Below are 144179 nucleotides of genomic sequence, written 5' to 3' on the forward strand. Positions count from 1 at the left end.
ACATTATTCCAGGGTCAAGTCTACTTGCCATATTTATTCAATGCTTCCCCTCATGACATGGTCATTCTATGCACAAGCTCCAGGAAGTCTCTACAGCCTGAATATCAGGTCCAAATATGAAGGCCGTATTTTCTAGGTAGTCTGTCAAAGAACAGAATGCTCCCAATAAATACTTTCATTTGTTTTTGATATCTATATTTCTGTTACTACAGCCTAAGACTGGATTAACATTTTTGGTAGTCCTGACCCTTGACTCATATAGAGCTTGTAGTCAACTTTTTCACATATCCCTATCTGAACCCAAGTAACTGAAATGCTTATCTCAAATACAGGAATTTATTATTTAGCCCTATTTACTCTTTAAAAGGACCAACTAATAACATCTTTTGCGGAGGTCTAGATTCTGTTATCCAATGTATTCATACTTCCAATTTGGTAAGTATGTATCTAACTTTAAAATATGTTATCAACAGAACAGAGTTCACTGGGATATCACTAGAGATCTTATTCCAAACTGATGCAATGGACGGACACATCTTGTTCCAATAATGGAGATCAATGAATGGAAAATTTATTTCCTTCTTCCCCCAACTGTACTGCTGAGATCAGTGTACTCACAGGTCCGAAGTAGATCAATCCCACTATTGTGGTTTCCAGGATCAACAAATTTCTCCATGAACTGCTCATTTAGTGTGAAACTCATGCATTTTGTGACATCAAATGACTCTGCAACATGAATAACAATGACTGCTTGTTGTTTTAATTATAAACATTTAACAAAAATCCCTTTCAGTAATTATTCTCTGAAATAAAAAGTGAAATAAAAGGATGTTCCCAGAGGACAGCAACCTCTTTGGCCTTGAGTGACACACAGGATTCATGGATGCCCAATGAATGCCATTGGTTCTCAGCAGCAGGCTTAAGACACGGACACAGGAAGGGAAGAAAAAAAAAAAGTTGGAGCAGTAAAATGAATAAGAACAGATATGCAAGAAGACTAGGGAAGAAGGAGAAGACAAAGACTTAAATAAATAGGAACTTTGACTGTCTCTGCCAAATCTACCCCCCCCAGATATCTTCCCATCTCAGGTAATGATAATTCCATCCTTCTAGTTCCTCAGACCAGAAACTTTAGTCATTGTTGCCTACATGCATCCCACCAGGAAATTCTAGTGGATCTACCTTCAAAACCCATCTAAAATCCAACCACTGCTTAGTGCTACCACCATGGTCTAAGTCACAGTCATCTCTCCTGAGAATTAGTGCAATAGCTTCCTGGCTTCCACTTTTGTTTACTGCCTGTTTTCAATACATCTGTCTAGGTGACCAGATCATTTCTCCTGCTCAAAACTCAATACTCCACCACACTGAGAGCAAAAACCGAAAGCCTTCATCATGCCTACAGAATCCTGCAAAGTTTGCCCTACTCCCAGAGTAATTTCTGACAGCATTCTCAACTCTCCCTCTCCCCCACCTCCATTCCAGCCCAGTGGCTTCCTTGCTGGTCTTTGACTATTTCAGGAATGTTCCCATCATGAGGCCCTTGCAGTTGTTTCTTCCAACTTTTTTAAGATTCTCCCTGAAGTTTTCCATATAGCTAACTCCTTCACCTACATAGTCTTTACTCAAGTGACATCTTGTTGAAGCCTATCCTGCCTATACTATTGAACATCGTAACTTATGCCTATCAATATCCCCTTCCCTACACATTCCATATCCCTTTATTTTGTTGCATTTTCTCATACAATGCAACATCTTCTAACATACTATATAATTAACTATTGTTTCTATCATTATACTTATTTCTTCAGCTTACTGCCTACACCCCTTATTAGAATGTTAGCTCCCTAGGACCAAAGATATTTATATTCTTCCCTAATGTAATATATGGAATATGGAGGCATTTAATAAATGATTGGTAAGATTCAAACATCAAGTGCTCCTATGCTCATAAGTAGAAATGAAAACTTTACAGTTAATTTCAACCAGTCCCCCCCAACCTCACTCCCCCACCTACTTTCTTTTTTCCATTATATTATCATAACAATTGTCCTTTTGATGTATAATAATTGTTGTGCTGTGATCTGAATACAGTGCTTCCCACTAAGTGGTCAACAGAAGTAGTCATAAATAGAAACAAATTCTAAGTTGTTCCTTAGAGCTCTAAAGTTTCCATTTTAATATCTGGAAATTAAAACTTTTTAATGTTAAGAATGCTTGCTAAATAAATCAGACAATTTCTTATATTTTTTTTTTATTTCCGTAATGCATATTTTTAACCTACAAACTCTTGTCAAGATTGTTATAAAACAGACTCAAATACGCACAGATTTGAATGCAGAGTTGGTCAAATTATATCCTCTAAGATTTACAGGGCAAATGATAATAACTACCAAAACACAGCTAACACAGGAAAAGACTATCAAGTCATATGTGTTAATTTGTTTTGGATACTAACTCTTTTACCAGTTACCAAATATTTAAAGTCTTCCAATGTGCTTTCCCAATTATTTCCTCATGACATATGTGAGATTTATAAAAAGAATTTTACTGAGTAAGTACAAAGATTCAAAATGGATTTCTCAAGATAAGGACAGTTACTTATCCAACCGGTACTGAGTATCACAGTAATTCATAGAAGTTGGGCAAAGAAAGTGGTAGAGAGAGAAGAGACACACAGATTTATTTCTTCAGAGAGAAAAAAACCCACAAACCTGCTTATACATAATTGGGTTATCATCACATCACTTTATTATTGAGTAGGTAAAGTAGACAAAAGTTAAAATAAGAGAAATACCTGTCCTTTCTGGTGGGCTATACCAGTATGTGTTTTGAGGTATAGTAATACACCGCCTCCACAATCCCATTGTGCCATTAAATCGGAAAAGTGCATCATTATAAGTCTTTTCATCTGCCTCATCACTAGCGAAGTCGGCCCAGATGCTTTTGTTCAAATCACTGGAATTTTCTTGAACTGGACTTCGATATTCATACCAGAAGTCTGTGCCAATTGAGGCTGCCATGTAGATGGTGGAAATGAGGCTAAGCACACAAGCAATTACAAATGCTGTAGCAAAACGGTTATCCATTCTGGCATTCAGACTGCTCTGTTTAAAAGTTGGAGAAAGAAGAAAGTTAGACTTCAAGGACATACAGGAAATATTTTGAAAGGAATTATCTCAAAATCACCCTTTATCCTATTCCCCACCCCGTTACCCTTAATGTAATGTATAATCATTAAAGAATAAAAATAAATAAAGGCAAGCATGTTCTTAATTAAATTCAAAATAAAACTCATTATCATGAAAGTACTTATTGAATGCTCACATACCCAGGATGCTACGGAGACAGAGGTCTTGTTCTCTAGTCTATCACCTGCACACTAAAACAGACAACACTGAAATGGACATACACATTACAGATACAAACAATAGACATGCTCAGAGTCAGCCGTGTACCATACATATATTTATAATTACAGACTGAATTTTTATTGCTTCAGAGCATTAAGTGTTCTGGGTTTGAGTGTGAAAGGGCACAGGAAAAGCAAGCAGAGAAAACTGGCTCCTCCCAGATTCCACTGAGGAGGAAAACCTTCTAAAAACAAGGTTAAGAGTCAGCAGCTATTTGGAAGGCAGAGTTATGTTTGTTAACCCAGACAGAAGGGTTGTTCGGGTGAGCAGAAGAGCAAAGAGAACAGTAACATATAATAATGCTAGATAGCAATCTGCTCCTAGGATCCATCGAAGCTAAGGAAAACTCCCCTACGCCGCCAAATTCTCCACTCCTATCTACTCTCCCCATTCCTTACACTTTTGAATCTTCTTATCTGCAAACTAAATGATTTCTCCTCGGCCAGAAAGAAAACTGAATTTGGCAAAATAGGAACACTCCCAAGGCGTGGACAGGGCTCAACGGCCGTAGTAAATGGCCGCAGTAAAATGACTCAAGGTGGATCAAGCTGAGTCAAATACTGCAAGTATACACCGTGACCGCACCAAACACCTTACAAAGGCGCACGAAAACAGGCTCGCAAACTGGGGTTGCTGAGTTTGGAAGACAGGAAGTGTGACACAGAAGAGATAGGGCAATTACAGGGATTAACAATAACTCCAGAAGTTGGTTTTGTATTCTTGTTTTTCTAATCCTCTCTCAACCTGGTGCTCTCAAATGACCTTTAAAGGTCCCGGCACCCTGAGTGGCTGTTTGCCAGGCCGGACAACTGGCGCTGTCACCTCGCAGGGCGCACCACCGGGCCGGGGTAGTTCGAGGCCAGCTGGGGCAAGGGCCCTGCAGTCCTGCGCCGCCCGGGCCAGGGGCCCCAGGTACCCAACCAGGCCCCTCTCCAGACCACTCAGCCGAAGGGAAAACCCCGCCGCAGCGAGGCGGCTCAGAACCTGCCGGCCCTGGCCCCGGCGCCTCCCCAGGAGGAGCCCCTCTTCAAACTGCTGGAAACGTCTAACGGCTACGCGACCCCCGCCCAGCGACGCCGACCCCGCTCACTCACCGCCCATCCTCCTGCTCCGCCAGCTTCACCCTCAAGCTCAGACCACAGCACCCTACTCTCCCCGCGCCTTCTCTGACGCACTTCCCTGCAGATCCCGCCCCCTCCATAACTCCCGCGCCTCCGCCTCCGCCTCCACCCGAGGCCGGGCCTAGGCCCGGGGCCGTGGGGGCTTGTGGGAGTTGTAGGAGGGACAGAAGGAAAGCTGCGGGAGGCGGCGGACCGCATTTCTGGCGCCGCGCGCAGTGCATTGTGGGGGGTGTAGTTCGACTCCGGAGCGAAAGGAGGTGCTGCGCCAAAGGGATTTGTGGGCTGATGGAATCCTATGTACTATGAAGGAAGGAGCAAAGGTCCTTAAAGTAAGACGACCTGTTTCTGGTCCCGGCTAGTCATTGATTGTGACTTATATAACAGGTTTTCCAGTCCTGTGCTTTCCTGTCACACACCCTACCTCTAAACACGTCAACAACAATGTGAGTATACTTTTGAGATATCAACCTATTTATTTCCTCTCAGAACCTCACTTCCATTGAAGCAGATAGTCTTTCTGGTTTTATATTGCTTAAGTTTAGACTAAGAAGGATGTGACTGGACGGTATCCATGTAGAATGTAATGACAGTGTTTGGGTTTCATATAATTTTTGTTAGTGGCTTTTTTTTTTTTTTGGCAAGTGATACTAATTTTCTATTTATTGTGCTTAAAGTTTCATTTTAAAATCAATTTCAGTTAGTTAACCTATTAAATTATAATAATACTGAGGCTACAAGACATGTCAAAAAGCATGAATTTAAAAAATCGTTTATGTAGTATGGAAGACTGAATTTGGGGAACATGGCCTTGAGCAAATGAGGTCACTGACAGCCTCAGAATCCACAGATGGCCATGTGTTCACAGCAGTAACAGAATGACTCTAAGCCTTCAAGTATCACACAGAAATTCATTGATAGAAAACAGAGACATCTTTGCACACGTGTGGATGCATGAACATAGCCTAGGACCAGTAAATGATAGGTTTCTCAACAGAGACCTACAGAGACCACTAGCTCAATGGCTAGAAAAGCTCTCAAATTCTATGCCATCCCCAAATGTCTTGGAATTTAGCTCAAAGTTGATATTAAGTTTTTACCACTCTGACAGTTTGAAGGCATGGTATCTGTTTTTCTGTAGTTCTATGTCTTTTGCCTCAGTTGGCAAACAGATATTCATATCCGGTGCATAAATAAAATAAAGTAATAGCCAAATACATATTCATATATGCCTGGATTTTCATGTAGAATACCTGATCAAAGGAGAACTTTGCCAAGCACCAACTAGAGAAATTGGTGGAAATAACAGGCAAATTATTAAATTTACTAATACAATAGTTACATATTATAATATATAATAATTACACATTATTAATGTGCAGTTTGACTCCTAAATTCACTCCTGCAGCAGGAAATAATCTTTATCCATTGGCCTTCTTTAGAAATCCCCTACCTCCAGAACTACCTCTGTGATGAAGTCACATGGTAAATAAACCCAGGTAAAAGGGAAGTCTGAAAGAGGAAGAAGACAAGGACATCTTAATTCATAGTCAAGGAAGCTGAGGACAGAGTGAATAACTGACTTATCAAGCTTAAATAGGGTGCACTGACTAGTTTTGTTACATTGGACAACTTAGTTAATCTCTTAAATGTCGATTTCTTTTCTCCAAAATATGAATGTTGAAAATATTCCCTATTCCAATTGACCACAGTGAGGAGTAAATGAAAAAAATGCATATAAAATGTCCAGCCCAGGCCTGTGGCATATATTAAATAATCATTACACTTTAGTATTTGCAAATATCTGTTGAATATCGATAATGTTTGGCTAGGGTCACTATAAACAGCATCTAAAAGCCTCTGATTCCCCTAGAAGCTGGAAGTAAGCCATTTATAGAGGTAGGTGTCCTGCTCTCTTCGGCAGGTTATCGAACCTCTGGACTAACTGCAGTTGACCAGGAAAGACTTGCAACAACCAGATTCCCAGGCTGGGTTCAGAGGATACTTACATCTTCTTGATTCAGGAGGTCGGTGTTTCTCGGGAAACCTGTAAAGGAGGATGCCACTTGGCATGCATCAAGTCTGCATAATGCATAGAAAACACACAAGACATAGTTCACTTACAATTTAGCGTGGACTTGGCCGTGTCTGTGTGTTTGAGGTTGTGACAGTCTTGCCCACTCAGCACAGAGGGCGTGAACTGCCTCATGACACCAGTAGCACTTCTCATTTATCTCTGCATTTTGCATGTTTTCTATTTTGGGTGCTTGCTTGTTGTGTGAGCAAAATCCTTAAAAATTAATGGGTTTAGGGGCACCTGGGTGGCTCAATGGGTTAAAGCCTCTGCCTTCGGCTCAGGTCATGATCTCAGGGTCCTGGGATCGAGCCCCACATTGGGCACTCTGTTTGGTAGGGCGCCTGCTTCCCCCTCTCTCTCTGCCTGCCTCTCTGCCTACTTGTGATCTGTCTCTGTCAAAAAAATAAATAAAATCTTTAAAACAAAATTAATGGAGTTAAATTCTGCTTCCTTTCCTTACTCTGCTCCTCGGGAAACAGTAGCTGGCCTGACACATTTTCACAAGTGTTAAGGATGATTTAGTGCAACCAAGTACAGATTATGAAATTTAGATTTAAAAATAAACTTGAACTAGATCTCTGGCTTAATTTGTTAATTATGGTTCTAGTTTCACCAGGAAGGTGTTAAGTCCAATAACTGAAAATCTAGATATGCAGGTATTGTAACTTGTGTTACGTGTTTATGTGATGACTCCTTGTGTGAGAATTCCCTTCAATAACAAATTCCCTTATATACTTAAATATTATTTTTAATCACACCTTTTTTAGAAACTGAAAATTATCTTAAGAAAGATATATCTACATTATGTCTTTCTCCTACAATTTTATCCTGGTTGTTTCCTTATAAACTTTGGAATGCAAAAAGAAAAATAGAAATATATGCAAGCTGTGGGTTCCAATCAACAGCCTTCCTCAGGAAATGTCTCAATCTTTGAATTTCCTTGTGCCGATTCACTTTAGGACAATGGCGAAATTAAAGAAAAGGCAGATAGAAAAGTGCATCTAGAATGGCTTTCCTTTTAGCAATTCCTGTCAAATTCTGCACAGAGTAGTGAACTATAGTTGTTTAGATGTTCATGCTTCTGAAGGACAGTGAATGAACCAAATGTACGTGAGAAGTTTAAATCATCCTCTATTTTAATATCATCAACGTGAGTCTTTAGCAAGTGACTCTTTCTGAGTCCCAGTGTTCTCATTCATTAAATGGATATACTGGATGATCAGTAATATCACTTGCAACTCTAAAATTTTCTGATTCATAATTCCAGAAGAAGAATCACGTAACTCCAAAATGGGGTTGTCATAGAGCCACATGTTTAAGTTTCACTAGAAGATTCACGTATTCTATACTTCCAGTCTAGACAATGTACGAAAAGACAGAGAGAGTGGGAAATGCAGATGGATAAGGAAAACAAGGAAGTCTCTATGCTTCTGACTAGAAAAGATACAGCAACCCGGCCTTTGCTGTTCCAATGATAAACACGAATCATGGAATTTGTGAAAAGAAACCATTGGAAATAACTCAAGATTCAAGCATAATTCAATCCAGATCTACAAATATTAATTGGCAGTCTGTCATATGCCAGACATTGTGCTGGCTACGGGGAACACCAATGTAAATAAGCACACTTTTTGTGATGCACAACCTAAATCCAGATTAAGTCAACTGTTACAAAGAAGCCTAAAGTGTATGTGCCTAAAATAGGAACAGCACTTTTGTTTATGTCAGTGTAGGGGACCAAAGGAAATAATCTAATAAGTGAAGTGGGGGAAGACCCTGGTAACAGCAAATACATGCCATTTAGTCTGGCATGATATATTACTTTATATTACACAACACTCACTAAGAGACTGTCCAAATAAAAAAATCAGACTCTTAGAAGATAAACAGATCTCTTAAACTGGTCTGTTTAAATGCTTATACCCTTTATGATACTCAAGTAAGAAACGGACAAGAGAATGTTTCAAACGAATGTATGATCACTCTGACCAATAAGATCAAGGAAAAACAAATACTTTGCTTCATAATCTTTGTCACTTATTCAGGAACAAATCAGTAGAACGTATGCATAGAGATTTCTTTCTGCTATTCTCTTTGCTCTATAATCTGATTAATCCCTACCTAATATGTGGGGAAAAGCAGAAGTAATATGCAATAATGCCAGTTATGGTTGGCTGTACTCACACAAAACCTTTAGCTGACTTGTGAAGCACAGTCTGCAAGTAACCACTAAAGGCTGTGTGACAGATAATATATTCCCTTGAGCAGGTATCTCAGTGAACAACACCTTGCTCTTTCCCCATCTTCAACACTTAACCCAATTCTGCATGTATCTCAGGAATTGAAATGCAAAACAGGGAGGGCCCAGAAGTCTAAGTTAATTCTGAAAATTTTGTGAGAACCAGACTGGAAAACTGCTAAGAAGTTCATGTTTAGGGGCACCTGGGTGGCTCAGAGGGTTAAGCCTCTGCCTTCGGCTTGGGTCATGATCTCGGGGTCCTGGGATCGAGCCCCGCATTGGGCTCTCTGCTCAGCAAGAAGCCTGCTTCCCCCCCCCTTCTGCCTGCCTCTCTGTCTACTTGTGATGTCTCTCTCTTTGTGTCAAATAAATAAATAAAATCTTTTTTAAAAAGTTCATTTTTTATTTATATTCAATTAGCCACTATATAATACATCATTCATGTCATATATAGAGTTCAATAACTCATCAGTCACATATAACACCCAGTGCTCATCCCATCATGTACCCCCCTTAATGCCCATCACCCGATTACCCCATCCCTCCCACTAGAAGTTCAAATTTAGAGGTTATTTGAAGAAAAGCCAAAATAATAATGAAGCATAACATATAAAGTTGGTTAAGATATATAAATTAGAGCACTGATTCTAAACTTTATTGTAAGAATCACCTTGGAGGCTTATTAAATATAATGTGTTGGAGTCCACGCCAAATGATTCTGACTCAGTAGATCTGAGACAGGGTTCAGAAAGCTGCAATTTGGGAGTCACCCCTGGTGATTCTAATGGGGGAAATGTGGCCTAGCATCCACTAGTTCAAAACAGTGGCTTTGAGAATCCAAAAAACACTTCAGTTGGTTATTCTTATGCTAGAAACAATGCAGAGATAATGGATGGTCTCTCCCTTCAAGGGGCTCATGATCAGCTTAGGAGGTCAGACATCAAAACAATTAACCATGTGAAAATGAGGTAATAAGAACTTAATAAGCAGTATTGTAAAAGTTCTTAAAGAACACAAAGGTGGAAGCAATTATTCCTGCCAGGAATGGAAAACATAATATGTAAAGTTGAATATAAAGTATATCTATGTACTTGTATGTAAAATAAGGAAGGTTACACATTTTTTTCTGGAAAAACAATTATTAAAAGTGAGCATGTGTGTTGTCATTCAGTTATTAATATTTACATCTTACTCTTTTTTTTTAAATCTTTTTTTTTTTTTTAATCATCACCTTGTTCTTGCTGCCTTTTCATAGGCTTATAATATCCAGTGTTGTTTCTGAGTTTTGGTCTTGTCTACTTGGTTATTTGTTGTTAGTATCCTCATGTTTATTTCAAAAAACAAAAATTCTAAATTCTAAAATGACCGTTGCACTAAGCTTATTTAGAACGATGACTTCCCCTACTTTATCTAGTTGGCTTTTATTGTGGGTTCTGTCTTATAATAGCTTTGCACTCGGAGTTATTAAAAGCCCAGGACTATGCTATTTGTTCCGTTTTTGCCTAAAACACTTAATCTGTTTTCCGACTTGGGTCCCAGGATAGTTTTGATACATGGTAGATACTCTCGCATTGCAACATTCTACCATTAACTATCATATTCCAAAGTAACTGTATTTATGATAAAGCAAAACATTTGGTCTACAGCTGCTTCAAAGTTAGTGAAGAAGTCAGATTTATTTGAGATAGTTTACACCAAACCAACAACTTTTGAATGCTGAAAGAAAATTTAAGGCTGACAGAATAAATATAGGCCAGACGTTTTCCTCCAGAGTATGAGCGTAAACTTTTTTCCATTTTATAACACATTTTTGCGGAATTCTGGAGACATGAGAAAAATAGATATAGATACAGAGAGACATATATAGATGTAGTGTTTCAATATTCTATGTTTACCCCATCAATCCTTGTCAAGTAAATATTGTCCTACTTCAAACTATTTGACAAAATGAATTTATTCTATTAAATATGTAAGACTTACTCAGTGGGAAAGATTTCTATCCCAGAAATGTCAAAGCATTAATTAGTTTCTCTCATCTGCAGCCTATACTTAGAGAAGGATACGCCCCCCTGAACAACACAGAGCTGGCAGGGACACAAAAGGAGGCAGAGCCAAGTCATAAATCAAATTCCAAGTGACTTTCTGGGACGGCCCCCAGATCAGGGGAGCCCTCATCCTTCCCTGCCCTACACACACTCACACATCTGAGACTGGGGTAACATTAGAACACATCAGGAAAAAGAGCAAAATCACTCTTTTCAATATATTAATTATGGGATAAATAAAAATTCAGTAGAAAGGACTTACATGCTTATCAATGGTGTTTTTAGCCACTGGCATACATTTTTCTATGCAATAGTAATATCAACCTGAAACTGGAAATTTGGCAATAAAATGAGGTGGAGGGAAAGAGAAAAGGAAAGAGCCTTGAGCTACGTTGGCCAGTAAAAATTGTAAGTGAATGGAGTCAGTTTCAGAATTTATATTTCACCATAGTTTTCCATGTAGAAAAAGGAATACATGAAAGAAAAATAGGATAGGATCCTTCTGATGTTAGCCTGTTTCTCAAGTGTTTTGAAGGAACCCCAAATCTTTCTTTTATCATCCCTGTACCAGCAACTCTTTTATAATGTCACTTACTAGAGGTCTGTCTCTCGCTAGGTCAGTAATCCCCAATGTGAAGCTCACTGATGTGTGAGCTTTTTTTTAAAAAAGTCATAGTTCAAGAGCTAAAAAATCACTGCTACAAGGTGTGAAGAAGAGAAGATCAGAGGGGACCTAGAGTCTGCTGAAGGGTAACTATTTGAAGATTAGTAGAGAGCAAGTCTCCTAGTCAAGGATTTTAAATCTAATAAAAGGAACTTCATTGGTTAAATTACAATAGCAGATAAGAGTGTAAAAATTGCAATTTTTAAACCTGTGCCTGTCAGCTACATAACTAACAAAAATGCCTACAGTTGAACCAAAGGAATACATACTTGCTAGTTATACTGGACCATGAAACCCAGAGTTTTCCTAATTAATTCAAATAAACTAGCATTTCCAAAGCACCTATGATGTGTAAGGTACTGTGTTAAAATTTTTACATGTTATAACAACAACAGCACAAGACATATTCCCAGTTTCTGGAGGACTTTTTAAACTTACTGAACAAACAGTATTAATTATGCATGATCCAAAAGAGCCAAATAAGTGTAAAGAATCCCATACCCTAATTGGAATCATTATGTTTGCTGCAGATGTGGATGTATATGATTAAGGGAATTATTAATTCACTCTTTCTGCAGTGAAAGACTATTTTCCTCGCTTCGACGTAATTAAAAGGAGGATCTTTGTCACCATCAAAAATCTAAAAGAAAGTATCTTGTATGTGTAACAGTTAGATCAAAAAGATTGTCAGTGTCAGAAAAGCAAAGGATATGTTTAAAGTAGGTAGGGGAAAAACAGCTAATGTGTTTTTTTAATATCTGGATTTAGAGAAAAAAAACAATATCTTCAAGACAAAAGTCAAAAAGCACCCCAGTCTCCAGGGCAAATGCAAATAAAGAAAACCACAACCACAACCACCAAACACCAATCAGGGTGGTGTTCCTTGTAGGCCCTTTCTGAGGATTGGTAGAAACTGCATTTTTTTCATCTCTGTTTTTATGCTTGTCCCAAGATCTTTTAAGGGGTGGGGTGGTGCGGGTGGTGGGGAAGAGGCAGCCAGTAGATAAAAGAAGCCACCTGTGATTTTGAAAATGTATACAAAAACTTCCTAGATGAAGAAATACCAGATTTGGCAGCCGATCTTTAGCAATGGACCCAGAAGCAACCTCAGTTTATTTGGATTATTTCTACGCTACCAGCAAAAATCCTGATCTTGAGGACACCCACTCCCATGTTCCTTATACATCGATCTTCCTTCCAGTCTTTTACACAGCTGTGTTCCTGACTGGAGCATTGGGGAACCTCATCCTCATGAGCGCCTTGCATTTCAAACGGGGCAGCCGAAGACTGATTGACATCTTCATCATCAACCTGGCCGTGTCTGACTTCATTTTTCTTGTCACATTGCCTCTCTGGGTGGATAAAGAAGCTTCTTTAGGACTGTGGAGGACAGGCTCCTTCCTGTGCAAAGGCAGCTCCTACATGATCTCAGTCAACATGCACTGCAGTGTCTTCTTGCTCACCTGCATGAGTGTTGACCGCTACCTGGCCATCGTGTGCCCAGCCATATCCAGGAAATTCAGAAGGAGAGACTGTGCCTATGGAGTCTGTGCCAGCGTCTGGTTTATCTCCTGCCTGTTGGGTTTGCCTACTCTTCTGTCCAGGGAACTCACCCTGATTGATGGTAAGCCATACTGTGCAGAGAAGAGGGCTACATCCACGAAACTGACTTGGGCCCTGGTGGCCTTAATTTTTACCTTCTTCGTCCCTTTGGTAAGCATTGTCACCTGCTATTGTTGCATAACAAGGAAGCTGTGTGCGCATTACCAACAGGCGGGGAAACATAACAGAAAGCTGCGGAAATCCATAAAGATCATCTTTATTGTCGTGGCAGCCTTTGTCTTCTCCTGGCTGCCCTTCAATACTTTTAAGCTCCTGGCCATTGTCTCTGGGCTGCAGCAAGAAGTCTACTTTTCATCAGCTTTTCTCCAGCTGGGCATGGAGGTGAGTGGGCCTCTGGCATTTGCCAACAGCTGCATCAACCCTTTCATTTACTATATCTTTGACAGCTACATCCGCCGGGCCATCGTGCACTGCCTGTGCCCTTGCGTGAAGAACTATGACTTTGGGAGCAGTACAGAGACATCAGATAGTCACCTCACTAAGGTTCTCTCCAATATCATTCATGCAGAGGATTTTGCCAGAAAAAGGAAGAGGTCTGTATCACTCTAAAAGTGACTGTGACATTTCAATCTCTGTTCATAGACTGGAGAGTTAATTGGTGTCAGCAACAAAGAAAGAGGAAAAGTATTGCTGATACTATTCATAGTGCTTCATAAATACAAGAAGAGTTTATTTTTAAAGAGACGACTGAAAAGTCCCTGTGTTCATGGGTATGATTGTGTCATATGCTGGTTTGGGGGTTTGAGTTTTGTGTTTTTGCTTTTATTTTTGTTTTTTTGTTTTGGCTGACTGGACTTCTTTGTTTTTAATCAAGTTCACAAGGCAAATACAACTCCTATGGTCCTTGAACTCTGACAGAAAGGTTCTGCTTGGATCAGTTCCTTTCTTCATGATTGCTTGTGTAACGTTCAGGACTTTTCCTCTCTCAAGAACCGTGATGCCTTGATCCACACCACCCTTCACACTGGGCTCCAATTGGACTACATCTGAATGATTCTGCCCACTTTCATCTAGTGAGAAAAGTGGTAACAATGCAGATAGCAAAAATTATACCTGTGCCCTGTAATTAATTGTTACTGAGTAATAAATTAAGAGTCTGGCCTTAATCTTTACAAGTTTGTATAGTGATTCTTCACTGTTTTCCAATGTTATCTTTCACCTTTTGCCATTCACAATAACTTAGGACTGGCAAAAAATTCATGGGGGAAAAAACATTCTGTATTGTGTTTATGAATCAGGACTTATTTTATCACATGCTCTTCTAGAATATCTTAACAAGGGAGCATCAGGCAAAGTTTAACCTTTGTTTTCCTTGTAAGGTATATTGGTAAAAATATATCTCATTATGATGGTATAGTAACTTTTTCAATAGAGTTTTACTATGTTCTTTGTTTTCATTGACTTCATAAATTAGGATATGACTTTGCTTTAATTACATGTTTTTAATTACCCAGTTATTTAGTTATCAAATGAAAATGTTACTGCTAATATAATTGGAGATCATCAAATGCTTAGCTACAGCATCATGTGGATTATCATTTTGTCTTTTAATTAAAAATATTAGTGCTACACATTCCCTATGGCATCATTTGTGTAGTGTATATAATTTTTTGACTTGATTCAGTAATATAGTAAGATAGGATGCTCTGTATTCAGCTGAAGTTAAAAATCCATAATGAAGATACTACTGGTATTTCATATATATACACATTTTTCCAAGCCTGGAGACTTTCCTGAACTCTTTCACCTAAGAAACATTAGGTCTACTTGTACCTGCAGTCCTTTTAAAGACTTTGAAGTTAAAAACATGTAATTAGCAGCAACCACAAAAGACTTTACTGCAGAAAACATACTATTGTAAACATCTTTTGATTCAAGAGAAAATGGGTTATGTTTTGACCTTCAGTGGTGACTCAAATGAATTACTATGTACCTCTAAATATTAGGTTTGAATATCAGAGAAAGCTTAGAATCTTTTCAGGGATCAAGTAATTCAAGTTCATCCTATGTATCTTTCACATTAAGAGAAATCTCAAATATTGGGCATATTCTTATAATCTGTTTGGAAGTTGAAAGTATAGTTTTTGGTTTTATAAATCAGTTAATTTGTTAATTTCTCTTAAACTTTTATCAAATAAAAATATTATTTCCTTATATGTGTATTCTATCTTATATTAATTTCTATCAACACATTACTATTAATAATGATATTATAGCAGCCTTTTAATACTTTTTCATAAATATAGAAAAAAAGGACTATAAATCATAAGAAAGAAGTTTTCTTGGAAAACTTTAAAACTGAATTCAAAACAATTAAATATATCTCCAAATGTTAAACAGAAACAAAATACAGAAGGTAGAAGACATCTGCTTTTTAAAAACAAATCAGCAAAAGCACTATTACCAATCAGGAAAATAAGTGTCCTTGAGAAATGCTACTTTAAAAAAATAGCTCAATCAATCAGGTAAAGTGTTAGGAAAAGAAAAAAAAATGGGTTATTAGAAATGTTGGGTCACTGAACAAATCATTTTAATCTTTCATATCTAAGGGTAGTTGGTAATATCTAAGTCTATAGAATTCTCAAGGACATTATAAGACTCATAAATATAAAGGTTTTTTTAAATCTTGAGTTAAAAATTATTATATAAAGCTAGTGGGTTTTCTAAAGTGTTGCTTTAAATTTTTCAAACTAAAAGCTTTCCTGGATGCCTCAGTTGGTTGAGTGTCTGCCTTCGGCTCAGGTCATGATCTAGGGGTCCTGGGATCAAGTCCAGGTTGGGCTTCCTGCTCAGAGGGGAGTCCTCTTCTCCCTCTGCCTCCTCTTACCCATCCCCATGTCCCCTGCTCCTGTGTGCACTCTCTCTCTTTCTCAAATAAATAAATAAAATCTTAAAAATAAAATTAAATAAAATTTCCAAACTGGAATATCAAGTGACAATCACTCTCATTTAACAAAGATTAAGAATCTGCCTTACTTCTGTTTCATCCCTTTAGTTTTTTCTGGGAATATATAAAATAACATTGAAGAAAAGTGTATTATTGTACTTCTTAACATCTTAAGTAGATATGCTAATTTTGTATATTAGAAAATCTTGCGTATTGTATATTCATAATGTTCCAATGATGGAAGGAGAAATGGACATAATTTTACAGATAGAATAACTCTGATAGTAAAAAGTTTGAAACTTGATTAAGTTGGTGTGTCATACATGAATTCCTCTAGTAGGAAATGTAATTTACATTATAAGAGCATTAAAAGGTTTATTATAAATTATATGGCTATAATTTATAAATCATTATAAATCATATATTATAAAATACATGGTTGTAATTTATATTTTAAATTACATGTATCTCATTTTAGAGATTTTTAAACCATAATATTTCCACATTTTAATACAAATTTATTTATATGCATATATACATACAGATACATGTAGAAACATAACTTGTCAAGATTTTTATTATCTCGAATTACTCTGAGAACTACTTGGTATTAATTTCACATCATTATTAAAACAAATCATTACACATTGCCATGAATTTTTCTAGAAAGTTAATCTGACAGCCTAACAATTGTGCCTTGCCAGTTATATCTAAAGTTAGAAAAACAAAACAAACCTTAAGAGTAAATATATAAGGAAATCACTGCAGAGTAATCTTATTTATTGTCATTTGTCTAAGTGGTCCAAATCCAGGACTTTAACAACAAATATAAAAGCACAGTCATCTCCCAAGCATTTCTCAAGCAATTTTTCTTGAACTTACCACAGAAAAGCTCTCCAAGAAAGTCTGCATGAGATGTCATCAAATAACTTATAATTAATTTTAAAATCAACGTACGGAAGGCGCACACAGTCACAAGCACGCATTTACTCCATTTGGGCCATAGTGAGAAACCAACCAACCTGATGCTTCTGGAAGTCCCATGATTTGTGCACTGTAACAAGTCAAAATCACCTCTGAGTGAGACTAACGCTAGTGAGAGTAACAGTCTTAAAGGAAATCTATGTGCGTGACTGAAGGTGGAATATTACTAGGGGTCACAGTTAGTTTTTAAATAGATGCAGAAATGTACAGGATGGTGGTGAGCTGAGTGAAAGAACTCTTCTATGATTCATCTCGACTCCTTCAATCATTCTCTATACCCCCTGGCAATCTCAAAAGTGAGAAATGACTTGTCAGCCGTGCGTGCCACAATGAACAGTAAGCATCAGTATTCCTGCAGAGTTCATTCAGAGAAGTTAAGCCATATTAAAATAATAACAAATATTCCTGCAAAAGAGCCACTGGTATAGCCAGGGAGCGAGATGATGGCATTCAGTACCATACAGAAGTGCCAGGAAAAAAAACTGGAGGATAATTCCAACCATCCGAATATCCGTAAACAGTTACTTGATTTTGCCTTCCACAGAGATTGGTATGGATAGGACTGTCTGTTGCAAATGCTGCGTCTTGTTTTAAATTCTTTCCTTTGAGTCAACATTCTTTGTTTTTATCAAGTCTATGAGTAAACAGTTATGACTAGCCTTTACGTAAGTGTACAGGGAAAAACTGTAGTACTGGTTACCTGATTGTACACTGCAGATACAAAAATCCACCCGAGAATGAGCTAACTTATCGCTTCTTTGTCTTTGTCATCTGCTTAGTAGAGTTACATTTCTGAAGTATAAAAATGGGAATTGCATCCTAAGACTGCATCATGCAACACTGAAAAGAAAACAAACAAATCTACTTTTAAATATCCAATGTGTCAAATTGTTTTTGAAGTGAAGGCTTTTATGACGAGTTAATTCACAGTAAAACATAAACTCACATGAAATGTCTATTTACTAATCTCAAAGTGGGGGGAAGTATTCTGCTAGTTGACTGATCTTATTAAATTAAAAAGTTCTTCGTTTAAGTATGTGAGTAACAACTTTATAATATCCAAAGGTAACTTTTAAATTATGGTGGAACTTTTTTAAGTTGACTATATGTGATTAAGTTAAATTATAGTTAACTTGGGCAAGTTGCTGATTTAGAGAATTTATGATACAATGTTCATAATATTTTTATAATGCTCTACAGACCTAGTAAAAGATATCAATTTGATATCATTCAGAGACTTTCTTATTTGTTACTTGATATACTAAGCTAGTTTCCTATCACTGCCATGTTAATAAGAGTTAGGCTTCATATATGAGTACTTCGTATGTCAATGCTGATGGGACAAGACATTTTTATCTGCTGGCCCCTATGAGTTCTGATTGGAAAGATTTCACTTCCGTATTACCATTAGTTCAAAATGAAATATAAACGGTTCTCCCTGCTAGAATACTTTATGATCTATACTGTATAAATTCACTCTTCCATTTGCTCTTAATTATATACAAGACAGAAGACATAAATATTCTCGTGGTATTCTTAGATCAAATAAAATGTTACGCATCAAACAATATGTGACTAAAGACTATTTTTAATTTTTAAAAAATTTCCTGTGGGAGAGTCTTCAACAAGCAACTTTGCTCTTTTCCTTTTCGGAGAAAATCATTTAAGAAATTTGTATTACAAAACTTTTACAAATCTCTAAATTTACAAATTCTAGAATAGCATACCATTTACTTTATATAAATTTAAGACAGTGTAAACTATTTAGAGCTATGGTATGATGTGTAAAAAATTAAGCAGAATTGAAAGGTCAATTCTGCACGTTTGACCTCACCCACCGGGTCATTTATTGCTCATCACATCGTAGGTCAGTGGTTTAAATTTATGCCTTTTATGCCATAGACTTGTGGAGTTCCTTGAAAATAGTCAATAACTCAAAAATTACACTGTTCTTGCAGTGTCTATTGTACACAATGTACTATGATAGCCCAAAATTTGTTGTTATAACTGAGGGATTCATAAATATGCCTAGAGCTGTCACTTATAATACTCCTCGCTCTTTCTCTCTCTCTCTCATACACACACACACACACACACACACACACGCAAATACACAAACACATGCTGTACAAATGCAGTTGATAAGTACCTATTGAATCTTGTTGCTAATATTTTCTAAAGTACTTGACAGAATGCAAGAAAGAAGAAAATAAAGAGAAGAAAACATATAGTAAATAGGAAATATAAAGAAAAATGGCATATGTAAATATATCAACAATCACAATGAAATTATAAGTGGATTATAATTCCCTGTTAAAAGGTGCAATAAATAGCCTGTTCCCACAGTCATATACTATATACATACATAACTAATAGACTGTAGGATTTAAAGAGGTAACAGTAGAACTTGTCTCTTCATGAAATTTATAATCCCCACAGTTACCTGTGTTTTTGAACCAAGGAATGAAGTACTGACACCCAAGAGGAGCTTGTTAGACCAGGAAAAAAAAAAGAAGGTGAAGTCAAATTGCTTTCTTTGATCTTTTCCAGTGTTTAGGGAAAGGCCCATGAACAGTCTTATATAAGTTACTTCATGTAATTGCCATTTTGTATATGGTTGTTTCTTAAAGAGTGTCACATTTCCTTAAAGAAATGTTCATATTGGTATCCCCAAATAAAAATGCCTTTGTTGTTTTTAAAGACTCTCAGGTATAAATGATTATTTTAAACACGGGAATGCATATTATTATGTTTAAATTTATTTTCAAATGACAAACTAAAATAAGATATGCAAAGTAGATAACTATACAAATCTTGCCCAAAGACATTGATTTAATGAGATGCCCTCTCACTTACCCTTCCTTTTAGACCAAAAACAAAACTGACAACTCAAGGGGAGAAGTGGCAACTGAGAAATGAAACTTGACCCATGGTTTCATGTTTAAAGCAAAAGGAAAAAAGAAAAACGAAAAACAGATTCAGGCCAGTTAAAGGTAGATGGAGGTGGCTACTCCATTTTAATGAAAAAGATGTCATACAGTGCACCTGACTCATGTGCATTAATAAAAATGTTTAAAATTAGAAAATTAGTAAAGAATTGGAAAAAAGTAAATGCAAAACTGTATAACTTATACAGTGTTTAGGATTATAAACAACAGCAATTTCAATTCTATAATTCAAATATAGAAAAAAAATACTACCAATAAACTTATGAAAATATTTAGCATGATAATCAAAGACAGCCAAATTAGAATAATAAAATACAATTTTTACCTAGTCAATTGGCAAAGACTTAAATGTTAAGTACTGAGTTGACCAGGTTTGGAGATGTGAGGTATGGGCAAGATTCCCTGGACTGTCGACGGAGTATAAGTTGACTAAGCTAGAGAAAATTTAGAAACATGCATAAAAAGCAATTCTGCTTCTAGGATTTTCATGTAATCATGGAATATAATTGTGTATGTAATTATGGCCCTGTGCAAAAATATATGTGCATGCATTTTTATTTCAGCATTGTCTGCAAAAGTAGAAAAGTGAAAATAACCTAAATGTCCACTGATTGAGAATTGACTGAATAATTAAGGTTCCTATACATCCTTATAATGGAAGACGATATAACCTTTAAAATACTCTACCATGTACTGACATGAAAAAGATCTTCATAATAAATTAAATGAAATTAAGTTAAAAAAAAGAAAGAGCAGGCTACAAAACAGTACTTCGAGAATAATCACATGGTTGCAACTATATCATTTACATTAGAATACAGCAATTCCAGAACCCTATAGAGCAAAATGTTAGCTTCGTTCCGCACTACATAGCAAGGTAAAGGGAGATTTTTATTTGTGTTATTCTTTGTATTTTCTAAAAAGAATATGCATTAATTTTGCAGTAAGAAAATAAAGCTGAAGTGCGCCTTGGTGGCTCAGTTGGCTAAGCTACTGCCTTTGGCTCAGCTCATGATCCTGGAGTCCCAGGATCGAGTCCCATTAGGGTTCCCACCTCCACTGAGAGTCTGCTTCTTCCTCTGACCTTCTCCCCTCTCATACTCTCTCTCACTCTCTCTCTCTCAAATAAATAAAGAAAATCTTTAAATAAATAAATAATAAAAATAAAGCTGAATTTAGTTCAAGTTTTTTTTTTTTTAAGATTTTTATTTATTTATTTGAGAGAGAAAGAGAGCACAAGAAGGGGAGAGAGGCAGAAGAGAAAACAGACTCTCCACTGAGCAGGGAGCCCGATGCGGGGCTCGATCCCAGGAACCTGGGATTACAACCCTAGCCAAAGGCAGATGCCCAACCATCTAAGCCACCAGGCATCCCTAGTTCAAGTTTTTTAAATGAAGTACACAAGTAAAAATAGTAGCTAAAAGTAAATTTGTTGTAAAACACTAATTCTGCATCATAGGTCCTCCAGTTCTTCACTGTACTGTATTTTTTTTTTTTTTTAAAGATTTTATTTATTTATTTGACAGAGAGAAATTACAAGTACACTGAGAGGCAGGCAGAGAAAGAGAGAAGGAAGCAGGCTCCCCCTGAGCAGAGAGCCTGACACGGGACTTGATCCCAGGACCCTGAGATCATGACCTGAGCTGAAGGCAGCAGCTTAACCCACTGCACCACCCAGGCACCCTGTACTGTATTTCTGATTTCTGAGTGAGTATAACTCCTACACTGGCCTTGAAACTTTCCCTAATAATTTAATGATTCTTTTCAATAGGGTCTTTCTGTTACCTGTACAAGTACCTGATTCCTTAAGAGTAACAATTTCAAAGTTGTAACATATTTAAAATTTTTAAATGGTGATCAAGGCTTGACCATTCCAACATTCAATCCCCGTTTCCCAGTGCCCTCCCATAGCACAGCAGCACTGCCACCTGCCTATGGAGTCACTGGTGGTCTGTCCCCTGGCTAAGGAGAAGGGAAGAGACATTCTTCATTTGTGTATATCTATATCCTTGTTCCAAATCAGGCCCTCATGACTGTTGAACTAAGTTGACCATTCTAGGATTATCACACCTTTGGCTAACATTAAGATAAAGAATTTTTACAAATATTAAATATTCCAGTTTGTAATATTACTTCTTTTGCTTCTAATATGTTGTAACTATGAGGGCCTGGAAACCTGTACCCAGTTACACTTCATTTAGGAACACGCATCTCGCCATTCTCCTTTAACTTTTTAGGTCATTCTAGTTGTATTTTGATTAGAGAAATAAGTGGTATAATAATTTTTACTTAATTCCTACTCAGTTCTTTCTCTCTGGACATTGATTTCCTATTTAAGTGGAAAACTTTTCTTTGGTGCAAATCCAATACTATTTGCAATAAAAAAAAAAATAGTGACTCGCAGTTATAATCATACGAGAGTCAAGAATTCCTCCAGACATTGCCAGGATACTGTAAGCCTTTTCACAAACTCCAAGCCTATATTTCATATTAGACAGTAACTAATGTATATGACTCTGCACTTTTGAGAGGAAATGAGGAAATGGGTCAAGTAATTGGAAGATAAACTCTATAGAAACTAAGAAAATGCCAGAGCAGCTAATAGTCTCCTTCTGGCACTACCTGGGAAGAGCAGAGCTAGCTTAACTCAAACACCATGGTATAAAACATTTAAATTATTAGCTTATAATAGTCATCATGATATAGCTATGACCACAGGGAGAGTGATATAGCACTGTGGCTAAAGAACACAGATCCAAATTTGCTATCTATAATCTACAAAGGTGAGCAAGTTTCTTAACATTCCTGTGTCTATTTCTCTCCATAAAATGTGGACAGTTACACTTGCCTTAGATGATGTCTACTCTAATTAATTAAAGTGAGAATGTAAGGAATTTGGCACAGTATCTGGTACACATTAAGAGCTGGATGAGGGGTGCCTGGGTGGCTCAGTCGGTTAAGTGTCTGCCTTCCACTTGGGTTATGATTCCAGGATCCATCCCCATAGGCTCCCTGCTCATCAGGGACTCTGCTTCTCCCTCTGCACCAACCCCCCACCCCCACTCATGCTTTCTTTCTCTCTTGCTCTCTCTCAAATAAATAAAACCTGAAGAAAAAAAAAAAGAGCTTGATAAATGACCATTGAGAAACAGCACCATTTTGTAGATGAAGGAAATTGGATTCAAAGAAATCAGATTTCACATCATTCTTAATGAACTGGACCAAAAACAAAACTTTGATTTCAATGAAACCCAGGGCTACTTATGTGATTCCAAAACTTATGCATTTTCCACTTCATATTTTTTTCCCCCTCTGATTCCCAGATTCTTTAATGGATTCTGTTAACACCACAACCTTCCCTTGTTTTAGTTTATTCTTTCTATCTTTAATTACTCTTCAAATTCAAGCTCTATTTCTTATTTTTTTCTAATGTGAATATCTCAAATCACTAAACCCTTTACCTATTTATGGCTAACATAATAAAGATACTGTTCAAGGGAAGAGGAAGTCCACTTTATTGAAAATACAATCTCAAAAGAATATTTTCTTGCAACACATTTCCCTGAATGTGATCCCCTCATTGTGATTCATCAGAAATGACATCTTCTGGGGCGCCTGGGTGGCTCAGTGGGTTAAGCGTCTGCCTTTAGCTCAGACCACGATCCTAGGGTCCCAGGGTCCAGAATCAGGCTTCTTGCTCAGTGGAAAGGCTGCCTCTCCCCCAACTTGTGTTTTCTCTGTCTCTCTCTTACAAATAAATAAAATCTTAAAAAAGCAAGCAAGAAAGAAAGGAAAGAAAAGAAAATGACATCTTCTATCCCTCTCAGTGGTCACTAAAAATCTGATATAGACAATCCAACATATGCTGCATGTAAGGAGGGGACAGCTGTCTCTTTTCCTCCCTCTCACACCCAACCCCACATTAAAGGACAGTAGCATCTAAGACAGTGACCTCACAGGAAAACATTTTCTTTTTTTACAGAGCATACAAATACTAGGTAAGAATTATAGTCTCATATTCTTTCTTTTTCAAATTTTTTCTAGCCACCAATTTCTTATGATATTCCCAAAACAAGAAGAAAAGAGAAATCCAGTGTCAAACTCCCACCATAGACTATGTGTCTATGGACTATGTCCCCAGAACTAGTATCAGACACTGAAAGGTTCATCATCTTATGAAATGCTGTTTGCTATGACAAGAAGCTGCACTCGCTGCTCTACGTGCAGAAAAATAGACAAGACTTGTCCTCTAGGAACCTCATTTATACTTCTTAGAAAACATGTATAAATTTGCATAAATGACTCCTGAATATTAGTAAGGATTTCCAAGTGGAGCTTTAAAAAAGAAAGGGGTTTTTCAAATTAGGAACATTATATGCTGCCCCAAACATGTAAAATCTTGATTTAAAATTTATTTTAAATAAATAATATTTACTCTAAATAAGAAATAGTATTTTTTCATGCAGCATTTTTAAGAGGGTCAGTTAAGAATGTTCTGAGGTAAGATGACAATAAGGTCAGTAATCCAATGACCACAATCTAGGAGAAGGGAAACATAATTTCTTAAGAATGAGAGAGCATAGTATTCAAGAATTAAACCTGCTATTTATTTTATAAGTATACATGTTTTTTGAGAATAATTATCGCAGCTTGCTTTATTTTGGAAATATATTAAAACGTTAACAATAGTTGTTTTAGGTAGTAGAACCAAGGACAATTTTATTTTTATTTTTAAAAATTTTTATGCAAGCTTTACATTTTTTTCTAATGAATATGTATTTCTTTCTTAAACTGTAAAATAAAGGATGCTGAAATAAATGTCAGATGTGGTATAAAGCATGCATTAATGTTTCAGCCCAATTTTGTCTCTTCCTCTAAAGTCAAAACAGGATTTTTTTTAATATCATGTTCAATTTTAAATTTAATATCCATAACTTTGGGATTTATTAACTTTGGACAAAGCCTCAATAAAACTCAACCAGATCATATTTGTTCTCATATCAAGTGCAGAAAGTCATTGTTCAGTTCAAAGCTTCCAATTTACTTTTACATTAAATTGGCTTGCTCATTAAGTCAAAGGTGAGGCTAGTTTATGTGTATAGATATAGTTTTTTAATCTTATTTTAAAATACCTCAACTTTTCAATTAAGTGCAAATTAGAATTGATTAGATAATAGTTGACTATGAGCTTTACCATTTAGTCCATATGATCTATTTTAAAGTATTTGCAAACAACATACTTCTCAAAAAGTGTAAATATTCCCAACTGAAAGATTTCTAAAATATAAGAAACTAATTTTTTAAATTGAGCAATCAATTAGGGAAAATGTTGACTTTTAAAGCTTTTCTCTGTCACTTCGACTTTCCTAGAAACTTTTCTAGCTTTCAGGATGCCTAAACATTGTTCACTAAGCACTCAAGGAAGGAAAACCACTGGCTTGACATCCATTTTCCATTGTAACAGTACAGCTCTTACCAAAAAAAAATGCACAGGGCAGATGAGTTGTAACAAGTATCTGCAGTTCTTGGGGTACCTGGGTGGCTCTGCCCCTTCTACAGACCCATGCTCTCACTCATTCTCTCTCTCAAATAAATAAACAAAATTTAAAAAAAAAAAAGTATCTACAATTTGCATTTCAATGATTTTTAAAAACAGAGATTAAGAACAAGACCTATGTTTCCAGAGTATTCATTTAGTACCAAGGAACTGCTGAATAGTTTGCATGTTATTGTGCTTAATCCAACCTGTGAGAAAACCTATCCAGTCCTCCTTCCTTTTCTTTTTCCACAGTGGTCAGAGCACTTTTTCAGTCTGAACCTTTCTCCCCAGCTTCTCTACCTTCTTCTCTCAATAAATCTCTTTCATACTCCATGGGGTCTGCTTCTCTGCAAACCTGAACTAACATATAAAGAAAAAATTCTGAGAGAAAATATAAATTTCTAGGGTTAAAGAAGCCTTTCGGAAAATAGTTTCTTTCAGACATGTCAAAGATGGAGCATGTTGTACATTGGAATAACAAGTGTTTTGTGCATTTTTATACTGTTAAAGTCATATGTTAAGCAGAGAACTATAAATATGTGCCTCTGAGAAGTATTTTGATTAGCTGTCTTAAGAAAAGTCCTCGATGACACCTCAGGTAATAGGTAATAATTCTCAGCTCTATAGTGATGGCTACTATTGTAGTCATCGTTAGAGTTTATCTATTTGCACTTTTCTACTCTTTTCAACCTTTCACCCACATACCTAGAAAATTAAAATGAAGAATGCCTTCAAATAATGGAGTATAAAAAACATGATGTGATGTAGTAGAAAACATAAAGGCTTTAGAATCAGCAAAATATGAGTTGGAAACCACAACAACAAACCACTAAAGAAGTCTGTGTCACCTTGAACAAGTTATTGACATTCTCTGGCTCAGTTTTCTCACCTGTAAAATGTGGGTAACGTTGTTCCTTGGCGGTTATTGAGAACTAAATGAGCAAACTTACGTAGGTGATGAGAGTAATTTTTGTTTTGTTTTTAAATTCTGTATGAATCCTGTATGCCCAAACACAGTTACATATATTTCAAAAACAAATTTTAATTTAAAATAATTTAATTGTGGAGACTTAAGGTTTATCAAGTTGCTGTTAGAGTATATATTAACTATATGTAACATTAAAGATAAGGCAGACTATATACATAAATGGATATGTTTGGATATGTATATAGCCAAAGACGCAGACCCAAAAAAACAGGGTCCTCGTTCATGGTTAATAAATTTATTACAGTGTCTGGGTGGCAAATTTTATAAATTATATTTGAGAACTACTTTGTTCAAAACATTATAATACATTTATTATTTAGGTCTAGCTAGGCCTGTAACAGAAAACACCTCTAAAGGGATAGGATGATCAGTCCTTACTCCTGTGGCTTATGTGTTTTCTTGGAAGTCTCTAAGGTTTTTCAACTGGATTAATCAATGCAGATATGTGCATGCCTATAACTCTATCATAAATTATGTATAAAGAAGGAGAGAAGGACCTATGGATCTACCAAATCAGGATAGCTTTTTGCTCTGAAGATAGGAGAAAATATTGGCTATAGTCAAAAGTTCTCTCTTAGAAAGTCAAAACCTTTCTTGGCTTTGACATTTTGATGACTTAAAATACAGAAAAAAATATCCACAAAAATAGATCTGCAAATATTTTAAATGCTCCTCAGACTGAAAAATTGAAAATATCCCAAACATTTTATGCATGTCTCTATGTAGGAAAAAAATAGGAAATACGTAATAATATTCTTCCCACCTATAATTCTGGTGCCTAAAAACAACACTACCTTCTGGAATAATTAACTCTGTTTGGGGACAAGGGATGGGTGGGGAGGTAGAAGGGACAAGACGATGGGAAATAGGGGAAAGATTTGTCACTGTTACTGATTTTCCATTTATTTTAGGAAAAAAATTCTTTCCCTGTGTTTTTTTGTATCTGAGAAGACTAGCCAGTTGAGGACCTATGAAGTTGAGAAGCCTTCTCAGGGAGTGAGAGAGCAGGCAGGCAAAGCCCTCGAGAAAAACTCATGTTCTCCAAATTGCACATCAGCTCTGCCCTGCGGGCCCTGACCCAGTGGGAGAGGAAATGACCTGTGGCTTCTACTCCCTCTACCCCTCCACCCTTCGGTAACCCTACAAATAGTGGCCATGAATGAATTACTTCAGCCACTGAACCATCTTCATGTGAAAGCCTGGCAACTTTAGCCATTTCTCTGCTTTCTGTTAAGGTCAAAACAACATTTATGGTTTTTAACATGTTAAATGGTTGTTTTCCCCCCTTGTTTTACTGTAAAACATAGAATATGAAAAACAAGAGAAAGACCCTCATGATCTTTAGAAATAGTGCATTTGAAAATTTCAGCATAAAGATCTAGTTAAATTCAGACTTAATTCAGTTAAATGTTATGTGCCAAGTTTAAATGCAAATTTGGTTCTCTGCATTTAAAGATACATAACTGTTTACTATGTTCTGTTTAATGCAGACATATCACAATGTGCATGATAGATAAAATTAAAGGCTTATTTATATAAATTTTATAGAATACAGCACAAACATTGCTGTGAAAGGAGTTGTAAAATCATCTAATTTAACCCACTCATTTTTCAAATAAAGAATTAAGTGAAGAATTTTACTCAGAACCCTAATTTTTTTTAATTTTTTAAAAAAATCATTGAGCTAGGTGTGTCTGGGTGGCTCAATTGTTCAGATCAGGTCATGATCCCAGGGTCCTGGGTTTGAGCCCCGAGTCGGCTCTCTGATCAGCAGGTAGCCTGCTTCTTTCTCTATCTCCCTCTGCCAGTCCTCCTCTTTGTTTAATCTTTCTCTCTCTCTTTCTTTAATAAGTAAATGAATTTTTTAAAAAAATATTTGAGCTAGTATACATGGGTACAATTATAAATGCTGTTAAATTAAGACAATGTTATATTTCTGTTTCAGCTGTTAAATAGCTACTGCCCTGAGTCCTCTGGGTGCCCACCTATCATAGCCTTCTGTCACCTTCCTTAGGAGCTCCTGGACCCTTCAATATCAAGCAACTAAAGGATTAAAGTCACTCTGCAAGCAAGAGGCCTTTGGGCACCAGCCTAATGAGAGGAGAGTATCTTTTCAGACTGGCTGGTGCCCAAGAGAGTACAGACTGTTGACAGTTTTTTGTTTTGTTTTGTTTTGTTTTGTTTTAAGATTTTATTTATTTGATAGAGACAGCAAGAGAGGTAACACAAGCATGGGGAGTGGGAGAGGGAGAAGCAGGCTCCCCGCAGAGCAGGGAACCCTATGGGGGGCTGGATCCCAGGACCCTGGGATCATGACCTGAGCTGAAGGCAGATGCCCAACCACTGAGCCACCCAGGTGCCCTGACTGTTGACAGTTGTGAGTATCACCCCTGCATGCAGAATGGTAGCAACACAAATTCCCAGCTGTATTGGACGTTTGTTGTTTGACCCAGCATCCATTCTCACACTCCACCCCCATCCCTGGCAATCATCTATCTGTTCTTTCCCACACAGCTCCTATGTTTTGGTAAAATTAGAACCCACTCTCAGCCCCTGGAAAAGCCTGGATAAACTTCAGGTTCTCGGTAACTTCCATCCTCTGGCTACAGGAAGCACAGGGCCAGCAGGCGACCGCCCCACCAGGCTATCCAGAATGCCAGGACAACACTGCTCTCTCCCTTCCCAGGCCCTGTTGAAATTTGTAACCACCTTACTAATAGCAAGGGACCCAGTCTTGGAATAAAATTAACATTGTTGACGGTAAAGAGATAAGACAGAAAAAGCAACACAAAACAAAAGAAACTGTGTCCTTAGTGGCATGGCTGAGCTGCTAGTTCAACCAATCCTGAAGTCCTCCCTAATTTGGACTTTCCAGTCACCTGAACCTAAGCATTTCTTTTGTTGTATAAAGCCCTTCTGAATTGGGTTGTTGTTTTTTTAATCTGAAAGCTTATGGGACCTCATATGCTAATACCATGGCTTCCCACCTAAGTCTGCTAAAATTCTCCAGGACAGCCCTTTCGTTAAATTACACCACAAAGTTACAGAACAAAGCAGAATTTCTCAAAATGTGTTCTGAAGAATGGTTTAAAATAAAAAATACAAGAAAGAAGTGTTGGCTAGTGTATGGAAACAAAAGAAACTTCTTGCACTGTTGGTGGGAATGTAAATTGGTGCAGTCACTGTGGAAAACTGTATGGAGGTCCCTCAAACAATAGAACTCTATGATTTAGCTATTACACTACTAGTCATTTGCCCCCAAAATACAAAAACACTAATTCAAAGGGATACACGCCCCGCTATGTTTATAAAAACATTATTTGCCATGGCAAACTATGGGAGCAGTCCAAGTATTTATGTGTGTGTGTGTTTGTGTGTGTGTGTGTATACATATATATATATCAAATATTACTTGGCCATAGAAAGGATGAGATTTTGTCATTTTCAATGACATGGTTGGAGTTAGATCATATTATTCTGAACAAAATAAGTCAGTCAGAGAAAGACAAATACCATATGATCTTACTCATATGTGAAATTTAAGAAACAAAACAAATGAGCAAAGAAAAAAAAAAGGGACAAACCAAGAAACAGCCTCTTAACTATAGAGAACAAACTGATGGTTACTAGAGGGGAGATATGTGGGGGATGGGAGAAATAGGGGATGGAGATTAAAGAATTCATTTATCATGATGAAATAAATTAAAATAAAATATAATGATTTTAAAAAAAAGTATCCCGAAGAGCACAACTTCTAAGAGAAGTTGATAGTTACGGTCCTGGAGAGGAACAGCTCAACACACAAAGTCAAGTAGATAGAGCTGGATCATCTAACCAAGAAGATTTGTGGTATACTCAAAATACAATTTAATTTTTTATTCTCATTCAATTTTTTTAAATTTATTTAGTAGTACAATAATTCCCTGCCCATGCTTAATGACCTTAGCAGATCTATTGACTTTTCTACTTATTCTTTGGGGAAGATCTTTAAATCTCTTTAAATAGTATTAATTCAGAAAACAGAACAACTTCTGTTCTTTCCTGCCCCTCACCATTCACCTACTCACCAGCTGCTAGGGGAAAGGTGGGGAGGGGGTAAGTTTGCCAGATTTTGTAGATAAAAATATAAGATGCCTAGTTAATTTGAATTTCAGATGAATAACAAGTAATTTTTAATATAAGTATGTCCCAAATATTGGATAGGATATACTTATAATAAAAAATGTTCAACATTCATCTGCAATTCTAAATTAACTGAGCATCTTGTATTTTATCTGGCTGCCCTAGGTGAGCCCAGGAAAAAGAGGTGAGTGACTTCACGTCCCTTGGGCATAGCAGATGGTGAAGGTGACTCATATGTGCCAATTTGGAGAGTTCTTTGGACATTGCATCCGAGGAGATCTCTCTGGCATCAACTGTCAAGACTTAAGGGGTACTCCTTGTTCCCTCCTGACATCCATCCCATTTAGCACCTAGTCCACCAGCAGTGAGGTCCCACAGTGATTACCACCCTCTGCATTGTCTTATGGGAAGCAGTGAGACATCTTTGGCCCTTTGCAGCAGGAAGCTCCCAGATTGGCCACCAAAATGCTAATAAGTCAACTTTTGCATCAACCGCAGTCTGCAGTGTCCCTGACATACGGGAACACATATTTATCTCTTAACTAGTCCCACGGAAGCCACTGGGCTTGGTGTAAGAGGCAGCAACTTTCCCAACAGTTAAAAGTGGGGACCCCATAGCACAGTGACCAGCCTTTCCCAAGAAAATCTCACAAAAACCTCTCAATTCTCTGAAAGGATCCAAGAATTGTGGAATAGGTACCCAGATATTATGCTTGTAAAGTCTGCACATGGTGACTTAGCAACTCACTTGGGAATTTAGCATTTATTTTATCTTGATGCCTAGCTGAAATTTCAATTTTACATTCTGTTATATAGGTTTCTTTTCTGGGAAAATTCTCACAACTTTTAATATAGCATACATTATGAGTCTACATGAAGGGGTGGTAGGTTGCAGTAGTTCCCAAATGTATTTAATTACATAAACTTTTTTTTCCTTTTTTTCGGGAGATTTGAACAAAATGGGTGTTCTGTGGCACAGACTTTGGAATGCATTGTTCTAGAATATTTTTTGTTTTGTGATTGAAAGCAAGTTTAAGAGGTCTGAGTCCAGATTTGAATTCTGGCTCTGCCACTTAGCGTATAAATTTAGGCTCTGTGCCTCAGTTTCTTTAATTAATTAAAGAGAATGGTATCTACCTCACTGAGTTGTTGTGGAAGTGAAATTAGTCAAAACATGGCAAATAACTTGGAACAGTGCTTGGCACAGAACACATACTCAATAAATTCAGCTTCTATTAGTAGTAACAGCATTGGTTGCGGTCAAAGTAGGAGTCGTGGGGCTGCTTACGTGATCATTATGAAATGGCAATCTTAAACGCATTGGGACACTGTGTTAGTTTGCAAATCCACCTGTTTCTACTTCTACAGATCTGAAAAGCAAATGTTTCCGTACACTGGAATATACCTAAGTGAATCAAAATGCCCCAGGAGTCCTTTAAATAATACCATAATTTTTTAATCCTCTCGTGTTTAGGAACACAAAACTTTTTTGAAACGTTGGGCTTCATTTTCACAGAGTTAGAAGATTCTATAATTAAGAACTACCCTTGCTGCTATCATTAGGTAATTTTTAGAGAAAGGAGAGAACTTCCTCTCAAAGAAAAAAGAACATCCTTAGCAACTTTGGGTAAGAATAATAACAGCAAAACACAGAGTGATCTAGTTCATAACCAAACTTCTGAAACATGCAACCATTCTTGCCATGCGATTTTTCATCACTCGCAGCTCTGCCTGAAGCCCCCGACCCCCAACTGAGAGAACCAGCTACGCACACCACTGTCGTTGCTTTTTGAGCAATGTCTCCCTTTCATGTGAAACTCAGCGAGGGTAGAGGAAAACACCAAAAACACAAGCCCCGCTAGCACACACCCCAGGACCACTCCCTGGAGACGCATGGTTGTGTCCTAACTTGCAGTAAGCAGCACACGCCAAGCCAGGGGGGACGCTGGAGACGCCGGGGAGAAGTCGCAGTCAGGATGTTTGGTTCTGAGTAGCACGGAAAGCTTGAGTAGCCATGTAGATATTGCATTCCCAGTATTGACAGACTGTATTCTTATGGGACGAACTATGCCCCTGCCCTCAAATAAAAAAGGGTGTGTTGAAGTCCTAACTGCTAGACCCTTAGAATGTGACCTTATTTGAAGACAGGGATTTCCCAGAGGTAATCAAGTTAAGATGAGGTCCTTAGAGTGGGCTCTACTCCAACAGGACTGATGCTCTTATCCAATGGGGAAAAATGGACACAGACATACACAGAGGGAACATGATGGGAAGAGAGGGAGAAGATGGCATTTACAAGCTACCAGAGATTGGAAGAGAGAACAAAGCAATTCCTTCCTTAGAGCTTTAGGGCAAGCATTGCCCTGGTGACAGCTCTCAGACTTCTGTCCCCCAGAATTATGAGAGGACACATTTCCATTGTCCTAAGCCATGCAGTTCAGAGCACAGCTGCAGCAGCTCTGGGAAACTAATAAATTATCTGAAAGTAGATCTCTCCCAATGTGCCAGTTCCTAAAAGCGGCCATCCTATCCTTCTTCCTGCCCACTTTCAATAACTCCTCGAAATCCAGGAGCTCTCCAATGACGTTGGTAGAAATTCTACATAGGAGAAGCCCACATCATGAAGATACTAAGGAGATGAAATTAAACTGACGAGAATGCTGTTTTCTTATTCTCAATTTTTATTTCAAATGGTTAAGAAACCATCTCTTTTACTGAAGGGGTAACAGGTATATTCTTCTGAGGGAAAACATTTGTGTTAGAGGCCAACCAAGTTGCATTAAGAATACAGACACACCTGGAAATGCTGCTAGTTTGTTTCCAAACAGTATGGATGGCAATAGAGTCAAATATATTTCTGGTTTCTCAGCGCATGTACAAGTTACATTTACACTATACTGTAGTTTATTAAGTGCACAATATGTCTAAAAAAAGACAAGGTACATAACTAGAATTAGAAAATACTTCATTACTAAAAAAAAATGTGAACCATCATCTCAACTTTCAGTGAGCCATAATCACCTATCACAAATCATGATAACCCATACAATAATAATGAAAAACTTTGAAATGTTGTGAGAATTACCAAGATGTGACACAGAGACACGAAGTGAACAAATGCTTTTGGAAAACGGCATTGAGAGAGACTTGCTTGCCACAGAGTTGTCAGAAACCTTCAATTTGTAAAAAGAAAATGCAGTATCTGTGAGGCACAATAAAATAGCACACAATGAAATGAAGTGTGCCTGTAAATTTTAATTTTACCAGATAAACCCTGGGATTCAGCCAATGATAGAAAAGCCGCAGCACTTACTGGCTCTACTTCGTTCCCTGTAACTAGCAGGGGGAAGCCTGAGCCCAGCTCAGCCCTGCCCATGCCAGCTCCTGAGCCACCCCAGTGTCCTCATTTAGGGGGCACGACTGAAACAAAGTTGGGGGAGGAGGAAGTGGGCTAATTGCCTCGTGTATGCCCTGACCACTGACTATTTGCTGAAAATGTCTTCCCTACCTAAAAAAAAAAAAAGAAAAAGACAGAAATTTTTGGTGACTCAATCGCCTTAAGCTTCCTGGTAAAGCACATACTTCAAAGCATACCTTAGAAAATGTTCACAGGACTTAAAAACATTTTCCCTTTTTTCTATTGTTCTCTTTCTTCATCCTTCCTGCAAAACACCCTATGGAGGCCTTTACTCCTCAGGTCTCTAATCTGAATAGTGGCACATCAAGTCCAAAGTTTCTGGAGAGAAAGATTAGACAAATGAAAATAGGGCTATACATTTCATGGGATTGGACTCCCCCAAAAAACACTAGCTGTGGGGCTTGGCATGAGGACCTTCCCCATCTGGTTACGGAGACCTATTTCTCTGCATGAAGGCAGGAAGTTGGACTGCATGGCTTCAAATGACCCTTGCAACATGAAAATCCTATGACTTTGATTCTCTGTTCACAAGAGAGGAGGGTATGGATCCTGTAATCTTCTATCTCTGGTTAATTTTAAAAAGAACAAAAAGAAGAAGTATCACTGAAAACATGGAAACATTACTGAAGCACAGTAGAGCGGTTTTATGGTAGATGCCTATGGCAAGTGTTAGAGCGTCCGATGATCCTATAGGGAAATAGAGAAGTAAGTCTTGCAACTAGAAAAGACCAAGCCATTCCCAGGCTGTGGGCAAGCAGAGACCTTGGTCGCCTTTCTGCACTTCATGTTCCACCATTTGAGTCCAAAGCCTTATTACAATCAAGGGAAGATCTCCGTCTCTCTCTCTCTGTCTTTTTCTCTGTCTCACTCTCAGATTATACAAACTCTTACTTCACATTGAAGATACATCTTATATTCTCTCATTTTATCAGCTGATGTTCCAGGCTCCCAGGAGGAAAAAGATGGCTTGCCAAAGTTACAATAATTCAAGGTGGCACAGTAGCCCGAGATTGGTAACAGCAGAGCTTGAATCTGTGTTCAAAGGGAAGCAGAGGGGGAGCAAGACACCGCCACACTGAAAGAGGAATCATGCCCCACCCGCAAGCATCACTGAAGGGGGCTGCCGACTTGAAGCAACCCCACAGACAAGGAGCCAAAGGAATGAATACCCTTGAAACCAACACAAGGCATTTGAAAAACATTTCAGCCCTTGCTAGTTGACGTACTTCTTGAAATAATTCCCACAATGTCCCGAATCAGGTAAAAATGTATCCTTACAGAGGAAAAAGCCAGAGGCAGAAAATTGTTGTGCCAATGAACTCTCTAAGCAATGCAGAATTTTTGGTGGGATAGATATAAATCTAGAATGCTTCCTTACGCCCAGAATAAGCTCTTTTACCTGAGAGAACAAGGTTGTCCAAAAATAAAAAAAGAAAAAAAGGTCTTAAATTTTGCTACTTGTCATTCTTTGTAATTAAATATCCAAGAGACTGGGTTTTGTTTGGATACACTCAGTGTGAATCCAGGGAACCAGTGACCACACTCCTGGACTTAACACTGGTGGAAGTCACTCTGGAGCCCTCTCTTAAATGCCCAGCATTTGTGTCAGAAGGCCATTGGAATCACACTTCTACAGTCTTACCCTAAAGCTATTTCAATCTGAGAATCTTATACTATGTCCTGTTTTAATCCCGTGTCCCCTCCATGTTGGATCTATTTTAGTTACATTCCAATGCCCCAAAGCATAAGCCAAATTCTCTACAAAGTCTCATCAGGAGTAGCCCATAATATTGCAAATGGTTTCCACCTTTTGCTCCCATACTCACAAGAGATGTGACTAATCAACTGTTTCTAGTTCCTGGAAATTGTGAAATATGGTAGTGTCTCTGTCAACAAATTCTCTTGTTAACCAAAGGAATTATCTTCTGCATCCTTCCTCTTTTAGTCCCTCCAGGCCTTTCCAAATGGTGTTCATATATACTACAAAAGCCTTATTAGAGTCTATTGCAGTAAGTCATTACCACATAATAATTGCTCATTCCCCTGCAATTAACCTTCAGTTGGCATTGCTTATAAATTATGCTCCTCTTTCTTATCTGCTCCTGTTGATCTTATAACATCCCTGGTAGTAAGGAGTAATCATAATTAATTAACATTTAACCTCACGGTGGCCATGCTATAAATACTCTGGTCAGCAGTTTGTTTTCTTACAGGTTTGTAATTTACAGCATTTACAACTAAACATTTACAACTAAACCAGATTTCCTCCATTTCTGAGTGAAACCAGAATTTAACTGAGGCAGGGAGAACATCAGTTAGGGGATATAACATTTCCTCTCTGTCTTATGCTTTAAGATAAATGAAATCCTGCAATATCAAGTGAGGAGAAAAAAAAAACTTTCTTAATGCCGAAGACAGGTAATTTTTAAGATAATGCAAGACACTTAAAGAACTTGTCATATCCAATAAGGAATATAAAGGAAGATTCGCTTCAAGGGAATATAGATAATTATAAGATAGTTTATTCTTGGTCCATTCATTTGCTCAACAAATATTAAGCATCACCAAGCCAAATATTTGCCAGTTGTTGGCAACTGGCTTTGTTCACAGGCTCTTCCCAAACTTTAGATGTTGCCTGGAGGGTAACTACCAGGTCATTCCACCTACTATCCCTGGATCAGTCTGAAACAGGTGGGATTAAGGAGGATGGATCATAGATCTGGCCCACTTTGCCATTTCTTACCATCTTTCAGCATTTTTATTATAGATATTGATTTATTCCAATGCATAAGAATAATACTACCTAATCCAAACCCTTTGATCAGAGTGATTACAAGAACATGTATAAATAGACAAAAAGAAACATTCCAACTGAAGTCCCATTTGTTCATCCGATTAGAATTTTATTTTATTTTTTTAAAGACAGATGTTTTGGTCAAATAGTTGACTTTTTCTATCCTGTGTATGGGGTTAAATCAATTTCTCTAATATCAGAGTTTCCTTTCACACCCACTTTATTCACTGTCCTGCTGCCCAAAGTCCTTGTGTCTAATGATACCAGGCTGACACTACCCATCCTGATAACACACTGAATTCTTGCCAACAAGAAAGAATGCTCATGAGATGCAATGAATAGTTAGGGACTAAACCATTTTAAAATATTATTGGTTTACTTACTTTCTAGAGGATATACATACAGGAACAATAATAAAAGTTCAGAGGAGCCAAAATCTTTCTTCCCCCTCCCACCACATAAATTACCTCCTCCTTTACAAACAAGTGGTTATTTACAAAGCTGGTTAAAAAGTAGTTTAAACTTATGATTCATTTTGAATTTCTCAGCCACATATTTTGTTTTTCTCCAATTATTTAAGAATTATTTTATTGCACGTATCATTCCAAGTAATTCAACATTGTTGTGATTTTTTTAAAAACATAGAAAAACAAGGGAGGGGGAACATGGTACTCGTTTTGAAAATGTCATTAAAATCAAATTTATCTCAGGAAGGAAAGGAAACCAAGAATGCAGCTTAAGCAAAAAGATTTTTCTAGTATTGTACTTGTTGACTCGGAGGTGACTGATGATTAGGAAAATAAACACACCCACCCTTTTCTGCTATTCAAAATACCTTCTTTACACATAAACATGCAGAATCTTACCTTAAAGGGGACCATCAAGGCTACTCTATCTCTGCTCTTTTATTCCTACTAAAGATCATTCCTTGGTGTTTTGAAAAAGTTAAATGAAATCCGGAAAGCCAAATAGAGACAAATAGAAGGAGGAAAAAAAAAAAAAAAAGAGGAAACCAGATGTGCGCCTGTATTTCATGAAGAAGGGTTTCTGAAGGCTTTTCGTAAAACGTCTTTGGTCTAGCGAAGGTGGAGGTTGCCCAGAGCATCGCGTGCCATTCTAGAAGGGCCCTGGGGCTGACTCATTTGCTCTATCATTTCTTGCGAAAACGAGAGGTGAGAGCTATCACTGGAGAGCAAAGGGTGACTTGGTGACTGATCTCTTTACTAAAATGAGTAAAGCAATCACACGCGATGTTCAGTCTCCCCGCTCCCAGAGAAACAGAGCAGCTTTATAGAAAGGAAGTTATTTCTATCTAAGAAGACAGGTGGCAACTGAAAATAAAAATGAAGAAAAAAAGAATAAACATCTTTTTCAGATTTGTATCAGCAGTTACAAATAATGAGTGTTACTCCAGTTCTCTTCTTAACTGCATATTGCAAGTTAAAATAGAATTATCGTGTTTGTAAAGTTGTCTTTTTCAAGTTCTCTGCGTTTCTAAATGTGTCACTTCAACTTTTAACTGTCCAAAGAACCCTTTAAAGTTTACTTCCTCTAAAACAGGTGCAATTTTAATAGAACGTTGGGGCAAAAGCCACACACCCACCCAAAGTGTTGAGGAAGGAGCGTGGGAGCAGTGGGAGGTAGGAAGTCATAAATGCCCTAAGAGAAGTCGTGGGACAGTCAGAGTTCCTTCCCTCCTGGGGCAAAGGGGCTGGACTTTTGATTGAGCTGAATTTCAGGGACAGACTCTAACGTCTTTTCCTGTGGATCTAGGGAGGAAACAGTAACAACAACAACAACCCTTGTGAAGCACTTAACTTGAGTGGGAGGAGGGAGAGACAGACACTTTTCTAAATACTTTATAAGCCTATCTATTTTAGTCCTTCAAACAATCTGGAGAAGTAAATATTGTTATCCCAATTTTAGAGATGAGGAAGTTGAGACACAGGGTTTAAGAAGGAGAGGAAAACTGATGAGATCAAGGCAGACTGATCCGTTTGCCATTTTGGAGTCTAGATGTTTCTAAAGCAGATCTACGTTCTATGTGACTGGACAACATTTTTGTATTACTTCAATTAATGAAGCATGTTCTCTTATATGATCTCAATTTATCTTCATTAAAGCACTGATAGGGGTGCACAGTGGCCCAGTTGGGTAAGTGACCGACTCTTGGTTTCAGCTCAGGTTGTGATCTCAGGGTTGGGAGATGGAGCCCCACTTTGGGCTTCGCACTCAGCAGGGAGTCTTCTTAAGGCTCTCTCCTTTCCTCTGCATCTCCCCCACCACCGTGCTCACTCTCTCCAAAATAAGTAAATAAATCTTAAAAACAAAACAAAAAGCACTGATAGGATGCTCTTGCTGTTAAGCCTCTTACTCAGGTAAGAAAAATGAGTCTTGGGATCACTCATCCAGGAAATGATAAAGCCTCAACTAGAACACAAATCCTGTGCCTTTAGTTCTTTAGCTTTTTCAGTTTTGCCTTCTGCCTTTCATCTCTGCTCCCACTCCTTTCCTTATGAATCATGGGAAGGCTCTGATGTCTGTAAATTCTCACATCCACCTGCGGTCAGAACTGAAGTGTTAGTCCATCAGCTCTACAGCTTTGTTCCCTGTTAAAACGTGAAAACCCTTAGGAGAAGGGGCACCTCAAATCTTTCATTTGCACTTCTGTTTAATAAACTTTACTTTTTAGAGCAGTTTTGGGTTCACAGTTCTCTGCTCAGCAGGGAGCCTGCTTCCCCCTCTCTCTCTGCCTGCCTCTCTGCCTACTTGTGATCTCTCTCTGTCAAATAAATAAATAATAATAAATCTTTAAAATCACTTTTTGACGAGGGTAGATGAACATTAGAACAACAAAAAGACAAAAAAACATAGAAGATGAGGGCATTTCATTCCCAAGGTATATGGAGTGATGTGGGTTGGGGAACTGAATATCAAAAGAAAAACCCTAGCAACTTTTTACAATTGAGTTAAGAGACGCAACTCTCTGCCCCAGCCATCCATACATCTTGCTGAAGGCTCAGCTCATGGATTTCAAACATTTTTAACAGTGAAAACCTATGTTGAAATAAAAGCTTACATTTATGTATATATATATATATATACACATACATGTGTATATATATATAATATTAACTAAAAATGTAATTGGTAAAATTTTATGTTAAAATGAAAATTTAGTTACTTCAGGAGACAAACCATAAGTGACTCTTAATCTCACAAAACAAACTGAGGGTTGCTGGGGGGAGGGGGATAGAGAGAGGGTGGTGGGGTTATGGACATTGGGGAGGGTATGTGCTTTGGTGAGTGCTCTGAAGTGTGTAAACCTGGCGATTCACAGACCTGTACCCCTGGGGATAAAAAATATATGTTTATTTTTTAAAAAATTATTGAAAAAAAAGAAAATTTAGTTACTTCAATGAAAGTTATAGTCTTATACACACCTCAGCATCTACGTCTGCTAACAACCTCCAATCTATTCGTTTAAAATTGCTGTTGTATGGCATTGAAAAAATCTAATTTATAATAATAAATAATATACAAATAGTTCCTTAAAAGAACTCACCTGGCTGTCTTGGACTATTTCTAATAAACTGAATCAAAACCTCTTGAGGGCACTACTTTCTTTCATTCCCTCGTATAAATATGTATCTAAAACATAAAGTTAGCATTAACACTATCTATATAAAATTATCAAAATACGACCAAGTTATGTGCTCAATTGCTCTTATCTGAGTGTTGACATATGACAAAAACATTCACCAAAAGGTATTCTTGGGTCTTGCCGGGAACACGATCACATAACCATTATGATGGTATACTTTTAGTGGTGTGCCTTCATAGGCTTAAATTTTGCATGTGTCAAGCTATAAGGCTTTCTAAATCAATCACTTATCTATTAGAGCAATCTCTGAACAGAGCCACGGTAAATGCCGGAAGAGAAGACTATTGAAGAGGACTAGTCTTGCCAGATAGTCTAAGATATTATAAAACTCTAGTAATTAAACTATTTGTGTGTCGGAATAGATAGACAATCAATGAAAGAGAAAAGAGTACAGAAATAGACCCAAATATATATAAGAGATATGAATATGATAAAGTTGAGCCAAAAAAAAGTGAATTTACCATTTTTGGGGGGGAAAAGCCATATGGAAAACAACAAAAAAAGAACCTGGATCTCTCTCATCCCTTATGTCAAACTACATTTCTGGTACAGGGATGTGCTAGACCTGCCATACACCAGCTGGCAGTAGCCAATTGTGCGCATCTTTTCCTAGTTCACTCTGTGTTCGGTTCACATTGATAGCTTATAATTGGGCATGGTGGAAGTGTTTACACTTCAGTAATTAGCAAATACTACAAATCAGGACTCTTGCTGTTGTTTTTGTGTTTTGAGACCTAATTTTCCAATCGCCTCTTGGTAGGAAAAAAAAACATACATGATGTTTTTTTAAGAAGATAATATGAAGACTTCTTTTAGTAATTTTAGAGGTGATAAAGTTTTTTACAAAATCCAAAATATTTTTTAAAAGATAACCTACAAAGACTAAAAATCCTCTTCTCGGAAAAAGCTCTACAAGTAATGTTAAAATTAAGATGTCAAAATGGGGGGAAATATGTACACATATAAAAAGAGGGCTAATTTTTCTTATACAAAGAGCTCTAACAAATTAATGGGAAGAAGCTGAGCAATTTAATATAAAGGTGAGTAAAAGACAGCAGTTGATAGTTAACAAATATAACAGGCTAATAAATCTATGAAAAACATGCTCAACCTCATCCATAAGTAAGAAATCCAAATAAAAAAAAAAAACAAGAAATACGTTTTTAAATTTATAAAATGGCAAAAATCTAGTGTAGGCTGTGATGCTGGGGTGAATGTCAGGAAACCCACTCATTCATTGCCATTGTAGGACATTATTAAATTAAACAACATTATTAAGTGAAATTTGCAATTCACATTCTTTCCACCTCAGTAATTTGACAACTAGGAATTTGTTGTATAAGCTTTCATGTTTTCACAAAAATGAGCAGACCAAGATGATTGTTATGGAACTGTTTGTGTTGTAGTTATCTATTACTGCATAAGAAATTACCCCACGATTTAAAAGCTTCAAGTCATAATAAACCTCATTATCTTATACAGTTTATGTGTCTCGGGAGAGGTTCTCAGGCAAGACTGTAGGCGAGGTGTGGGTGGAGGCATCTGAAGGCCTGACTGAGGCTGGGAGATCAGGTTCCAGTGTGACTCACTCATATGACTGACAAGCCGAAGGATGCGCAATTCCTCACCCCACAGACTTCTCAGTCAGCGGAAGAATGGAGGATCCCCATGACATGGTAACTGGCTTCTACCAGACAGAGCGACCCAAGAGAGAGCAAGGCAGATGTCCCAATGCTTTTTTATGACCTAGTCCTAGAAGTTCCACATCACTGTATCCACATTTCCTTCTTCTTACATGGGTCAGCCCCATTCAGTGAGGGATGGGGATTCCCAAGGGCAAGGCCCGCACATGAGACTCACTGGAGGGCATCCTTTGAGGCTGGTTACTGCAGTCTAAAGTAACAATGACAAAAAAAAAGAATCTCAGTATCCATTAACAAATAAGGTGCTGGTTAAAAAAATTGCTTAAACGAAATGTTATAGAGCCTTTGGAAAGAAGGAAGCAGAAGCATCCTGTATGTGCTGCCACAGAAAAAATGACCCAAATTTGGAGCATACGTTTATATGTTTATAGTAAGAATCCCTGAGTAGTCTCATAAAAATAGGCATATAGGCATAATTGCATAATGATATACATAAGAGTATACAATTTCTGCAACAACTTATAAGGAGTTTTATTAGTGGGTAGAATTGAGGGTGATAGTGGTTAGGGATATGTAACTTTTTGTTTTTTGCTGTATACCTATGTGGGTAAGGTTTGAGAAAAATGTTACTATGTACATATATTACATTTATAATTTTTAAAGCTCGTTTAAAAATATGCTTCATAGATATTTATAGGACAGATAAAGAAAGGGGGATGTTATTTTAGCCAAGCTCAGACTTCCTCCTTACTCTAGCTCCTGCTCAGAGCTGCAAGGAAAAACTTAAGAGGATTTTCTGAATTGGAAGATTGAGTGCTATGAAGTCTCCCTAATCTCCAGGTCTCTAGACTCTGCAAAACTGGATTCACATGAGACGGGAGTTATCCCAAAGCAAAAAGCCGCGGTGGTGGATTTCCCCCTATTCTGAGGCCACAGAGTCCTACGGAGGGTCTGGCAGCTGAAAAAGTGCAGGAATGGCAGGATTCCCAGTGGGTAGCAGTTACACAGGGTCACTCAACCAGCACGGAAAGCCTCTCGACACTGCAGTGTGAGTTAAACTCAGCTACCCTGGATTTCCAACGCATCTGCTACCAGGAGAACGGGGAATGTGAACATCGTTCCTGGAAGATCCTCGGGGACTGCAAGAGTGATCACTTACGATGACTTATCAGGCTGGGGATGTGGGCCCAGCTCAGTGTATTACAAGGTCAAGTTTGTATTACAAACTTCTGTGACAAATTCAAAAAGACCTCCGCTGGGTTGAGGAAGAGGGCAGTTGAGGACTGTCCACAGCAAGCATGAGCAAGCTAGAGTTATAGGTTTTTAAGGTCTCCTCCTAATAGTTCCTATCAAAATGCCACAAACACAATGATAATAACTATATAAAGACGCAGCTGACATTTATTGAATGCTGATGATTCATTCACTAATTATGCCCATTTTACGGATTAAAATGAGGAGAATAGGAGAAGCTAAGCAATCTTCCCAGGGATATTAGATAACTTTTTTTGGAATTTCAGTTTTAACAAATAATTCAAAACAAATAATTTAAAAAAAAAAAAAGTTGAATCAAACATTTTAAAAACTCCCAAAGCACTTCTGCCTAAGAAATCAGAAAACCACTGATCCAACATTTGAACCAGTAAGTAGAATTTACAGAAGGATAAATTTCTGTTCAGTATAAAGCATAAACGTATTCATAATTAAACTGTCAATCACGGAAGGAAATTGCCTGAGATAGTAAACTTCCCATCACTGGAAATGTTCAAGGGAAATTGCAACTGCCACCTGTTAGGTGCATAGTAGAGAAGTGTGAACAGCGTATCCTGGGGTTCCTTTCACATCTAGTGTCTGATGTTGCTGTGAGAATGGAGGCTTCTATTTTGTTATCCTTCAGGTTGAACTGAGTTGAAGCTGCTGACTGCAGAAGGCGTGATTAAGCGTGTCTCCTAAGATTGTGGGGTTTTAGTAATAGTGAACAGATATAAAGTACTTAATTATGTGTTTTGCGCTGTTTTAAGTGTGTTACATATATTAACATAAGTAATCCTTTCAACCACCCTAATGAGACAAGTATTATTTACACTGAATTATCTCAGGTCCAAACCTCAATATCTTGCTACAAAATCCATGCTCTTCCACACTGTGATATTGTAGTGAGATAGTCGCAATTATAGGACCCTACCGGAGAAGAAGAGTTTAGCTAAAATACTGCAGATAAATGAATAAACAGACACAGGAAGTGGTTTGTTGCATAATAGGGAGTTTCTGTCCATGTTTCTAGTTATGTCTCCAAAGCACAGGTTGATACTTTGAAAAAAATCAGTGCCAGAAAAGCCTCCGTATCATTAACATTCTTTGCTTCTGAATTGAGTACAAGTCAGCTTAATCTAAAATGTTTAATTTAATGAAGAATAAAAAAAACATACAGAGAAAACCATAAAAATGGCATTAGCAGAGAGTAAGTTCCCTGGTCTTTTTTTTTTTTCTTTATTTTTTCCATAAAGAAAAAATAGGCTTTGTTTTCACAGAACTACCACCTGCATTTACAGGTCCCTTATTGAATGCAAATCATGGTGACTTACTGAAAGATACCCAGTTGTTCGGGGAAGTCTTGACTCCAAAGGAGCTTTCCTAACTCAGACAACCTGTGGCTGGGAACACTTACCCCAGCCCCACACCTCAACTTTACTCATACTTGCAATGGGGATAATGGTACCTGTCTCATAGGAATATTTCTAATATTGAATACATTAACTCATGTAATTTTAGAACAGTGCCGGCCACGGAGTAAATCCCCAGTTAGGGGAGCTATTAATATTAGCTAGTGTGAGGAGAAATAGAGCATTTAAGTGTAAATCTAAATTTGCGAAGAGGTAAATGATACTGCTAAGCAGTGCGTGAGAATCAGAAAAGAGTTACAGGTACCAAATATTCCTGGGTTCAACGTGGGGTGAGATGGATATGGTGGGGGCACTAGGGCCGACTGTCAGGGGTATGAGGCTTTTGCAGGGCCAGGGAACAAATTCTTCTGGCCATCTTTGATGTGATATACTGTCAAATGCTGTCCCCAATCTGTGATGTGCACTTGGCCATAAAGGAACAAAACAGAAAAATAAAGAAGAGAATTAAAATGTTAAATAATACATGGGAAACAGGGCTAAATAAAAGAATTAGATACACAGAGGTAAAATGTTACTTCCTTCCCCCAATAAATATATATATTAAAATGTGTTTAATATTTTGATAGATGTTAAGTACCAATCACTGAATTGTTTTCCACTTTTCCAGCTAAATTTCTCCATTGGATGTCTCAAATTTCTTAGTTTATTTTATTTTATTTATTTGTTTGTCAGAGAGAAGGGGAGGCACACAATCTGGGAAACAGGCAGAGAGAGGAAGAAGCAGGTTCCCCCCCGGACCCGGTTCCAGGACTGTGGGATCATGACCTGAGCCGAAGCTGGACACTTAATGGACTGAGGCACTCAGGCATCCCTCAAATCTTTTAGCTTTAAAAGTAATGATTAGGGGCGCCTGAGTGGCTCAGTGGGTTAAGCCTCTGTCTTCGGCTCAGGTCATGATCCCAGGGTGCTGGGATTGAGCCCCACATCAGGCTCTCTGCTCAGCGGGGAGCCTGCTTCCTCCTCTCTCTGCCTGCCTCTCTGCCTACTTGTGATCTCTCTCTCTGTCCAATAAATAAATAAAATCTTAAAAAGTAATGATTATTTCTTACATTGATCAGAACAAGTGAAAAGCAGTTTAATTTTGATTTTTAAATTAAATTAAAAATTTTTTTTCACACCAAAAGGGTTTTTTATTTAAGACCCCACAGACTGAAGCCCTGGAATTGGTAAGGTCACTTTTGAAGGCCACTGCTGCCCGGCCAGGTGGAAAGCTCCCAGCAGGTAGCACAGGTGTTTATGTGTAAGGCAACAAAGTCCAGCTTTCCCCCCACAGGAAAACATTCAGGTACATTTATAATTCCTACCTGGAGGGGAGTAAGCTAATGTAAATAACTCAACTTTTCTTCCCGACAAGTTTCATCTACTCCTTACTTCTAAAGTGAGCCTGGCGGTGGGTATTAAGGAGGGCACATATTGCATGGAGCACTGGGTGTGGTACATAAACAATGAAACTTAGAACATTGCATCAAAAACTAATGATGTATTTTATCGTGACTAACATAGCACAATAAAAAAAATAAATAAATAAATCTAGTGAGAGTAAATAAATAAAGTGACCAATATTCATTGGTCCATTTTTCTGATCGCTTGTTTTAATGTCTTCGGGGTGATTTTAACTGATTTACTAAATACCTAATGTTCAGACAACACTTACGAGGTTACAGAACTCTTTCTCACACATTATCTCACAGTAATTTGGAGAAGTTCACATTACTCATTCTAGTTTCCAAATGAGGTAACTTAAGAGTAGAGTCTGTGTGACTTTCCCTAGATCACAGAGGGGTGACTGGTCCGTCTGCTGCTGGATAGAATGGGAATATTGTAAAAGGTTTCAGAAATGATCAGTATGCATTTAAGGGACCCCTGGTGTCTGGTTGAAAAAGGAAAATTTGGGGGAAGGACAGACAATACAGACTTATATTTGAGTCTCTGCCTATATTTTGTGTGTGTGTTGTCCTCTATTGGTCTTACTTTCATTTCATTTTTGTTTTTGTTTTCCCTCTGAAAGAAAACTAGAGGGTTATTTTTCCTCACAAGCTTCACAACCCTGCCAGGGAGAGCAACTAATTCCCACAACTTCCTGACTGTGGCCTGGGGCCCCTATTCAGAGAAACAAGAGAGAGAATGATAGCACAAGATGCCCCTCCAGCAGCAGAGACACTTCGGAAGGCTGGGTCCCAGGAAGCTTTTCCCAGAACTGTCCCATTGCTTCATCCTCATTGGGACTAAAGTCAATTGTTAAAGCCACAACCCTGTGTACTGGCTTCATGAGCACCTAGAAAATATGGCCTGGGTTAGCAAAGCTACTTCCTACTGTGAAATGCTTTAACAGAAGTGGTGGTTCAAGACAAGCCTGGAGCAACATAAAGAGTTTTTTCAAGAGAGAGGGGGGCAGGGCCATTGGAGGATGTGTTATCAGGAGCCCAAGATGCCCTAAGAACCTACTGATAAGCGGTCCTTGGCCACCAAAAAAGGTGAGAAGTTGCACCCAATCCTGGAAATATGAACTTGTGGCCTGATGGCCCCTTTGGAGTCTCTTTAGTTTTAGTGTAGGATGTAAGAAAAAAAGGATGAAGAGAAGTTTCAAAGATTAGGAAAAATGGAAAGGGAGCACATACAGAGGAAAAGAAAGGTAAGTGGAGGGTAAAGGCTAGGGTAAAAGATAAAGGTAAAGAGAGGGCTTTAGCAGTGTGACACTTTGTTTTCATATGTCAACTTGGCGGTGCTACTGTGCCCAGATAGGTGGTCAAAAATTATTCTGGATGTTTCTGAGAGGGTATTTTTCAATAAGATTAACATTGAAATCAGTGAACTTTGAGTAAAGCAGATTGCCTTCCATAATGTGGGTGGGCCTTCTCCCATCTTCTGAAGGCCCAAAGAGAACAAAATGCCCACCACCCTCGAGCAAGAGGAAAATCTGCAGTCGTCGGCCTTCGTTTGGACTTGAACTGAAGCATTGGCTCTTTCCTAGGTCTCCAGTCTGTGGGATTCAGATTTTGGACTTGCCAGCCTCCATAACCACATGAGGCTATTCCTTAAAATAGATCTCTATGTACACATATATACTTTGATGGATGGAAATATATCTATATCTATATCTATCTATCTATCCATCCCATATACATCCTACTGGTTTGATTTCTCTAGAAACCCCTGACTAATACAAGTAAGTTGTAATCCTCAGACTACAAGAAAGAAAATTGAAGCTGGTGAACAAAAACCAGGGATATAACACTAAGAAGACAAACTGTGGCTCTGGCAACATACGGGTGCAGAATACAGTCTTGGCTCCTTAATTTTTTAGCATTTGTTTCCCTTTGCTAACTTTTCTTACTTCTAATTGAATTCGTCCCATCCTATTTTATGTGTGATTATAAATCATCTTAATTCTTTTTTATGATACATTAGAAGTATCATAAATAAACAGATTGTCATTATTTGAAGTAATTATGTAAGGCTAGATTTTTGGTTTCCACATATAAGGAAGGGACACATGAATTATCCAAATCAAAGAAGAAATGATGAAGAGATACAGGTGATAAATCCCCAGGATTTAAAAAGATGTTCAATGAAAGCCCAAGTGTGTGTGCAAAGGAAAAATATTGTAATAACAGAAAAGAAAGTATTGAAATTAATCCAGAGGATAAAACATCAAGTCACAGCGATATGATAATGAACTAAAAACTCTACATTTAAAAAAAAAAGATGAGTTACAAAAAAGGGAAAATGAGTTTGTTTTAGGATATCCATCTAAATTTTTATGAGATTTTAAAATTATTAAAAATATTTTATAATGAGAGAAAATTGAAGGGTTCAAGGAAAAGACATAGGAGTAGAGAAAACTGTCAAACAATGAAAACATTTGCTATGTTGTCTTTGTACACACGCATTTCAAATGTGTATACTCTAACATATTTTTCTGAATTGATAATAACTGATGTACAATTTCATCCTATGCTAATAAGAGGAATCTGAGGCATTTATGACTTTATGTAATATGATAGCAAGGCACAGAAAAATTATGAGGAACAAATAACAGTGAAAGAATGTCCCACCGCAGAAGTATAATAAGAATGAGAGGACTCTACCCCAACTGCCCACATAAGAACCTGGCCAGGGTGTAAACCTAACCATGTATCAACACTGAAGAAAAGCCTAAAGACTTCAGGAAGATGTGTTCTTCAGCTTCTAACTCATTTTTCCTCAACAGAAAATATTCTTCAGTCTCATCTCTTTGCTCACCTGTGCTGTATCTCATACCAGTCTGACCATGAAGTAACAATATTGTGGTGGCTTCCCACAGATTGTGTGACCATCCAGGGAGGAGGCCAGATATTTTCCCTAATACTTGGGTTGGCTTATGCCCTCCACAGAGCTTCCTCTAATTTGGTAGGAATCAAAGGGGAGCGTGAAGGGTTGTGGGTTTTTGTTCTTTAATTGGGTAACTTTCCTTTCATTTCCCCATTCTAGGGATTGTCAAGGAAACCATGTTTGAGGTTTTGCAGCCATTGGTAACAGGCCCTTCAAGTGTCACTAAAATATAATTTGAAGAAAACAAAAAGGAAAGCTATAAAAACTGGAATTTTTTTAGGTTTCTTTCTTTACAAACACTAATATGCTCAAGTTCCTCTACAACTCATGAGATGTCTCTGTGGTTGAACCAGAAAGCTATTGCCTTTAGAAAACATAACCCAGAAACTGTGGTCATCTTGGTTTTTGGTCATTAATTTCAGTGTAACTGCTAAACGCCCAAGCTAAAACCCTAAAGAGGTCACATATCTGGGGCATTGTCCAGCACCCACCCTCTGAAATAACCTTCCCCATATACCTTGCTGGGTGTGAAAGCTGTGACTATACAGTTTGAATTTTACAAACAGTGGATTTACTTACTAGCATGTATAGAAAAGATACTTGAGTGCTACACAGAAAGTTATACAAATCCTGAAGAGTTATTAGAATCTGTGAAATAACTCTTTTTTTCTACCACATCTGATCTCTTAAAGACTATTCTGAACATCACATGAATTTAATTTATCTTAACAGGGAGGGTAAAAACAGGAAGAGCTCTTTAAAAACATTGATAAAGTAATGACAACTCATGATAAAAAATTAATGTAACAGAATGGAAAGTTCTTTCTGATAAGAAACACCAACATGATGGAAAAATATGCATGAAGAAAATAATGTTTTGGGGCACCTTGGTGGCTCAGTCATTAAGTGTCTGCCTTCAGCTCTGGTCATGACCTCAGAGTCCTGGGATCAAGCCTTGTGTTGGGCTTCCCACTCAGTCAGAAGCCTGCTTCTCCCTCTCCCACTCCCCCTGCTTGTGTTCCCTCTCTCACTGTTTCTCTCTCTGTCAAATAAACAAATAAAATCTTTTTAAAAATTAAAAAAACAAAATAAAAAAGAAAATGATGTCTTGAGACCCTAAAAAACCCACATTTTTTTAAATACTTGTATTACTCTAATAAATAAATGCCTGCAGTTAAGAAAATCAAATATAAATAAGGCTTATAATGAAAAGCAACCATTTTCTATCCCATTTCTATCTACCCCAGTCCTGCTCTCCAAAAGCAATGACTTTTAAATCTTTTAGGTCCATCTTCTTTTACCTCCATATTTCTAAATAATAAATTTAATCTCTTACCTGTCTGAGGACATTAATACTACAGGTCTGTTGGTTTGTTGTCTCTGCTTATTTCTATCTCTCTATTTTTCATATTTGGAGATTTTCCCAAAAGTCTGATGATCCATTCCTCTAAAGAGGCACTAAAAACTGGGTTGGGTCCTCTGGGGGTGAAGAGATGGATATGCAGAAATGGGAGCATGCAAAGGAAAGAGCTAATAATTTTGTGGTAAAATGCCAAAGCTCCCACTGGTATTTTTTTTTTCCTTTATATCTGTTCCAGAAAATAGTTTTCTAGAAAACAGCCCTTGAATATCCTGCCCAGCTGGAAGGCAAACTCTCTTCGAGAAAGAGGGTGAGCAATGGTTTTGAGTCCCCAGTCAGTAGCACACTTTCCAAAAACCCATTTTCAGTCCCAGCCTGTCCCTTGCCTTTGAAAGTCTTCAATAATAGGGAGAAATGCTTACAACATAAAATTAAAGGGGAAACATCAAGATACAAAATTATATACCCAGTATGATTTACCTATATTCCAACATGCATGAAATAACTAGAGAGAAATACACCAAAATGTTGAGTAGTTTTGACTATTTCTGAGTAGTGTATAAAATGTGATGGTTAGTTGCTTCTTGATACTTTTGTTTATTTTCCAAAATGTCCACCAAGTATAGAAATTAATTTAAATATTAGGGAAAAAATATTCAGTTCTTTAAAAAAACACATATCAAGATGTCAACAAGAAAACCCACCAAATTGCATATTGATATCAGAGTAAAAAGTTTCTCAGCTCCTAGCTTAAAAGATTTACAACTAAATTTTTAATATTTCTTTACATTTAGAAAATCTGAGTAGTATGCTAAGAAATATTCTACTGATATGTCAAAGTATTGAAATGGCCATTTGAGAACTTGGAAGCCCTGTTAAGTCCTGACTCTATCTTTCTCCCCACTCCCCACTCACAATTTGTGTAGTCATTGGGTTTTCATTAGTTTTATCACCTAAAAACAGCCAACCTAGGTGAAAATCACAGCCTGGGGAGTATACTCAATAGTATCGCAATAATGTTACATGGTGAAAGACAGGGACTACGCTTTGTGGTGAGCACTGAATAAGGTACAGAACTATTGGATCAGTGTACTGTACACCTGAAACCAACATTGTATGTCAACTACACTTCAATAATAAAAAAAGTCTAGTCTAGCTTTGTAGCTTCTGAATTTTATACAAATGAAATCATACTGTATGTCTTAATCTACAGGATTGTTGTTTTTTTTTTTCTTTCGCTCCATATTATGTTTGAGGGTTTTGTGGGTAATTCTGGTATTTATATTTCTATTCTAGTGAATACCTTTATTATTACATCTTTATTTACCTTCTTAGTTCTTCATTTCTTTGGACAGTATCCATTAGTTTCCTCTAAAATCAGTGAGAAATTAGCATATTTACATTTTCTCCCCTGTAACTCCAGCCGGAAGTTAAGCCATATTGTTTGTACATTTTCTTCCTTTGATTTATCCATATAGTCTGCTTTCTGATTTCTCCACATTCATTTTTAGTCCTTAAAAGTAAAATTATACACCATTTATATGGACAAGCAAATTTTGAAGTTTTTTGATCATGTGCTACTTTGTACCCTTGAAATATCCTTGCTTATTTGTAAATGAAATATATGCATCAATGTACTCATTTATTATGGACAAATGATTAATTACACATAAGAGTAGAACTTTTGAAAGGATAAAAATGTTATCTTTCTTCACTGAATTCCCATGCACATACCCCGGAGTAGAGACGCTCTCCTGATTTAGATGAACAGCCTTCAGTCCTTTCAGGGTAATGTATCCTTTTAGGAGTCAAATTAGCACTATGAACTCTAAGAAAAATGCACGCATTTCAACGTGACGTCAGGCAAATCACAACTCAGGAACTTCCTAGGAATTCAACGTTATTGGGAATATAGACATTGCCCATTCCAGAATCTCTGTAATGAAGAGGGGAATGAGACATAAGGGAGCCATTTGTCAAGATAGTCAGAATAACCCTGCTTGATTAAACATGGAATAACGTGTCTAGTTAATCTCTCCAACAGCACCATAGTTGAATGAAGGAGAGATCCCAAGCAGTTCTCGTCTCTCCTTCCTCCCTCTCCTTTTCTGTCCTGTTTTCCCTCTCTCCTGTCCCTCCTCTTCCCCTCCCTTGTCTCACCCTCCTTGTTCACTTCGCATTTTCTCTTCCCTCCCCTCCTGCCTTTCAAAAAGGCCCCCAAACCCAGGATTAGATTTTCTTCAGCAAATGTGCTCCACCTACTGGTACCTTAAAGAGTTTCATATTTAAACACAATTTGACAAACTAGAAACCCTATCAGATATGTAGAGGGAGATGATTTTATTACCTAACTTTTTTAATACCTCAGGATATCTTGGTAATTTATGGACTAAGATCATTTCCAAAAATTTAAACTTAATACTTGATTTATCAAACATAGTCATACGGAGCATGTGTTATTTCAATATTTTCTCATGTAGAAGCTCAGCTATTGTAATGCTTTGGGTTTGGGTTTTTTTTTTTTTTTTTTTTAATTTTTACTTCTTCTTCTTCGAGAGAGAAATCACAAGTAGGCAGAAGTAGGCAGAGAGAGAGGGGGAAGCTGGCTCCCTACAGCAGAGAGCCTGAAATAGGGCTCGATCTCAGGACCCCGAGATCATGACCTGAGCCAAAGGCAGAGGCTTAACCCACTGAGCCACCCAGGCGCCCCAGCTATTGTAATGTTTTAAAACTTATCACAATCATATCCAATTTGTCTCTCTCTCTCTTTTTTTTTTTAAGATTTATTTATTTATTTTAGAGAGGGAGAATGTGAGCGGGGAGAGGGGCAAAAGAAGTGGGAAAGGGAGGGAATCCCAAACAGCCTCTTTGCTGAACATGGAGTTGGATGAGGGGTTCAGTCCAAGGACCCTGAGATCACAAGCTGACCTGAAATCAAGAGTTGGTTGCATAATGGACTCGGGCTCCCAGGCACCTCCCCGAACTTGTCCCTTTTGATGTCCTGCTTCTCTATTCCATTGGCTCAGGGAGATGCTTCTCACCCTCCTTCTCTGACCCCTTTTCCCAAGCTAATTTTTCTGCCCCCAGTCAGTCTCTCTGACTTTCCTTTCTTTCTACACTTCATGAACATCCTTGCATGACTCACCTTCTTCCACTTGTTCAGTTATTGCCTTTACACCAATAATTGGTAAATATTTGTTTCTAGATTGAACTTCTCTCCTGAGCCTTAGACTCACATCTCTAAATACCAGCTTGCAGGCACGTCAAGCTCATCCAAACTGTTCTCTCTTTTGTTCAGGACATCAAACCTTGTCCACTTATCCACTGCAATTGAACAAGTCACCCCAAATTTAATGACCTAAAACAGCAACCATTTTATTATGTTCACAGCTTCTCTGAGTCAAAGATTATGACACAGCAGGGCCGGCTTGTCTCTGCTCCACATACAAGGGCGTTAGCTGAGAAGACTATCTTGCTGTTACAAGATATTGTATTCGCCTCACATTACCAAAACAGTGGAGGAGGAGAGGGAGGTAAAGATGAAAAGAGGTTCTTGTTCTTTGTTTCCTAGAAACATTCACATTACTTTTAAGTATCACACTCATGTTAAATAGCATATAAGATCAAGTTCATAACAAAGAATAAAAACTACTTCCTACAGAAGTTAAACTGTACTGATATAATTTAAAATGTTCTTTTGAACAGACTTAAATTTTTTAAGATTTTTTCTTGTCAGAGAGAGAGAATATGTACTGAAATTTTTAATTTTTAAATATTTCATGTATTTGTCAGAGAGAGAGAGAGCAGAAGCAGGGGGAGCAGCAGGCAGAAGGAGAAGCAGGCTCCCTGTCGAGCAGGGAGCCCGAGGAAGGACTCCTTCCCAGGACCCTGGGATCATAATCTGAGCCAAAGGCGGACACTTAACCAACTGAGCCACCCAAGCATCCCTCTACTGAAGTTCTTAAAGAAACTACAACTTTAGCTATAAGCAACTGATAAGTTAGCTTGAAATTTTGCAAATTAAACTTATTTGAAGGATGTAAAACAGCATACATGGAACATTCTGAAAGTCTCAGGTTGCCTTATTAAATCAGAAAAGGAGAGCAGCTTGACCAACCTGCATTTTTAATTTATAGATGCATTATTCCCTTGCTGTTAAACAGGCATCCAACTGGTGCAATTTTATTTATAAACTTTAGTTTGATACTTCCCTATCCATTTCATAAGCAAATGTGTCCATGACAGGGTTGATGTTGCAACTCTAAAGGAAGACAAAACCAATCTGCTTTCCCAGATGACTGTATTTGTGTCAACTCCTTGAAACCATGATGGATTAAACTGTGTCAATTTCTATATTCAAGCATGCTTTGAAGTATGAATGGAATTAATAGGTGAAGCATTTTTTTTTAATTAACATATAATGTATTAGCCCCAAGGGTACAGGTCTGTGAATCGCCAGGTTTACACTTCACAGCACTCACCATAGCACATACCTTCCCCAATGTCCATAATAATAGGTGAAGCATTCTTTAAAATGCTGATTACTGATTCATGACTTTAACTTCTAGACTCAAAACCAAGTACATTGATTGGAAGGTGAAATCTAGTTTAATTACCTTGCTCTGCTGGTCTGCTAGTGTGTATCTGGTATTAACCGACCCTTAGAAAGAGGTCTGTGAGGTTTTTTTCTCGTATCGCCTATGACTTGGTTTCGGGTAACAATACTAGATTTAATCAACTATTTGTAAATGTCTAAACTTCATTAACTTAAAGGTGTTAATTTAGGTTTATTATGAAATTGGAATTTTACAAGTATGTTTCTTTAGGAAGGAGGATCAACTTTTTAAAATGTGGAATTTCAAATACACAGTAGTTATGTCAGGGATAATACAATACAACCCTGAAAACCATTTCTAAACAGATTTTAAGAGATGTATACTTCTCTTAAGGGGAACTTCTGTCTTCACAGACTAGAAATAAGACAGTTATATAGAAAGCCAAACAATACTAAGCTTGATCACACAATATACTGCAGAACAGTGTTGAAAGACACAAGGGTTAACAAGTCATTCACAAGAGAGCTGGCATTATAAATAAAGACCCTCCTTGGATATTCTGGAGTAACCGTAGTATACATTAAATGACTGAGTATATACAGACTGTGATGAGAGCAATGCAAAAGATGAATGTGCAGAGGGGTAGAAGAGATTGACTCCATGGAAGGTTTCTTGGAAATCTGAACTGGGCATGGAAGGATGGACAGAAGCATAAGAGATTCTAAGCAGAGGTGGCAGCAGCCTGACCACAGGCCAGATGGGATGGGAGAGGGTTAGGAAATGTTCAGCAACATGATGAGTGGTGGTCATGAGGTCTGAATGTAGAAGGAAGGGCAGAAAAGCAAGGGCAGAGTAAATTGGTAGATTGCTTTGAATGTTGGGTTGAGTTTAGCATCTTTTCTGTAGAAGGGGGGATTCTTAGAATACTTGAGGATGGCAGTGATAATGGGAATTAGGGAAGTTCTTCTGAAGGGAGAGAATGGAGTCAAAGTGACCAGAAACAGGTAGGACATTGAAGAAGTCCAAGTAAGAGGGAATGTGGGACCAAGGTAGAGTGGTGGCAACGGACAGAAGATTGGGAAAACAAGAAACAATGCAAAGGTATACTCAACAGGATCTGACTAGGGCCATGAAAGAGGGAAAGAATCAGATTTACTTTGTGGTTCTGGGATCTATTTCCCTTCCCTTTGAGTCTGGAGCTGGTCTTAGTGATTCACTGGGAACCAATGCAGTTTGGAGGAAGTGATACTACATAACCTCTCTGGGACTACATCAGAAGGCAACCATGACACTGCTGCCTTGTTTGCTGGAATACATGTTCTGAGCCACCTGAAAGCACCATGGTCCACAGTCCTGAGTCCCGAGCTGAACCTAGCTTCGAGTTGTCCTAGCCTGGGCACAGAGGTGTCAGATGATTCCTGGCTTGATGAACTGTAACAGGAAAAGCCACATAGAAGGATAAACCATAAAGGAACAGATTATTCGGCCTTCTAATATGGCACTCTTTAGCATACAGAAGTTTTTATCTCATTAAACACTCAGCTGTGTGGGTGGGTAAGCTGAATACAGTGATGGATATAAAGCAGTGGTTAGAAATTTTCTTCAAAACATTTACATGCTATCCCCCAAATCCCCACCCCTATGACCACTAATATGCATGTATAAGACATGGGCAGTTAGGTGTTCAGGACATTAGGAGGTACACCCTAGGCGTCTAGTAGACTCAGAATAAACATCAGTATGAATTTAAAAGAGAAATTCATTCTGAGTAAGAGTAGAATGATCTTTTCTCTAATAGTTACTCAATTCTTTTCTTTTTCCCCATAGTTCTCATCTGTAAGAGAAATACATAGTTACTAAAAGTATGAAAAACTGATACTCTGAAATTTTGAAATTTCATCTCAGTCCAATGCCCAGGCCTGACAGCCCTAAATACAATTAAATACACTAGCAGAACTATAAACCAAGAGACTTTTTATTGTAAAAACTGAGGTTTATTTGAACATTTGTTCCTATATACCTGTATTTTTCTCATTTAATCAGCTTTATTGAAGTATAAATGACATATACAATAAAATTCCATGATTTTAAGTGCCAAGGTCAAAGAGTTTTGATATATGTAAACAATCTGGTAATCACTGCCACAATCAATATAGAGAATATTTCCATCCCCTCAAAATATTCTTTCATTTCCTTCCACAATCAATTCCCAGTCCTAGTCCTAGCAACCACAGACTCGCTTTCTCTTATTTGAATTTTGGCTTTTCTAGGTTTTCACATAGCATAGTCATATAGGAAGTCCTCTTTTGTGTTTGGCTTCTTTCACTTGGCATAATGCCATTTTGCTATTTGCCCAAGTACTTGTTCCTTTTCACTAATGAGTAGTATTTTCACATACTAATATAACCTCACCTGTTTATCCAGTCATCTGTTAATGGGCATTTCTGTTGTTTCTAAGTTTTAGCTACTGTCAGTAAAGCTGCTATGGAAATCTGAGTGCAAAACTTGTATTTTTTTGTGGGTAAAATGCCTAGAAATGAGGAATGATGGTTTTAGTCCTAAAAAATATTTATTTTCTCTTTATCAAGTATCCTTTAAAAAATGAAAAATACAAACATTTCTTAGCCATATTTCATATAAAATTTACCAGCAGATCTGTGGTAAGACAGTTAAAGAGTTCATACATTTTCTAGCCCTAAAGAGTCACACACAATCACATACATTTAACATATTCCAAGATAAGGCTTAATAATAAGGAGGAAGATACTAATCCTTACAAACTTCAATATATTATATCAATTAAAATACACTCAAAATAATAAAATAAAGAAATACACTCACACTATTATGTGAACAAAGAAGCCACACTAAGGATTCTGTTGTGATTTTTCTCTTAAGGGTAAAGAGCTGTAGAATCTCCAATTTAATGCGAGAACAAATTTTAATTAGTCCACCTTCCAAAGAAATACATTTATAAAATGCCTACATGCTTCTCACAGTAGTTATGTTGACTTTAATTAACAAAGGAAAATATCTCATTTGCCAAGTGAGAAATATTTCCTAACCCCTGGATTGTTCTTAGTCTAAACTTCCATATAGAAAAGTCTGGAATAGGAAATTTTAAATATCAGACTCCAAGGTTATAAACTTTCACATTCAAAAGTGCAGAGAATCCAACATTAAGAAATTATAGTTCTTCAAAAATCAGAAGCACATCTTAGAAGCCCCTTATTTAAGCAACAGGGATGTCAGTTCAGAGTTAACAACTACAGGGAATCGTTGAATTGTTAACACATGCAGAGATTAAGAAAGCTTCAAGTGTTCCTAAATATCATTATAAAATGAACATTTTACAATATTATGATCTCTAGAGAAAGACATATGAAGATCATGATCAACGAAACTGCAGTCACAACAAAATAAAAATTTTACCTTCCTTTCAAGCTGATTTCTAAAACATATTAAGCCTTAACCTCACTGAATTAATGAAAATAAAATTTATCCAACAGATTTTTGTGGCAGAAACTAGAACTTTAACAAATACAGGAAACGAAAATAGCATGAGAAGTTTCCTGACACAAACTATAATTAGATTCCCTTAGCTCAACACTGGGAAACTCAATTCCATATTTTGTAAACTAGTCATATGAAATGATTCTAAAAGTATAAATGAGTTTTATATCAACCAATTGACGCTGACAAGCTGCCACATCACCACCTGTCACCCGCAGCTTCCAACAGAAACTTGTAGTACTTGAAATACACGTCAGCATCTGCCAAGGAAGCAGGCTGCAGAGTGGAGACTGGAGCTCCAAGACACGGTTACGAACCGCCACACAGTGGCAAGGCCGCCAGCCCGGGGAACGGGGCGCACAGTCTGTGTCCTCCCCAAGCCCCGGGAAGGCCGCTCGTGTGCATCAGCGCACCCAGTCTCTCGGATGGCGCAGAACTTCCAGAATTTCTGCTTCTTTGGAGTTCTCTGGGGGTGAATGCATGTATTCCCACCTACAAAGGTCCAAAACAAAAGCAAAACATGTAATAATAAAAACTGTAATGAACAATACACATGCCTCTACTCAAAACAGATGAAAAATGAAATTCTAAGAGTAAAAAATGTCTTATACCTCCTTGTCTCCAATGCACCTTGTCTCCAATGCCTTTTACCCACTAGCCTTTTTAAAAATACGTGCTGCTATAACAAATAGCATGGAGGACAAGGGGAGATGGAGAGGAGAAGGGAGTTGAGGAAATTGGAAGGGGAGGTGAACCATATGGACTCTGAAAAACAATCTGAGGGTTCTGAAGGGGCGGGGGTGGGAAGTTGGGGGAACCAGGTGGTGGGTATTAGAGAGGGCACGGATTGCATGGAGCACTGGGTGTGGTGCAAAAACAACGAAAACTGTTACGCTGAAAAGAAATAAAAAATTAAAAAAAAAAAACCTTAAAAAAATAAGTAAAAAAATAAAAATAGGTGCTGCTAAAGAAACAAAGTATTTTAATAATTCCTGACCATTCTTTGGCTAACATTAATATCCTGGAGCCAAAATATACTTTTACTATAAACTAGGGTGTCATAAAACATAGAACCTCCAATGATCCATGGGCAAACTTTATTTTTAGCATAATACGTATGCATTTATTTTAATGTGTTACCGTCTATTTGTGGCAATAATAATCAGTTTGCCTTTTTAAATAAATTCTCAGAAAAAATAAGAAGAGTATAAAATTTAAGTAAATAATACTTCAGGTAATATACAAATATAGTCAAAATGGTTAAGCTATAGTGTGAAGTCTGGCAGACAATGGTTTAGACCAGGCGTCAGCAAACTTTTCCTATAAAGGGTCACATAATAGATAACTTTAATTTAGGCTTTGTGGGGCCACACAGTCTCTTGCATATTCTTTGTTGTTTGTTTTTAATAATCCTTTAAAATACAAAATTCATTCTTAGCTCAAGGATTGCACAAAGACACATCACAAGTGAACCTGGAGGTATCCTACAGCTTAAAGTCTGCACACCCTTGGTACAGGTTATAAGAAACCAAAAGTGACCTGTCATGGTAACGATTCAAATGAGCAAGGGATAGATTTATAATCCACCCACACGTGCAGCTTAGAATGTACCTTAAAATTAGGGGCCTGATTAGTAGTAATCAGAAGACTACTGGAAGCCTCCAAGACTTATCTCTACTTTTTATTCACATCTTGTCTCCAGGGTGGCAGAACACCTAGCAGTGATGTGTATGAACTTTCAGCGAAGGACATGAGACCCCAAGAACAGAGGTTATACAAGGACAGAGCCAATGCCTTTCAGAAGGCAGGCACAACCACAGAAGTCACTAATTTCACCAGCTAGATCTGGACTGTAGAGTGAGGCAAGACACTCTTCCAGTGCCATCTAAAGTCCATTCATATTTGGGCATTTACACTCACAGGAAAAAGAAGATACTAGCTCTTACAAAACAAGCACATAATTTTTCTTTTTTTTATGATCTTTTCTATTTCAGTCTGGACACACATCATTTTCACTTTCTTATAGCCAAAAAGTCAACCTAACTGCACCAACATAAATATATCTGTTTAAAACTCCCCCCAAAGGGGCGCCTGGGTGGCTCAGTCAGTTAAGCATCTGACTCTTGATCTCAGCTCAGGTCTTGATTTCAGGGTTGTGAGTTCAAGGCCTCTGTTGGGCTCCACGCTGGGCTAGAAGCCTACTAAAAAACTCCCCGCAGCCACAGATCCAATTAACCTTTATGGAAGGTCACCACAGCAACATACAGAGCAAAAAGAGAATGCCAAGCACCGGCAATAATCCCTCATCTTTCAAACAAGCTTGATACTTCATACTGGACAGTAAGACTTTTTCTCACAAATGTTAACAATTTCTAACAAAATTAAGCTGAAAAACCTGATATGCTCAAATCAATTTCCTTTGCCCATAAATCTTCCTAGAAAATCACCAAGTAGGCGAGGATGTCACCATCCACTCTATCTTCTCACTCCCTCTATCCTTTTCCAGCTGTTACCTGCAAAACCATGTCAATCATCCTGTCATTCATTCTTTAACAATAACAAAAAAAAAATAAAATAAAATTACTTTCCTTATTATTTGACTGTGACTTTATTATAAAATCAGTGAAGTCAAAACCAATGAAATCTTAGGTAAGACATCTGCTGTGTTCATGTTCATGTTTTGTAGGGGTTAGTAGACCGAGTGGAGGGATAATTATGATGGGTTACTCTTACCGAGCAGTTAGAGGTAAAGACATCAAGATGCTTTCAATCCTGGATCCTGGAGTGAAGAGGCCAAACTTTGTACCCCGATCATATAGCAGGTTAAATTCTACATACCTGACATAAAGACAACATTAAAGGCAAGTTGAATAAAATCTTTCTTAAGATTAGCCCATAATGAATACTCCAAAGGAGAGTGGGGGGGGGCCTTCCTGCCCACTGCCCCCACCCCCAATCAGCTGGAACAGGCACAGGGAACACCAGTCTACAGCCAGTTGAGTCTTCTCCATCTGGACATGCATAAATAAAAGGGTATTCTACCCAACAAACAATAGGATATAGATTCGGCCCCAACACAGGGCAGTTAGCAAAACAAGAAGGTTATATTGTCCAATAAATAAACAGAATGGACACAAAGCTGAGAATTTTAAGGCACAAAAACAATTAAGAAAAAGAAATGGCACCCTTTATCAGGATAGAACAGTTCTTTCTGTCCTTCCCCTGTAGTCTGAGATGTCTCAGAAAACTTCATTTCACCACCTGTAATTTCCACATGCTAAGATAAAAACTTTCGTTATTGAAAGGCAACTAAGCTAATGGCCATCTATTAATAATTACTAATATATTCTAGATATTTCCTTTTCTTAAAGTAGTTAATAGCACTGATAAGCGGTCATACAATTCAGTCTTCCTGCAGCTTAGTGGCAATCATGATAATAAGCAGTGGCTGAGCTGCAGTGCTCAGTTTTATTCTGCTAAGAAAAATATCCTTAGCATCAACTAAAACTTGGTTCAAATGTATTTGTTTTCCATTAACTGCCCTGGCGTCAGATCTAAATAAACTCTGTCTAGCTTAAAAATCTCTGCCTTTAACATCATGGGATCTTCTGTAAAAGGTCATTTAAACTTCAAAGATAATTTTTACTACTCAAATGAAATTAGAATGACCCATAAAGCTGAAAACTCAATGAACAGTCCCCCTTTAGACCATTTCCCAGCTCATTCAGAAACTATTCTCTCGGTCTAAACTTCCCTCACATAGTCTTGTTTACCCACTGATTCATCTTTCATCACACCTGGAGGAAGATATCCTCTAGAATTGCACACCACTTGAATGTTTAGAAAACACCCTTCTGTGTGCAAACTTGCCAAAATCCCTGAGAAAATTTAAATAAATTATATCCATGGATCTCTTTCTAGTCCTCTGTATTAACTCATCACAGATTGAATTCTGGGTATTAGTAACTATTTAATACCTTCTTATACCTGTTCAAAAGATAATATAAAGCAAAACTTCTCAATTTTTTCCTGAGACCATAGGAAAGAATTTCGGCCCTCAGCCACGTTTTTTACCCCTGATGTTGCCTTTCTAAAACATATTTAAGGGATGGCTGTGATTCTCCAGTTTGTATGGATGTCTCTTTCAAAGGCCCTTGTATGGAACTCCCTGAATACATTTTCTGTAAGGATCCCTGTACCGCTCTCCTTTTCTGAGTGAAGAATGCCTCTCTGACTCCTACCTGGTTTTACTCAGATCTGATCTTCCTGTTCCTTCTCATACATTTATCCTCTCCGAGGTGCCTGCAAACCATGAACCTTAGTCATTCCCTTCAATTTAACAGATAGCTAAATTTTGTCCTGTTTCCCTTTCCCAAAATATAACAAAGTGACAATAAGTTAAAGATCTTTAGTTTCTGGGGTGCCTGACTGGCTTACTCGGTAGAGCATGTGATTCTCGATCTAGTGGTTGTGAGTTTGAGCCCCACGTTGGGTGTAGAGAGTACTAACATGCATACTATATACATACATACAATACATAAATACATACAATCCATCAATCCATCACTCAATCAGGGAATCTCCTATTTGGGGTGGAAGGAAGTGCAGCCAAGTGGAACCTGTGAAGGGTACAGGTAGGTAACGGTGCCGTGTGTAAGAAGGTGAAGACAACGCTGACAACAGTAGTGAAGAGCTGCGGTTATCTGAAGTCCCAGAGGTTAATGCCATCTTAAGGCCCAGAGAGAAGGGTGGTAGAAGGAGGTTCTCTGTGACAAACAGTCATAAAAACCAAAACCAATACAAAAAACAAACACCAAAGAGAACACAAAACAGGATTCTGCTGTCTAGGAAGTTTTAAGGTTTCACCTAATTCATATTCACAAAACCTGTCAGCTTTGCATATAAAATCCTACACAACACTAGGAACACTGCCCTTTCTAGAGTTTTATTTTTAATATAAATTTTCACTGGATATTTTTTTACTTTATTGACATATAACTGTTATATTAGTTTCAGGTGTATACCACAATGATTCAACAATTCTGTATATCACTTCATGCTCATCTCTGAAAGTGGACTCGTAATCCCCTTCAGCCTATTTCACCCATCCCCCATACCTCCCCACCGGTAACCACTAGTTTGTTCTCTGTATTTGAGTCTAGGTTTGTTTGTTCGTTTGTTTGTTTCTGGCTCAGTAGGTAGAGCATGAGACTCCTGAACCAGGGGTTGTGAGTTTGAGCCCCACTTCAGGTTTAGAGAGTAGTAACATACATACACACACACAGTAAGGGAAACTCCTATTTTGGGCAGAAGGAAGTGTCTAACATATTGGCTGGCACACAGTACGGACTTCTTAAATAGTGAATATTGTCATTAAGTATAAATAATTTCTGAAGTGATCATGTCCATTATAATGATGTCCATAAAATCTTAAAGATGGATGGGAAAGTGTGGGATTCCAAATTTATAAAGCAGCAAAAACATTAAATGATGCCCCTATCCTGGCATAAGGCTGGAAGGCACTGCTAGAAGACTAAAAGAAATCAGCCCAATTAAATCAGCAAGTACCACGACATGGCTGCTATGAGTCTCTAATGTACAGACAGATGAAATAAATTTTGCTTTTTTTAAAGCTTTTCATTTATTTGAGAGAGAGTGCATGGGGGTGGGGGGATCGGGGAAGAAGCAGAGGGAGTGGGAGAAGCAGACTGCCCAGTGAGCCGGGAGCCCAATGCAGGGCTTGATGCCAGGATCTGGAGATCATGACCGAGCCTAAGACACATGCTTACCCACCTAGGCGCCCCAACTTTGCTCTTTTTACAATACTATTTTGCACAATTTTTAACATCCATTTAATATTCATCTAGTTATACAAAGCAGCACAGGATAGTATTAACACAACTCTAAGAAAGTATCTGCCCAAGACAACACACCACCCACGATTACTCCAACTGCTCCACTTCCCCCGCCAGTTATGCAATGAGATGATCTAGTCTCCTGCTGCTCACTCACCGTCCTCTCCGGAGCTGCTGCCACAGCTTCTCCTGGGGCGTGAATGAGTCATCATGGTGCTTTTTCACAAGAGGAATGTAAGAAGGAACAACCGCCTGGGCGCAGCTCTGTACAAAACGAAACACTTCCTCCTTGGATGGAGAGTCAAGGTCATCAAAAAAGATGCCCCCAATGCCCCTTCTCTCCCCACGATGGACGATAAAGAAGTAATCATCACACCTGGAAAACACAGCAAGGCCATACCAAGGATCAAAGGGGAAAAAAAAAAGACAGAATCAATGTGAGCATTTCAGCTTAGAGTGCTACCCTTGACTAAGGCCAACACAGTGCCCTTACTTTCTGTCCAACTATGAAAATAAAACCGCGGCTTTAGACAGATTTCCTGCAATCAGCATCCATGTAGAAAATGCTTATGATTTTATCTGCAAAGCAAGTAAGGAATTTAACACCTGTCTATCAAAAGGATATGGAACTCTAAAAACTTTAGTGAAAAAGAAACAAAGAGCCCAGTATTAACAGTGTATTTCTTCAAACAAGGGATATGGCTGCCCTTGGCAACACTGGTGCTTTTGCAAGAGGCAAGACGGGGATCCTCTACCAAGAACACCAACCAGGTCTGTGGTTCAGCTCTTCAGCAGTTCTTTATTCACCAAGAAACGGTATTGTAAATAATCTCTAAGGTCCCTTTCAGCAATAACATGGGAAGGCTCTAGAAGTGAGGGAAGGGCTGGTGGAAGGAGATGTTCAGAGAACACCTACAGACATATGAAAGGTTCCCTGTGAACCACCACATCAAACTAGCCATCTGGTCCTGAGTCTTCCTCCTCTCTGTGCCTACAAGAGCAGGCTTCTGAAATGCTAGATTTGTAAGAATAGTTTACATTGTAGAAATAGCTTGTTAGAGGATCTCTAGAAGAATAGGGTATGTAAAGAGAAAAATCTGCACAAGCAAAAATAAAAGTTATTCAAAAGGTTCTATTCAGGGCGCCTGGGTGGCTCAGTGGGTTAAGCCGCTGCCTTCGGTTCAGGTCATGATCTCAGGGTCCTGGGATCGAGTCCCGCATCGGGCTCTCTGCTCAGCAGGGAGCCTGCTTCCTCCTGTCTCTCTCTGCCTGCTTCTCCATCTACTTGTGATCTCTCTCTGTCAAATAAATAAATAAAATCTTTAAAAAAAAAAAAACGGTTCTATTCAAAATTGCCTTAATAAAAAATACAGCCTTAATAGCTTAAAATTTAAAAAAAAAAAAAAAAAAAAAAAAGGCAGCAGCTGCAAATCCCTAGAGCTGATGCACTGGCCTAATTCACCTTGACTGTGACTTATTTTCCTTCACATGCGTATTTTATTAACATAGTTGAAGGACATCCTGAGCAAGGTTGTGAAGTTAGCTTTAACCAAATCACAGTTTCAAAAGCTCCATGAAACTAAAAAATTAAGAAATGTGCTAAATACTTATACTGGAAACTTCTCTTTAATTAGTCTGGTTCCTAGAGATCACAGTAACTAATGTCCCTCAGATGGAGTCATCTCAATAATAGCAGTAAGAGAAAACAAACAAAAAAAGACAATGTTACCCATACCAGTCTTCTTCCTGGAAGAATCCTGATTCATGAGAGAAAAAAAAAAACCTTCCTCACACATCCAAGCTTTCATGTCTACATAGTTTTCAGTGGTAATATCAATCAGGAGAATGGGTCTTTCCTGAGGATCTTAAAGCTGAATTCCAAATCTTACATAAATTATCAAGATTCCACAGTTATTAGCTCTAAAAGCAAAGCAAAACCACCCTCCCCCCATAAAAAAACACCAAAAGCGGGGCGCCTGGGTGGCTCAGTGGGTTAAAGCCTCTGCCTTCGGCTCAGGTCATGATCCCGGGGTCCTGGGATCGAGCTCCGCATCGGGCTCTCTGTTCAGCAGGGAGCCTGGTTCCTCCTCTCTCTCTCTCTCTGCCTGCCTCTCTAACTACTTGTGATCTCTCTCTGTCAAATAAATAAAATTAAAAAAAAAAAAAAAAACAAAACCTCTACTGTCCCTCCTTTTTTAAGAATGCCAATTAGCTCTAAGCAGAGCTGGGTACTTTACTCTTATTCCAAACAACTATGCCTAGACTCCATTTCACATCTACTAAATATCCTGGATCTCCTCACAACTCATTTGTTTCCCTCTCCTTTATCATTCTTTAACAGAGTTTCCAATCCCACTCTTCTCCTTGTCCAAAGCATCTGGTATATTTGCATATTTCCCTAATAGTTCTCCAACCCTTCCCATGTCCTAATATTCCCATGGCAACAACAGTTCTCATCTGGGATGAGAAGTTAATATCCCACAAGGGGATTAAAAGTTTCTAATTCTGAGGTATAGATCATGTTGAAATTTATATCCTAAATCATTTGGGGTCAAAAAAGATGCTGCTACCCAATTTTTATTATAGATATCCAAGTATTTCTAACTACATAACTTTCATAAAACCATTTCAAACTGGTATCCTATTTCCAGTGGGCAAAAAAACCCAGATGAACCTTCTGGGGCACCTGTGTGCCTCAGTGGGTTTAGGCCTCTGCCTTCAGCTCAGGTCCTGATCTCAGGGTCCTGGGATCGAGCCCTGCATTGGTCTTTCTGCTCAGTGGGGAGCCTGCTTCCCCCCCTCTTTCTCTGCCTGCCTCTCTGCCTACTTGTGAGCTGTCAAATAAATAAATAAAATCTTAAAAAAAAAAAAAAAGATGAACCTTCAAAGCTGAAAAGGTATTTAGTGACATAGTAGTTGCCTTCGGGATCTACAGAAGGAAGCAATGAAATATATTTGAGACGTCATGACAATATTTTTACCCACCATTTCTTAAATTTAGGGTAGAGATCGGGACCATGCTTGTCACAAGCCTCCTTTAGAGTTCTGTGAAAATGGATAGCATCCTCTTGGTTCAAGTATGTTGGAGTAAGGTCACATCCACCACCAAACCACCACTGCTTGTTACCTACAAAATCAAGACATGAGATTCTCATGCAGGCTTTGAACTCCGAGATACAGCACACTTCTCACTGTATTTGCAAACCAAATTGATCAGCTTAGTTTGTTAACATGAAATGGGTGACAATCAAAAAATATTTAACTAAATTTAGCTCTAGATAGCCAGTAAAGCCTAGGCAGGAAAGAAAAGGTAAAAGCAGAAAGAAAAAGAAGTAGGAAATTAAAAAGTGAGAGAGTAGAACCAGGAGTAAAAGGACATGCATGGCAGTAAATGATGGAACATCACGGAAGTGGACTCCAGCTATGTACCAAATTTCGTGAGGCGTGTAAGATGCCTCTGCTAGGGCACAATTTAAAAAACAAAGGCAAGACAAGCAAATCTCTGGCCCAAGCATTGACAGTTTATAAAACTGCCCAGGAGATTCTGATGTTCCCTGTAATAAAAACCACTGTCCCCCTCTCCTTAGCCCAGAAAGGGTAAAAGCACTTGCAGAGGGCCACACCCTACCACCTGAGACTATTTCACGTGCTTAGTTGGGTCTGTAAGTTGTCAGTAACAGTTACCAACTTGTAATTTTAAGATTTTTTTTTTTTTTTTGACAGACAGAGATGACAAGTAGGCAGAGAGGCAGGCAGAGAGAGAGAGCTCTTTCTGCTGAGCAGAAAGCCCGATGCGGGGCTCCATCCCAGGACCCTGGGATCATGACCTGAGCCGAAGGCAGAGGCTTTAACTCACTGAGCCACCCAGGCGCCCCCCCAACTTGTAATTTTAAAAGTCTGAACCACACCAAATGTCTTCAAGACGCAAGTTAAATACACGGACTTCAAACGCCATCACCTGCAGAGATTCCCATGGCCCCAGAGAGGTCCTGCACAGATGCTCCACCGGGTGGGAACACCTGGCCCAGCTAACTGCAGACAGGGGCTGGAACTACACGTCCATAAAGAGGCACAATTAATTCCACTCTATCTTAAGCCCACTGACAATGTGCTGGTGACCAATGAAGCAATTACTTTGGAAGATGTTTTCCAAGAGCAAGTTCTCCATTTCAATGTAACCCTGTACATAGGTTTTCCTGTGGATTTCCTAAGGATTCCCTTTCCTGTGCAAAGAACCCTGAGTGCACTCTGAGTCTGTGATTCACTAAATCATTCGCTCTGTGTGGAGGAAATACGGGGACATGAGAGCCCAGTCAATACTGTTTTCTCCTTTCACCTCTAGAGCATAATCCATTGCTCCTGCCAAGGAATCAGGCTTCCTCTTCCTCCTGAAAAACCTAGTTAAGATTTATAAAATCTTTCTCATTTAGATGATACGCTCTAGCTTGTTTTAAGATACATATTCTGCACAACAGTATTTTGCACAGCTCCAGGGATGCTTACCATCAGCTTCTTCTATTTCAAAGTATCTGTAGTTGAAATGGATAGTAGGAGCATGAGGATTCTTGGGGTGGATCACAGAGCTCACACCCATAGCAGAAAATGGCAATTTACCTGGAAAGTAAAACACAGAGTGAGTGTCAATCAGCCGGCTTGATTAACTTCAAGATAGTTTCAGGATCGATTGTCAAAAGCTGCTTTTTGTCTCTTAAATTTTTTTTTAAAAAGGGAATGTGAACATGCTTCTCTGGCATATGCACCCAAATGGATTTTTACAGCAGCACTATTTATTTTACAAATAAAACTTGTGGGGGCAAGATTTGCAAGGGCTGTGACAGGCTGTGGATACTGTCAGATTTACCATCTTTAGTCTTCAGAATTTTTCCTCGGCTTCTCATTTGTTTTGCTGCTTCCTCAGAAAGATTCCCATGAACAACAGAAATGCTCACCCCAGCCTTTTCAAAAACATGCCCATCTTGAAGTACACAGCTGATGCCACCACCACCTGTTTACAGAAACAGAAAATGAGAGAGTATAAGGGTCGATGCAATATCCAAAAGAACCCTCATGTGAAGGTGTGGGGGTTAGGAGTAATTTTCTCCCTATTTTTATTTTCCAAATCTTCTACATTATCAGTATATTTGTAATTTTTAAGTACAGTAACATTAGATAATCAGCTTAGCTTGATGACATTGCTACTGATAGTAGGCAAATACTGTATTTCCCCCACATCACTAAACTGAGGATTTCTTCCACATCTAAAATAAATCACACGAATATTTTCCCTTCAACTACTGTTCAGAATGGCATCCACTCATTATGACATATGAGAGAAGGCTGAGGTTAAAAACGGGTACGGGTATGTCTGAGGAATATTCTATTATTATGAGTTTAAGAGCTCCATATCATTTCAATTGTTTTTTCTGTGTGTTGTTTACCATTTAATTTTGTTCACAGGCAATTAAAAAAAAAAGTAGATAGTCAAACTCTTCAGGGATTTGGAAGCTTAAACTAAGTAAGACACATATTAATATTTACGTATCTGAGCCTTATTATTCATAGTTTGTATTTAAGACACTAGAGTTACCACCAAAGCAACTGTTTCTCAGAAGTACCTATTTGTCTTGTTTTATCCTAGGAATTTTTAGAGCTGGATGGGAAGTAAGATGATCCAGTGCAAACCCTGCCCTCACCCCCCACCCACCTCCCCGCACATTTCAAATGAAAAGGAGGCCCAGAAAGATAAGACAACTTATCCACGATTACACAGCTGGCAAGGCTTTCTTGCCACAATTTGTCTATGTATCAGACAATATTTTAAGCACTCCATTCTTCACCCTCATGTATTATTTCTAATCTCATTTCACAGATGAGGAAACAGAGGCACACAAAATATTAAGTAACTTCTGAAGGTCACACTAGCTATTCTAGTACTTGAGGTTGTGGTCCGGCTCAATGGTCTTCACTTGAAAACATGACAAGATGGAAAACACTTCAAAGACCATATTTAACTTCATTTTGTATAGATGTGGTGGTATCAAAGCTCAAAATCTGCTGATGAGAGCTGCTACAGTAGGCCTAGCTAAGAAGTCAGGAATTCTTCAAGTTTATGACCAAGATGTGGAGTTTCACTCCATAGTCAATAAGATGGTCATGAACAGGGGCACCTGGGTGGCTCAGTGGGTTAAGCCTCTGCTTTCGGCTCAGGTCATGATCCCAGGGTCCTGGAATAGAGTCCTGAGTCGGGCTCTCTGCTCATCAGGGAGCCTGCTTTCTCCTCTCTCTCTCTCTCTCTGCCTGCCTCTCTTCCTACTTGTGATCTCTCTCTGTCAAATAAATAAATAAAATCTTAAAAAAAAAAAAAGAAGATGGTCATGAATACATGATTCTATAAAAACAGGGTTTTTCATTATTGAAGTATTAGTGACATATTATATTAGTTTCAGGTGTACAATGCAATGATTCATTATTTGTATACATTGCAAAATAAGTCTAGTTACCACCATCACAGTTACAAAATTCTTTTTACAATGAGAATTTTCAAGATCTATTCTCTTAGCAACCTTAAAGCATGCAATACAACATTTTTTACTATACTCATCATACTGTACATTACATTCTCATGACATCTTTATTTTGTAACTGGGAGTTTGTACCTCTTGATCCCCTTCACTCATTTTGCCCATTCCTCTCACCCGCTCCTTCTGACAATCACCGATCTGAAGAAATTTTTTTTGTTTGTTTGTTTTTTCTAAGAAAGAAGGTCAAAGGGAGAAGCAGACTCCCCGTGGAACCGTGAGCGCAACGCGGTGACCCGACCTGAAGGCAGTTGCTTAACCAATTGAGCCACCCAGGTGCCCCAAGAAATGGGTTTTAATAATGAAGTTTTTTGCCACTGAAAAGAAAGATTTTTCTTTTTTTGCCCAGTATTTCTTGTGCAACTTGACAAAAAGACACACTAACACAATTATACCTCCTGGAGGAATCTCACCAGATATTTAGCAAACAGGAGGCAAGTTCATCTTTCCATCTCTACAGGAAGAGAAAGGATAAATGCGCCCAAAGAAACAGATAAAATGTGGGTAAGATTGATGCTCAGCTACAACTCTGGACATCCAAGCTTGCTGGCTAATATAACCGCAGGACTTCTAGAAAAATGCCATTATAAAAATCTCATAGATTTTGAAGTGTACAGTTTTAGAGTGATCAAAGATCTGCATCCAGACGTCTGATGACCCTTTTAGTATCCATCTTTCTAAAGGTGTCCCTTCTAACCTAGCAGCCGCTCTTGTAGGTACCTCTTTCCTACTCTATTCTCATTTTCTGCCCAGCAACCTAAAGTCGACCTCTAATTCCCATCTCCACCTCCCCCTAGGGACCTCCTCACCTTCCTTCCTCTCCCACCGGTCCACGGAGAAGCGCGCGCCCCCGTCTACCTGTGCCAGCGCCTGGCACACCTGGGCCTGGGTCTCCAGGATCAGCAACTCCATCTTGGTCTTCATGTCGCTCGGCCTCCCCCGCAGCTCGCGCAGATCGGTCACCGGTGGGGCCATGAAGCAGCTGCAGCGGCGGGTCAGCTCATCGTCGTCCTCCTCCGGCCTCCCGGACGAAGGGCTCCGCGCCCCCGTGCTCTTGGGCACCATCTCCACCCGTTCTACGAGCCCGAAGGCGGCGGCGGCCAGCCCTGCCAGCCCGGCCAGCCCCGCCAGCGCCGTGGTCAGCCCAGTCCCCAGCCGGGGGCCTCCTCCCGCCGTCGACTTGTGCCCCAAACCCCGGCACTGCTCGGTGCCAGGCGCACCCGGGGGCCGGCAGATGCGTGCGGCCGCACAGCGCCCGGGCCAAGCGCACAGTCCTCTGCGACCGGCCCGCGACACTCGCCAGCAGGAGCCCGCGCTCAGCCTGCCCAAGTGCAACGCCATGCTCCCGCGCTGTCACCCCTGGCGATGCTTACGTCCCCGAGACCGGCCCCTGAGCTCCCTGGGGGGTCCCAAGACGGCGAACCGCTCCGGGAGGGAGAGTCTTTGGTGAAGAAGAGCTACTACCGGGTCGGCTCCCGGGCGGCCTGCGGGAGGCGGGAGGCGGGAGGCGGGGGATGCCGGGAGCTGTAGTCCGGTTCCTATCGCCGCCTGCAGGGGCGCGCCAGGGAGATAAAGAATCCCTCCTCCCCAGAAGGGCGCGTCCCAAAACTGAGGAACTGGGTGCGGGGGAAGCGAAAGGGCAGGTGGAAGAGAAGGCAGAGATAAGAGAGGCTTTCTAGTCACGTACAACTTGGGGTGGGCTGTCCAATCAACCACAGGGTTAAGACAAAGTAGGGCTGAACGCTGAGGACTAACGGGGCAGGAAAATGGCTGGAGACCCCCGACCCATATTACATTTTCAAACACGGTTGCAAATCATGGTTCAGAATCTACAGAAAGCCCCCTGGAGCCTGGTTCTAGTCCAGGAGACCCTGGAGAGCTTCCAGGATTGGCTGGGGGCGGAGCGTGGGAGGCTCCTTACTCACCAGCAGTTTCTGAGCAGAGTAGGCAAGGGCGAGGTAGTACAGCGCACTTAAGGCAAGTCCCACTAAAAGACTTCCTGGGATCAATTCATATCACAGTTCATCATTAAAATCTTCCCAGGTCTTGCTCCTACACTGCCCACTTGATTATTTTAGAAATAGGAAAAGCAAAGTGATTGTTTTACTAAACCAGCCTAAAACTAATATGACCTGGTGTGTTGGGGGACCAAGGAATATGAGATTTAAAAATACTTAAAATCTGGGATGCCTGGGTGGCTGTCAGTTAAGTATTTAACTCCAGCTCAGGTCATCATCCCAGGGTCTTCCCATAGAGTTCCCCCTCTGCCTACTGCTCCCCCTCCTTGTGTGAGCGTCCCCTTTCTCTGACAAATAAATAAATCAGATATTTTTTTTAAATAAAAAAATAAAAATACTTAAAGTTTTACAATTGTGGGGGGCTGCCAGGTATAGTTCACCTGTAGGGCTTTCAACAACTCCTGTAGATTTGGCCTGGCAAACATTCACACTGCTTCCCCCTTACCACCCCCCTCCACACACACACATGCTCTCTTTTCAAAAAGGAGGAAAGAAGCTAACATAGATTTGACAGATCTTTTTTGTTGTTGTTTTTCCTATAACCACACCACAGTTCTATGTTGTCTGGACATTAAAGTTTTAGAATGGCTATCATGGAAATTATTTTAATTTCTAATGGTAGATTATTTAAGCCTCTGGTGGTGGTCTCTACAGATATTTCCTTAGTGGCTAGATGCAGCGATGGGACTTCCACAGCTTTTGGGTTAGACCAGCTGATCAAGCCAACCAGAACTGCATCTGGCAACTCTCATAATGGGACACAGTGTTAGCTGGGTAGGCACACTTGACTCGCTAGTGGATTCAATGAAAGGTAAAGGCTTGAATTGAGAAGTGAGTAAACTACTTTGGGGGGAGAAAACCAATGGCTTTTAGCTATAGTGTAACTTGCTGCCAGACTGAGTGGCAAGAGGAAAGGGAAGATAAGAACCACCACTTCAGAAAGGGTTGTTTGCTTCTCTTAGATGCCTGTGATAGGGTTTGGCTGGGCCTGGGGTTAGTAATTGAACCTCATTAATGGAAAGAACCTCTCTAACCCGTCTTTCTATAAGAACCCCCTTTCATTATCGCTCTGATTCTGAGACTACTCACAAAGCTAGGAAAAGATAAGCAGGCACAGGCCATTTTGAACATACGCCCAGTCAGATAGTCTGGTCTTGAGCCAATTGTGTACTAGTTTGCAGGTTTCCATCCCTCCCCGTCCTTAACCTCTCTGTGAAGAGGGCTGCCCTCCTTTCGAATCTGATATCCAGAGCCCTCCCTACGCTGACCTAATTACACTATGCTTAAGAAAGGCCTTTACAACTATCAACCTTAAAAATAAAGTAGTCAGAAAAATAAATAAAATAGTCAGTTATTTAATCAACAAAGATGAGTTTATCTGGGACTAGCAGAGGAGTTACAACTCCGGACTTGCAGACTCTAGCACACCAGAGGCAAGAACAAAGAACAGGAGGAACAAGGAACAAAGGAGAGGGACTTGCTTTTATATAAAGAGGAAAGGGTTGGGAAGGGTTGTTTTGGAAGAAAGTTCATAGGAGGAGAAGGAGAGTTCCAAGTTGTGGTGCCTTCTAATTGGCTGGGTTGTTGCTGGGTGAGGAGAAAATCTTCCTTCTCCCTGCAGGCTTACATAAAGGAAGCTGTGGTGAATACTGAGTGAGCACCATCCCTTCATTGCTCCTGGCCCTGTTTTGAACTGGGTTTCCTTTATCCATTTTCACATAGACTGGTTAGTGTGAGTTTAAATCATCTTCTTGTAGATACAAATTGTCTCCAAAGGATTTGAGCCCTGTTTTTCAGTGTGGAATTGAAAAAAAAAAAAAAATCCCCTATTCAAACAATTTCAAGCTTCAGAAAGGTAGTGGGAGCAATAATAAGTTCACAATACCTTATAAAGCGTAAGGGATATGGTAAGGGCTCTCATCCTTTTTTGAGCTTAGTTGCCTATACTGCTTTATGTTCTAAATGACCCTACCAAACAAAAAGATTCTGAATAACCTTACACAAACTCATGAATTTTTGGAACTCCACATGTTTCTCAGAATCCTTATGAATTTTTCCTCTCTCTTATTCCCCAAACCACAACTGATTTTAGGCCTGCCCTTTTCTAGAGAGAGTCAGAAGGGACTCTGATTTCATCCCCCTGACAGCTTTACTGCCTTTTAACAACACACACACACACACACACACACTCATGAGTCCTACTAGCTTTACTAAACTATACCATTTTCACCAATTCCCCAATTTTGAGATCCGAACTTAGGAAATGCATGATCAAAGTGATTCAGTTCTGCTACTCCCAGATAGATAATTTGACTCAGGCTAATTATTAACAAAGTATTGCCAAACATATATATTTACCGTGGTGCCCTTTTGCCAATCTATTAAAAACTCTAACAGGGATGTTGGTGGGTAGTCGTAGTGAAATTAGCAAAGAAATGGACTTTTTGATATTTTTATTCTATTTTTTTACAATTTATTTTTTAAGTGTTTAGGTCTTCAGAAACAAGTATTTACATACTTTATTAAAACAATTGGTTCTTAAAGTTAAATGTAGGTTAAATATCCAATGCAATGTGGTGTTGTTACCTTGCTTTTTTTTAACTGAAGTAATTTTAAAATTACTTTCTCAGAGAGGTATGAATACCACCCAAATATTCCAGAAAAGTTTTATGAAAGGGAAGGGTCATGGTGCATGTTGCTTAATCCTTCACCTTTTGCATTTAGTCCCTCCATATTTTTTTCTCTACACTAATATGCATATGTCTACCATTTGTGGTGGAGATTATAAAAGTGACATAAAAAAGTTTACAGAGCAGTAGGATAGATGGAGTCTGGGTCCTGATATATCCTTGAGCTGATGTCATAGCCCTGGGCTGGAGTTCTTGTTATATGAGAAAAAAATAAAATAAGATGCTGTTTGTCAGGATGGAATCACATTAGAACATGATGACCTTCCACTATAACTGGGGGGAATGATAAGTGTAGGATATCATTTCTAGAAAAAAAAGGGAAATATGATAAGTAGACAGTACCATTGATGCCCACTATGGAGAGAAATTTTTGAAGATATTTCTGGGGTATTGAGCTTGTGAATCTAAGATAAACAAAAATATGGAATTCAGAAAGAACTAACAAGTTTAGGTGTATAGGAGGTAATAGTTTTAATCTAGACAATTATTAAAAGTTATTTCTACCAGGGTACCTGGGTGGATTAGTTGGTTTGGCCATCAACCCTTGATTTTGGCTCAGGTCATGGTTTCAGGGTCCTGGGATTCAGCCCCACATCAGGCAACATGCTCAGGGTGGAGTCTGCTTGGGGAGTGTCTCTCTCTCTCTCTCTCTCCTCCTCTGTGTCCCCCTCAAATAAATAAATAAATCCTTTAAAAAATGTTATTTCTACCAGTTCAGCCAAAGTCTCCAGCTGTTCCATTTGCTACGTACAAGAGCTTCCTGATTACCCCACCCCTTCACTATATAGTGCTCTCAACAACCATTCTGAGGTTTAAGAATGTCATAAGCTAACTGAGAGGAAGAGTTGTCTGGGAAGATGTTGGGAAAAAGTCTATGCAGGTATCCTTTATATTTTGGCAATCAAGGAACAATGGGCATGAGGCAATGAGACATCCAACAACTATAAGACATTCAACATTGCTCACATGCATCTGCATCCGTGGTGATTTCATGGCCCTTGCAAATGGTGATATTTGCTCAAGAGATGCAAAGTTACTTTCACTCATGACATGGCGAGTTCATCTCATCCCGTGAACTAGAATGCTCTCTTGGAAAATACACATCTAAGACTTTTCAGCTTAATCCCATGCCAACATCTTTTTAAATTTATGAGTCCAGAATCAATTCCCTAATTTCTCTGTACCTATTTACAGCAACATTTTCTTCTATGTCTAACTGTTGATCTAGGACAAGGACCTGCTTCTAGAAATGATGAGGTCAAATGAAAGCAGAGGGAAAGGGGTGCCTGAGTGGCTCAGTCAGTTAAGTGTCTGCCTTCAGCTCAGATCATGATCCCAGGGTCCTGGGATCAAGTCCAGCATCTGGCTCCTTGCTCAGTGGGGAGCCTACTTTTCCCTCTGCCTACTGCTCCCTCTGCTTGCAGCACCCCCTTCTAGTTCGTTCTCTCTTTCTCTGTCTCTAATAAATAAATAAAATCTAAAAATAAAATAATAAAAATAAAAATCAATCTAAAGAAGAAGGAGGAGGAGGAGAAAAAGAAGAAGAAGAAAGCAGAGGGAGAAAAAGGGGAAGTAGTCTTTCACTGCAAGACATGCTGAGATGTTGGTAGATTACAAATGGAAATGCAGGTCCAGAGAAGGGAGGACTGGAAAGGTAAAGATTTGTGAGATACCCACAGCTCTGGAATGATGAAAAATTCATGGGAGAACTTTCAAAATAAAAGGATAAAGTGCTCCAAGTCAGAACACATGGAAAGAGTCACATTTAGGGATGAGGGAAACGAGAAGTCGTAGGGCCTTTGGTGCCATGTCTCTCAGCATCATGGAAGGGAGACGTCTTCAAGGAGGAGAGTGTAGGCAGAGAGGGCAGAGAGCAGAAAGCTGCCCTCTCTGCTCAGAGAACACAAGTGGTGAGTGCCAGATACTGGATGTTACAAAGTCATCAACTGCCTCGGAGACAGAGCTTCAGAAACCCAAAGAGATGGCTGCTAAATTGAAAGAATGCATAGAACAATAGTAATTCAGGGTGGACAGTTATTAGACTGATCTTTTGTTTGAGGTGGAAAATTAGAGCAGGCTTTATGTTTGTTTTTTGCTGAAAGGAGTGAGGCAACAGAGTGAAACTAAAAATGCAAGAATTTGGACTACTAGGAGACCCCAGGGCCAGAATCCAGGTTTGCTTTCTCTGCTCCTTTTCCTAGATTGAACCATTCTGCCTCCATTGAGATAGCACGGGGGAATGGGAATGAGGACTGGGGCAAAGGATTAAACCCTCTTGGTCCTAACATTTGTACCTTCAAGGGACCTGGCTTCTTGGTTCAAATGGCTGCCCCCCCCCACCGCCACTCCCACCCTAACTTGCACCCAGGCAGCCTTAATGTTCTGGCCTCAACTATAATTGAAGGGTTATGAGAACTTTGTAGGGTAACTACTCTTGGTCAGACTAAGTGCTGGATCATTCATTTTTCTCTGTAGACATTTATTTAGCACTTTCATGTGCGATGTTCAAAAGCACCCCATAAGGTAGATAGAAACACTGTTACTGCCCCTATGTGACGGATCAGGAAACTGAAGCGTGGCTCTTGCTTCTTATGCCTTCTTATGTTACTCTGGGGTGCTTCATCTGACCCAGAAGTATTTTCAACTAAAACGATGAAACCAGTATTTTCTAAAACATCTGTATCTTACTGCCCCTCCTCCCACTTCAAAAAAAAAAAAAATCACCATGCAAGCAGAAGCCAAACAAATCAATCTTAATAATCAATGTGGAAAAAAAAATAATGATCGTTCTGTAGTCTTTAAAACTTTTTGTCAAAACATTAAAAACTCAATTACTATGCAGGGCACCTGGGTAGCTCAGTTGGTTGAGCATCTGTCTTAGGCTCAGGTCATGATCTCAGGGTCCTGAGATTGAGCCCTGCCTCAGGCTCCCTGTTTGGTGGGGAGCCTGCTTCACCCTCCGCCTCTTCCGCTGTCTGCCACGTCCCCCCGGCTTGTGCTCATGCTCTCTGTCTGTCAAATAAATGGATAAAATCTCAAAACAAAACAAAAAAACCTCAGTTATTGTAGATTATAAATGAAAAATATAAAAATGAATATTTATTTAGTGCACTGCAATTTAAAGACTTAGAAACATTGAGAATTAGAGTGTCTTATTTTTTCTGTGCTTATCAAGAATAGTTTGAAAAGTGCTGGCCTTCCCTTCTTACTCTGTAACTTCAGACATAGCAGGAGCATCTTTTCTATACCTGGGTGAACTGTCATGCTCTAAGTTCACATTATCTTCCAACATTTTGTTCTTTGTACTTTCAATGTCATGGAATATCCCAAGAGTGGCTTTAATTGTTTATTTATTTAAGTGATTTCTACACCCAGCATGAGGCTTGAACTCCTGATTTCAGGATCAAGAGCCACACGCTCCTGGGACTGAGCCAGCCAGGCTCCCAGTCCTGCCAAGAGTTCCCTTTTTTTTTTCCCCCAAGAGTTCCTTTAATGTGAAGTTGTTGCTGTTTTATTAGCATCAATTCTGGCTTGTCATAACTACTTTATTCGTTTATATTAATAAGTTTGCCTTCACCAAGTTCCCATGATTCTTAATTTTCTGTCTCAATTCAGTTGGGCCGTGGTGCCCACATATTGGGTCAAACCTTGAACTACAGCATCAGCTTTTCCCTGGGTCTTCAGCCTGTGGGCTCACTCTGCAGATTTTGGACTTGCTAGCTTCCATGAGCCAGTTCCTTAAAATAAATCTCTCTCTCTCTCTACACACACACACACACACACACACCTCTGTTTCTCTGCAGAACCCTAAGAGTTTCTGTGGCTGAATATGTCTTAAAATGTGGCAAAATTCCCATGCTCCACTCTTTCTTCTATAATTCCAAGTACATTCAATAGGACTTCACTTCTAGTGTTACTGAAAGTTTCTTCACTTTTTTTTCTTTACTACACTTTCATCTTTACTTTTTGTTTTGTTTTGTTTCTTTACTACACTTCCATCTTTGTTGGCCAATTATCTCTTTCCTTTATCCATTTTTGTGAAACATCATGTGGACTGATCACTGAGAGACAAGGAAGCAACATAGCTCCACTCTTTGCTTCTGGGCATAAACTGAATACCACGAGTGCAATGACCAACGACCGATGGACTTTGAAAGAAATAATATGATTGGTCAGTGAACCCTACACACACCTGTTACTTGTGTTGTTATTTGTGGACTGAAGAGCTAGCGCAAAGTTTGTAATTTGTGCAATTATCCACAGTTATATAATATGGTAACTGAAATTTGAACAGTGTTGTTGGGGGAACTGGTAATGTTTGACTAAGCCATGGTAGCGAACTGTAATTTGTGCACACTGAAACCCTGCAGTGCGAGGACTGCCTGTATTCACTTTGAAACCAGGTGTCTAGATCTATAATTTAGAAGTCTCTACCATGAAGGACCCAAGGGCTAAGCAAACAAGGTTCTCAGCTCGCAGCATCTCTGTAAAAATTCTCTCATTTTATTAACTGGCATTCTTGAAATACTTGAGATTTATTTTCTTAACTATTTTCTGTAAATAACTGGCTGCTTAGAGATTCCCATAAGAAATGTCCAAATAGAGGCAGTGGTTTGTGGTAGAGACAACTGCTAAGAATTCATGTTCCCTTTTTTCTTTTAATGATGGTCCTCCAGGTTCCGTGGGTCGGGCAGCTGCCTGAGTACCACATTCCCATCCTCCCTTAAAGCTTGTGACCAAATTCTGGCCAGTGGGGTTGTAAGTAAAGCAGTTGTCTGCCACTTCTGGGTTTAACCTTAACAGGAACGGGTGTGCTCTTCCCCGGCCTCTTCTCTGCTGGCTGGGATACAGATGCAAGGGCAGGAAGTGGAGTCGACATTTTGAACGGAGAAATGGAATGTGTGCGTTGAGCGTGTGTCAGAGTTCACGATATGGACCACTATCTCTGGACAGTTATCTCAGAGAGAATAAAAGTCGATCTTGTTTTAGCCATTACATTTTAGGGTCTTTTGGTTACAGACACTTAACTCTAACCTAGAAAATACATGGATGGCTTCCTGTTTGGGAATAAGCAATAGCCCAACATAGTAAATGGGATTTTTACAAGTCATACTAAATAGAGGATTCTCCTCCCTTCCAATTTATTTTAAAGAGGACAAGAGAAAAGTGGAAGGGCCTAAGTCTAATCCTCTTCCAACCTAATAAACTGAGTAGGACCTACTGAGGACAATTAATGATACAATGAAGATACCACAAATAGGATGAGAAAATCTGCCCCTTGCACAGAGTGCGTATGGTGTTTCTCATTTAGCACATACTGTGCACTAAGGGTATGAGCCTTCATTCCCAACAAACAGACTTGTTGGATTGGAGGCTTCCAATATTTAAATTAAATTCTCAGGAGCTGTTGTGATCTGTTGAGAGAGGAGACAATTATCTGGCAATATTTATAGAATACTTTTGTGACAAAAATCAATTTTAGGTAGTATTCATAAGTTAAGACATTGACACGGAAATGATTTATCCTAATATAGCCCTTAAAATTTGTACATCATGAAATTTGGCTCTTTTGTACAAAATGAGAAAAGATGATTCAACATCAACAAATGTGTAATGCTCATGTGTATACACTAGAGGGCACTCGTCCACTATTTTCTGTTTGAACAAAATTTACAGTTAAGGTTTTTAAACCAGTGCACAGAAGAATCACCGTAGGATCTTGTTTAAAATGTGTGACTTTGGGCTGTGGATGGGCCAATGAATCTGAATTTTTAGTGAGAGACTATATGGAAGCATGGTAAAGAGGATGGCTTGTGGAGCCTGATTGCCAGGATTTGAAACCCGATTTTGCTGCTGTGAAAGTGAATAATTATTTAACCTCTGCGCTGTTTCTCATCCATCAGATGAAGTTAGAAGTAGCACTTAAATAAAGAGAGAAAGAAAGACAGAAATAACGTACCTTTTAGGGTTATTATAATGTAGGATTAAATGAGTGAACTGAGAACATACAGCCTAGTGCCTGGCAGTAAATATTCATTCTATTATTACAAGCATTCTTTTTTCCCTTTTTTTTATTTTTTTAATTTTTTAAAAAGATTTTATTTATTTATTTGACAGAGAGAGAGAAACAGTGAGAGAGGGAACACAAGCGGGGGAAGCAGGAGAGGGAGAAGCAGGCTTCCCACAGAGCAGGGAACCCGATGTGGGGCTCAGTCCCATGACGCTGGGATCATGACCTGAGCTGAAGGCACATGCTTAGCAACTGAGCCACCCAAGCAAGCTTTTTTGCTTTTTTTAAAAAAATATATTTTATTTATTTATTTGACAGAGAGAGACACAGCAAGAGTGGGAACACAAGCAGTGGGAGTGGGAGAGGGAGAAGCAGGCTTCCTGCTGAACAGGAAGCGCAATGCGGGACTCATCCCAGGACCCTGAGATCATGACTTGAGCCTAAGGCAGACACTTAAAGACTGAGCCACCCAGGCGCCCCTACGAGCATTATTTTTAATAAAGACATTCATTGATTTTGTTGTGGGAAAATTTGAGGAACACATGACTACTCTTGAAAGATATATATTCTCCTGACACTCTGCAACCAGGCTAATAAGCCTTCAGGTCCTGACCCTTTGCTGAGTGGTAATGGAATGGCAGGAACCAAAGGTACAAAACGGAGCCAAGTAAGACTGGTCTTCACATGTTCTTTAAAGAACTTGTACTTTATTCAGAAGTCAGTGGAAATCCTCTGAAGGCACTGAGGCTGAAAGTGGCAGGAGTAGATTCACATTTGCCTAGGATCCGCTCTGCAAGCAGAGTAGGAGCTGGAATGTGAGGGGTGAGGCTGGAGGCACGTGGACAGAGGACCTCAGGCAGTTGTAAGGGTGTACAGGCTCCTTTCCATCCTAAGGAAGAGACTTCAGAAAGCATTAGGATTATTCGCTTTAGTGACTCTAATAACAACAGTTTGAACCTTATACATCCTTTCTTCTTAGGAACTCAAAATAGAGTCAAGTTTGTAATAAAACACTCTCTCCTCTCCACCTCTGATTTCCATCCACTAGATGGTGTATACAGGACCCAGTCAGCATGCTCCCTAGGTTTTGAGCCAGCAGATCCTCCAAATAGGACTCAAGTGAGCTCTGCAGTCCCCAGGGGAAAACTGGACTGCTCTCCATGGCACCAGAAGCTGCAAAGGGAGATAGTTTTGTATCTCACTCCGCGATCCTATAGATGGTGGGGTAGATTTCCAGGAACCATGGCAACTTTGAAGTGACTGACGGAAGAGAAACAAACTTCTGCTCTATCACCACCCAGCCAGAATGGGAGGAGCTGCCAGGCAAGCAGAAGGGAGGGAGGATGAGAGAGCTAAGGTCACAGTCTCCCACCTGGGCTCTGCCTGGAAATCACCAACACTGTTTGGCTACCAGCTACCGTCAAATTAGCAGTGCCAGGGAAAAATAGCTACCTGAGTTTTGTCTTTAATACCTAAGGAGTGACTGGATGATTTCACGAGAAAAGAATTTATCCCTGGGGGCTGCCAGCTTGTGGACTCAGCCAAGCTTTATATCTAGTCTCTAAGTCTCTTAAAAATATACTTGGTTTTAAGTCTCTGAAAACATGTAAAATATGAATGGGTAAAATGGCTCTTCCCCCTGTTAGAGTTGGTAAGATTGAAGAATCCTAGAGTATTATCTTAGACTGCCTAAGATAGAACCTAATCCAATGGTTTAAAATTTGTTTTAGTATCAGATCCCTTGAAATGAAATCCTATTTAAAAAAAAAAAAAAAAAGGTGTGGACAGAAAGCAAACCTGTTTCTATTGAAGGAGGTTTCTGGTTGGCAATGCTGTCCACTTCCTATCATATGACTTAATGCTTTGAATCCCTAGGACCTAGAGAAGCAGAGATAATGATTAAATCAAGTCTTCCACTTTACAGAGGAGCAAAGTGAGTCCCAGAGAAGCACTAATTATTTGAATAGAGTGCAAAGGCCATGAGGGGAGGCACAGAAAGAAAACTGAAGGTACCAAACAAATTCATGGTAGAGAATGGAGTCTGGGTACTGTTTTCTTTGGAGTTGGATCAGTGAGTCAAGAAGAAAGGCAAATGGGAATGGGTGGGGGTGAGATGAAGGTTTAACTTCGATTCAGAGAAGGATTTACAAGAGGAAGGGATACAAACTTTGGAACTTTGATGTCCCCCTGGAATTTATTTAATGTAGCAAAGTTGGTTCTCTGTCTAGAGAGAATCAAAGCAAGCTTTGAATTATAGTCCTGCATTAAAGTGGAGACCTCCAGCCCTCCCAGCCACTAGTCACCGTCATCCTTGGCATTATCAAACATCCATTAAAAGTCAATACCAGCTAACCACAGAGGCGCGTTTCCCGCCGGACACTGTGAAGGTCAGTGGTTTAGACAGAAAACAAGATGGCAATTTCCTGATAATTCATGGGAGAAACATGACCCAGTTCCAATCTGTGGAGGCTGCGTTTAGGCAATAGGCTTAAGCAATGGAAACCAAAACAAGGCAAAAGGACCCACAGTGACCCCTGAGGGGAATACAAACAGGGCTCAGGGAGTGACCCACCTCAAAATAGTCATAGACCCTAACCAACCAATGGCAACAAGGCACAGTTCTTAAGATCACAAAAAAGGGGAAAATTCCATATACCTCAGACTCCTTTACTCTGCCCTGTAACTGCAGCCTCTCCCCACCGCCTTGTGGTAGACAGTCTCTCCTTCGCTGTCCTGCCTGCCACTCGCTTGCAGTGTTGTATTCAATAAACTTCTCTTTTGTTCAACCTTTCACCATCCCCAGCACACCTCCCCGCCATTGGAGCACTCCACACAATCTTTCTTACTTTCTTTTCTAGGTTAAAAATCAAACTCAAAATTTACCTGGTCCAGGGAATGTGTGTGTGCCCACCTGATTCAGTTAATTATTAGGCTTAGCAACTTCTATTCTTAATTTGCCTCACTGAACCTCTGTTCTTCACCTATAAAGTACAGATAATAAGAAAGATTTCTCAGTGTTTTTATATGAATAAAAGGAAATAAGATATGTTAGCTATATAGCACAGTGCCTGACAGCAATTATTTGAAAATGGCTAGTTTCTTCTCTGGCATGGATCTCTGATAGACCAAATTAATAAAAATTTGAAAGAGGTTAAATTTTTCTTTAATATCTTTCCATCTTTTCTTTTAGAATCTACTCTAATTCTGGACTCTCTTATTTTTTATTTCTTCCCATCTCCTCTACCTTTCTTTTAATTCTGGAATAACTATGATAAACGTTCATTAATGTGGAAGTTAACTCATTTGTTAAGAATCAAAGTGGAGAATGAATCAGACACCAATATCCAGTACAATAGTTTGCTTTTAGTAACAAAATTTTCAAGTTTCCCCCTCAGACATTCACACAGAGATGTTTGTTTCTCGTGACTGTTTTACCTCTAGATGGTTAAAGAACATCTTTTATCTGTAGATAATAAATTCTATACCATTGACCAAGGGTATCTCTGCAGATCAGCATTTGGTCAATCCAGACCAGCTGAAATTAACACATGTTATTCAAATGGAAATGTTAGAACTGGAAAGTGCAATATCTGAAATGAAGAAGTTCAATGGATGGGCTGAACAACCGACTGCCGATTTAGAAAAAAATTTATTGGGGCACCTGGGTGGCTTGGTGGGTTGAGCCTCTGCCTTCAGTTCAGGTCATGATCTCAGGGTCCTGGGATTGAGCCCCATATCAGGCTCTCTGCTCAGCAGGGAGCCTACTTCCCCCTTTCTCTCTGCCTGCCTCTCTGCCTACTTGTGATCTCTCTCTGTCAAATAAATTTTAAAAATCTTTAAAAAAAATTTATTAACTTGAAGACAAAATTAACTGTATAATTAACTGCATAATTCAAATTCAATAGAAACTGAACAATGAAAAAAATGACTGATATAAGGCTGGACAGAACCTCAGTGAGGCTCAATTTGTGAGACAATATCAAGAAGTTACATATCTTTGTAGTCAGAGAGAGAGAAGCGGGGAGGGAGAAAGGAGGAAAGGGGTAGAAAAAAATATTTGAGGATATAATGGTCCAAATTTCCCAAATTTGGTCAAAAGTATCAGTTCACAAATATAAGAAGCTCAGTAAATATCAAGTAGGATAAATATAAGGCAAACCACACCTTGAAATATTATAGTCAAACTAATGAGCACCAAATAAAGAGAAAGTCTCCAAAGACAAAAGACATATTTCATACAAAAAGAGAAACATATGAAAAATGGCTGACTTCTAATGGAGACTATAAGACAATGAAATTGCATACTAAAGTTCCTAAAGGAAAAAAATCTATCAACCCACAAGTCTATATCCAATGAAAATCTTCCTTAAAAATGAGGGTAAAATAAAAACATTTTCAGATAAATAAAAGCTGAAAGAATTAATCACTATTAGACTATCAAAGACTACTTTCATTTCTTAATTTTAAAAACAGACTGCTTAAAGCAAAAATAACATTGAACTATCATCGGTTTTTAACATATGTATGTATAAAACTTATGACAACAATAGCACAAAGGATGAGAGGAGAAGTATATGGGATTCTGCTGTTGTAGTGTTCTTAATTTTACACGAAGTGAAGTGTTGTGATATTAACTCCAACTAGATTGTGATGATTTAAGGATGAATAATGTGATCTCTAGAATACCACTTAAAAAAATAAAAAGCTGGGGCACCTGGGTGGCTCAGTGGGTTAAAGCCTCTGCCTTCAGATCAGGTCATGGTCCTAGGGTCCTGGGATCGAGTCCCGCATCGGGCTCTCTGCTCAGCGGGGAGCCTGCTTCCTCCTCTCTCTCTGCCTGCCTCTCTGCCTACTTGTGATCTCTGTCTGTCAAATAAATAAATAAATAATCTTTAAAATAAATAAATAAATAAATAATAAAAAGGTACAGCAACGATAAAGAAATTAAGATAGAATACTTAATATTTTTTATTAATCAAGAGAAGGGAACAAAGGAGGAAAAGAGAAATGAAAACAGATGAGAAAAATAGAAAACAAACTGCAAGATGGATGTACCTGCTTATCTTGAATAGAAGAGAACTGTCCCTTTCTGTGGACACTCTAATCATTGTGAAAGAATTTTTTCACATTATACCTTGCACCATAGTTTCATGTTTATAATTTTTTCCCTCTTACTAGACAACAAACTCTTTGAGGATGAGAACCATGGCCAAAGGGAAGAAGAGATGAAAACCATGCAGACCTTTAAGTTCACTGAAGATTCAGTTTAACTGTCTTCTATGTGACTAGCTTGCTTCCATGTGAACTTAAAAAAAGAAAAACTGAGTAGTAAAGGGTAGGTTTGAGTAATCTTTACACATACTTGTCATACTTTCAAATAAACTTTTTGCCCACTGGCCAGTTGGCTTAATCATTTCTACGTGGTGCCAACTGATCAAGAGATCACAAATACCTCTAAACTAGATGGTGAAGAGGTCTCTTGTTGATTAGGGCCAACTCCAGCTAATTGGTGGTGCGGCCAAATCATACTGAGCAGTGAAGAATGTCACAATTACATTAGTGTCAGCCATGGGTACAAGTGGGAGTAGTAACAGCACACCTGGTATATAGGTATATAACACTGATTTGGGGTGTCATAATGTTCATGTTTACTATGACTATAAGCCTGGATTTTCCAGAATGATCTCATAAATACACCCTAAATTATCAGATAGTGTGTTCAAGTTTGAGGTTTGGAGTATTTATGACAATATTATTTGTATGAATTAACATAGAGTTTCCTAAAACACTCTGTAAAGCCCATTAATTCTTATTCTTCCCATTGCCACTCTGCAAATGATGTGATGAACTTGCTAATTTTGGTTCAAGAGTATTCTTCCGATCCATAAGCATGGAAGGTTTTTCCATGTTTTTGTGACTTCTTCAATTTGTTTTGTAAGTGTTCTGTAATTTCTAGGGTAGAGATATTTCATTTCTTTAGTTAGGATTATTCCAAGTATCTTATGGTTTTGGTGCTACTGTAAATGGAATCAATTCCCTCATTTACTTTTCTACAGTTACACTGGTAGTGAATAGGAAAGCAACCAATTTCTGTGTATTGATTTTGTATCCTGCCACATCACTGAATTGCTGTATGAGTTCTAGTAATTTAGGGGTGGAGTCTTTGGGTTTTCCACATAGAGTATCATGTCATCTGCAAAGAAAGAGAGTTTGACTTCTTCATTGCCAGTCTAAATACCTTTAATTTCTTTCTTTTGTCTGATTGCTATTGCTAGGACTTCTAGTACTATGTTGAACAACAGTACAACAGAACAACAGCGAGAGGGCATCTTTGTCATGTTCCTGATCTTAAGAGAAAGGCTCTCAGCTTTTCCCCATTGAGAGTGTTATTCACTGTGAGCTTTTCATAGCTGTTTTTTATGAAATTGAGGAATTTTCCCTCTATTCCTATGCTCTGAAGAGTTTTAATCAGGAAAGAATGCTGTATTTTGTCAAGTGCTTTTTCTGCATCGATTGACAGGATCACATGGTTCTTCTTTCTCCTCTTATTAATGTGTTCTATCACATTGATTGATATGTGAATGTTGAACACCTTTGCATCCCAGAGATAAATCCCACCTGGTTGTGATGGATAATCCTTTTAATGCACTGTTGGATCCTATCAGCTAGCATCTTGTTGAGAATTTTGGCATCCATTTTCATCAGGGATATTGGTCTGAAATTCTCCTTTTTGATGGGGTCTTTGCCTGGTTTGGGGATCAAGGTAGTGCTGGACTCATAGAATGGGTCTGGAAGAAACAGAGGGAACTCTGTTTCTGTTTTTTGAAATAGCTTCAGGAGAATACATATTATGTCTTCTTTGAATGTTTGGTAGAATTCCCCAGGGTATCCATCAGGTCCTAGACTCTTATTTTTTGGGAGGTTTTGGATCACTGCTTCAATCTCATTACTGGTTATTGGTCTATTCAGGTTGTCACCTTCTTCCTGTTTCAGTCTTAGCAGTTTATAGGTTCCCAGGAATGCATCCATTTCTTCCAGGTTGCTTAATTTATTGGCATATAGTTGTTGATAATTATTTCTGGTGATTGTTTCTATTTCCTTGGTATTAGTCGTGATCTCTCCCCTTTCATTCATAATTTTATTAATTTAGGTCCTTTCTTTTTTCCTTTGCATTAGTCTGGCCAGTGGTTTATCAATCTTACTACTTCTTTCAAAGAACCAGCTTCTAGTTTCGTGGATCAGCTCTACTGTATTTCTGGTTTCTAATTCATTGATCTCTGCTGTAATTTTAATTATTTCTCTTCTCGTGCCTTGCTTATGGTTCATTTGTTGCTTTTTCTCCAGTTCTTTAAGGTGTAAAGTTGGTCAATTCAGGATTTTTCTATTTTTTTGAGTGAGGCTTAGATGGCTATGTATTTTCCCCCTTAGGACCACCTTTACCGTAAGCCATAGGTTTTAGACTGATGTGTTTTCATTCTCATTGGTTTCCATGAATTAAATTCCTCTTTGATTTCCTGGTTGACCAAACATTCTTAAGCAGGATGGTCTTTAGCTTCCAAGTGTTTGAATTTCTTCCAAATTTTTTCTTGTGATTAAGTTCCAGTTTCAAAGCATTGTGGTCTGAGAATATGCAGAGAATAATCTCAATCTTTTGGTATCAGTTGGGCCTTGATTTGTGACCCAGTATGTGGTCTATTCTGGAGAAAATTCCATGTGTGCTCCAGAAGAATGAGTATTCTGTTGTTTTAGAGTGGAATGCTCTGTATGTATCTATGAGGTCCATGTGGTCCAGTGTGTCATTCAAAGCTCTTATTTCTTTGTTGATTTTCTACTTAGATGATCTGTCTATTGCTGAGAGTAGAGTGTTGAGGTACCATACTATTAATGTATTATTATCTATATGTCTCTTTATTTCGTTAAGAGTTGGCTTATGTAGTTGGTTGCTCCCATGTTGGGAAATAGATATTTATAATTGTTAGATCCTCTTGTTGGATATACCCTTTAAGAATGATATAGTGTCTTTTTGTATCACTAACTACAGTATTTAGGTTAAAATCTAGTTTGTCTGATATGAGAATTGCTACCCTAGCTTTCTTTTGAGATCTGCTGGCATGAAAAATAGTTCTCCATCCCTTCACTTTCAGTCTGATGTATCTTTAGGTTCAAAATTATCTCCTATAGACAGCTTATGGTTGGGTCCTGCCTTTTTATCAGAAGAATAAACATTATAAAAATGTCTATACTGCCCAGAAGAATGTATACTTTCAATGCCATCCTGATCAAAACACCAATGACATTTTTCAAAATGCTAGAACAAATAATCCTAAAATTTTTATGAAACCAGAAAAGACCCTGAGTCACCATGGAAATGTTGAAACAGAAAAACAAAGCTGGAGGCATCACTTTGCCTGATTTGAAGCTATATTACAAAGTTGTGATCACTAAGACAGCATGGTACTGGCACAAAAACAGACACATAGATCAATGAAACAGAATAGATCAGATATGGACCCTCAATTTTATGGTCAACTAATCTTCGACAAAGCAGGAAAAAATATCCAATGGGAAAAAGACAATCTCTTCAATAAATGGTTCAATAAATAATGAACCATTCTCTTTCACCATACACAAAGATAAACTCTAAATGAATGAAAGACCTCAATGTGAGACAGGAATCCATCAAAATCCTAGAGAAGAACATAGGAAGTAACCTCTTCAACATCAGCCACAACAGCTTCTTTAAAGACAGGTCTCCAAAGGCAAGGGAAACAAATGCGAAAATGAACTTTTGGGACTTCATCAAGATATAAAGTTTCTGCCCAGCAAAGGAAACAGTCAAAAAAACAAACAGGTGGGGCACCTGGGTGGCTCAGTGGGTTAAAGCCTCTGCCTTCGACTCAGGTCATGATCCCAGGGTCCTGGGATGGAGCCCCACATTGAGGAGCCTGTTTCCTCCTCTCTCTCTGCCTGCCTCTCCACCTACTTGTGATCTCTGTCTGTAAAATAAATAAAATCTTTAAAAACAAAAACAAAACAAACAAACAAAACGGGCAACCCACAGAATGGGAGAAGAAAGTTACAAATGATACTACAGAGAAAGGGCTGATATCCAAGATCTATAAAGAACTCCTCAAACTCAATGTTCAAAAACCAGACAATCACATTTAAAAAAAAAAAAAAAAATTGGCAGAAGACATGAACAGGCACTTCTCCAAAGAAGACATGACAAATGGCCAACAGACACATGAAAAATCTTCATCATCTTTAGCCAACAGGGAAATTTGAATCAAAACCACATTGAGATACTGCCTTACACCAGTTAGAATGACAAAAATTGACAAGGCAAGAAGCAACAAATGTTAGAGAGGTTATGGAGAAAGGGGAATCCTCTTACACTTTTGGTGGGAATGCAAGTTGGTACAGCCACTTTGGAAAACGTTGTGGAGGTTACTCTAAAAGTTAAAAATAGAGTTACCCTAGGACCCAGCAATTGCATGGCTGGGTATTTACCCCAAAGTTACAGATGTAGTGAAAATAAGGGGCACATGCACCCCAATGTTCATAGCAACAATGTCTACAATAGCCAAACTGTGGAAAGAACTGAGATGCCCTTCAACAGATGAACAAATAAAGATGATGTCTTCCATATATAAAATAGAATATTATTTGGCCATCAGAAAGGATGAATACCCAACTTTTGCATCAGCATGAATGGAACTAGAGGAGATTATGCTAAGTGAAGTAAGTCAAGCAGAGAAAGTCAATTATCATATGGTTTCACTTATTCGTAGAACATAAGGAATAGCATGGAGGACATTAGGAGGAAGGAAAAAATGAAGGGGGAAAACATCAGAGAGGGAGAGGAACCATGAGAGACTAGGGACCCCAGGAAACAAACTGAGGGTTTTGGAAGGGTGAGGGGATGGGTTAGCCCAGTGGCGGGTATTAAGGAAGACACATATTGCTTAGACCACTGGGTGTTATACACAAACAATGAATCATGGAATACTACATCAAAAACTAATGATGTAATGTATGGTGACTAATATAACATTAAAAAAAAAAAAAGAGTATATGAATTCACTTCATTCTTACTATTGTTCCTATGAAGGCTCCCAGAGCAGTAATTTGGAAATAAATACATAAATGAATAAACATAAATAAAATGTTTTTATATCTAAGATTTGATTATCTAGGTACAGGTATACTGACTGCACTTTCAGCATTTATGAGTGGACATTCTTTTTTAATCCCTTAATTTTCACATCACATATGAAAAGACAAAAGAAGTGAATTTGCTGTTAACTACACACAATTTTTTGAAATGGGGTGATTTTCCCTAAAGCTTATTAAAAGGAAGAGCTAAGCTTCAAGTTATAACCAAATGTTTTACAGTAAGAGGAAATTAGAATACCCAAGAAATGAGCACTTATTCTAGTTCTCTTTTAGTCAGTGTGTAGTCTCATTACATATTTTAAAATTCTACCACAGAAGTAACCAGTAACTCTATCAATTTTCTTCAGCCAACTTTGGTCAGAAGAGCATCAAGGAGTCATTTGGCTAACATTTTATAAGGAAAGTTTACATCAAATATTTCTCCTTGAAATTTAATTTATTTTTAGGAGTCTATTCATGGGCATTTTCAAATGATACTTAAAATTGTATAAACAGGGTGCCTGGGTGGCTCAGTGGGTTAAGCCGCTGCCTTCGGCTCCGGTCATGATCTCAGGGTCCTAGGATCGAGTCCCGCATCGGGCTCTCTGCTCAGCAGGGAGTCTGCTTCCTCCTCTCTCTCTGCCTGCCTTTCTGCCTACTTGTGATCTCTCTCTGTCAAATAAATAAATAAAATATTTTTTTAAAAAAATCGTATAAACAAATGATTCAATGTTAAAATCTGAAATCATCCAAATCCTCTCCCCTCCAAAAGTATAAAAAAGATAGATGAAAATAAGAAAAACAACTCATTTTCACCAACAGAAGAAAGATTATTGAATGCAGTGTGGATTTGAGCTTTTTCTTTCTTTTTTTTAAAGATTTATTTATTTATTTTAGAGAAAGAAAGTGGGAAGGAACAGAAGGAGTGGGAAAGAAAATCCTCAAACAGACTCCCTGCTGAGCATTGGGCTCCGTCCCAGGATCTGAGATCATGACCTGAGCTGAAACCAAGAGTCAGACGCTTAACTGACTGAGTCACCCAGGTGCCCTAGTTTTTGTTTTTGTTTTTGTTTTTGTTTTGTTTTGCTTTTATACCAACACCACAATTCTCATACTTTTTGAAATCCTTTTGAAGTTGGAGTCAATAGCACAGATTGTTCTTTATATATAACCAACCTATTGAGATATAATTCATGTACCACACAATTCACTCATTTAAAGGTAAATTTATACACAGAGTGGTACAATCATTTTAACAATCAATTTTAGAATGTTTCATTATCCTAAAAAGAAGCTTTGTACCCATTACAATAACTCCTCATTCTCCTCAACCCCCTCAGACCTAGGCAACCACTAATCTAATTTCTGTTTTTAAAGATTTTCCTATTCTGACCAGTCCCTATAAATGGAATCATAAAATATGTGGTCCTTCGTGAGTGGCTTTTTTCATTCAGCATAAAATTTTCCAGATTCACCATGTTGTAGTATGTCTAGTACTTCATTGTTTTTTATTGCTGAATAATATTCCCTTGTGTAGCTGTACAACATTTTATCTATTCATCATTGATGGCTATTTGTGTTGTTTTCACTGTTGGACCATTATAAATAATGCTACTTCAAACACTCATATACAGGGTTTGTTTTTGTTTTCCTTTTTGTTTTTAAAGATTTTATTTATTTGATAGACAGAGATCACAAGGAGGCAGAGAGGCAGGCAGAGAGAGAGGGGGAAGCAGGCTCCCCGTGGAACTGAGAGCCCAATGTGGGGCTTGATCCCAGGATTCTGGGATCATGACCTGAGCTGAAGGCAGAGGCTTAACCCCTGAGCCACCCAGCTGCCCCAATGTACAGGGTTTTTTAAGGACATAAATTTTCATTTCTCTTAGGTATATATCTAGGAGTAGAATTTCTGACCCATATGGTAACACTGTATTTAACCTTCTGAGGAACAGCCAGCCTGCTTTGTAAAGCCCAAACAGTGAATAAGCATTTTTATTTCCTCACATCTTTGTGGACACTTTTTAAATTATATATATCCTAATGGGGTGATGCAATACCTCATTGTATTGAATTTTTTTTTTCGTTTCCTGTTTTGTACAGACTTATTAGCATGAAATCAGTCTAAGATTTCACCTATTTTCAGTAAGACCTTACCTAGATGACACATATTCTAAATGACCAATGAATTCTTTAAAATTATATTAACATTGATTAAATGTTCGTAAAAACATCTAAGAATCTGACACACTTGCTGGGAACTGACTTAAAAACCAGTAGCCTACAATAGGGACCACAATAAGTTGAAAGCTGCTGGGGGATATGTTTTAAAATCCATAATGAATTTTCAATTTCTGGTAATGGCAGACAGAATAATTTTAACCAGTTGCCCCCAGAAAATCTCGACAAACTTTTTCAAAAAATCTACCTGTAGGTATTGCAAAGCCAATATGGCAGTGAAGATCATTAGGGCTAAGATTAAGGAAAGGAAGGAAAAGGTTTAGGGTGGAACAATACAGGAGAACCTACCAGTTTGGTTACTTTTGTCCTAAAAGTATATACCAACTATGGAAGAGATGAATAAAAAGTTGAGCAGAGTTTTTAATACCTTCACCTGGATGGAGGACAAAAACTGGATAATGGGGCTAATCAAGGAATGTGGGTGGGGAGTAGGGAGGTCCTAGTAAATACCCCAAAGACTAAACCATAAGAGTATAGAGATTAAGATTAAGCCTACTCCTATGAAATCTTAATCCCAGATACTATATCAAAGTGAACTTGCATTGCTAGTAGTTCTAGACACTCCTCAGACAAATATAAATCCATTTAAGAAGAATTCAAAAGCCCCATGAGTCCTCTGCAGGATTAAAGAAAAAAAAAATCTAGGCACATCAAAGTAAATTGATGAAAATGGAAGAGAAATTCTTTTTTTTTTAATGAATTTTTTATTTTTTATAAACATATAATATATTTTTATCCTCAGGGGTACAGGTCTGTGAATTGCCAGGTTTACACACTTCACAGCACTCACCAAAGCACATACCCTCCCCAATGTCCATAATCCCACCCCCTTCTCCCAACCCCCCTCCCCCCAGCAACCCTCAGTTTGTTTTGTGAGATTAAGAGTCACTTATGGTTTGTCTCCCTCCCAATCCCATCTTGTTTCATTTATTCTTCTCCTACCCCCTTAAGCCCCCATGTTGCATCACCACTTCCTCATATCAGGGAGATCATATGAGGAAGAGAAATTCTTTAAAAAGAATAAGAATTATTGAGATTATCTTCAGAAAGGCAATAATTCAGCTGGAAGCTGCCTTAGTCATATAAATAATGACAACCCAAACACACTGGAATGATTTACAGAGTTCTGAAAAATAAATATTGCCAATCTAAAATTCTTTTTCCAGCAAAATACCCTTCAAATATGAAGGAGAATGCATTACTTTCTATTGCTATATAACAAATTACCAAAAATTTAATGGCTTAAAACAAAGCCATTTATTGTATCCCAGCTTCTATAGGTCAGAAGTCTGGGTATAGCTTAACTAATAGAACATTAAATGAAACAATAATAATATTGAAATCAATCCAAAAGAATGCAGGAAAGAGAAAAGAAATGGGCATGACATATAAAAACTGAACACTAATACAGTATATTTAAACTCAAATATATTGGTACTCACATTAAATATAAATGCCCCCGGAAATAAATAATTTTCACACCAGATTTTTTTTTTTTTAATTTTAAGTAAGCTCCACACCAAATGTGAAGCCTTAACTTACAACCCCAAGGTAAAGAGTCACATGCTCTATAAATTAAGCCAACCAGCGGCTCCTCAGACTGGATTTTAAAAACAAAACACAGCAACTATAGACTGCCAATAGTAGGTATATCTTAATTATAAATATATAGAGAAGTTAAAAGATGGGGGCACCTGGGTAGTATAGTGGGTTAAGTGTCTGCTTTCAAATCAGGTCATGATTTCAGGGTCTTGGGATTCACCTGAGACCTGAGATCTTTGCTCAGTGGGGAGTCTGTTTCTTCCTCTCACTCTCCCTCTGTGCTATTTCTCTCTCAAATAAATATATAAAATCTTTTTAAAAAGTTAAAAGATGGACAAAATCATAACATACAAACACTTATGTAGCTAAATTGGTATCAAACAAAATAATATTAAGGCAAAAATATGACTAGAGTTAAAAAGGGAATCTTCATAATGATGAAACAGTTTACAATGAAGATGTAGCAGTATGCACTTAAAATATATAATCACATTTTATAAAACAAAAATAGACCCTCAAGTGAAAATAATATTTCTATAGAGAGGGAGTTGTTGATATTTCTCCTGGTTACTGATAGAACAAACATCAAACTTTGTAAAGTTAAAGAATATTTAAACAATACAACTAATAAAATGATTTAATTCACACATACAAAACATGTAATTTAACAATAGAAAAGCAAATGAACAAAAGTTGGTCTTACCTTGGGTCATAAAAGCAAGTCTCCATAAGCTTTCAAATGATTGGCATTGTACAGAATATGCAGCCCAAACACAACTGGGCTGGAAATTAATAACAAACAATGACAACTTTCCAAATATGACAAAAGAATAAAAAATAGGAATAAATCTCTAATTACTTAGTCCAAAATTTAAAACCTTTCCACAAATTATTCCAGGCCCAGTAGACTTCAGCAGTAAATATTATCAAATAGTTAAGAAACAGCAACACGGAACTCACACAAATTCATTCATACAATATTTCAAAAAGTGGAAATATTTCTTAACTTCTCTAAGGCAGCATAACCCTGATACCAAAACCCTGCAAGGATGTCATGAGAAAGGAAAATTTCCAGAAAACTTACACTAATTAACACAGAGGCAAAAATTCTGAACAAAATATTAACAAAGTCAAAAAGTACATAGGAAAAATAATCCGCCCCAGGGATGTCTGGGTAGCTCAGTAAGTTAAGTGTCTGACTTTGGTTCAGGTCATGATCCCCAAGTTTTGGGATCAGTTCCCACAGGCTCCCTGCTCATCAGGGCACCTGCTTCTCTCTCACCCTCTACCCCTCCCCTCAACTAGTGCAATTTCTTTCTCTCTCTGACTCAAATAAATAAATAAATAAAATCTTAAAAAAAGAAAAGAAAAGATAATCCATCCTGAACAAGTTACATTTAGCTGAGAATGTGAGGTTCTTTTAAATTCAAAGATTAAACAACATAATTCACCACAGTAACAGAATAAAGGAGAAAAATCATAGATCATCTAAACAGGTGATGATGAAGGCATTTGATGAACTTTAACATTTATTCCTGACTCAAAAACAAACAAAGAAACAAACAAACCTCTTTGGTACTGTTACACTGAGAAATTGTTTGGCACTTTCTTATAAAACTAGACATAAAGGCTCCAGATGATCCAGCGATTGCACTCATGGAAATTCATCCCAGAGAAATGAGAACATACATTCACACAAAAATCTATACATGCATGTTCATAGCAGACTTATTCATGATAATCAAAAATTGAAACAATCCAGGGGTCCTTCAATGTGAACAAAATGTGATGTATCTGTACTGTGGAATATTACTCAGCAACAAAAAGGAATGAATTACTATATTTATATACAAAACAATTTGGATGAATTTCCAAGAAATTATGCTGAGTGAAAAAGTCAATCCCATTCATTACTGTATGACTTATTGGATTTATATACAATTTTTAAAAATAAAAATTTTAGAAATAGGGAAAAAAATCAGTGCTTACTAGATGTTAGGGATAGTAAGGAAGAAGAGGATAGAAGGGAAAAACCTTTGCTTATAAAAGGCAACAGGAGGAATTTTTGTAGTGATGCAACTGTTCTGTATTTTGAGTTTGGTGGTAGATATAGGAACTACACATGAGGTAAAACTGAACAAAACTAAATACACATTAGTACAAGTAAAACTAGGGAAATCTGAATAAGATTGGTGGATTGTAATATAAAGTCCTGATTATAATATTATACTATAGCTCTGCAAGATGTTATCATTGAAAGGAACTGGGTAAAGAATACATAGAATCTTTCTATGTTATTTCTTACAACTTTGTATTAATCTACAAATTATCTCATCAAAACTCCAATGAGATACCACCCCACACCAGTCAGAATGGCTGAAATTAACACACAAGAAACAACAGATGTTGGAAAAGATATGGAGAAAGGGGAACCCTCTTATGCTGTTGGTGGGAATGCAAACTGGTATAGCCATTCTGGAAAATAGTATGGAGGTTCCTCAAAAAGTTAAAAATAGAACTACCCTATAATTCAGCAATTGTACTATTTGGTATTTACCCAAAGGATAAAAAAATACAGATGTGAAGAGGAACATGCACGCTAATGTTTATTATAGCATTATCAACAGTCAAACTATGGAAACAGCCCAAGTGTTCATCGACTGATGAATGGATAAAGAAGATCGGAGATATACTCATGTGTGGAATTTAGGAAACAAAACAAGTGAACATACGGGAAGGGGGAAAAAGAAAAGGCAGAAGCAAACCATTAGAGCCTCTTAATGATAAAGAACAAACTGAAGACTGATGGAGGAAAGTGGGTGGAGGGTGGGCTAAATGGGTGATGGGTATTAAGACGGGCACTTGTTATGATGAGCACTGGGTGTTGTATGTCAGTGATGAATCACTAAATTCTACTCCTGAAACCAATATGATACCATGTTAACTGACTAGAATTTAAAAAAAAAATGGGGAAAAAAATCTACAAATTATCTCAAAATAAAAAGTATGATCACAAAATAACTCCTAATAAACTGGTAATAGTTGAGAATTTTCAAATCTAATCAAAAGTATTTCTTAAAAAATACAACTAATATACTTTTTGAGGATATATTGAAACTTTTTTTAAGATCAAGAACAGAATAAATACCTGCTGTCCTCACTTTTATTCACCACTGTATTAGAGGTTCTAGCTTTGGAATAAAGCAAAACATGAAATAAAAGTTGTAAGGACAGGAAAAGAAAACTGTCATTATTCACAGATCATATGGTTGTATAAGTAGATTCCCAAAAAACTACAGGTAAATTTTGATATTAATAAATATATTAATGAAGCTACTGGAAAAATCGATGTACCAAAACTATATATATAATACACAAAAATAAATTGTATACATTAGTAAAAAAAGGAAAAAATATAAAACACATTGTTTACAATAAAATAAGATTAAATGCTGAAGAATAAATCTAATAAAGTTTTGTAAGTCCTCTGCATTGAAAACTATAAGCATTATTAAGAAAAATTAAGGAAGATGAAATAAATGACAAAAATGTCATCAATGAGTTTTTCAAAATCATGAAGTATTATGAAGTATTATTAAGTATTATGAAGACATCAACTTCTTGAATTGATCTATGGAGGAAGTACTATACCAATCAAGATCCCAGAAAGTTTTTGTTATTATTGTTGATGAAACTGACAAGGTGATTATATAGTTTATATTGAAATATAAAGAAGGAGAGCTAAATCACTGTTAAAGAACACCATGGGAAACTTTGCCCTACTGAGAATTATTTACAGGAATTATTAAATTATGTCTAAAATATTAAAAAGCAATATAAGCTAAGGGAGGACAGTACTTTCACAAAAACAGACAAAAAGCCCACTGACACAAAATAAAAAATGCAGAAACAGTTACTGCTTGGTTGGACACACAATTATGACAAAAGTAGAGCTGCAGAAAAGTGGGTGAAAGATTATCTTTTCCATAAATAGTGCTGGGTCCATGCATTAATCTTGTATAACTGTCATAACAGATAACCACAGACTTATCTTAAAACAACAGAACTTTATTAACTTACAGTTCTTTCTGTCAGAAATCCAACACAAGTCACAATGAGATAGATCAAAGTACTGGCAGGGCTGTGTTACTCTCTAGAGACTCTAAGAGAAAATCCATTCCCTTGCCATGCTCAGATTCTAGAAGCTTCCGGGGTTCCCAACTCACTGTTCCACATTGACTCTTGGCCCCCTTGCTCCATTTTCAAAGCCAGCAATGTTGCATTTCTCTGATTATTCTTCCCTACTCACATCTCTCTCTGACCACAGCCTGGAAAGGTTTTCCTGTTTTAGGGACCCATTTGATTAAATGTGGTCCGATCAGAAAACCCAGGATAGTCTCCCCATCTTGAAGTCATATCTGCAAAGTTCCCTTTGCCATGAAGATCTCTGTGATTAGGACATGGACATCTTTGCAAGGCCATCATTCTGCCTACCACAGTCAACTAAGCATTCCAATGTAAAAAAAAAAAGAGAAACTTCCTATTCCTCTTACCATACACAAAATTGATTCCAGATAGACTGTAACTCCAAAAACAAATAGAAGTTTGGAGGAAAATATAGAAGATTCTTATCTTCATGATAATAGGGTGGTGAAGAATTTCATAATTAAGACACAAAATCATTTGACATAGGATTGAGAATTTGGTCTACATTAAAATTAAGAACTTCTTTTCATTAAAAAGTCCTATTTAAAAAGTGAAATGCAAGCAACTGAGTGGGAGAAGATATGAGGAACACACACCACCAATGAAGGGCTGTGTCATTTTGGGTTCCCCCAAAAGCCATGCCTGAAAAGGGAACACAGGTACAAGAGTGTGTGTTACACTTCACAAAAATACAAGTCAACAGCATCCCCCCTCAACTGAAAAAAAGGTGTGAAATGTAATATTTAACATTTATGAAATGTTTTTGATGGCTAACCTCTGGACTAAGGATTTTGTATATATTAACTCAGTGAAGGCTTAAAACATGCTCAAGAGGTAGATGCCTTTATAGTTGCCATTGAGGAGGAAGCTGAATTACAGAGTAATGTCCTAAAGCTACTAAATATTGTTCCTGATAGTGGAGATTTTATCTTTTTTTATGCTACGTTCTCAGTGCCTAGAAAAGTGCCTCTTAACAGAATCAGTGGCAAAAACAGGATTCGAACCCATACTGCCTCTAGTAAAGACTGCATTCTTCACCAGAGCACAAGACAACTCATAATGTTTCTCATCAATTTCAAATGTCCTACTCCAGCTGAGGCTATGAGAATAAAGACAATAAAGGTACAGGAAAGTGAAAATTAATTTAAAAATTTCATTCTTTAATGTAGATGCCTTAGAGAAAAGGCAGATGAGAGAAAACAAAGGCCTGAAGAATGTTGTAAAATACTTCTCTTCCCCGCTGGGTTTAAGGTTGTATTTCTGTCATTGCCAGTCACGTTAGCCCTTACCAATGAACTGCACGGATTTTAAAAACTTAACTTCCATAACCATTGTCTCAACATCCCAGCCTAATCCTTCACGACACTCTCTCTGCTAAAAGACATGTTGGGGTCATCGGAAGCCAAAATCATGTTCTGAAAAACAAATGTTCCTCTAAGAAATAGACAGCTGGGGCTTTCACATTAAATACAGAGCATATTCCCCCCAGCAGTGTGGGACCCTAACAGTTCAGGGATGCTGATCAAGAAACATGTTGTCCAAACTACAGATCTCCCTTTAGAAGTTTTTATTGCTGGTGTTGATGGTGGGGTGTTGGTGGTGTTGGTGACAGTATGTGTGTGTGTGTGTGTGTGTGTGTGTAAATTCATGCAAGGGTGCACTCTCCTTTTAAGAGAAGTGATTACAGTGTAATTTCATATAAGTCCCCAAAGTCTCTTCTAAGATATCACAATTTCCCTTCCACTGGAAGATGGCCAGGTTGTTTTATGGTGGATAAGGGGAATTATCTCAAAGTATTACTCATATTTTTTCACTGAAACATGCACTTAAGGATCACTAATCAAAATTTGTCAGTCAAAGCTACCGATGTGGTTATTACCATGATTGTACATACAAATTTTTGGCACTAGTTATTATGTCTCTAGGGAATATGAGTAGTTTAAAATATTAATGTATTTCTATTACTTATGCATTTTATTTTCTATGAAGTATGTTTATGTATATATCCATTACCATATCAAACCACAATACTATTAACTGAGCCTACTGAAAACAGATGATTTATATTTTCATTACTGTAAGTTTCTTTATAGTGACTTACTCAGTAAATAAAACTTATTTATTTTGAAAACTAAAATTTCATGTACCCTTACTTGAATTATATGTAATAAAGTTGCAGCCTGAAGGGAAAAGTTTAGAGAAAAAATAGCATATCTGGAGGGCTATAGAAAAAATTATAAATATATGATATGCAGGATTATTTATTATTTCTCAAATATTATATCAACCCCCTAAAAAAAAATCATCACCATGACCAGTGTCAAGGAGCTTACTGCCTATTTTCAAATAGACTTCAGGTCTGATGTTCAAATCCTAATTCATTTTTAATTAATTTTTGTATATGGTGTCAAATAGTGGCCCAGCTTTATTCTTTTTCATGTGGCTGTACAGTTTTTCCAACACTATTTATTGAAGAGAATGTCCTTTTCCCATTGTATATTCTTGGCTCCTTTGTTGTAAGTTAATTGACCATACATGTATTTCTGGGCTCTGGGTTTGTAAGTCTTTTACTATTCTTACATCAATAAATCAGAAAAAGAAAGCATTTATTTTTAATACAATGGCATAAACAGCACATTAGAAAAAGCATGGATTTTGGGAGTCAAACAAAAATGAATTCAAACCCAGACTCTGCCACTAATTAGTGGTGTTACTATAGGTGTTACTATACCTCTCTTAGACTTTGTTTTTCACTTTTGTAAGAAGGAATAAAACATGGCAGGACTGTTGCGAAAAATTTTTATCCATCAATTTCATCAACATTTAAGCATTTATAAATACTATAATAACAACACAAAAATTTAAATAAATAAAACTCTCCTGCATCCAGCTATGGTTTGTTCATCAATATCTCGAAAATGTGGCACCACAACTCAGCCCAAATATGATATAACATCAGCTAAAAAACTCCTCAAGTCCTTGATTATCTCTATTACCACACAGCACTGACCAGCTAGCTATTTCTGGGAGGTGCTGGGTAAGTGTGTGTTGCATCGGTGGAGCCTGAGAATATGAATCAGTACATAGTAAGAGCAGGACTGGTTATCTTCTCTGATCTGCTTCCTAGAACTGCTTATTGAAAACTGAACAGCAGCCTTGAGGCTTCAAAAAAGGCTCATTTATAGTATCCTTCACTGTGGTAAAAAGGTCTGGTTGGAACCCAATGAGGCAAAAGAAATCACCCACACCAACTCCTATCAGTGGATCTGGAGGCTAATCAAAGATGGACTGATCAGGGGCACCTGGGTGGCTCAGTGGGTTAAAGCCTCTGCCTTCGGCTCAGGTCATGATCCCAAGGTTCTGGGATTGAGCCCCGCATCGGGCTCTCTGCTTCTCAGGGAGCCTGCTTCCTCCTCTTTCTCTGCCTGCCTCTCTGTCTGCTTATGATCTCTGTCTGTCAAATAAATAAAATCTTAAAAAAAAAAAAAAGATGGACTGATCATTCAGAAAACATTCACTGACCATTCCCACACTCAGTGCTGAATAAACACCTTGCCCTGCTATAAAGGCAGGTATAACAGGCACAAGTATGCAAAGGGCACTGCCAAATGCCTGAGAAGTAACCTGCATGAGAAGTCAGAGCTGGCTGCTCAGGAGATGCAGTGAATATAAGAAGACTGACAACTGCATGTATCACAGCCTATACTTGAAGGTGAAGGAGAATGTGTTTAAAAACAAGCTGATTTTTATGAAACACATTCATAAGCTGGAGGCCAACAAGGGTAGCAAGAAGATGCTGACCAAGCTGAGACACACAGGTCTAAGGTCAAGGAAGTACATAAGTGCTGGGAGGAATAGCTCCAGGTCAAGGAAGAGAACAGGACAGAGACCAAGAACTAAGGCTCCCCTCTTTTGTCTGTACATACTGGCCTCCAGAATTGTATAGCTCCATCATTATTCAATAAAATAAGCCTTTATTTGCCTGGGTGGGGTGGATGAATTACATGTGTTTTTCTGCCAACTTATGTGGTCATAGCGAGCATTTGACCAATTGAAAATCTAGGTCTTTTTTCATATGAACCGCTGTTCAATAAGCTCTCCCTGTTTATGGATGATTGAATTACTGAACGGAAATACAGGATTTTTTGCTAATCTTCAGTTACATTTTATCATATTAACTTCAGCCAATTTGATTTTACCTGTTGAGTTCTGTTAGCCCTTAATCTATCATTATGCATGCTAATTATGCCTTCCAGACTTAAGGTGTATAAATTTGATTAAAGTGTAAAACTCTATTCATTCAATGCAACAAGCCCCTGCCCCAGAAGAACAGCAAGGATATCCAGCTAAGACCAAGTTTACCAATCATAGAGAACTGCAAAACTCCAGTGCTAAGGGAAAATAATATATAGATTTCGTGGGGATTTTTCCCCCTACAATTCTTTAGTTTTTCAATTTTCATTTTTTTCTCTTTCCTTTTCCAATCAATTTCTTATCTTATCAACTCTCTTAAAAATCATTTTTAATTTTTCATTTTTTACAGTTATATTCTATCTTTTCATTATATTTAATTTTATTTTTGTGTATATACAAGTTTTTCTTTCTTTACAATTTTGAGATCTAGTTTTCTAATGAAGAAACCAAAATACACACAGGATTCAGTGTATTGCTCTATTCTGTTCACCTGTTAGATTATATTCTTTCTTCTTTAATTTTCACCTTTTTTTTTTCCTTTGGCTCAGGTCTCTTCCGATTTGTTTAGTGTATATTTCTTCTAGGGTCATTGTTGTCATTCCAGTATTTTGTTCTCTTGTTCATCTATTCTTCTCTGGACAGAATGACAAGACAGAAAAACTCATCATAACAAAAGAGAACAAGAGGGAGTACTGACTGCCAGGCACCTAATCAGTATGGATGTAAGTAAGATGTCAGAACTAGATTTCAGAATAACAATTATAAAGATACTAGCTGGGCTTGAAAAAAGCATAGGAAACACTAGGAAAGTACTTTCTGGAGAAATAAAAGAACTAAAATCCAGTCAAGTCAAAATTTAAAAAGATTATTAATGAGGTACAATAAAAAATAGAGGTTCTAATTGCTAGAATAAATGAAGCACAAGACAGAGTTAGTGATATAGATGACAAAATGATGGAGAATAAGGAAACTGAGAAAAAGAGAGATAAACACTACTGGATCATGAAGGGAGAATTCAAGAGACAAATGATACATAAAGTGAAAAAATATTAGAATAATTAGGATCCCAGAAGAAGTGAAAAGAGAGATGGGGAGGGGCAGAAGGTATGTTGGAGCATATTATAGCAGAGAACTTCCTTAATCTGGGGAAGGAAACAGACATTTAAACCCAGAAGGAACAGAGAATTCCCCTCAAAAATCAATAAAAATAGTTCAACACAAGACATATAATAGTGAAACTTGTAAATCTCAGAGACAAAAACAAAATCCTGAAAGGAGCTCAAGACAAGAGGTCTGTAAACTACAAGGTTAGAATAATAAGACTGGCAGCAGACCTAACCACAGAGAGTTGGCAGGCCAGAAAGGATTGACATGATATATTCAGTGTGCTAAGTGAGAAAAATATGCAACCAAGAATATTTTATCCAGAAAGTCTGTCAATCAAAATAGGAGAGATAAACTCTTTTTTTTATTTATTTACTTTTAATTTATTTATTTCAGCATAACAGTATTCATTGTTTTTTCACCACACCCAGTGCTCCATGCAATCCGTGCCCTCTATAATACCCACCACTGGGTACCCCGACCTCCCACCCCCCACCACTTCAAACCCCTCAGATTGTTTTTCAGAGTCCATAGTCTCTCATGATTCACCTCCCCTTCCAATTTACCCCAACTCCCTTCTCCTTTCTAACTCCCCATGTCCTCCATGCTTTTTGTTATGCTCCACAAATAAGTGAAACCATATGATAATTGACTCTCTCTGCTTGACTTATTTCACTCAGCATAATCTCTTCCAGTCCCGTCCATGTTGCTACAAAAGTTGGGTATTCATCCTTTCTGATGGAGGCATAATACTCCATAGTGTATATGGACCACATCTTCCTTATCCATTCGTCCGTTAAAGGGCATCTTGGTTCTTTCCACAGTTTGGCAACCGTGGCCATTGCTGCTATAAACATTGGGGTACAGATGGCCCTTCTTTTCACTACATCTGTATCGTTGGGGTAAATACCCAGTAGTGCAATGGCAGGGTCATAGGGAAGTTATATTTTTAATTTCTTGAGGAATCTCCACACTGTTCTCCAAAGAGGCTGCACCAAATTGCATTCCTACCAACAGTGGAAGAGGGTTCCCCTTTCTCCACATCCTCTCCAACACATGTTGTTTCCTGTCTGGCTAGTTTTGGCCATTCTAACTGGTGTAAGGTGATATCTCAATGTAGTTTTAATTTGAATCTCCCTGATGGCTAGTGACAATGAACATTTTTTCAGGTGTCTGATAGCCATTTGTATGTCTTTATTGGAGAAGTGTCTGTCCATATCTTCTGCCCATTATTTGATATGATTGTCTGAGATGGATGAGGTAGAAACCAGAGATACAGTAGAATGTATCAATGAATCTAGAAGCTGGTTTTTTGAAAGAATCAATAAGATTGATAAACCATTGGCCACACTAATCCAAAAGAAAAGAGAGAAAGCTCAAATACATAAAATTATGAATGAAAAGGGAGAGATCACAACGAACACCAAGGAAGTAGAAACAATCATCAGAAGTTATTATCAACAGTTATATGCCAATAAGCTTAGCAACCTAGATGAAATGGATGCATTCCTGGAAAACTATAAACTCCCAAAATTGAACCAGGAAGAAATTGACAACCTGAATAGACCAATATCTAGTAAGCGGTGATCAAAAACCTCCCAAAAAACAAGAGCCCAGGACCTGATGGATTCCCTGGGGAATTCTACCAAACTTTCAAAGGAGAAATAACACCTATTCTCCTGAAGCTGCTTCAAAAAATTGAAGCAGAAGGAAAACTTCCTGACTCTTTCTATGAAGCCAGCATTACTCTGATCCCCAAACCAGGCAAAGACCCTACCAAAAAGGAGAATTTCAGACCAATATCACTGATGAATATGGATGCTAAGATTCTCAACAAGATCCTAGCAAACAGGATCCAACAGCACATTAAAAAGATTATCCACCATGACCTGGTGGGATTCATCCCTGGGCTCCAAGGATGGTTCAACATTCGCAAATCAATCAATGTGATAGAACAAATTAATAAGAGAAGAGAGAAGAACCACATGGTCCTCTCAATTGATGCAGAAAAAGCATTTGACAAAATCCAGCATCCGTTCCTGATTAAAATGCGTCAAAGTATCGGTATAGAGGGAACATTCCTGAACTTCATCAAATCTATCTATGAAAGACCCACAGCAAATATCATCCTCAATGGGAAAAAGCTTGCAGCCTTCCCGTTGAGATCAGGAACACGACAAGGATGCCCACTCTCACCACTCTTGTTCAACATAGTATTAGAAGTCCTAGCAACAGCAATCAGACAACAAAGAGAAATAAAATGTATCCAAATTGGCAATGAAGAAGTCAAACTCTCTCTCTTTGCAGATGACATGATTCTTTATATGGAAAACCCAAAAGACTCCACCCCCAAACTACTAGAACTCATACAACAATTCAGCAACGTGGCAGGATACAAAGTCAATGTACAGAAATTAGTGGCTTTCTTTTACACTAACAATGAAAATACAGAAAGGGAAATTAGAGAATCGATTCCATTTACTATAGCACCAAGAACCATAAGACACCTGGGAATAAACCTAACCAAAGAGGTAAAGGATCTGTACTCAAGGAACTACAGAACACTCATGAAAGAAATTGAAGAAGACACAAAAAGACGGAAGACCATTCCATGCTCTTGGATAGGAAGAATAAACATTGTTAAAATGTCTATACTGCCTAGAGCAATCTATACTTTTAATGCTATTCTGATCAAAATTCCACTGGTATTCTTCAAAGAGCTGGAGCAAATAATCCTAAAATTTGTATGGAATCAGAAGAGACTCCGAATCACTAAGGAAATGTTGAAAAACAAAAATACAACTGGGGGCATCACGTAACCTGATTTCAAGCTTTACTACAAAGCTGTGATCACCAAGACAGCATGGTACTGGCATAAAAACAGACACATAGACCAGTGGAACAGAGTAGAGAGCCCAGATATGGACCCTCAACTCTATGGGCAAATAATCTTCGACAAAACGGGAAAAAATATACAGTGGAAAAAAGATAGTCTCTTCAATAAATGGTGCTGGGAAAACTGGGCAGCTATATGTAGAAGAATGAAACTCGACCATTCTCTTACACCGTACACAAAGATAAACTCAAAATGGATAAAAGACCTCAATGTGAAACAGGAATCCATCTGAATCCTAGAGGAGAACACAGGCAGTCATCTCTTCGATCAGCCACAGCAACTTCTTTCAAGATATGTCTCCAAAGGCAAAGGAAACAAAAGTGAAGATGAACTTTTGGGATTTCATCAAAATCAAAAGCTTCTGCACAGCCAAGGAAACAGTCAAGAAAACAAAAAGGCAACCCATGGAATGGGAGAAGATATTTACAAATGACAGTACAGGCAAAAGATTGATATCCAGGATCTATAATGAACTCCTCAAACTCAACACACACAAAACAGGAGAGATAAACTCTTCCAGGAAAAACAAACTAAAAGAATTTGTGATCACTGAACCAGCCCTGCAAGAAATATTAAAGGGGATATTTAAAGCAAAGTGAGAGCCCAAAAGTGACACTGACCAGGAAGGAACAAATACAATATACAGAAACAGAGATTTTACAGGTAATACAATGGCACTTAATTAATATCTTTCAATAGTTACTCTGAACGTAAATGGGCCAAATGTCCCAATCCAAAAACACAGGGTATCAGATTGGATAAAAAAGCAAGACCCACTGATATGCTCTCTGCAAGAGATGTGTTTTAGATGTTAAAACACCTCCAGATTGGAAGTGAGTGGGTGGAAAACGATTTGTCATGCTAATGGACCTCAAAAGAAAGCTGGGGAAGCAATCCTTATATGAGACAAATTAGATTTTTTTAAGTTTATTTATTTGACCGATAGAGATCACAAGCAGGCAGAGAGGCAGGCAGAGAAAGAGGGGGAAGCAGGCTCTCCATTGAGCAGAGAGCCCGATGTAGGGCTCGATCCCAAGACCCTGGGATCATGACCTGAGCCAAAGGCAGAGGCTTTAACCCACTGAGCCACCCAGGCACCCCGAGACAAATTAGATTTTAAACCAAAGACTGTAATAAGAGATGAGGAAGGGCACTATATGATAATTAAAGGGTCTATCCAACAAGAAGATCTAACAATTGTAAATATTTATGTTCCTAACATGGGAGCAATTATATAAACCAATTAATAAAAATATTTAAAGAAACCCATCTCCTACTTTAATAGTAGGAGATTTTAACACTCTCCTCACTGCAATGAACAGATCATCTAAGCAGAAGATCAACAAGGAAACAAGGGCTTTAATGACACACTGGACCAGAGGGACTTCATAGATATATTCAGAATATTCTGTCCTAAAGCAACAGAATACACATTCTTAGGGAGTGCACATAGAATAATCTTCAGAACTGATCACAAATCAGGTCTCAACCAGTACCAAAGGATGGATATCATTCCTTGAATATTTCCAGACCATAGTGCTTTGAAATTGCAAGTCAATCACACGAGGAAATTTAGAAAAATCTCACATACATGGAGGCTAATGAGCATCCTACTAAAGAAAGAATGGGTCAACTAGAAAATTAAGGAAGATTTTAAAAATTCAGGGAAACACAGGCACCTGGGTGGCTCAGTCATTAAGTGTCTGTCTTTGGCTCAGGGCATGATCCCAGGATTCTGGAATCGAGCCCTACATCAGGCTCCTTGCTTAGCAGGAAGCCCGCTTTCCCTCTCCCACTCCCCTGCTTGTGTTCCTGCTTTCATTGTCCCTCTCTTGCTGTCAAAGAAATAAAATCTTTTAAAAAAATTCAGGGAAACAATTAAATGAAAATACAACTGTTGAAATCTTTGGGATGCAGCAAAGGCAGTCCTAAGAGGGAATTATATAGCACTACAAGTCTTCCTCAAAATACACAACCTAACCTTACTCCTAAAGAAGCTGGAGAAAGAATGGCAAATAAGGTCTAAATCAGAAGAAGAGAATTAATAAAGATTTGAGTGGAAATCAATGAAGTAGAAACCAAAATAATAGTACAACAGATAAATGAAACTAGGAGTTGTTTTTTCAAAAGAATTAATAAGATCCATAAACCCCTGGCCAGACTTATGTAAAACAAAAGAGAATAGACCCAAATAAATAAAATTATGAATGAGAGAGGAGAGATCACAACCAACACCACAGAAATACAAATAACTTATAAATACAAATAACTATAAGAACATATTATGAGTAACTATTATGAGTAACTATATTATTAGGCAATCTAGAAGAAGTGGATGCATTCCCAGAGATGTATAAATTACCAAAACTGAAACAGGAAGAAATAGAAAACCTGAACCGACACATAACCAACAAGAAAATTAAAGCAGTAACCAAAACTCTCCCAACAAACTAGAGTTCAGGGTCAGATGGCTTCCCAGGGGAATTTTACCTAACATCTAAAGAAGAATACATATTCCTCTGAAGATGTTTCAAAAAACAGAAATGGAAGGAAAATTTCCAAACTCTTTCCATGCGACCAATATTACTTTAATCCCAAAACCAGACACAGACCCCACTAAAAAGGAGAATTACAGACCAATATCCCTGATGAACATGAATGTCAAAATTCTCACCAAGATCCTAGCCAATATGATCTTACAGTACATTAAAAAGATTATTCACCATGACCAAGTGAGATTTATTCCAGGACTGCAAGGTTGGTTCCTCCACAAATCAATCAGTGTGATACACTCCATAATAAAAGAAAGAACAAGAACCATATGATCCTCTCAATAGATGCAGAAAAAGCATTTGACAAAGGACAGCATCCTTTCTTGATTAAAACTCTTCACAGCATAGGGATAGAGGGAAAATATCTTAACATCACAAAAGTAATATATACGAAAAGCCCACAGTAACTATCATTCTCAATGCAGAAAAACTGAGAGCTTTTCCCCTAAGGTCAGGAATACGTCAGGGCTATCTACTATCACCACTGTTGTTCAACATAGTACTAGAAGTTCTAGTCTCACCTATCAGACAACAGAAAGAAATAAAAGGCATCCTAATGGGCAAAGAAGAAGTCAAACTCTCACTCTTCACATATGACATGATACCCTATGTGGAAAACCCAAAAGATTCCACCCCAAGGTTATTAGAATTCATACAGGAATTTGGCAATGTGGCAGCATATAAAATCAATGCACAGAAATCAGTTGCATTTCTATACACTAACAATGAGACTTCCTATGAGAAATTCCACATATGAGTGAGATTACGTGATAATTGTCTTTCTCTGATTGACTTATTTCTCAGTGCCTGAAACTATTAAATATCATCCTTTCTTTTGAAGATATGACATAGAAATCCCTGTTTTCTCCCTCTCCCATGATTTTTGGGAACTTTTGAAATCTGCTTTTCCAAAATGCAAAGTACTCATTTTGCTCTGTCAATTGTCCCTTTCTTAAAAAGCAACAACTTTAAACTTTTAGGTTCCTTTTTGCTTTCTAACTGTTCAGTCAGTATAATTCACTGACTGCTTTCTATGCCAAGGCACTCTATTAAGTGCTCTGGGAGATACAAAGGTGACTGAGAAGGCCCTGTCTTTATGAGGTTTATAAACTAATAGGGGAAATAGGGAAACACATGCACAAAGAACAAAATAAAGAGCATAATAAGTGCTCTGCTAAAAACATTTTTATTTATTTTTAAAGATAAAAATTTATTGATTGGAATTAAGTCCAGAAGAGAGATCCTTGCTACTTCCTTAATCATTAGTAAGACAGTAAGGTGAAATAACACCGTACAGACAGAAAGTTTGGATCAGGTTGAAAAAAGTTTAAGAGGAGCTGTATAAGTAATAAAAAAAAAAAAATTGCCTTTGTATTTTCAGCACATTCTAGAGGAGAAGGTACATTGGACCAAGCTGATCATATTCCATAATTCAAAAGTCATTTCATAAGATTACCAAAATTTAAAAGTGGTATTATGGATCAAATTTGATTTAAAAGTACATAAGAACTATGGCATTACTATGGGCTTTCACTTTCTACATTATATATTGCTGAAATTTTGGAACACTTTGTAATAATTATATACTACATTCATAATTAAAAAACAAACAATATATTCATAAATATGTATGTGAAGTTTCCATCAGAGAAAAGCATTGTGTCAATTCTCTAGAAAGGTTTTATTGGGTTCTTTTTCAAAATGAAAATAGATAGATTATAAAAGTTTGAAAAATAGGAAAAAAAGAAAAAAATCACCTATAAAATTCCCATACTCGTACAACTAATTGTTACTAACATTGCTGAAGGGGTCATATTAGCAGTTACTAGTCCAGATTCTATGGTCACTTTTCCCCACTTGCTCACACAGGACCCTAATCTGAAAAGTTCCCCCAAATTCGTTTGGGAGTTCAGGTAATGTTTTATGCAGACTCCAAGCACAACCAGTTAACCATCTAGTCAGCTCTCATTTCTTTCCTCTTCCCCAGCTCTAACCTTGGTAGTGCCTGCTGCTTTCACAGACAGCAGCCATGGAGGGTTTGCAAGCACTGACAGGCCAAAGCAGCACAGCTGTGTGGAGAAGTCACATGAAGGCTCCCTTCTCTCCCAGTAGAGGGCTCCCTGGCAGGGCCATTTGTGTTCCATGTCTTGGCACTCCTGCTCTTCAAAACGTGGACCAGCAGCATTTGGTAGGTTTATCAGAATTGCAGAATCTCAGGTATCTTATGGTTCTTGGTGCTATAGTAAATGGAATCGATTCTCTAATTTCCTTTTCTGTATTTTCATTGTTTGTATATAAGAAAGCAACTCATTTCTGTACATTGATTTTGTATCCTGCTACATTGCTGAATTGCTGTATGAGTTCTAGTAGTTTGCGGGTGGAGTCTTTTAGGTTTTCCATATAAAGTATCATGTCATCTGTGAAGAGAGAGAGTTTGACTTCTTCACTGCCAATTCAAATACCTATTATTTCTCTTTGTTGTCTGATTGCTGTTGCTAGAACTTCTAATAACTATGCTGAACAAGAGTGGTGAGAGTGGGCATCTTTGTCGTGTTCCTGATCTCAAAGGGAAGGCTGAGAGGTCAAGGATCTGTAGTCAAGGAACTACAGGACATTCATGAAAGAAATTGAAGAAGACAGAAAAAGATGGAAGACCATTCCATGCTAATGGATTGGAAAAATAAACATTGTTAAAATGTCTATACTGCCTAGAGCAATCTATACTTTCAATACTATTCTGATCAAAATACCACCGGCATTTTTCAAAGAGCTGGAGCAATCAATCCTTAAATTTGTATGGAATCAAAAGAGAACCCGAATTGATTAGGAAATATTGAAAAAGAAAAACAAAACTGGGGGCATCACATTGCCTGATTTCAAGCTTTACTACAAAGCTGTGATCACCAAGACAGCATGTGTCTGGCACAAAAACAGACACATAGACCAGTGGAACAGAGTAGAGAGCCCAGATATGGACCCTCAACTCTATGGTCAAATAATCTTTGACAAAGTAGGACAAAATATACAGTGGAAAAAGTCTCTTCAAAAAATGGTGCTCGAGGGGTGCCTGGGTGGCTCAGTGGGTTAAGCCGCTGCCTTCAGCTCAGGTCATGATCTCAGGGTCCTGAGATCGAGGCCCGCATTGGGCTCTCTGCTCAGCAGGGAGCCTGCTTCCTCCTCTCTCTCTGCCTGCCTCTCTGCCTGCTTGTGATCTCTCTCTGTCAAATAAATAAATAAAATCTTTAAAAAAAAATGGTGCTCAAAAACTGGACAGCTTTGTGTAGAAGAATGAAACTCAACCATTCCCTTATACCATACACAAAGATAAACTCAAAATGGATAAAAGACCTCAAAATGAGGCAGGAATCTATCAGAATTCTAGAGGAGAACATAGGCATTAACCTCTTTGACACTGGCCACAGTAATTTCTTTCAAGACATGTCTCTGTGGGGCACCTGGGTGGCTCAGTGGGCTAAGCCTCTGCCTTCGGCTCAGAGTCCTGGGATCAAGCCCCATGTCAGGCTCTCTGCCCGGCGGAGAGTCTCCATCCCCCTCTCTCTCTGCCTGCTGCTCTGCCTACTTGTGATCACTCTCTCTCTGTCAAATAAACAAATAAAATCTTAAAAAAAAAAAAAAGACATGTCTCCAAAGGCAAAGGAAACAAAAGGAAAAATGAATTTTGGGGACTTTATCAAGAGCAAAAGCTTCTGCATGACAAAGGAAACAGTCAACAAAGCAAAGAGGCAACCCACAGAATGGAAGATATTCGCAAATGACAGTACAGACAAAGGGCTGCTATCCAGGATCTATAAAGAACTCCTCAAACTCAACACACACAAAACAGATAATCATGTCAAAAAATGGGCAGAAGACATGAACAGACACTTCTCCAATGAAGACATACAAAGGGCTAACAGATGCATGAAAAAATGTTCATCATCACTAGCCATCAGGGAGATTCAAATAAAAACCACATTGAGATACCACCTCACATCAGTTAGAATGTCCAAAATCAATGAGACAGTAAATAACAAGTGTTGGAGAGTTTGTGGAAAAAGGGGAACCCTCTTACACTGTTGGTGGGAATGCAAGTTGATGCAGCCACTTTGGAAAACAGTGTGGAGATTCCTTAAGAAATTAAAAATAGAGCTTCCCTATGATCTTGCCATTATACTACTGGGTATTTACCCCAAAGATACAGATGTAGTGAAAAGAAGGGCCATCTGTACCCCAATGTTTATAGCAGCAATGGCCACAGAAGTAGCCACACTGTGGAAAGAACCAAGATGCCCTTCAACGGACGAATGGATAAAGAAGATGTGGTCCATATATACTATGGAGTATTATGCCTCCATCAAAAAGGATGAATACCCAACTTTTGTAGCAATATGGACAGGACTGGAAGAGATTATGCTGAGTGAAATAACTCAAGCAGAGAGAGTCAGTTATCGTATGGTTTTGCTTATTTGTGGAGCATAAGGAATAACACAGAGGACATGGGGAGATGGAGAGAAGTGAGTTGGGGGAAATTGGAGGGGGAGATGAACCATGAGAGACTGTGGACTCTGAGAAACAATCTGAGGGTTGTGGAGGGGAGGGGCGTGGGGGTTTGGGTGAGCCTGGTGGTGGGTATTATGCAGGGCATGTGTTGCATGGAGCACTGGGTGTGGTGCATAAACAATGAATTCTGAACACTGAAAAGAAATTTAAAAAAAATTTTTTTTAAAAAAAGAAATGCAGACTCTCAGATCCCTACATCAGAATCTGCATTTTAACAAGAATCCCAGGTGATTCGTATTTAAATAACAGTTTGAGAGGCAACTACTTAAATCCCCTCCCTTGGATTTGAGAGGCAACTACTTAAATCCCCTCCCTTGGATTAAAACCTGAATTCCCTGGGAGGCAAGGACAATATTGGGTCAGGTAACAAAGCTGACAACTAATAGGACTTTTGATAATGATGCCATCCCTTTGATGACCTTATCTTTGTGACTGGGCCCAACTGGGAATGCTTGGTACTTTCTCTTAGGAAGAGCTCTCATCTCTCCCTTAGGAGATGCCCTCCCTCCTCACTGCCTCGGAGATACAAACTTTTGGTGAGCTGTCACTTCTATTTCAGTTCAGCTAACCATGGCTGAGGCTCAAACTAAGAATCCACCAGACTATAGGAAATTTTACACTGCTGCACATGTAAATTATATGTATTTCACATATATTTATATATATTTATATTTCATATATATTTTACATACATCCATAACTGTAAAAATACACTTATTAAAAATAAATGAAAAATATATTTTTATTTAGTCAATGTTGATGTAGTACCTATTACTTACAAAATACTCCACGGTGGTCTATGGGAATACCAAAGTAAGTAAAACAATTCTCTGCCCTCAAAGGAAGCAAATGGGACAAGTAGGGATCTTTCCAGGACAGTTGGAGGAAAGAGCCAAAGATTCCCAAACAAAGCAGTCTTACTGCAGTTTGGAGAAGCCACTATTAAATCTTGTCCGTATAGTCTCTGCATGCCTATTCTCCAGGTGGAATGGCCTGCTTCCATTTCCATTCTTCTACATTCTTACCCATCCTCCAAGACCAAGTTCAAATGCAAACTTAGGAGTAAAGTCTACCCCAATCCTCTTAGCTAAATATGCTTTTGACACTTTAGAACTCCCTACATATCCTGCCTTGAGACAAATTAGGTATGTTGAGGCCTTATGGGTGGGGGATGAATCATTTGCAGGCAAAGAATGTATTGTAGTCAGTCTTCTTGGATTCCCCCTAGAGTCTAGCTTGATGTGCCATAAATAGTTTTTGAAGAAAGAAACAACACTATTAATGTTTCCCTATTCAGGAAATGTATCAGCTTTCTCAAATCATTGTCAGAGTGAACAGAGGGAGAATGCTGAACACTGCTAGGGTAGTTAGGAGGATTAGGCACCTCCCCGCTCAATGCCGCAACCCCGCAACCCCACCACCACCATTTTTTTTTTTTTTTATCAGACTGGTTCTTTCACACAGAAACAATAGCCTCATTAGTGATTAATGGTTGTTATTTCCAGCTGAATGGAATTTCATCAAGTTGTCAGCTGGATAGAAGTGGGCTGGCTGTATGGCCTGTTAGTATTTAAGAAGACTCCTACCTTAATGGATAGCACTTTCTATGCCTGGTTTTCCCTAAAGCTGAGATGGCATCCCAGGCTCAGAAACCTCTCTGCGAAGAGTGTAGGATTGCTGTTAATTTTGTAGCATCTTATCAGCTGAATGTCAGTGATGCTTATTTTACTATGGTTAGTATGCGTTCTTGAGGCATCGTGAGGGAGGTTTCGCTCTGGTTTGGGTGATGACATATCTTCTATATCCTTAGTAATGGTGGTTATGGCTGTGTTTGTGGTTTGATACTAGATGACACCGTAACTTAGTAGCTAGGGTTTTGCTGTGCCATGACCCAATGATTCAGAGCTGCAATTGCAAACTATGGGAGATAATAGGAAGAATCCCAGTTCTTTCCTATGGTTTCCCAATGCAGTATGGGCCTCAACTACGTGGGAAGACTGAATAAACAGTTTTTCACCCATACAGTACTTTAGAGTTAATGTAGATTATTAAGATTGATGAAGTAGATGGATATTTAAAATGTCAATTTATACTGAACTTCTGCCAGGAGTCCGCATGATTACTGGAAATAAGTATGTCAGGTTCACAAGTCAGACCCCTAAAAAGGCCATAATGGCCTAAGATTAGGCACCAGCATATTAAAACCTGGGTACCTTCTCTTTGAGACAGCCTGGGCCTTCTGGAATTCAAAAAACAAACTAAGGAAAGAACAACGAAGGCCCCTTTCGGACAACCACAGAAATAATGAAGTGAGCTTCTGTAAAATTTCGTCTTGAAATTCAGCTTCTCTGACCTCTGTTCTGTTCCCATTCTCACCCCCTGTTCCAGACCTGTTACTATGATGAAGATTCTGATGCGCCTGTTTATGTACCCTTTTTCCAAGACCAAGCAGTGGTGAAGCAAGAACATGCAAAGCAGTTCATAAAATATCTAAAAAACCGTCAAAGTAGAGTCTGCCTTCCGGTGACTAAGGTGACTATGTACCTTTGTTAGGATGATCTCCACATGGCCTTTGCCGCTGGGTCTAGAGCACTTAATGATTAGTTACCACCTAACTTCTAAGGTTACTTGTTTTCTCTGTTTCTTTCTTTGCTTTCTTTTCTTTCTAAGATTATTTATTTGAGAGAGGGGGAGAGGGAGAATGATTAGGGGAAAAAACAGAGGAGAAGGGAGAGAGAATCTGGAGCAAATTCTGTGCTGTGCATGGAACCTGACATGAGTCTCAATCCCAGGACCCTGAGATCAGGATCTGAGCTGAAACCAGGACTTAGATGCTTAACTGACTGAGCCACGTAGGCGTTCCTGGTTACTTATTTTCTTACATGGAATTATAGCCACTGACTTTAAGGGCAAGAATGTATCTTTGTAAACTCTTCATATTATTGTGAGTAAATCATAACCACTAAACGCTGTTTGATTTTTGGTTTGTTTTGTTTGGGTTTTCTTTTATTTTTAAATTTTTGTTTATTTCAGTAATCTCTACATCCAGTGTGGGGTTCGAACTCATGACCCCAAGAGCAAGAGTGGCATGGTCTTCAGACTGAGCCAGGCGGGCGCCTCTTCTTTTCTCTTGTTTTGTTTTTAATGTGTGTGTGGTTTTTTTTTTTTTTTTTTAAGATTTTACCTATTTATTTGACAGAGAGAGAAAGAGAGAGCAAGCACAAGCAGACAGAGCAGCAGGCAGAGAGGGAGGGGGAAGCAGGCTCCCCGCTGAGCAGAGAGCCGGATGCGGGGCTCGATCCTAGAACTTCGGAGATCATGACCTGAGCTGAAGGCAGAGGCTTTAACCCACTGAGCTGCCCAGGCGCCCCTTGTTTTGTTTTTTTAATGGGCCAGCAGCACTAGCATCACCTGGGAACTTAATAGAAATTCAAATTCATGGGCCCAGTGAGACAAACTGATTCAGATTCTCTAGGCAGTGGAGCCCAAGGAATAGTGGCTTAACAACTTCCCAGGTGATTCTAATGCTCTGCATAGTTCGAGAAGCTCTCCCCTAATGGCCTCTTCCTAAATGTGTTAGCATCTTATAGTAGATCTTTAGTCTAATTCAGATACATGTTCAGGTATTTAATATGGCTAAGTCTTCAAAAGAGTAAAACAAATTCTTTTTCATTAGGACATACACTCCAAAGAAACAGTCTAAACTTCATTTGGGGGTATTACATGTAGAAACATCCCTATTTACCTGATGGGTTCTTTTAGTTCCAGCTTTGTAAAGAGAACTAAATGTCTGCTAGTAACAGAACAGAACCACCATCACAGAATTCCAAAGCTAATGTAACAGTGTGTGTAAGTATGCTGATGGTAACCACGTTTTGCAACACATTAAAATTACCTGGTGAGCTTTTGAAAGTCTTGATTCTGAGTTTGTACTCCATATCCATTAAGCCTGAATTATTCATGTCTGAAAGCCAGACATGCGTATTTAAGATGCCCTGCTGAATCCATTGTGCCAGAAAGCTTGGAAACTATTAGCCTGTGTAAACCTAGTCATAATCCAACCCAGGATGTAGGGTGTAACAAGGCTGAGGTAGAAAAGTGACTCCCTGTTCTCAACAGAGGCCTGACGCAGAGTACTGGGGAACCGACCGGGAAGCTATCGTGATTGCTCTGGAGGTGGAAAGGAACTTATACAAGCACTTGCAAGAGCTGAAGAATTCGGCTTCTAAGAATCGTGAAATTGATGTAAGTAGTTAATTGGTTCTGAAAGCAGGGTTATCTTTCACTTCCAATTGTGACCTACTTCTAAGACATAGGTCTGAAACAGTGGATCCCCCAATATGTTTATTTCTCCCCGAGGAAGTAATGAACTTATTTCTGGAAGTTGGTTGGGGGGAGCGTAAGTGTGCTGGAGAAATGCCACTGAACTCAAGATCGAGAAGACTTTCCAGGAATAATACGCTCAGATAATTACACAAAACAACTTCTGCTGCTGGCTTAAAAATCTCCTAGATTAAAAGGGCTTAAATTTTAATGAATACCAGAATCACCTGGAGGGTTAGTGAAATAAACTGCTGGGCCCTATCCCCAGAATTCAATTCAATTGGTTTTATGTGGTATCCAAAAAATTGCATTTCTAACAAGTTCCCAGGTGATGATGTTACTGGCCAGGGGCCACATCTTGAGAACCACTATCCTTGAGTGTCCTTGAAAAACTGAATATTAATGGTGACTTCTTGTCCTATAAACTTTTCTGAAGTCTTCTTGATTAATGATGAACACTCCACCTTGTAGTGGTAATTTTCTTACCAATCCCCTACCTTCTCTGGGTCAGTGAAGAAAAAAATGTCCTAAAATGAAAGTTATCGACCCTAGATGATACTGGATTCACTGAAGAGTTCTGAAGAGATACCTATGACCTAAGCCTTACTCCAGACCACTTAAATCTAAAACTTAGGGAATGGGGTCTGGGTGCCTACTCAAAACCCCCATATGATTCAAATAAACAGGGTGGGAAAGCCATTACACCAGGAGCTCATTACTTAATTACCTACCTTTTCACACTTTTTCTACAACTTCCTCTTTTTGAGAACCACTGCCATGATTAGCTTGTCACTGTTGGAGAATTACCTGTTCACAAAGCATTCTTGAATAAATTACTACTTTTATAATTATTACTAACTTATATAAAAATTTATACCTATTAATATTGCATATTACATTAAAATTTTGATGAGATATCCTAACACTCATATTCATTAAAAGTGGTTATTTGTTTTCACCTGGAGTTCTTGAATGTCTTAGATCAGTGCTCTTTGAATTTCAAGGTGCATACGAATAGCTTAGCTCTGTCTTAAAATCTGGTTTCATAGGTCTGGGTGAGACTTGAGAATCTGCATTTCTGACAAGCTCCCAGGACCGCTGGTCCATGTACCCACTATAAGTTGGTAGCAGGATCTTGGGTCATCTCCCATTGCAGATAAGGTCTTTAATGAGTCCTCCCCTATCTTTTTTTTTTTTTTTTTTTGTATTGTAGCTCTTAGAATTCGTGAAAATTTTCTTGAATAAACAGAGAAGGAACATAAGATATCTGCAATACCAGCTTAGCTATCAGGAGGAATTAGAAAGGCTGTCTGGGAGGGAAAGCACACCTGAACGGTTTTTGGAAACATGGGGCCAAGAGGCTTCAACATCTGAAGGCCGCCCATCAAGTCATCCATAGCAGTAGTAGCTCCCGAAGGCAGCTACTTAAGAATCTTGATCTGTTTGACAGAAGACTGCTTTCCTTTTAATCTAGTATCCCAGTCTTCACTGTTATGCATGGAAATAAATTTGGTTTTGCATTACAATTTTGTGTTAAAGAGATTGCTATTGGAGTACAAGAGGGTTATTTCCATCATTGAGAGTTTGGTGAAAGTTTCTCAGGGACAGGGGGTGCATTAGACTTGAAGGAAAATAAAACAAAACAAAAACAATTAAAAATTAAAAAAAAAAAATCCTTCCCTTATTGTCCCAAGGACAACCAGATGCCCAGTCAGGATTTGATAAATTCAACCAGTCCAAGTGGATGCAGTAAAAATTAAGTAATTTCCTTAGGTCTTATTAAAGCTCCCCTCCCCCTTAGCTTATATACATATTTTAAGTTTACAAAATAGTAGGGTTTTCTTCTAATTAAATATAAAGCCAAACTTGAAAATAAGAGCTCTTGGGTTAGAAAAGGTGGCTCCTCCCTAAAAGTGGACAGTGGACAGGCAGCTGCAATCCAAATGTCCTTTCACAGCTGGAGGTAGACTTAGGGAATAGGAGGTTGGTACACAGGAAATTAAGGTGCTGAAGACAGTATGGGGATATCCTTACTCACACCATTATGGGCCCAACACATACTAGGGTAATTGCTTTAGGAGCATATAATGAGCGTGTAAAATTGGGTCAGAGCCAAAGACCTCATGTAATTAGTAAAACCTGGGAAGAAAGGTGGCTCTATAGGATTGTGTACTTGCTCCAAAACTTACTATATTCATGGCCTTGAATATTTTTTTACCTCACTCATTGACTCAGTTTTGTTGTCTGTAAAGTGGAGTTAATTTTATTTAGTTCATGGTTAGTGAGATTAAACTGTAAAATATCTAGAAAAGTGCCTACTCTGATTATGTATTCCATAAATTTGTAAAATAGTGCCAATTCTTAAACTTGAGGAAAGCCATGACATGATAGAAGCAATTACAATGAACAATCAGTAAGACTGAAACAGAATCTTAAAACATTTAATCTTAGACAAAAAGGAGTCTGAAGCAAGAAAAAGTGGTCATAAGAACCAATTAGATACCATGAGGTAAAAAGAAATAAAGTTAACAAATAGACTTATATTCAAACATACCCAATCAAACAAGTGATTTAAAAGTAAGCTAAGAAATTTTCAGTCAAAAGGATAAAGAAATTTAAGATGTTAAGACATGCAGTTCTAACAAAAGCTATAATTAGAGCTCTAGGAGGAAAGAGAATTTAAAGTGGTGGGGCAGGGGAGATCTATGGTAATGAAATTTTAGAGCATCAAGGATAAAAAGTCTCCCACAAAAGGATATCGCTTAGAATGAAAACTGACATATTAATCACAGCTTTCTCATCAATATTAGATGAAAAGAAAAAATTGGAGAAATCCTCAAAATACTGATGAGGAAAATAAAAGTTCAGGCTGAAATAGACCTATTCAGATATTAAAATATTGAGTTTACAGAAGCTTCTAACTTAAAGTAGACCTTCACTGTGAGTGATATTGTTTTAATGGCAAAAAAGGAAGGCATACAGGTCCAATATAATCTGGCCAATAATTAATTTTATATAGTACTTTATGCTTTAGTAATTTCAGTGAGGAAGGGAATGTTCCCTGGCAATAATGAACCACATAATAGATTTTGTTACCTACCTTTTCACACTTTTTCTACAACTTCCTCTTTTTGATAACCACTGCCATGATTAGCTTGTCACTGTTGGAGAATTACCTGTTCACAAAGCATTCTTGAATAAATTACTACTTTTAGAATTATTACTAACTTATATAAAAATTTATACCTATTAATATTGCATATTCACATTAAAATCAGGACTAAGACAAGATTGCTTTAACCTCAATGCTACTTTGTATATTGCTGGAAGTTCTCAACCAGGGTTCCTTAATCTCCACACTGTTGACATTTTGAGCCAAATGACTTTTTGTTGTGGGGAGATGTCCTACACATTGTGAGATGTCTTGCAGTATCGCTGGCCTTGACTTACCAGATAGTTGAGACAATCAAAACTGTTTCCAGACATGGCCAAATGTCTTCTGAGCAAGCAAGTTACTGTGCTTGAGAACCACTATTCCAGATAATGCAATAGAAAAACTAAAGGAAAAGAAGCTACATATGTGTAAAAAGACTTATTTAATATGATATGATTATAACTAGAACTAAAAAACTGTTATAACTTATAAGAAAGTTTAATAATGTTGCTGGGTAGAGGATAAATATCTACAACACAACCTTTCCTATATATAATCGGTAAACAGAGAAAATATTAAAAATATATTTTGTGTTTATAATATCCACAAATACTTAAAATATCTAGTAATAATCCAAACAAATGCAATTTGAAATCTATATGAAACAAAAATGCTTCCTGTAAGAGATAAAATAATGAATTTGAATAATAGAAAGAGAAGAGAAGTTCAAGTTTGTGATGCCTCCCAAATCAATGTATAGAGATTAAAGGAATTGGAGTCATAATCCAATAGGATTTTGAGGGCTTGGACAATTTAGTACTAAAGAAAAATCTTCATGGAAAGCCATGGAAACATACATAAAACTTGTTAACATCATTGCAAAATACAAACCAAGACCACAAGAAGATACCATTCACTACATACTCATCAGAGGGACTAAAATTAAAATAGCTGCCACCATCATACCCTGGCAAGGTGAAAAACATTTGAAGCTCTTGCACATTGTTGGTGAGAATGTAAAGTGGTGCAACCACTTTGGGAAAAGGTAGGGCATTTTCTTTTAAAACTAAGCCTATATCTATCTACCCGTGAATTTTTGGAGAATACAATTTAGCCATAGGAAATATTATTGACTAAAATTGTATAGAGAAAGCTATAGAGAAAAGAGAGTAGGAAGAAGTTACAAGTCATCTCACTTGATGCTCATCATAGGAATCAATAGATATTATCTAACTAAAGAAGGTTCTAAGGGTATTATATAAAGGTCTACTTATAAATGGAGTTTTGAGTGGCACAGTCAGTTGTCACCTGATTCTTGACTTTGGCTCAGATCGTGGTCTTGGGGTCATGGGGTTGGCGCTGTGTCCAGCTCTGTGCTCAGCATGGAGTTTGCTTGGGACTCTCTCTGCCCCTCCCCACTGTGCGGGCTCTCTTTCTCTCTCTCTCTCTCTCTAAAATAAAAGAAGTGAATCTTTTAAGGATAGTCTAATTATAAAGGCAGGTACTAGAATAAAAATAAAGAACTATGATTTTTAAAATGATAGCCTCCACATTGGAAATGTATATAAATATAATATTCACATGTGCAATTTATTTTGTATCCCTTAAATTAGCCCTCCTTTTAGTCCTAGTTCTAATGTTCACCCCGTCATTCTGATGAAGTTTCGCCTGATCACCTTTTGGTTGAATGAGTTTTTGTTCTTTGGGAGATGCTTCAGTAAGACCTAATGTGGACAATATTCCTTGAGTCCTTGAAGCTACAGAAATTTTTGTGTGTAGCTTTGACACTGAAAGGCAGCTTGAAGGGATTTCAAATTGTTGGCTCCAACTTTCTTTCCTTAAGTTTCTGATAGGTATTGTTCCATTTGTTAGCACTGATTGTAGCTGTACCAGCTTAGCTCTCTTTCACTTAAAAGGGATACAATGTTTTTGCCCAGATGCTCAAAGTTTGCTACTAGTGTTAGTAGTACCCTAGTTACCCTCTAATGTTTGTATGATCGGTGTTAGTACAAGGTCTTGGTGTTGGTCATTCTGGGACAGTTCTCTCATATCTTGAATGTGACTTTAAATATACAAATTCAAATCTTATTTCAGAACATTTTATAATGTATGTTACTCTATTCTTTTGGTTTTCCTCCAGTGCAACAACTCAAATGAATTTTATTTTGAATAGTTTTGCCTATCTTTTATAACTTTCTCTTCACTTTCTCTTTTAAAAAACCTTTTTCCTTATATATGTCTGTGTATATTCTCTATTTTGTGTTACACTTTCTATAGTATCTATGTCCTCTTTGCTCCTTCTACTTCAGTCTTTTACAAAATGATTTTGTCTGTGTCTTCTATTTCTTTTTATTTAAAGATTTTATATATTTATTTGAAAGAAAGAGACAGAAATAGTGAGAGAGAGCATGAGCAGGGAGAAGAGGGAGAAACGGACTCCCTGATGAGTAAGGAGCCTGATGTGGGCTCCATCCCAAGGCCCCAGGATCATGACCTGAGCCGAAGGCAAATGCCCAACCAACTGAATCACCCAGGCACCCCTGTGTCTTCTATATCTTTCCTAAATTTTGCTAATTGATCATTTCACATACTTCATTGACCATCACCTTCCCTTTGTTGGCCCTGTCTTCCCTGAGTTCTTGTAATTTTTTTATTGTTTTCTTTCCTTCGATTATGATTTATCTCCCTTTATTCATGTTGAGATGTTATGTTAGAATATTCCTCTGCTTTAGAGCAATATTTTTCTAATGAGTGTTTGTTGTCTACAGGAAAGTTTTGTATCTATTTTCAGTTCTATTTTGCTCTTTTGTTTTCCTAGAGTAGATTTCTCTGGATCTAGTTCTAGTTGCACAATTACTTTGCTAATCCAATTTGAATGATTTGGATTTTCTCACTTAGAAGGAAGGTTTTTTGAAGTGAGGGAAAAAGTAACTTTCCCAGTTTCTCAATTAAAGAGCTCCCTCCCCTATTACAATGATAAATGCCACTTTGGAAACCACACCTCACTTAGATTTCAGATCTTAACTTGATTCAAAAAGGTCCCTATCATCAGTTCCAAGCTTCTGTGGTATCTTCACTGCCTCTGGTGAAGAAGCTACCTTCACTGGACGATCCTGCTTCTGATTGCCATTTTGTAACTCCCCTTTCTTTTAGAAGTGCTATTTTATAGAATCTGCCACTTCTGTGTGAGTCCTCATCCAAACACATTCTAACCCTTCTGTCTTCTCCTGTCCCATCACACCTGTCCTCTTTGATCACAGCAGTCGTCACTGATGAGGGGTCCCATCATTTTGGGAGAGAATATTTACTGTTGGTTTCTAACATCTGGCACTCCTAGAATTCTTCTGCACACCCTGTTCTCAGAAACACACAGCACTGTGTGGCTTCCTGAACCAAGCCTGCTGACTTCAGATGATAAAACCAGTTACTATTCAGGATACATCAAGGGAGACAGTGGAGCACAAAGAATCCAGTACTAATACATATCATAAAGCACACACACACTAAAATGTTTATGTCCCAACTGAGCAGTACTTCTTGAGTGCAAAGTCATATGTTTTGCCTGCTAAAGTAGGTTCAGGAATAGGACTGGGCTGGCAGAAGTCTCTTCCAGACCTATCAGGTACATAAATGGAAAAAGGCAATGTTCTATAAAGAATCATGACAACCGGGGCGCCTGGGTGGCTCAGTGGGTTAAGCTGCTGCCTTCGGCTCAGGTCATGATCTCAGGGTCCTGGGATAGAGTCCCGCATCAGGCTCTCTGCTCAGCAGGGAGCCTGCTTCCCTCTCTCTCTCTCTCTCTGCCTACTTGTGATCTCTGTCTGTCAAATAAATAAATACAATCTTAAAAAAAAAAAAAAAGAATCATGACAACCAGCTATGTTGGAGGAAGGCAGCTAGTTTTGTGACTACATAAAAGAGAGGTAACTGCATTAGAAAAAATTCAAAATCACTTAGTCTAGATTACTACTCTGCCCTTCTCACCTACAGGAAACTTGAAAATAGAGGCTCCAGAAATTCCCAAGTCAAACAACAAGGAGAAATATGAAAGAAAAAAGAGGGTGGGGAGAGAGTGTTGGCATGGCATCTCTTAGATGCTATTAGAAAAAAAAGGAGAAATGAAACATAATTTATTAACATATGAAGAATACTTTGACATGGAACAGCTGAAAACCAATGAAAAACCCTTTAGTTTTAGCTATTCTAGCGGGGAAGTACATCCACTTATTGTAGTTTATCATTATTGACGTATAATTGACATGTGATGTAATATGAGTTTCAGGTGTAAAACATACTGATTCAACAGTTCTTTGCATTACTCCGTGTTCACCAAGATAAGTGTAATTACCATCTGTCACCATACAACATTATCATAGTATTATTGTCTATATTTCCCATGCTGTAGCCCCCAACTCTGATTTTTTTGTTCCACAACTGAAAGTTTATACCTCTCCATCTCCTCATTAATATTGAAGTTTAAACTTGCATTTTCCTGAGGAGTCTGAAAAGCAAATGCTTAAAACTGTTGAAAAGAATATCATAGGATGACTTTATTCTCTTCTTTAGTTCTCTGTAGAGAGAGAACTGAGCCTGATTAAGAGAAGTATCGCAAATGCAATCTATTAGAAGCGCAAAACACAGACACTGAAGACTCTGCAGTATTCTCCCTGTTAGCACTAAAGATAGGATCACAGGTTCACCTAATGGAGGTTCACTAAGCTCACAGATACTACTGATACTATTATCATCATATTTACCTTAAGCCTGAAAGATGCAAGGGCAATTATGCCTTTACAAACAATTTTCTGGTGCCTCTTTTTAATTCCCAGCAAGGTGGTATTACTAGCAGAAAATAAACTTCTTTAAAAATACTGTGGATAGTTTCTTAAATATAAGAAAAAAAGACCGCTGGGGTTTGTATCTCTTCAGTCATATTAAATCAGATCACTTAAACAAGTACTTACTGAGCATCTTCTATTTGTCATGAACTTAACTTAGATGTTGGGAATACAAAATTGAGTAGGCCTTGTCACTGAGACATGCCCAATCTAGTAGAGAATGCACATATAATGTAAATCACTAGAATTTACATGAATAAAGGCCTGTATGAGGCAGAGAAGAACATAGAGAAAAGAACAACCAAGTGCTAGGGAAGAGGGGATGTGATACAAAAGCTTCTGATCATTTGGACTTGGATGGAGGACTCAGAGTTGAATAGAATGGGAAAGAGAAACAAGAGTATTTCCAGGTAAGCCAATGGTATAAGGTCAAATCATGAAGTGCCTGTTGTACTTGTTAATATGCTTGGGTTTTGTTCTTTAGGGGATGAGGAAGCAATGAGGAATTTAGACAAAGATGTAATATGATTAGATTTGCAATTTAGAACAATGACCTATAGAACAGTCACTGATGGTGTTGCTCTTTTTTTGTTTTAAGATTTATTTGTTTATTTGAGAGAGAGAGAGAGAGAGAGGCAAGAGGAGCCGAGGGGGAGGGGGAGAGAGAGAGAGAGAGAGAGAGAGAGAATCTCAAGCAGATTCTGCCCTGAGTATAAAACCTGATGCATGGCTTGATCCTGGTGCCCTGGGGTCACTATCTGAGCTGAAACCAAGAGTTGGCCATTTAAATGACTGAGCCACCCAGGTGCCCCTGATGATGTTTTTGACACTGCTGTCTGTGGCTATCACGTGGTAAAACAAATAATTATGTTGGCATTTTTGAGAGCTGGGATTTCCTGTATGGAATAAAGGAGAAATAAATGTAGGATCAGTGAGGTTAAGTAAAAGTCCTATAGATACTTAATTATGAATATCAGAATATCAGAGCTCATGATGTATATACTTAAAAAAAAAAAAAAAGTCCTAGGTGTCCAGTGAAAAAACTTGGAAACAAGCAGCAATGATCATGCTTACACCCTCATTTTGGTCTCTAAAGACCATTTGTCACTAAAATGAACAAAGTCTCCTTTGAGAAATGGCTGCTTACAGTTTGAGTCGGGAAATTTATTAAATAATCCAGAAACATTACCATATTAGAAGCAAGGTTGTCAAAAAGAACTCAGAACCTACTTGAAGAGGATTCCTTTCAGTAAGGATAGACAAGGATAGCCACTTTCATGAGAAAAGTAACTGCAATGGGCTGAAACATACCAAATACGCTTAAATCTATGAGTAAAATATTAAATAAAAAATAATAAGTACTTAATAATAATAAGTAATTATTAAATAATCATAATATGTTAAACAAAAAAAAAGTGGTTTAAAAAAATGGTCACCTTTGGAAGATAGTAGAAAGCTAATTCAAACTCCAACCTTGAAAACTGGTAAGGGAAAAAATCAAGGATTTAACCTGTCTTTCCTATGGGAAGTACCTAGATTACCCAAAGTAGTTAATAAGGGAAATTTCTCTTTCTACAAGATAATACAGTGTGCATAACATATTTTTGCCAAACCTTAAAAATAAGTAAACAATGATCACCAATGGCTGCTATTAACAGAAAAAAAAAAAAAAAGCCAATCAGGCATTTTGTACCTTCTGATAAATTACATGCCACTACTCAAGAAGTAATTTTGAAAAGAAAAAAAAGGGGATTAAATTATGTCATAACAAGCCTCAAAATTTAACTACCCTCTGTGGGAAATACAGAAGTAAAGAATCTATTGAACAACACAACCGAGATGCACTCAACAAAATCCAGAATGTGGGAAACTACAGGACAAAAGTCTCAGGTTCTTCAACAAATAAATAACATAAAAAAAAAAAAAAAAAGAGGGAAGAGAAGTGTGGCTTTGTTTGATCCTGATTGAAACAAATTTTTAAAATGTGAAATTTGAACACTAGTAGAATATTTGATGATATTATGAAATTATCAATTATTTTTCAGTGTGATCATTATATTATGGTTGTGTATGGTTATTATATTATATATTATAATATGAAATTATCAATTATTTTTCAGTGTGATCATTATATTATGGTTGTGTATGGTTATTATAAAATAAGAATCATCATCTTTTGGAGACAGATGGAAATATTCATGAATGAAATGATAAGATAAGATTAGAAAGCAGGGGGGCACCTGGGTGGCTCAGTGGGTTAAAGCCTCTGCCTTCGGCTCAGGTCATGATCCCAGGGTCCTGGGATCGAACCCCACATCGGGCTCTCTGCTCTGCAGGGAGCCTGCTTCCTCCTCTCTCTCTCTGCCTGCCTCTCTGCCTACTTGTGATCTCTGTCAAATAAATAAAATCTTAAAAAAAAAAAAAAAAAAAAAAAAGATTAGAAAGCAGGGAAGAAAATGGGATAAAAATGTAACTAGCTTGGTTATTACTGAAACCGGGCAATGGGGTCCTTGGGAGTTCATCACACCATTCTGCATATGCTCAATAATAACTTTTTTAAAAAATCACTTATTTTAAAGGACAATTTTATTTCCCTAACATCTGGATGATGGGAAGGTCAATTTACTATAACCTACAAACACTGATGTTGGCCCTCTGCATTTTTTGACAAGGTCTCCATGTTTTTGTCTCACAGCTCATTTTAACGGTCATCACCACAATGTTCATCCCACTGTGCTGACAGAGGTGTCAAGAGTCTGGAGAATTTGTAATAGGCCCTCTTCAAGTTGCTACAGTTGATCACTGGACACAAAGACGTCTGGTGTCTTGTTTCCTTTAAGTAAAGCACAGTGTGGATTGCCACCAGCAAATGGATTATTGGAGTATTTAACTACTGGAGTAGTTCTTTTCTGCATAATTTTTCTAAAAGAAAAACAGGTCTCTAGAGAAGGCCTAAAAAGCAGCCCAAACACAGATGTCCCTGATGTCTCCAGAGCCTCTCACATACCAGCCGTGTCAGCTGGCTTCCTGTCGCTTTGCTGGGCGGCTGTTTTCCCTGTTTGGCTCTAACCAGCTCCATCTCATGCCTGAATACTCATGCGTAGCCGACTTTACTATTTGGGGTATAATGAAATGGAATTACAGCAAAGCACAAAGCAGTGACCAAATTATAGTAGAATAACCGCTGTCTCACTGCCCTTGAGCTTCTCAGCCCTCTTGCCATCTCTAGGTGGGGCCAGGCCTCTCTATTCCAGGATTTCTCCAACATTTGAGTATTTGGATCTCCATCCGTCACTCAGGAAGAAACTAAAAATTGTTGTTTCTTTAATATGCAAATTAATAAACTCTTCTTTGTCCGAACCGGACCTAGAAGACCAAAATCTGTTCACATATTTTCCTAAATAGATAAGCAACTGTCTCTCTAAAAGGAATTCTGCCTCCCTCCTAGGCTAAGAAGCTCAAATTCTTGCTTACCTCCCAGGATAGCATACATTTAAAATAACTTCTTTTTTCTTTTCCTTATGCAATATTTCTGCTTAAACCTGAGTAGGCACTATGACTTGTTTTCCACATTGATGTAGTAAAATGAGATTGTGCCGACTCTGCACATACAGAACAGATGGGTGTGAGCCAGCACACCCACAAGAAACATCCCCAGAAAAGATGTTGTTTTTTACTAGTTGCTTTGTGTTATAAGGTGCTTATTGACATAAAATATTGTCAGGAAGACAAAAAATAAACTTCCTGTGCTGAGTCTGATTTTTAGTATTTGTTATAGTAAGTTAATCTACTGTGAAACAAAGTATAAACATAGATGGAAAATCCACTTAAATGTGCTACTTACAAAGAAGCATAAAATGATGGTAGAAGCGTGACATGTTTTAAAAGCCATTGTGGAGGCAACAGTGTAATAACAGCAGCCAACGTACTCCTGAGTATATGATTCACACATCCAAGTGTTTCATAATAATGCATTTAATTTACTTTAATTCATCCTAAGTGCTTTTTACATTTAATCCAGGGAACAACTACCTGGTGGAGGTTCTGTTATTAGTCTCAACCACAGTGAGGAAACCAAGAAGGTCAAGTAACTCACCCAATGCCATCTGGCTCCAGAGCCTCCACTCTTCACCATCATCCCCTAACTTTCTCACTGGAAATCCATCAGGTATGAAGATCCTCGATTATCTGAATTAGAAATAAGAGCAGGTAATCTCTTGGTCCCTTGTTCTTTTACCCAGTCTTTTACCCAGTCTCTGTATGTCTGCTTCTTTCTTTCTCTCTTTGCACTGTCTCCACTTTGTTGATTCATGGTCAGCTGAGTCCTCTCAACTTGATGTGTCCATCACTGAAGAACCAGTGAAAACTGACCAATGGCTTTGAATTCCAACTTCAAAGTACTAGGAGAAAGACTTCATTTAGGCTGAGAAGTCAGGGATCCCTTGCCCTTGGGGACAAACAGCTGCAGCTACGGAGGAAAGACAAGGTTACATATCATAAAAATGGTTGCCCAGGCTCACAAAAACTAGTTTTCAGAGAAGTGTAAGGACTGGAGGGAAAAATGCTTGTATTATTACACTGGTGTATGTATTCACTGTATTAACATTCCTCGTATATACAAGTTCATTTGGATTAAGATCATAAGAATATTTGCAGGCAGCTTGCCCTTTCAGAATAAAACCTATGTGTATTCTTTCATTACCTAACAAATATAGAATGTGTATGGACTTAAGATAGAAATCTGCTTTCATTTTCAATGTCACCACAACAAACTGCTGCAAAGTGTCTTAAAAACCACAGAAATTTATTCTCTCACAGTTCTGTAGGTTAAATGTCCAAAATCCAAGTCTTGGCAGGGTTGGTTCTCTCTGGAGGCTCCGAGAAAGAAACCGTTTTATGCCTCTTTCCCCACTTCTGGTGGTTGTCTGCCATTCTTGGCATTCCCTGGCTCGTAGATGCATCACTACGATCTCTACCCCCATCTTCCCGTTCCTTCTTCCCTGTATTTCTCTTCTTGTATCTCTTAAACTTTTCACTGAAGTGCAGGTGCACCCTAATCCAGAATGATTTCACCTTAATCTTTTATCTAACTACATCTGTGAAGACCCTTATTCCAAATAAGGTTACATCTTGACATGAATTTGGGGCATACACGATCTGACCCACTACTGCATCCATAATGCCTTTCTGTGACTAAGACCTTAGGACCACCACTTGTCCCCTCCAAATTGATTTGTTTTACTTTTACCAAACACTTAATATGTGGCAGGCACTGTTCTAAGTATATCACCAATAATAACTCATTTAATAGTTATTATGAACTGGTATGGTTTTTCTCCTGTGTATTCCCTCCCGTGAGCAGAAGGCTGACCACCCAACCCTCAGCAGCTGGCCAAGGATTGTGCGTGGTCACCTTGATCAAGACGGACATGAGACCCAGCTGCAGTTGCCCAAGACTGACAGTCCATGTGGGCTCCCGCTTAGAAGTGAAAAATCATCTCCTGGAGAAAGCTAAGTAAGAGATTCAGGAACCTGACAGAGGAGATTAAGGTATTTATGTCAGTATTTCCATGGAAAAGAATCAGCAGGACAGCTTCGAAAGAAAGAAAGAAAGAGAATAATGAAGACAGCTGAGCAGCCCTGGCAGCTGGCAGAGGTGGCCTACCCACGCCATGCAGCATTCACAGTGTTCAGGAATGTTCCCTGCACTTCGGGACCAGGAAGCTGTGTGGACCATGTGCCCCTCTTGGTTTTTCTACATTGTCACTTGTTTCTCCTTTCTTCCCTTCAGACTCAGAGAGCCAACTCCTCACTGAGGTGCTCAGCTAGACTGAATAGATTTTTAATATTTGTCTCTTGTTTGGTTTTAAAATACCATGAGGATCTATAACCTAGTAAGCTGGAAGCCAAATATGAATCCAACAAATGAAATTTTATTTCCTTTTGGCTGAAAAACTCACCTAAGAGTTGACATAAGATTGGAGGTACCGATTTACTTAGAACTGATTTTTATCAGCCCTGGGGGTGCAATGCTGTGTTTATGTCTTCATGAAGCCTAAGTGAGCTAAGTCTCCATCCCGGAGGCACTTCATAAAATAGCCTTGTAGTCTGCCAGAGGGTTAACTGCCAACAGGCGACAAAGGTACCTTTCATAGAACAATGAATGGATAAAAATGATTCATGTTTTCATATCATGTAACCTCAGATGTATTAACTGTACATCACAGTCAATTTTGAATTGATGTATATAAATATAAATATAAATCTTATTTAATAGTATTTAAGCTGCAGGATATCAAGGTGAAGAAACATCACACAGGTACTATACTTCCTTTTCTGAGGAAAAGGTTAGTGCATTTTACGTTGTATGCAGTGTACTAGTATCATGTTAGGCAGAATTATGACATTGTTATTGTCTTTGAGATTAAGTATAATTCAAAGAGATGTGTGTGGGTGCCAAGTTCATAAGGGATGGATTTGTGATTGTTAGTTTTATGTGTCAACTTGGCAGGGTCATGCAATGTCCACATATGTAGCTAACATATTTAGCTTTTTCTGAGTATATCTGTGAGAGCATTTCTTGGTTAATTTAGTGTCTGAACTGGTGGACTTGATAAGGCAGGTTGCCCTCCCCAGTGTGGGTGGGCATGACCAAATCCACGGAAGGCCTGAATAAAACCGAAGCCATGGGGGAAGTAAAAATTTGCCTCTTTTGCCTAAGCACATGAGCTAAACATTGATCTGTCCTCAGAGAAACTTATGCCATCAGTCCCCTGGAATTCAGACTTTGGACTTAAATTGAACCACACACCAGCTTTCCTTGGTCTCCAGCTCACAGAGAGCGAGCGGATAGTGGGATATCTCAGCCTCCGTAACCAAGTGAGCTAATTCCTCGAGGTGAACCTTATAATATATGTTGGTTTTGTGTTCCTGGAGAGCCCTGACCTGACTAATACAAAGGATCCCTTTTTGCCTTTCTCCTACTTAGTTTCCATATAGTTTCTTCATGGTCATATAAATTGGCATAATCTGTTAGCTTCAGATTGGAATAAAATCAGTCCATACCTAAATTTTGACTTACGTTTTGGGTTAGAACAACAACAGTAACAAAATCATAATGGCTAATTTTTTTTTCAAATAATACCAAAGCATGAGAAGTTATATTAGAATAGACATGTGTGTACCATACCGACAGCATCTTAAGTATATTCTATCTTTTTGGAAATAACTTTGGAATTATGTATTTATGCAGTATTTCCAATTATTTTATTTGGCTTAAGAAGACACATTTTGGGGGTGCCTGGGTGGCTTAGTTGGTTGAGGGTCCAACTCTTGATTTCAGCTCAGGTCATGATCTCAGAATTGTGGGATTGAGCCCTGAGTTGGGCTCCACACTGGGCATGGATCCTGCTTAAGATTCTCTTTTTCTATTTCTCTGCCCCTCCCCTCACCTCTCCCTTTCTAAAAAAAAAAAAAAAATGAACAAAAAAAGGACACATTTTGTTGGAAATAACCAGACATTTACTAATGGGGTATGTTTTGGTCCCAAGATGTTATGGGTTAGTTGATGGATAATTTATCTTACTGTGTTATATAAGTAGAGCAATTTCATTTTGAAAACTATCAGGAGATCAAAGCCTGACAGATTCTTTTTCTTGAGAGAATGAAGAGTCAGAGCAAGTGGGGGAGGGGCAGAGGGCGAGGAAGAGAGAATCTTTTTTTTTTTTTAAGATTTTATTTATTTATTTGACAGAGAAATATCACGAGCAGATGGAGAGACAGGCAGAGAGAGAGAGAGGGGAAGCAGGCTCCCTGCTGAGCAGAGAGCCCGATACGAGACTTGTTCCCAGGACCCTGAGATCATGACCTGAGCCGAAGGCAGCAGCTTAACCCACTGAGCCACCCAGGAGCCCCTAGGAAGAGAGAATCTTAAGAATCTTAATCTGAGGGCTCCACCCTCTGCCCACACAGGTCTTGAGGCAGGTCTGCATCTCATAACCCTGAGAGAACAACCTGAGCTAAAACAGACTTCGACGTATAATGAACTGAGCCACCGAGGCACCCCTAAGCCTGATAGATTCTTACTACATTTTATTTGTGAACTTTTCAACTTCTAATTGTCTTATTTACAATTTATAAAATGATTTCAAGAAAAAAGGTCAAATCTTAACCCATCTCTATAATACTGACTGAATTAGAAACACAGCAGAAATAAAATAGAAGATTTCATGATATTACACAATTGTGGTTTTATATTTTTTCAAATTGGCCATGGTAGACAAAGAAAGCATTCCCTTCCACTTTTTGCCATTAGCTGCCCTGTCTTCCTACCCTTTATTATATTCATGCCCTTGAATGCAAACTCAATTCTGGCTTGAAAGAGGAAAAGAGAGAATTAGAAATTTGTAGTTCTGAGCTGGCCATTCTAAAATTTGTTGACTTTGCCTCTTAGAAGCATTTTTTTTTTTTTTTAGGTGCTCATATACTTGCTTCCTCTAAGAACTTAAGCTTATTGGGGCACCTGGGTGGCTCAGCGGGTTAAGCCGCTGCCTTCGGCTCAGGTCATGAACTCCGAGTCCTCAGATCAAGCCCAGCACCGGGCTCTCTGCTCTGCGGGGAGCCTGCTTCCTCCTCTCTCTCTGCCTGCCTCTCTGCCTGTTTGTGATCTCTCTCAATAAATCTCTCTCAAATAAATAAAATCTTTAAAAAAAAAAAAAAAAAAACTTAAGCTTATTAATGATGCTGTAGCTTGGGGTAAGTGAAAACCTCCATAAAAGGTTAGAAAAGGACCACATGGAACAAAAGTCCCAGTGAGAAATCTAGCTCTGTCTATGATTTTACCAAGTCCTGTTACCTTTCTAAGATCAAGAGTTCCCACCTATGAAATGAGGAGGGGATCTGGCTCATTTGCTCTGTTCTTCCCCCTTTCCTGCTGTGACACACCTAACAGCTGATCATCTCATGATCCCATTGAGAAAAAAAAAAATTTGAGAAGAATTGGTTCAGCTCACAGACCTATACCCCTGAAAATTGACTATGTCCACATATGTGAATGATGAGAATGGTCTTATTAAGAATGTTCATATAGGGCACCTGGGTGACTCAGTGGATTAAGCTGCTGCCTTCAGCTCAGGTCATGATCTCAGGGTCCTCAGATCAAGCCCAGCATCTGGCTCTCTGCTCAGCGGGGAGCCTGCTTCCCTCTCTCTCTCTCTGCCTGCCTCTCTGCCTACTTGTGATCTCTATCTGTCAAATAAATAAATAAAATCTTAAAAAAAAATAAAAAAAGAATATTCATATAGTGGATATTATTATTGTTTAAAAAAGTAATAAATCTTTTTATATGTTTGAAAAATACTGGTGGAAAAATACATTTTCAGAGATGTCCAGCTAAGGGCAAGTAGATTGTCTATTTTTTATCTGTTTGTTGTTGGTTTTGTTTTGACATAACATGAGGAGCTATAATATACACTACCAAGACTCAAATAAAAAATCAGCAAATGAACTTTATTTCCATCCAGTAGAGTAACTGTACAGAAGTCCATCCTTATCCACAGTTTTGCTTTCCCCAGTTTCAATTGCCCATGCTCAGCCATGGTCCTGAGATGATCCTTCCAAGGAGCCGTCAAAAGGTCTATGGTACCTTAAGGCCATGTCACAATGGCTACCGTGGTCATTCTCCTCACTTCATCTCAACACCTTTGCATTTTATCATCTCACATCATCACAAGAAGGAGAAGGGTAAGTAAATATTTTTAAAAGAAGAGAGACCACATTCACATATTTTATTACAGTATATTGTTATAATTATTCTATTTTATTATTGTTCTTAATCTCTTACAATGCCTAATTTATAAATTAAACTTCATCACAGGTCTGTATGTAAGGGGAAAAACCTAGTATATAGAGGGTTTGGTACTATTCCCAGTTTCAGACACATCCACTGGGGGTCTTGGAACATATCTTCCGTGGGTAAGTGGGGACTGCTTGTGTAATGAAGGCATGTTTTCAACATGATATTCCTAAAAATATTTACAAGCATATTGGGTAATCACCATTTATCTCGAAAGGAAAAATAGAATTAATTCCTTTTTCTTTGGAAAAATAAACATTGATATTTTTAAGTCCTCTACTCCAAGGTAAACTAAACTGAACTGATTTCTTTATGCCTTTGCATATTCTGACATGACTTTCTTAGAGGGTAATAGTGCAAACAGCATGTTCTCCTTGAAGCAGTGTTGTCTGAGAAAGTGGTTGGAAAAAAGCTTGTGTAATGATGAGAATCAGACTTGGAGCTGGAGACCTGGGGATTGGTCCTAATTCTGTAGCTCACTCTATGACCTCTGGTAAATCACCTGACCTCTGAAGTTTTGGCTTCATTTTATGATAATCCCAGGTAATCAGCTGTACCTCTCAGAAATACAGTGAAAACAAAAAAAAAAGCTAGTGACTTTTTAAAAAGAAATATCATTTATTGGGGCACCTGGGTGGCTCAGTGGGTAAGCCGTTGCCTTCGGCTCAGGTCATGATCTCAGGGTCCTGGGATCGAGTCCCGCATCGGGCTCTCTGCTCAGCAGGGAGCCTGTTTCCTCCTCTCTCTCTCTCTCTGCCTGCCTCTCTGCCTACTTGTGATCTCTCTCTGTCAAATAAATAAATAAAATCTTTAAAATAAAAAAAAAAGAAATATCATTTATTACCCGACAGAAATACAGTCATAGTAATTAATTCTTAATTCTAACAATGTATCTTTGGTTTATTGACTAAAGAAGGTTCATTTTTAATCAGTATTTATTTTTATACAAATGGAAGCTATTGTAATACTTGAAAATAGTTCTCTTAAGTTGGTTAAACATTTCATTCTGAAAATCTGTTTATATTACCCCTTTGTTTAGTAAACTATAATGCAAAGCCAAGTGTCTTTTCAGCTTTTTTCAGTTCACACAACGGCTAACAACTTCTTAATGATAAATAAATTGTTGGATGATAAATGCTATTAAGATGTTTTCCTATTAGTTTTTACTTTAAGAGCAGATGCTTATTCTTATTATAGATAGAACCAACCTTTGAGCCACACCTAAAATTTCTTCCTACTGACTGTAATCATGGGAAATTGCTCAGAAGTGAAAATTTAATGTTATTTAACTAGAGCCTATTAAGCACTTACTGTATACTTTGAAAGATTCAAGATAGGAATAAAACATTGTTTTAGCCTTAAAAAGTTTCTCATAATCTGATTGCCACAATTTACTCCAGTGTCTTACACTCCTCAATGTCTGGAACAAAAAGTCACATTAATATCTTCCCACCACTTTATTAAAGCCAATTCTTCATTAAATACATAAGATGAAGCTAACAGCTAAATAACAGAGATGGGCATCTACATTCTATACAATTTGTAACCTCATTTAGAAAGTGGAATCTCATACTTCTATTTTTTTTTTATTTTTGGGGGGAGGGATGCTTATACTTTTAAAGTCTTCAGTATTGTCTTCATTGCTTGCAGATGTTATAAACATCTTTATAACAACAAGAGTGAACTGTACCACATACAGGGAAAGAAGGAAGAAAAGGAAGAAAAGTAAAACAAAAAAAAACCTTTACTATTTTTATTCTTTTTAAAATACTATAAAGGTTGTAAAAATGTATCTCGTTTTTTCAAATATTTTTTTATTTATTTGACAGATAAAGATCACAAGCAGGCAGAGAGGCAGATGGGGCTTGGGGGGTTTGGTGGGGCATGGAGCAGGCTCCCCGCCAAGCAGAGAGCCTGATGCGGGGCTCCGGGGCTCCATCCCAGGACCCTGAGATCATGACCTGAGCCTAAGGCAGAGGCTTTAACCCACTGAGCCACCCAGGTGCCCCAAATGCATCTCATTTTAATTTAATCAAGAGCTAGCAATACCGCATCCTTAAAACATTTACTTGCAGAAAAATTCTTAGCTTACAGGGAGGAAATAAGGAAAACTAGTTGAACTTTTCCAAAATTATAAAGTACATGTGATAAAAGCCACTCAACTACATCAAATCAAGAAGAGGCAGCAAAGACAGTGAGATACGTGTGAACTATGTGCGAACTCCAAGTTGGCAGTGGCTATTGAAATTGGTGCACTATTTCTAGCAACATAGAACAAAAACCCTAAAAGAGTCATAGCTTTTGACCTAGTGATTTCACTACTAGAAATTTATCTTAAAATAATAAAAGCTATTTATACATACCTTTGTAAAACGGTAGCATTTATAACGGCAATGCCCTGGAAACGGAGTCCAACTGTGCAGTAGCACACCGTGGCTGATTTTACAATGACGAATGATAGGAAGGAATCTGTGCAACCATTAGCAACACATGTTAACTCTTTAATAGGAAAGCATACTTTTATTTTTAGCAGTTTAAGGAGATACAATTTACTTAGGGTTTTCAGCCCAAACGCGCCTTCTTGCAGAGCCCTGGCTCTAGTCCCTCTGTGGCGAAAGGGGGCGTCCGCGAGCCGCCGACCTCTTTCCCAGTGCCCCACCACCACCCCCTGGGGGCCTCCTGTCCCGGGCGCCGCCTCCGCCTGGGTCTCCGCCCCCAGGCCCAACAGCGGCCAGCTCCCCAGCTCGGGCTCCCCAGCCAGCGGCTCTCCGGGCTGCGGCAAGTCCACCGCTGCGAGTGCGGGCGCTGCCAGAGCAGCTAATGATGCACCAGAAGAGTCCGTAACTGACACGAGGAGAAACTCTGGGGGGATATGGAGGTCTCCCATCTGAAACTGTCAATATGGCATCCAATCAAACATAGTACGAAAAAATTAGAAGAAAATACCATGACTCGATAATCAAGAGCTTACTCATTAAGATTTGGAAGGAGTTTCATTCCATGGGAACGCCGTAACGTGCTCAGAAATTTCCAAGGAAAGCCTAAACATTTGACTGCTCTGCCTCCCCTCCTGTAGTTGAAACCATGGGCACAGTTTGAATGTCGTGGTACAAGAAAGGAATTGGGTGAACACTACACGGGTATATGGAACTTTCTGGGGTTCTCCCGTGAAAGACAGGCTGACATACCACTGGTGCCTGGAGGCGGCCTGCTGTGTCCGGCCGCATTTTCACCCTGCCTTCAACACAACTCATGAAGATCGTGACTTTTCACTGATACTTTTTTTAAAATAGTTTTTCTATAACAAAATCCTTATTCTATTACAACTTAAGATAATAAGGCAGTATAAATGAGTTACCTAAAGTAACATATTTGTGTGTTACCTTTCACTATTTCTATTTCACTCTAATTTTTAGTTGTAAAATGGTTAAATTGATTCTTACCGTTACCTCTATTAAGTGTCAAAGAACTTCTTTTCTTAGGAATAATGTATTGCTTTGCAATATTTAAAAATAAGCCACTAAAATTTGCATACCCTATGCACATTTTTTAAATTTAAATTCAATTAGCCAACCTATAGTACAACATTAGTTTTTGATATAATGCACATTTTGATTAACTTTCTGTATTCTTTAGCCAAAGGCACATGTTCCCACAAATCCTTCATAGCCATTGATACTTTCATTCTCCTTTGTAATGATCGCAGCTTCTGATCATGTTAATCCTGTACCATTTTCAAGGACTTCTAACTGATGGTTAGTGGGGTATTTGAAAAGTTCTTAATTTGACCATGTGTAACCACTTAGTACTGCAATGTAGCTAACTCAATTTACCCTTGTAGTTTAATTTAACAATTAAAACATTTTTAACCCTCTTAAAAAAAAAAAACAACAACTCGTCTGCTGGGGTACCTGGGTGGCTCAGTGGGTTAAGCCGCTGCCTTCAGCTTAGGTCATGATCTCAGGGTCCTGGGATCCATTTCCAAATCGGGCTCTCTGCTCAGTGGGGAGCCTGCTTCCCCCCCCCTCTCTGCCTGCCTCTCTGCCTACTTTTGATCTCTCTCTGTCAAATAAATAAATAAAATCTTAAAAAAAAAAACTAATCTGCTTAAAGTGTACAATTCATAGAGTGTTTATTATTTTATAATTTTTTATAATTACTAAAATTTTTCAATTTTTTTTCCTTTTAAGATGAGAGAAGAAATCAGTAGATCTAAATTGCTTGGGACAAAAAACAAAAACAAACAAGAAGGAGTCACATTCCTTTTTTTTTAAAAAGATTTTACTTATTTAAAAAAAAAAAGATTTTACTTATTTATTTGGCAGAGAGAGACACAGTGAGGAAGGGAACACAAGCAGGGGGAGTGGGAGAAGGAGAAGCAGGCTTCCGGTGGACCAGGGAGCCCAACGTGGGGCTCCATCCCAGAACCCTGGGATCATGACCTGCACCAAAGGCAGAAGCTTAACAACTGAGCCACCCAGGCACCCCAAGGAGTCACATTCTAATTTGTTTAAGAACTATTGAAATATTGTTGCCACTCCACCCATGCAATGAACAGAATTTCTGCCTAATATCTAAATAAATGGCCAGTCTAACAAGAGCTTCTAAAAATTCAAATCCAGATGATTGCCAGAGGTAAGGGGCGGGGGTTGGAAAATGGATGAAGGGGAGTGGGAGATACAGGCTTCTAGATATGGAAAAAAAGGTACACCATAGGGAACAAAGTCAATGATATCATGATAGTGTTGTATGGTGACAGACAGTACCTATACTTGTGAGAATAGACTAGCACAGAAATTTATTGTATGTCATACACCAGAAATTAATATAACATTATGTGTCAAATATACTACAACTGAAAAGAAAAAGAAAAAAAAATTACTAACCTAAAGAAAAAAAAAAAATCAAATTCATTGCTGCAAGCAAATTACCTCTTTATTTTCCAACTTGCATAAGGTTCAGATTCTTTCCCAACTGGTCCTAGCAGTTCAAATCCAGCAAGTCTACTGTCAACTTTGGGACCCAGAGCTTTGGTAAGTAGGGCATAATATCATATGCATTGGCTTTATTCTCAAGAAAAATAATGCAATAGTAGTAAACACACAGCTTTTGGATTTGGACTTGGATTTGGATCCTGGATCTGCTATGTATTAACTACTCTGAGGCTTACTTGGCCTGTGACATGGGGCTAGTGGTTCTTCCCTCCAGGGTATTAACCAGCACAATGAACCTAAAGCACTCAGCGCAGTAGCTGGAATGTTGGTGAGGCTCACTGACCGGTGAAATTATTGTAATTATTAATCCTATTATATTAGCACAGACCAAAATATACACAGGCCTTGTTTCTCAGACCACACCAACCCTAAGAAAACCAATTAAGGGTGTGAGCTACTCCTAAGAAAATTTTGTTTCAATGCCTCCCCTCCCCCATTTCCTAGGAACTTCCTTGCAATACCACTCGGGCTGATGATATTCTAGGAAGGAGGGGAGTCCTACCACTTCTTCCTTCTGCGCATCAAAGCTCCCATGCACATCCAGGGAGCTATTCTACATCCACAGAGTCTCCACTACTAATCTTCCTCTACCACTGCCGACCTGCCCCAAAAATGTACCGTCCTCATCCCCAGCACGTGGTTCTGCTTTTCCTAAACCATAGCTTTTGGGAAATTCTAAAGGCTAGTCTTATTCCTCGGGGGGAATACCCAGGCATACCAGTCTGTGACTATAGAATAAAGTTAAACTTCTACTGCTTTGGCTGAAGCCCCATCAATTTATTTTCTGGAAATTTCCATATATACACATCCACTTAAACTGTGTGCCAAATATTTTCAAGATGTTTCCAAAGTGTTGCCCAAGGCATTTTGGTTATAAATCCCTTAGGTTCTTCCAATAGTTTTCCTGGAATGCAGTCCAGGAGCTGAATTATCTAAAAAGGTCAGAGCTCTAAGAGTTGAAAGAGAGTAGATGCCTGGGATTTGAGGGAAGCAGGCAGCAGAAAAGAATTTGTAAGTGGGAGGGGCTACCCAGTCCTCACCTGGAGGACGCCTTGTGTGATCAAGCAACAGTGAGATTCCTAACTGTGAAGTTTGGTGTGGAATACATTGTTCAGCTTGGACAGAGAACATTTGGCAGTGAGATCAAGGTCAGAGGCCCATCTCAAATTTCCAGTAGGCCCTGGGATTCCTCATAGAATCCTGAGATAGAAAATGGGTCCCACTACTCACTCCATGAATAAAATTAAATTTTCTGTCAGTTAAAAATTGGATTTTCTTCCAAACTCGGTGGATGTGTCAAAGAACAGATTGATTTAGATAATTTGAAAAAAAAATGTATAAAAGTTATTTTTAGAAGTTATATTTCTTTCACTTTGAGTGAATGAAGTAAATCACGGTTACTTTCCTAGTTCAGCTACTTGCAGGGCTTGAGCAAATATCCTAGGCTCATTACTGAGAGGTTTTTTAACTTCTCTGTTACCTTGAAAAGTTACATTCTCAAGGAATGATCTGGAAAACAAAGACAGATTTATATACAATGGATTAGCTTCTCTTAAAATTATTAATGGTTTCAGTCTTTGGATTGTCTTTCTTTGGAATTTACATGATTAAATTCAACTATCTGGATTACTTAACTGAAATATTTTCTAACAAGGCAATTTGTGAACTGAAAAGAATACTACAAGAGGTGACATAAATACAGTGCAGTAAATAAAACCTTTGGAGACAAAAAACAAGCTGTGAGACCTTGAACAATCTGCTTACTGCCCCTCATGCTCAGCATTTTCATCTATAAAATAAAGATACTGAGCATATTTTCCATCATGTTA

The 144179-nt window shown here is 38.3% G+C and overlaps 3 protein-coding genes and 1 pseudogene across 5 annotated transcripts in view; 2 read left to right on the forward strand and 2 right to left on the reverse strand.

The window, feature by feature from the left end:
- Positions 1-4671, reverse strand: part of CLDND1 (claudin domain containing 1) — a 7680-nt gene extending 3009 nt beyond the window's left edge. The window contains exons 1-4 of one of the 2 annotated variants that reach the window (XM_013045604.2): positions 4508-4610; positions 3332-3397; positions 2798-3107; positions 619-726 (exon numbers count right to left, since the gene is read on the reverse strand). In XM_013045604.2, coding sequence (XP_012901058.1) covers positions 619-726; positions 2798-3089 — 400 coding nt within the window. In that variant the 5' untranslated portion in view covers positions 3090-3107; positions 3332-3397; positions 4508-4610. Of the gene's footprint in view, positions 1-618; positions 727-2797; positions 3108-3331; positions 3398-4507 lie in introns of both variants that reach the window. The other variant, XM_004771903.3, reaches the window with a different exon arrangement.
- Positions 4672-4757: 86 nt separating this feature from the next.
- GPR15 (G protein-coupled receptor 15) lies at positions 4758-14291 on the forward strand. 2 transcript variants are annotated; one of them, XM_004771905.3, is made up of 2 exons: positions 4758-4977; positions 12609-14291. In XM_004771905.3, exon 2 carries the CDS (start codon positions 12646-12648, stop codon positions 13726-13728), a length of 1083 nt encoding a protein of 360 aa, XP_004771962.1. In that variant the 5' UTR covers positions 4758-4977; positions 12609-12645; the 3' UTR covers positions 13729-14291. The 2 variants fall into 2 exon arrangements, with proteins under 2 accessions (XP_004771962.1, XP_004771963.1); XM_004771906.3 differs by having other exon boundaries at positions 12758-14291.
- Positions 14292-57034: 42743 nt separating this feature from the next.
- CPOX (coproporphyrinogen oxidase) lies at positions 57035-72534 on the reverse strand. The gene is made up of 7 exons (XM_004771907.3): positions 71833-72534; positions 69307-69450; positions 68949-69059; positions 67431-67572; positions 64603-64821; positions 61324-61428; positions 57035-59082 (listed from the first exon to the last, which is right to left on the reverse strand). The coding sequence occupies exons 1-7, from the start codon at positions 72362-72364 to the stop codon at positions 58995-58997; spliced, it is 1341 nt and encodes a 446-aa protein (XP_004771964.1). The 5' UTR covers positions 72365-72534; the 3' UTR covers positions 57035-58994.
- Positions 72535-72789: 255 nt separating this feature from the next.
- On the forward strand, positions 72790-120910 carry LOC123394305 (annotated as a pseudogene).
- Positions 120911-144179: the final 23269 nt, after the last annotated feature.

This window comes from Mustela putorius, unplaced genomic scaffold (genome assembly GCF_011764305.1).
Source record: "Mustela putorius furo isolate JIRA1106 unplaced genomic scaffold, ASM1176430v1.1 tig00003834_pilon_pilon_pilon, whole genome shotgun sequence".
Classification (NCBI taxonomy): Eukaryota; Metazoa; Chordata; class Mammalia; order Carnivora; family Mustelidae; genus Mustela; species Mustela putorius.

Coding starts and splice junctions, on each gene's coding strand:
- CPOX (XM_004771907.3), bottom strand. CDS start 72,364: ATGGCGTTGCACTTGGGCAGGCTGAGCGCGGGCTCCTGCTGGCGAGTG. Junction 64,822..67,430: donor TACCCTAAATTTAAGAAATG/GTGGGTAAAAAT, acceptor TGTGTTTTCCAG/GTGTGATGATTACTTCTTTA. Junction 59,083..61,323: donor TCTTTACCTCTAACTGCTCG/GTAAGAGTAACC, acceptor GGACCTTTGTAG/GTGGGAATACATGCATTCAC.
- GPR15 (XM_004771905.3), top strand. CDS start 12,646: ATGGACCCAGAAGCAACCTCAGTTTATTTGGATTATTTCTACGCTACC.